This window comes from Antechinus flavipes, chromosome 2 (assembly GCF_016432865.1).
Source record: "Antechinus flavipes isolate AdamAnt ecotype Samford, QLD, Australia chromosome 2, AdamAnt_v2, whole genome shotgun sequence".
Classification (NCBI taxonomy): Eukaryota; Metazoa; Chordata; class Mammalia; order Dasyuromorphia; family Dasyuridae; genus Antechinus; species Antechinus flavipes.
In genome coordinates, this window is record NC_067399.1 from 317,664,125 (window position 1) to 317,808,303 (window position 144,179).

Below are 144,179 nucleotides of genomic sequence, written 5' to 3' on the forward strand. Positions count from 1 at the left end.
GTGGATCTTAGTACATGTATGATTCACCTCCTTCTCCAGGCATTTGTCTCATGATGTCTTTCACACCCACTTCTGTACAGATCTCTGTTGGTGATGTGCCACTGCCTACCCACACGCATCCTGCATCTTTCCATTGTTTTTTTAATTTTTCAGAGATTGAGCTACCCCATGACTCAGAGTCACAGAGCATCCCCAGAAGATCTATGTAGCAAATATGTCAAAACCAAGATCTTTAGGTGTTTTTTTTAATGGGACAAACTTTTTGGATTCTAGAACAATGAATATGGGGTACTGTGTGTGCTGTGTACACAGGTGTGAGCCTAGGAGAAAGGTAAAAGAAATGATATTTGGAGCAGAGGTATCAAATAGTCACAAACTCCTGAATGGAGCTAAAACAGATTTAAATGTAATAGGGAACTGTTTAACAACATAAATGAAAATATAATAAAACTTGATAATATTACATTTGAAAACTAAGTCAATATGTGGGCAGCAGAGATTCTTAAGTACAAAATAATGGTCTGTGTTTCTATTTTAGTTTGTGGTGATTAGCTCAGAAGTAACTGTATTTGGACAAAGTTGCAATTGTATCTTTTAAGCCCTATTTGCCACCAGAGGGCAGAAGATGCATTGAAAAGATAAGGTTGAGCCCAGTTTGAGGGATATGTTAGGATTATATTTTTCCAGCTATGAATGAGAAACCAGATTGTGCTAGCCTTCAAAGTGAAAAGAGAAGTGGGATCTGTGTATGGTCCTATACGGCTTATTTTTGCCAGTTACTTGGATGAAAGTATAAAGGGTGTTCTTGCCAGGCTTTCAAAAGGCATAAAGCTGGGAGGTTTGGCTGGCACACTGGATGGCAAGAATCAGCCTCAAGGTAGGCTTTGACAGTCTAGAATATAGAATCTATTTAATGAAACCAAATCTTATGGAGGGAAATGTAAAGATTTTCTCCTGAGTTTGAAGGATCAACTTTTGAAATAGAGGATAGAAGAAGGTGGCCAAATAGCAGTTTAACTGAAAAAAAAAAAGGGGGGGGGGAATTTTGATAGACTGCCAATTTAATATGGGTTAGTTGTGTGAGCCAAGAAAATTAAGGCAATCTTGGCTTGTATTAAGAAGGAAAGGGAAGGGAAAGGAAGAGAAGAAAAGGGAAAGAAAAGGAATAAGCATTTATTAATCACCTACTATGTGCTTAACAGGCATTTAAAATAACATCTCATTTGATCCTTATAACAACTTAAGTGACTAGCCCAAAGTTACACCATAATAAGTGTCTGAGAGGTCAGATATGAATTCGGGTTTTCCTGATTTCAGATCCAGCAATTCTACCCATTGCAATGCTTACCTGTCTCTAGAGAGGAATAGTGTCTGCAAGTAGAAAAAGATGTACTTGTATTCTGCTTTGATCTGAGTATCTCTGGAGTATTGTGTTCAAGCATAGGAACTAAATTTTAGGAAGAACATGAAAGCATCCGTATTAAGGTCATTTGGAGGGTAAAATAAAAGTCTTGAGACTATATCATAAAAGAATTGTTCTTGGGAGGACATGATGGATATCTTTGAGGACTCAAAGATGGTCATATTGAAGATGGTTTAGATTTACTCTTCAAGGGCCCATGGGACAGAGCTAGACACAACAAGTGGAAGTTTGCAAGGACAATGATTAGGGGAAAAACTTTCTAACAATTAGAGCCAGTCAGAGACAGGATGGGGCTGCCTCTAGAGGTAACATATTTTCCCTCACTGGAGACCTTCAGGACACTGCTGGAGGACCAATTATCCTCTATGCTATAGAGAAAAATCTTATTCAGGAACAGTTTAGACTGGTAGGCCTCTAGGGTCCCTCTTTATACTGAAATTCTGTGATGGGGGGAAGGGGAATTATGGATGGCTTCATGAAGGAAATTATATTTTAGCCGAGCCTTCAAGGATGATAGATAGAAATTGAACAGATGGACTTGGAGAGGGGAAGTAATGAGAGGAGGATGGAGAAGATTGTTCTAGACTGGGAGAATTTCAGAAGTAATAAAAATAGCTGACACACTTTTTATTTCAAGGTTTGCAAAACATTCTACATAATTCTCATTCCCTCTTTATAACAACCCTATAGGATGTATATTATTTTTTCATTTTACAGATAAGGAAACTGAGACTTAGAGAAATAATTTTTATGTCAATGCTAGTAAGAAAAATTCAAATCTAGGTCTTCCTGATTCCTGATTCCAAGACTAGCCCTTTGTACCCTATACTATTCTAACTTAGCAATGATACAGAAGGTGTGTTCAGGGAACAAGATGGAGCCCAGTTTGCCTGAAGTATGGGACATATGAAAGTGAGTAGTAAAAGGTAAGGTAGGCCATCATCTCTTTTAATCTGTCACCAAATCCTCGGAGTATCTGTGTCTTCATCTGTAAAATGCTGATCTGGATGGTCTTTTAGATTATTCTAAGGAAAGGACTTTGGATGCCCCACTAATTGATGAGATAAAAAGAATCCAGGGGAACACAACGAAGATGACCTTGAGTTATGTTATAAGAAGAAACTGGCAGTATTTCATTTGGAGAGGAGAAGACTTAGGGAAGACATGATACCTGTGTTCAAGTATTTGAAGGGCTATCAAACTGAAAGGATAGAATGCAGGACTTGGAGTTAGGAACACTTCTTTTCCTGAATTCTGGCCCCAAATACATCCTAGCTGTGTGGCCCTAGGAAAAGCACTTCCCTGTTGCCTCAGTTTCCTCATCTGTAAAATGACACACAAAAAAGAAATGACACAAATTTCAGTATCTTTACCAAGAAAACTCCACATGGGATCAAGAAGAGTGGATACAACTGAAAAATGATTAAACACCACCACCACATTGGAAAAAAAATTATGTTTGTTCTCATGGATTCCAATAGGCAGAATTGGGAGCAAGGGGTAGAAATTACAAAAGAGATCTATATATGCTTCATTTTGAAAACCTTCCTAACAATTACAGCCTTACAGAGACAGAATGGGCAGCCTTTGGGAAGAAGTAACTTAGTTTTCCCTGGACATCTTCAAGCATATAATTGTCAAGGATATTGTAGGGAGGATTCCCTTTTGGATATGAATTGGATTAGAAGCCACTGAGGAACTTAGAAAAATTTCAATCTGTGTTTTTAAAACTCTATCCTGCAAGGAATGGAGGACAAAAGAAGACATTTGAGCAAAGAAGCAAAATGAACCAATTCTCAAATTAGGAAAATTAATCATACCTACATACATATGTCAGAATAGAGAGGAAAGAAAGACTGAAGCAAGAAAGGCCATTAGGAGTATCCTGCAATAGTCTGGGGGAGAGAGAATTAGGACCTAATGAAAATAGTGACCATAGAAATGGAAAGCAAAGGATGGACAAGAGCAATAGTCTCAAAATTAAACTAAAATTATCATGAGACCATGCAAGGGTATGGGATTCTGCTAAGAGGGAGTACCAAGGCTTTTGATACATCTCTCTCAGTAGAATCCCATATCCTTGCAAGACCATGGAATTATAGGATCATAACTTCAAAGATGTCACAGGGTAGCACAGGATAGATTGCTGGACCTGAATTCAAATCTTGCCTCAGATACAATCTATATAATAATTCTGGGCAAGTCACTTAAATTCCTTGGTTCTCTGTTTCCTTATTTGTAAAATGAAGATAATAATAGAACTTACCTCCTCAGATCATCATAGAGCTCAAATGAGGTAATTCATAAAGGACTTTATAAGCTTTAAAATATTATATAAATGCTGATTATTAATCTTATTATTATTACCTAGTCATTTTTCACTTGTATCCAACTCTTTTTTTCCTTGAGGCAATTGGGGTTAAGTGACTTGCTCAGGGTCACACAGCTAGGAAGTGTCTGAGATCAAATTTGAACTCAGTTCCTCTTGACTTCAGAGCTGGTGCTCTATCCACTGTCCCACCTAGTTGCCCCTTCTACAACTCTTTCTTATGCCTTTTGAGGTTTTCTTGACAGAATTATCAAAGTGGTTTGCCATTGCCTTCTCCAGCTCTCTTTTAGATGAGGAAACTGAAGCAAACAGGGTCACACACCTAGCAAGTATCTGAGACTAAATTTGATCTTAAGGAAACTGAATCTTCCTGATTTGGAAGCCGAGTGCTGTATGTACTGCATCCTTTACCTACCTGGAAGAATAGCATCTTTGATATTGAAAGATAATTAATTCAATCAGATACTTTAAGCTTCATTCATACTAGATTTGTGAATGAGGGCTAAGGGAACCACCACTTCCAGGAGTAACAGTATAGAAGACAATTCTCTAACCCCAAATGCATTGTAGGTATCAGTGGCAAATAGGTACAGATATTTGGAGACTACACTACACAGTCTGGCCATTCTGTTGAAAATTAAAACATCCAAACATTCTTTTCAAGCTTGACAATTTTGAATATTTCTATTTGAGATAATTTCAACCTTTATTTCCTTCTCGTGAAACAAATCATTGAAAAAGTTGAAAAACAGGCATTTTCTTACTGCTCTTCCTTTTTAAACACTTTGTATATTTTTTGTTATTAATCATCACTCACTTCCCATCTATCCATTGATCCATGAATATTCCTTCTGCAATTCAATATTTATTATGTATTTGGTGCTGGTGAGATAAAAAAATTTGGATAAGAATTGATCCACGACTTTATGAAGTTTACAATCCAGTAGGATGAGAAAACATAAAATGATAATTATACAATCTTAGAAGATAAATACATCAGAGAATTACAAAACCAACATGCTTTGTAAAGTTTGAGAGAATCGGAGAGTTTTCATGTAAGAGATGACATTTGAATGAAAGAATTCATGAAGTGAAGACAGAATATTCCAAATACAGAGAACAGAGTGAATAAAACCTGGAATCCAGAGAATATGGAGCATGCTAGGAGGGGTGAGAGAAGGATAGATATAGATCAGTTTAGTTGGATTGTAGGTAAGCAATATGAGATGACAATAGAAGGATAGAGTGGTATTAGCTTGTGGAAAGCCCTGTGGAGGGTTTGAATTTTTATCATTCAATAAACATTTATTAAGCACCTATTGTGTGCTAGGTACTGTGCTAAATGTTGTACTTTAGATAATAGGAATATATTAAAGATATTTAGAGCAGAATAATGACCAGGTCTATATATAAAAGAGATTCTTCTGTCTATGAAAAATGGATTTGAAGTGGGAAGGGAGTAAAAGTAAAAGGACTTTTGAAGTTATTGCAATAATTTTGATGGGTGGTAATATTAATATCTAACATTTACATAGCACTTTTTATAGGCTAGATGCTGTGCTAAATGATGTATGATTATTATCTCATTTGATGCTCCCAACAAGGTAGTTACTATTATTATTATTTTCCCCATTTTACCTATGGGAAAACGGAGGTAAAAAGATTTTTAAAAAAGTGATTCGTTCAGGGTCACACAGTAATGATGGTTTCTATAAAGGTGGTAGTGGTAGGAATAGAGAGAAATGTTCTTTTGTAGCCTAATCCATTCCCTATACACACATCCTCTCCCCTTATCCCTTTCCCCATCTATACTCAAAAGACTTTTCCGGTGTGTATTGTTCCCTTCCAACTAGATCTCAATGTTCTAGGTCACATATTTAGCCCAAATGATGTTTAGTAAGTTCATTCTGTCATGGCTGAGATCTAGCCAAGTAGGTGGGGGGAGAAGGGAGCGGAGAAATGACTAACCAGAAACGAAGCCAACTGGGCACTGACCAAAGCAGCAACAGGGATAGTGTTCCAAGGTGAATGATGTCACCCGGGCTTCTCCCAGAGTCCCCTCCTCTCACTGCAGACCAAAGGGAGTCAACACAACTGATCTGGGATGACTGACTGATAAAGATTCACAAATCCCTAACCCGCAAAGGTAAGCTCACGAACTGCAGGAGTCTGAGGTCTAAAGAATTCTCTCACAGGAGTTCTTGGGCTTCCAGGAACAGGATGAGATGAATGGGGAGCTGGAGTTTCTTCAGTGATTGATGGATCGGGGCACAGAGACCCGATGAAACCTGGAAGGAGGTTTGCAGGCAGAGATCTCCTGTCTCACCCGTCCTAGCATGCAAAATTGTGTGAGATGAGGGCAGTGTTCTTGGCTCTGCCTGGAGACGATGGCAATTTGAGCTGATGGTTTCTTGAGTCACTGGCTTTCTCTCTCTCTCTTTTTTAAGGGACTTAATAAGATTTATTGATTTACATTCTTACATGAGAAGATAATGCTTGTAACACATATGAAGGGATAATATCTTTTTTTATTATAGCTTTTTATTGACAAAACATATGCATGGGTCATTTTTCAACATTGACCCTTGCAAAACCTTCTGTTCCAACCCCCCCCCCCCTTCCCCTATCCCCTCCTCTAGATGGCAGGTAGTCCCATACATGTTAAATATGTTAAATACAATATATGCATACATATTCATTTAGTTGTCTTGCTACACAGAAAAATCGGATTTAGAAAGGAGGTAAAAATAACCTGTGATGAAAAATAAAAATGCAAGCAAACAATAACAGAAAGAGTGTAAATGCTATATTGTGGTCCACAGTGTTCTTTTCCCAGTGTTCTTTCGCTGGGTGTAGCTGGTTCAATTAATTACTGCTCTATTGAAATTGATTTGGATCTTCTCATTGTTGAAGAGGGCCACATCCATCAGAACTAATCCTCATATAGTATTGTTGTTGAAGTATATAATGGTCTCCTGGTCCTGCTCATTTCACTCAGCATCAGTTCATCTAAGTCTCTCCAAGCCTCTCTGAAATTATCCTGCTGGTCATTTCTTACAGAACAATAATATTCCATAACATTCATATACTATAACGTATTCAGCCATTCTCCAATTGATGGGCATCCACTCATTTTCCAGTTTCTAGTCACTACAAACAGGGCTGCCACAAGCATTCTTACACATACAGGTCCCTTTTCCTTCTTTAGTATCTCTTTGGGATATAAGCCCAGTAGAAACACTGCTGGATCAAAGGGTATGCACAGTTTGATAATTTTGAGTATAGTTCCAAATTGCTCCAGAATGGTTGGATCCATTCACAATTCTACCAATAATGTACCAGTGTCCCAGTTTTCCCACATCCCCTCCAAAATTTGTCATTATCTTTTCCTGTCATCTTCACTGGCTATTTTTCTTAGCAATGTTGCAAAGCCAAATCTGACCTCAGACCCTTACTAGCTGTGTGATCCTATGCAAAACACTTCACCTCTGTCTGCTTTGTCTCCTTAACTCTAATATGGAGATAACTGTGGAATTTACTTTTAAGGTTGATGTGAGGATCAATTAAAGTGATACTTATAATGCACTTAGTTCCTGATATGCAGTGGGTATTTAATAAATGTTTATTTCAACCCTAACTGCCTCAGTTTCTTTTTATGTGAAGCTGAGGTAATAATATCTATTTAACAACACTCACCTCATAGGATTATTATGATGATCATATGAAGTGACGTGTAAAATTATATTTAAATTGCTATTGTTGTTGTTGAGTCAATTCAGTTGTATTCAACTCTTCATGATACCATTTGGAGTTTTCTTGGCAAAGATACTGGAGTGGTTTGCCATTTCTTTCTCCATACATTTAAATACCAGCAATTACTACTTTGAGATGAAACATAGGCCTGATTTTTAAAAAAAATCTTCAAACTTACAAACAGAACACTTTATAAAAAAGATTATTTTTTAAAAATAATAACTAAAGTAAATGCCTCAGTGGCACAGTGGATACAGTGCTGGGAAAGTTGGGGTTTAAATCCTGCCCGAAACACTTATTAGCTTACAAGCTTATGCAAATGGTTTAATCTTTCAGCCTCAGTTTTCTCATATGTAACATGAGGGGAATTGAATTTGAAGGCCTCCAAAGTCTCTTGAAACTCTAAATCTATGATGCCATAAACTCATTCCACAGGTTCCTTTAAGTCACTAGCTCCAAATTTGACTTACAAAATTTCTACAACTCAAATGAAATGTTGTATAATATTATGGAAAAGAACATTTTATCTTTTAAAAATTTATTTATTTTTAACACACATTGCTTTATGAATCATGTTGGGAGAGAAAAATCAGAGGAAAAGGGAAAAATCATGGGAGAGAAAAAAGCAACAGAAAAAAAGAAGTGATATGTTGATTTACATTTAATCTCCATAGTTCTTTTTCTGGATGCTGATGGCATTTTCTATCCAAAGTCTATTGGGATTGCTTTAGGTCACTGAACCACTGAGAGGAACCAAGTCTTTCACAGTTGATCACTGCATATTCTTGCTGTTATTGTGCACAATTTATTCCTGGTTCTGCTTGTTTCACTATGCATCAGTTCGTATAAATCTTTCCAGGCCTTTCTAAAATCAGCTTATTCATCATTTTTATAGAAAAGTAATATTTCATTATGTTCATATACCATCACTTATTCAGTCATTCCCCAACTGATGTCACTTATTCAGTCATTCCCCAACTGATGGGCATCTTCTCATTTTCATATTCTTCGTAGAGCATTTTATCTGTATCCAGAAGACCAGCATTCCAGTTCAGGCTCTTAACTTCAGATTTGAAGATTGAACAACTGATTTGACCTTTCTGAGCCAAACTGGAGTTTCCTCATCTGTACATTAAATGGATGTTGCCTCAGACAAACTGAGACCTTTGAAAGATCATAATTTAGAAAGGCTAAGGTTACCCATAGCATACCAGGCCATTGCTGGTCATCTTGACCTTTGTCTTGCCACTGGGCTGTGATGACTTTGGAAGAAAGAATGGGGCTGATTACTTTGTGCAACTCTGCCTCACTTAAATATAATTTAGGCACAACCCATGATTTATTGGTCCTCTTCAAAAATGAAGGAAGAACAACAAAAGAAAAATGACAGCAACAATAGGGAGTAAGGATAGTTACACTAGCTATCTATAAGAATTGTTCAATTAATCTACCAACTACCCCTATAAAGAAAATGCCACATAAACTGTAAAGTATTATAAAATATGACTATTTTTATGAGTTTATATTTCCTGGGTTTACACTGATATAATATTTTTAATAGTATTTTATTTTTTCAAATATATGCAAAGATAGCTTTCAACATTCACTCTTTCAAAACCCCGTGTTCCAAATTTTTCTCCTTCCTTATCTCCTCCTCCCTTCCCAAAACAGCAAGTAATCTTTCATAGTTTAAATATATGCAATTCTTCTAAACATATTTTCATATTCATCATGCTGCTCAAGAAAAATCAGATCAAAAGTGAAAAACCACAAGAAAAAAAGCAAGTAAATAATAACAAAAAGGTTAAAATACTATGTTTTGATTCACATTCAGTCTCCATTAACTGATGTAATTGTAAGGTAGGACAGAAACTATAAATTCCAGAAGGACATGTGATATCTCATTTAAATTAATTAATTTAAATTTTCTAATATGTCATATTTAATGACTTTAAGGAGTGTCAAAATAATGTTATTAATTGCATAAAATAACATAAATGGGATTAGGAAGGAAACTATAGTGAAATTCAATTATCAAAATGTTTATTTAAGTGTTCTACATAATGTAGGTGCTTAATATATGTTGGCTAAATGAATAAGTGACTGACTTAATAAATTCCAGAAGTATCCTAAATAATGGTGAAAAGCCAGTTTATGATTCAAATTTTGTCTCTGAATAACCTCGTTTCTACATAGTTTATTTCAATGGCTTTCATAACTGTCATGTTAAAAGTCAGTCAACAAACATTTATTATTAAGTGCTCTATATGCCAGGTCTTATGAAATAGGTGAGAGCAGAGAATTAATCTCTCTATCTCTCTCATAGCATCTAGCACAAAATGTTTTACATAGTGAGTACTCAGTAAATAATTGTTTAATTGAAGAGAGGAGAGAAAAAAGAAGGAGGAGAGGAAGGAAAGAAAGAAGGAAGGGGGAAAAGAAAAAAGGAGGAAAGAAAGAAGGAAGGAAGGAATATAGCAGGGGTAATCCTGGGGTCCCCCACACAAAGCTGAAAACCTTGCTGGAATGATGGAGTGAACTCCAGTAGTGTTGAAATGATGAAGCAAAGAAATAGGAAGGAGAAAAAAAAAAAGGGGGGGGGGAACCCTTGTTAGAATAATTCAATTCAACAAGATTTATTAGGCGTCTATTGCGTACAAGGTACTGGCTTTGAGAATACAAAGAAGAAAAGTTCTCTAGCTTCAAGGAACTTAAAATGAAACTAGGAAATGAAAACCTAAGCATGATACAAATCAAATTCATCTTCTACTTGACAGACTTTCAAAATTTCCAAGCCATTTAAGATTTCTACTATATCCATTACCCCCATCTCTTTTTCAGGTTACAAAATGCTTCACTAACCTGGATACCTCCCTCTGATGCTCTCCAATTATTCCGAGTCCTTCCTAAACTGGTATATCCAGAATTAAAAACAGTAGACCCGAGGTGGTGAGACCAGGACAGAATAATCAGGGTCTCACTTCCCTCATTATGACTATCCAACATCGAGAGGAGTTAGATGAGGATAGTAAGGATTTGAATTCCACACAATACAAAGATTATATGAAAAACCTGGACTTGTTTAACCTGGAGAAAAGAAGATTGAGAGAAGTTCTTAAGTATTTAAAATTCTGTCACATAGAAAATGGATTAGATTTGTTAACTAAACACAGAATAGTTGGAAGTTGCAAAGAGACATTAAAATTCTGTATAAGGAAAAACATTAATAATGAGACTTTGGAAATGGGATGGGCCACTTTCAGAAATGCTGCCCCTTATCCCTAACTTGAGACTTCAATAGAAAATTTGACCAATTTTTTTAAGAGAGCTGACTTCTGTCTGAATCCAAGATTCTATGATTTGTTCCCATTAAATTCAAGAGCAGGGACTATCTTTTTGCTTTTCCTTGTATCACTAGAGCTTATCATGTACCTGATCATTATTGACTTAATGATTGACCTGCTCTCTCTCCTTTCTCTTTGCCCTCATGGATATCACTGAGAGGCTACATAGGTTAATGTTGAAAGAGTGATAGCTTAAGAGGCTGGAGACACTTAGATTCATATCTCACTTTGGATACTTATTAGCTGTGTGACTATAAGCAAATCACTTAACCTCTTTGAGCCTCTATTTCTTCATCTATAAAGTGGGGATAATAATAGCAACTACCTTTCAAGAGTTCTTTGAATTTGCCAACTTTAAAGTGCTATGCAATGTCAGCTGAATTCTTACCATCTCTAAAGGATATAAGATTTTAGAGACCCTTGTGTGTTACGTGGATTCCTTTGTGAACCTATGGATCCCTTCTCACAATAATATATTTAAATGTATGAATTAATATATAGAGTATTACAAGGGAAATAAATTAAACTGCAATATAGTAATAAAATGTTAAAAAAAATTCACAGACTCTCAGAAATCCTTGAGATTTGGGAATCTCAATTTGAATCCCTATTTTAGAGAAACCTTGGAAATCACTTAGTTCAATTACCTGAGACCCGGGAATGTCAAATGAAGCATTTTGTGAAGCATTATATAAACATCACTTATTATTATCATTGTTTAAGGTCACAGGGAGCACAAATTACAAAGTCAAACCTCAAACTCAGGTTCTCTCATGTCAAATCATCCATTTTTGCCTTAGAACCAAGATAACTTCCTCCCCATAGTCCTCTCTGATCTCTTCCTGTATTTCCTAAATCTTACAAACTATTTTTTTTTCTACCTCTCTACCGAACTTATCATGCTATATTTGTATTTGTACATGTCGTTTTGGGGGGAACTTTTAGAGCCTGGTTCTCATTATCTAGCCCAGTTTGGAAACACAGTGGGCACTTAGGACCAGCTCTGATGCTCAGAGAAGCTTTGACCAGCTCTGTTTCTGACCTGAGCCAGTTTGCCTCTCCTTAGGTACTCTGGTATAGTGCCAGACCTAGTGAAGACACCTAAAATGGCCTTTATCTCTCCTGTGGCTCATTATTTCCCAACCCTAGCTTCTACTGGCAAGGATCATAAGTCTAAACCGCCACTTGCTGCTTTATCTTGCAGTTCTGTATATTCTAGCTATTTGTGTTTGTGAGTCTCACTTCTTGACTGTAAATCTCATGAAGACCAGCACTGAGTTATCTAAACTTTTATCTCCATTTCCCCAGGCCTAGCACAGTGCTCTGTACTATGGATATTTCACAAAATTTGAGTCTGATCATGTTGTTGAACCATCTGCTGAGCCTCAACGAAAAACAGAATGTTCTCAAAATTCTGGTAAAAAGTCATAGAATTCCAAAATCTGAAGTCCTGCTGAGGTCTCTGCAGCATTATTATGCAAATTTAGTTTAATGGAACTGTGAATTAGGTCTTTTTTTTAAAAATAAAAACAACTAGAAAACCAGGAAGGAGGATAAAAATATCCTTCCACCCAGTGAGCCATAAATATCTCTGTAAATTGGGAGTCATTTGGGGCCTGAGGTGAGCCTGAATAGGTATCTGCAAAGTCAGTGTGGAAAGGGGCAAGATTAGAAACTTTTGCAATGGAGGCTTGGATAAAGGCAATGTTATAAATGCCAAGACTGGCTTGGAGTCCTCTCCATAGCCCCAGCAGAAGCTATAATCAAAGTACTTTCAACTGGTAGCCAATTAGCAAAACTCAACCCAGGTGGCTGCAGTGAGGAAAAGAAAAAAATTTATGCAGTCTGCAATTTAATCTGCAGGGCTCTTTGTGATGGGTGGGAGAGTAGCAGAGAAGAGTTTTTCATAGTCAAAAAATTAAAGACTTTCAGGAGTTCAGCCTTTGCCAGCAAGACTTATAGAATAACCCAACGGACAAGGATCTCTAATAATCAATTGTTGTGTGATACATAGCTGTATGAGGGGAAAATTTCACCCTGACTTCCTCACTTTTCAACAGTTTATGACATATACTGGCTATGTGACCCTAGGACAACTTATTCAGTATCTTTGTTCTCTAAATCAGGGCTTCTTAAACTTTTTCCACTCACAACTCCTTTTCACCTGAGAAATTTTTATGTGACACCAGATATACAGGTATATAAAAGAATCAAACATTCACTGATAATAAATCACAATTTTTATGTGACCTCAGGTATGTAGATATATAAAAAAGGTACAAAATTTGCAGATAATAAATCATAATTTTGCAATTCCCACATTTAATTACCCCCATATGGTGTTGCAAACCATAGTTTGAGAAGTTGGGCTCTAGAACAGCTCTCTGTAGGAAAGGAAGGCTTTAAGTTTTAGGGATGGTACAGGACTATATTAATAGACAGTTTCCTTATCTACGAGTTACTTATGTTAGTGAAATCCCAAATCTAAGCCTTAGCTGTCATTCATCCCCTCCACAGAATTGTCATTGGTCAAAGGGACCATAGACAAGGCTCATTGATCCCAGGGTACTTGACTGTGCTCTCAATACAATATTTTAAGAAAATGAGCAACTGGAGTTTTTGTTATATTGGGAACAGTAACTGACAAGTGAGGAGGGGTACATTCTATTCTTGCAACGTTTGCTACAGCACTTCAGGATCTGTAATTTTGTCTGAGTCCATTCCCCACAACCAATACTCTAATCTTGACTCTACTTGACACTTTTTCAGCTTGGTAGAGCCTAACAGAGTTTGTGTTCTGTTGATAGTGCCTTAGAGAACCTAAGATATCCACCTCACTTTGCTCACAAAATAAACATAAATCTGAAGCAGTTATTCATGGGTAAGTTGTCATTATACAGACAGGCCACTAGATAGCATTGTGGATAGTACATTGGACATGCAGTCAGGAAAACCTGTGTTCAAACCTCACCTCTAATACTTAGTAGTTATGTACTGCATAATATTGCAATAGAACTCAGCAGGACTTTTTGCAGGAATGTTGAAAACGTTTTATTTTCCTTTGAAGACTCAATAGATAGTTACTTATTAAGCTGCATAACTACAGACACACTTTAAGTCCCTAAGTTTTAGTTTCCTCTTTTGTAAAACAATGAATGATGATGATGAATACCTACTTGTGAAACTCAGATGAGAAAAGGTAGGTAAAGTGCTCTGGAAACTTCAGCAAGTTTTATATAAAATGTCAGATCCTCCTTTTCCTCTCCTTCCCCTTATTTTATAGCATTATTTCTTACCATCACAAACCTAACTTAACTTGTACATCTGAATAAGACTTTTCCTTCAAAGTAGCCCTTTAGAAAAATTTAATGGACTTAGAAATGGAAGGGACTTCAGAGATTATTCAGGATAACCAATAAACATTTATTAAGTGACTACTAGATGGGCAACTAGGTGCTCTAGATAGAGTGCCAAGCCTGGAGTTAGGAAGAGTCGTCTTCCTGAATTCAAATCTGGTTTCATGCACTTATTAGCTGTATGCCTTTGGGGAAATCACTTACCTCTGCCTCAGTTTCCTAATCTGTAATATGTAATAATTTTTTTCTGGAGAAAAAAATGGCAAACCAGTCCAGTAACTGTGCCAAAAAAAAATCCAACAACAACCCAAAGGGTCATGCAAATCAGGCATGACTAAAATGACTGAACAAAAAAAAGGTGAATATTATATGGCAAGCACTCTGCTAAGCACTGGAAATTTACAAAACAAATAAACAAAACGCCCAAGCAAAAAAAAACCAATATTTTATTTTCAAAGAACTTACATTCTTTTTGGGTAAATAACACATAAAAATGAAAGATGGCTGACCCCCTTATTTTATAGATGAAGACAAATACAAAAAGGAAAACTGTCTTATCCAAATTCACACACTTAGTAGCAGAATCACGCAAACAAAGCCTGACTCAATCTAATTCCTTTTCAATATGAAGCACTATCTCAATCTGCTTCCATTATTCAAAATGTTCAGAAGTTTTATTATGCAGTAGGTTATATTTTTATTTATTTGCAAAACCAATATTGTCCAGACTGATCACTCCCTGTATTTTAATAAATGAGGTTCTGAATAACTTTTGGCATGTTTCCAAAAATCAAAGGCCAAAGGTTTGCCACCAATAAGGATATTCAAAAGAATGTCACAGATTTTAAAAGCAATACTTAAATTACCATCACACAAATAGGAGGAATGTGGCAACTTATCAGCCAAGCAAAGTCTAATCATTTCATTTTTATGACCAAAGCTGGTAAGACTCAGAAATTGGAAAGTGATTTGTCTATAATCAAAAGATTAAGTCTCAGAGTCGGGATTCAAAAAGATCTGACTCCAAATTCAGTTAGACATTTACCCCTGCCAAAATGCCAAATCAGCCATTAGACAGGGATGTGGATGGATGAGAAAAGTTGCTAAAGGACCTCTAAGATATTAGAAAATCCTACTGATAGGGTAAGGGAACAATCTGCTAGAGAGCTAAGGTAGCTGTGGGCATAATAACTGAGCTGAAATCTCAGCATAGTTCAGGACCTTTCCCATCCCTTTGCTCAGAAAATGAAATCACTAATGTGCTGGGCAACTAGGTAGTGCAATGAATAGAGTTCCAGGCCTAGAGGTAGGAAGACATCTTCTTGAGATAAAATCTGGCACCAGGAACATACAAGCTATGTAATGTCAGGAAAGTCACTTAACCCTGTTGTCTATAAAACAAGCTGGAGAAGGAAATGGCATACTGTTCCAATATCTTTGGCAAGAAAATTCCAAGTGGGGTCATAAAGAGTTAGATATGACTGAAAGGATTGAAGGACAAAGAGTGCTACAATGGAAATTGAACTGGGAGGAAGAGAATCTCAGTTCAAATCTCAGCCCTGCCATTTACGTGTTATTGTATTTATGGGGATTTGGGCAAGACAATTAACTTCTCTGGGGCTTCCTTGGCTATAAAATGAAACAGACTTTCTGTAGTCAGATGAGCAATAAGATCTCTCCCAGCTCTAAATCTTATTACAATTTGGAAAATACTTTCAAAACTACTCTGAAGGAAACTATTTCCCTAATTTGCAAAATGAGATTACCTGACTAACTTCTAAAACTCCCTCCAGATTTAAATGCATGAGCCTATGATCTCAGACCTTTGGAGAGATGCCTAAAAGCCCAGCTTCCATATTCCTTCCTACTTTTTATTCTTGGTTCTTAACGGCCATACCAGTGGAGCACCATGCTCTGATAGGTTCTGCCAATTGGGAAAGACTTTAGTGTGGTCCTGACAGGAAACAGTGTCTGCTCTCTGCGGACCATCCCAGCTGAGCATGGAGAGGTTTGCGATCGCTAGGTGATGAATTCCTTGGTCAAAATGACTGATGACCATTAGTAATATCATCCTTTTCTGCTCCTCTAGTGATAATGAAAGAACAGCCAGGCAGAAAGTACCAAGTCAATTTTTGTCCACCTATAAAGTATTAATGTAACTGCTGTTATTATCCTGTGAGATTCTGGTCCAATGAGTTGATGAAATAATTGGGAGAATTGAATCAAATCCACACTGACCTTTTCACTCATTTCAAATTAAACCACACTAGAAAATCATCGTCAAATAGAAGGATAATGCATAGGCTTTCCTCAGAGAAAGGAATTTATACTGAGGGAATTTAGAAGATTTAGTTTCATTATGTGCCCAAAAGTTACCCAAAAATTATTTCATAAGACAGGCAACTGTCTTGCAGTTAGTTCCCCAGATAAATATAAATAAAAAACCAACCATGAAGATAATCAAAACTTATGAACCAATACTGTTAGGACAGAAGTGTTGAGAAAAATTATGAAGAACCAAAATAATTAGATGAAACTCAAGAGTATGAAGATAAAACCTTACATGTATAATCAAAAAATCAACTTCCCAATAACAAAATGGAAAGAAAAGTTTAGAAATCGATATCATGAAAAAACAATCTGAGGATCTCAGAGGAATAAGGGCTCAATGAGATTGTAAGCTCCTTGAGGACAGACTTTCCTTTGCTTCTTTTTATATCCCCAATACTTAGCCCAGTGTCTGACACATAGTAAATGCTTAATAAATGGTCAATGATTGTGTGATGTGAGATCATAGTCAATAAATAACAATAGCAAACATGTATATAGTATTTATTATGTGCCAGGTACTTTACAATTCTTTTCTCATTTGATCTTTACAATCACCCTGGAAAGTAGATGCTATTATTATTCCCATTTTACAGATGAAGAAATGGAGTCAGATGCAAGTTAAGTGACTTCCTGGGGTTACACAGCCAGTAAATGACTGAGATTAGATTTAAATTTAGAGCCTGGACTCAAGCCCAAGTACTCTCTCTTTTGCACCATCTAACAGCCTTTAATATAATTTGGACTGTACTAAGAGAAACAGCTTTTAAGTATAAGGAAGGTTTAATCCAGCTGTAATCTGTTCTGGGCAGACTATATCTGGAGCATTATACTCAGTTCCAGGGACAATAATTTAGAAAGGATAATTTGGAGAGAGTGCAGGAGAGCATGACCAAGACAGCAAAGGGAGTTCTTGTTGTTTAGTCATTTCAGTTATGTCCAACCCTTTATGATGCCATTTGAAGTTTTCTTGGAGTGGTTTCCCATTTCCTTCTCTAGATCATATTAAAGATGAGGGAAATAAGGCAAATGGGGTTGAGTGACTTGCCTGGAGTCACACTGTTAATATGTGTTTGAACTCACATTTGAACTCAGATACCCCTGACTCCAGGCTTAATACTTCCTACATTGCACTACTGAACTTCCCATATGAGGATAGGATGAAGGAACTAGAGTTATTTAGACTCAGGAAAAACATGATAGATTCCTTGAAGTATTTCAAAGTCAATATTATTTTGTTTGACCCTAGAAGGTAGTAATGAATGGAAACTAAGAGTGATGAGTAGAAACTACAAATAAGAAAATTTAGGTTTTGTGCCAGGAAAATTTCCCAAACATTTAGAATAATGAGGGGCAGCTAGATGGTGCAGTGAATAGAGTGCCAGCTCTAGAGTCAGAAGGACCTGATTTAAAATCTGGCACACTTAACCTTTACTAGCTATGTGACTCTGAGAAAGTCACTTAACCCCAAATGCCTCAGCAAAAGAAAAAAAATAGAGCTATGGAAAAAAAAAAAAAAACCTGCAATGATTTGCCTCAAGGAGCCAGGGTTATCCCTTGCCAGAGGTTTTCATGTCTAAATTAAAATGTTGGATCTGGAGTTAGATCTAGGTTCGGATCCTGGCATCAATAGGTAATAACTCTGTGAGCAAACCACTTATAGCTGAGCCTCAGTTCTTCATCTCTAAGATAAGAATGATAATATTTGTACTATTTACTCACATGTGGTAGAGTCACAGAAAAGAACTTGTAATAAAATTCTTGATGAATCTTTTCCATTTTTCATCTGCTTGTTCTGTTTCATTGTTAAATTCTCTTGAGAAAATGTGACTTAATTGATTTTCTTGCCAAGCTTTCTGCAATAATTTTCCTCCCATCTATCACTTTTCAGTGTTTTATGTTCAGAACTGATAACCTTTCATTATCATCTTCTATTTATTTTTTCTTTTTAAAATCATCCTTTTTACTTTTTTTTTTATCATTCTCCATTTTGAAAAAAAAAAACCTATCAATTTATGCATGACATAGTGGAGATGAAACTGGCATCAAACCCAGGAAGACCTGGGTTTTAGCTCACTTCAGAAACATATTATCTGTGTAACTCTGGATAAGTCCCCTAACTTCTTAGAACTTTAGGCAATTCTCTAAATTGTAATTAATAGACAAGTTGCTAACCTGTATTGGTAAAGAAAATATATTTACCTGAATTTCTTATACTAATGAAACCACAGGTCTAGTCTTCATTCCCGGTGATCTTATATATAAATTTATATCTCAGATCAATATTGATCCTAGCTGCCATATCACTTCATTTGGCAACAATCTCATATTTGCTATCTAAGAAAGTTTGTAAGTTTCTCTGCCCTCTCATTATGGCAATTGCTTTACATTAATTAAACTTCCTTAAGGAATGATGGTAGTTTGGAGTAATATCTCTTCTTTTATCTGTTCCCTTTATATGGAGAGAGGAGAGAGAATAGCTTATTTAGGTTAGTCATTTTCAATCTATTTACATTTCTATTTTTTTTCAACTCGTTATTGATTTTGATTTTTGCTCTAAAAAATCAATGATTTGATCATACATCAACAATTGTTTTGGAGATGACTGATCTATAAAGTAATCATTCATTTCCTATCTTTTAAGATAGCTTTCCAATTTTGTGACGTTATTCAATACTCACCACATACAATTTCATCTGACTCTCTTCTTAAAATATTAATTATACAGTCATTGTCTCTGTATTATCCAGCCAACTTTGCTCTCTTTAGTTTCTTAATCTTGAGCCACATTTCCCAACATATTTTGCACCATCTTCCTCTATATATTTATAATGAATCACTGAGTAGTACCATACATATGGAGTTAATTTAGAGGGCCTTGTCAAATTCTTGTCAGATTTCTCTCCCTACCTGCAATTGGTACATAAGGAATTGGTAAATAAACTACAATTATCTTGCCCATTTGGTCCATTTGCTTTTGTTCCTCATACACACTGTAATAGAACATTTACCAAATGTCTCACAAGATCATTTGTTTTCTTGTCTTTCTTTGTATGATGAAAACCAATTCTGCCAGCTCTTACTTCTCCAAGGAGAACATGTGAGACATCCTTATATTTAGCTGTTATTTCCTCTTGTCTTCTAGTTTTATTTCTAGCAACTATGCCAAGAATGATACAACTTTGTTCTAGTATATTGACTGGGTCATTGGACAAGAATTTCACAATGCCTGGAGATGACTTTAAAATTGTAAATTCTTAGCTCAATGCTTTATTTTCTAACATTCTATTACTGCACAAGAGGAATGTGGCCACAAAACAATTTTGTCTTTTTTAAATTGCTTTATGACTAATCATGGTCAATGAGTTTACTTTTATAACCAATTTTCTAGGTATAATTTTAGAGTTTTAAAAGTTTATATTTATCTAATTGTTAGGAACTCTGAGCATTTTCACGTGATTTTTGATAGTTTGTGAGTTTTCTTTTTAAATTCAAAAACTCCCTGTTTATATTTTTAAACCACTTAGCAACTGGAGAATTGCTCTCATTCTCATAAACTTGTGTCACTTCCAATAATTTTGTTTGCCAGATTTTTGTTGGAGGTTTTTAATGCTAAGATTTTTTTTTTTCCCAATCTCTTTTCTTTCAACTCTGAATGCATCGATTTTTAATGTACAAAAGCCATAGCCCAATAAAAAGGTTCTGGAGATGGGAAGTTGAATCCAAATATCCCCTCTTGCTTTTTATCTATATGACATAATCTCTATGAGTCTTAGTTTCCTCGTGTGTTAAAAGTGGGGAATAGAATCGATGACCTTTCCAGAGGTTCCTCCTAATCTCTTGATCCTGGGATCAGCTACTATACAGCCTACTGGAGATGAGCCTCTTCTCAATTGGATCCAGGGTTGTAGAGCCTTGAATAACTGGATCTCTATGGGCACAGACCTCAAGGATGTAGGGTTACCTCCATGATACCATGAGACCACACCGTAGTAAATGTGAATTATTAAAAGTCTTTCATATGTAGCTAAGACACCATGCTACTCTTTCTTTTTATTTTCTGAGTTACAGAAAGAGCTGTATTGAGCACATCTCAACTCACCCACTTGGATCCTCTTATGATAAGGGCGTAGTCAGTGATCATGAAGTGTTGTGTTCAGTCGCTCACGTGCGGATCAGACAGGTAACCCCATAAGTGCCATACCTCATGCCCCCTGAGCTAACCAGTGAGGTACGTCTCCTGCTTTATCAGATAGAGAGAAAAACCGAGCGTGTCCAGCAGCCCTGCCCCACCAAAACTCCCCCACCCAAACACATATTGGAGGCAGAAAAAGCCAGCAGAAAAAGACCACAAGAGACCATGGCTAAGTAAGAGTAACATTTACTGAGCGATACAGGACTGAGTACTATGAAGGGCTTACACGGATGGAAATGGGCTTTACCCCCTTCGGGATCACTGCATCAGGCATTAGGCATCCCCTCCACGGGCACCAGCCCCAGGGCGCCCAGGGACTACAGCACTTAATTAACACTGACTTACACACAATGGCAATAACTGTTGAGTATTTGTTCGTAACAAACAAACCATAACATATTTATACCATATCACGTCGAGTGATTATATAAATCCATATATATATTGCTGTATAAAACCTTTTTTCTTTTTGTAAAAAATATTAAAAAAAAAAAAAGAGAGAAGTGTAAAAATGTGCAGTTAAAGCACTGCCGGGACAGCCAGGCTGTAAACATTAGAGTGAGTATGTGCTTTGGAAGGGCGCCCGCGCCTCAGTGCCCACAGCAAACTCCAGCAGGGAGCGAGGTCTATTTAGGAGGGGTCTTCCCAGGGACATGGGAAGAGTATCGGCAAGATCCAGGGGGATGACAATGGAACAGGGACATGCAGATGGAGGCCACTGAGAGGGCTTGTTGGTCCTGTATCACATCCCTCTCCTGCTTTGATGTATCACTTGGGGAGTAAGGGGCTAAGGGGTAGTTATTGAAATTTTATTCTGAACTCCACTTGGATTTCTTTTTTATATTCAACTAACACTTTTCCAATGCCAGTAGCTGTTCCAAAGATGGGTACATTGATGGGAAATGATGGGAGAAAAAAAAAAAAACTGTAGTTATGGAGGCCGGGAGGTCCCCTCCTTCATTCACCCCTTTCTCCCTCATCACTATAACTCTAGGCACTGGATCATCCCCCTCCCCTGTTTCTACTTTGGTCTCAATTCATCACTGATCTCAAGTTTCCCTCAACCCTCCCTTCCCCATGTGTTGCTGGTCTGTATTCCACAAAGAAGCCCGCTGTATTCTGGCGGTGCTGAGCCTTGTTGCAAAGTTTTTTTCACACATAAACAAAGGCCCCATGTGGGACCCTATGTCCTCCTCCCTCCTCATCCTCCTTCTTCTCCCAATCCACTTTCACTTTTTCTCAAGTTGTTCGAGTAGTGGGTTGGCTTCAGACTCCGGGGTCTTGACACTGTCTGTCCTCACAATACAAGTGGGACGATGCCGGTTCAACATCAAGATCAGTTGCTGCCTTTCCTGTTTTAGCTCCTCAATTTGCGCCTTCAGTTCTGCATTCATGAGTTCCAAACGTTCAGATTCCTAGAGAACCCCAAACACAAAAAGAAGCAACTTTAATTGTGCATGAAGGGATTGTCATCTGAATAAAACCAAGGGAGAGGGGGATAAAGGAGACTTGTTGAAGCAAAATTCCTTTCACATATATTTATCTGCTTTTGTTTATAGATCCATAATTAGAGCAAGGCAACTAGGGCTTCATCCCAGGGGGCTTAAATGTAAAAGTCTCTAATAGCATTTGTCTTTCTTCCTTTCTTTTCTTTCCTTCCTCCCTCTCTCCCTCCTTCTCTCTTTCTTCCTTCTTTCTCTCTTCCTTTTTTTCTTCTTTCTTTTCTTTTCTTTTTTTTTCTTCCTTCCTTCCTTCTTTAGGCAACTGGGATTAAATGACTTGTCATGGATCACATAGCTAGTAAGCATCTGAGGCCAGATTTGAATTCAAGTCCTTCTGACTCTGGGGCTGATGCTACCCCTAAATCCATTATACCATTTAGGTATCTCTACACTCAGCAATAACAATTAATTAAAATAAGAAACTACCAGTTGTTTCCCCCTTCTAATAGCCTCACCCCAAGAGAAGATCCTCTTTGGTGTGACCTAATTTTGTTTCTTTCCCAACTGACAAATAGCAAACTGGGATTTCTTATCCGTAAAATGATAGGCTTAGGCAAGGATGGGCTTGACTTCCAAGGTCTCTTCTACCTCTAAGATATGATTCTATGATTACACCTTGAGGTCACTGCTCCATACCAAATAACTAAATAACTATAAATAACTAAATTACTAAATAACTAAAATTTGTCTTTATAGACTGGTTTTGGGATACATCTTATCTTCAGTCATCAGGATTGTTAATTACAGCTGCTTTGCTGTCGGTCTCCTTCTGGCTGAAGAATTCAAAAACAGAATCTGAATTAGACAATAAACTACCATTCTCTAGACATATAGTGCCCCAGTATATCACCAGGTAGTCATGGGATCAACAGTGATGAAATCTATATTATAATTATAATTATAAATCGCAACAACTAGACTGAGAAATACAAATGGAATGGGTTCACATTAACTAAAGTCAATTCAAAGAGCATTTATTAAGCACTTACTATATGCTATACTAAGTACTGGAGATATAAAGAGAAACAAAACCAGTCCCTGCTCTCAAGGATCTCATGGTCTAATGGAGGAGACAACATGCAAACAATTATGTACAAAGAAGTTATACACAGGAAAAATGGCGGTGATCTCAGAGGGAAGGTGTTAACTTAAAAAGCAACTGAGAAAGGATTCAAGCAGAAGGGATTTTAGCTGAGGCTTGAAAAAAGCCAGGGAAGTCAGGAGGCAGAGGTGAAGGGGAAGGGAATTCCAGACAAAGGAGACAGTTAATAGAAGTGCAGAGTTGAGATGGAGTATGAGCAACAGCAAGGTGGCCAGAATCACTGGATTATAGAATGCACAAGAGGGAGTAAGATATAAGAAGATTGGAAAGTAGAAAGGGATCATGTTCAGAAGGACTTTAAAAAGTCAAATTGGCTCCTGAGAGTGATAAGGAGCCACTGATCAGATCTGCACTTTAGGAAGATCATTTTCAAAACTTCCAGTGAATTTAGAATTGGGGCAGCTAGGTGGTACAGAATATAGAGCACTTGATTTGGAGTAAAAAAAGACCTGATTTCAAGTCTGACCTCAGAAACTTACTAGTTATGTGACTCTAGGCAAGTCCCCCTATTTACCTCAGTTTCTCATCTGTAAAATCTGGGGACACACTGGAGAAGGCAATGCAAACCACTCCTGAATCTTGCTAAGAAAACCTCATGAATAAAAGTCTATGAGGTCACATAGAATCAGATATGACTGAACAACAAAAAGAAATTTGGAATCTCAATTATACAGTTCTTCATGAACCCAAGATATCCATCCACTAGGAACACTCATGGTACCTTTTGCCCCACAGTCAATATTACCTGGCTAAGTAGTGCAGTGCTGAGCTTGGAGTCAGGAAGATTCACCTGGGATCAAATCTGGCCTCAGACACTTCTAGTTGTATGATTCTAATTGCCTCAGTTTTCTTATTTGTAAAATGAGCTAAAGAAGGTAGTGGTAAGTCTCTCTGGTATCTTTGCCAAAAAAAACCCAAAATGGGTTATATAGAGTCAGACATAGCTGGAAAATGACTTATAGACACAAGAAAGAGTTTCTTTTCAGTGAAATCAGCTCTTGAGTACAATTCCCTATGTAAGGCTGGTAAAGAAATGGCCATAACATCTATGTGGCACAAGTGTATTTTCATATCTAGGCAGAGGAATGTAGGTATTGATTAAGCATCTATTGAGTACCAGGGGCTGTGGTAGTCTTTGGGATGCAAAAATAAAAATGAACCAGTCTCTGACCATAAAAACCTGCATTGTATTATGGGATAGCATGTATGCCCCAAAATATATGTAGCTAAAAGGATACACACTCTCTCTAGAAACACATACATACACACATATATATTTATATATTTACATATATATAGTGAATGTGTGTGTGTGTGTGTGTACAGATACACACACACACATATATGTATTTGTATAATAAGGGAAAAAGATATAGTTATATAGCTCTGTTTATATATTTACACACATACACATAAATAAAAGGTAAGTCTCAGGAAGAGGAAGCCATAGAATAGTGGATTGTGGACTAGCCCCAGAATCAGGAAATCCTAGGTTAATTTATTCTTTGACACATATCAATTATGAAACTCTGAGCAAATCAATTAATTTCTTAACACCCAAGATCCCTCTCTATGACTGTAAATTGCAGACTACGATCAATCTGCATTGGTAGAAAGAATTCCTCCCAGTCCAAAAATAAATAATCAGGGGTGGGGGAGAAAAAAAGTACTAGAAGTATGTGTGTATGTGGCAGGTGGTGAGGGAAGTGGGGGTGGATTATGAAAAAAGAATAGATTTCAGAAGCACAAGCTCCTTCTGATGGGAAGGGTAAAACCCCCAAAGAAGTCCCTCTCCTCCTGACTTCCTGTGAACCAGTTTCCTATCAAACTAGCTAAAATTGGTGTTCAAAGGTTAAAAAAAAAGACTGGCCATCAATGTCGTAGCACATTGCTAAAATGAGAGTTAAGGTACCTATATATAGATCCTACTAGACAATATGACCAACCATGGGTCAATCAGTTCACCTCTTTGGGCTTCAGTTTCCTCAGCTATCAAAAGAAGGGATTGGACTAGAATTTTGAGCAAAGACCAGATGACCAGTTTTTTGAGGTATGTTTTAAAGTAGATTGTTGAAGAGGTCAGAATGATGGTCTCTGATATCCCTCCCAATCTGGAGAGCCTACAACTCTATCATCAGCAATGATGATCTAAATTTTGTGATCTATTCCTGTTTTTTGTGTTCTGTAATTGTAATTTTTAACAGCATTTTTTTTTGCGGGGGGGGGGAGAAGGATGAGCAAAGCACTAGTTAAAATAGTAGTCATAAACAACAGTCTTCTTAGAGCACCATTGCTTATTATTGCTGCCCTTTACCCTTCAAAATAACTTCTAATATCTCTTCATTTTTTACAGGATAGAATCCAAAATTCTTAGAATGGCATTCAAAGTTCTTCACAGTCTGACTGTAAACGACTTTTCAAATGATAACTTCTTTACTATTACTACTGATTGAAAATAATGACAATAACAATAGCATTTATTTAATGCTTTAATGTAGCACAGTACTTTACAAATATTGTCTTATTTGATCCTCATAATAACCCTGGGAATTAGATGCTATTACATTCCTCCTTTTATAGATAAGGAAACAGACAAATAGAAGAAGCTGTGTCACATAGCTAATACAGGCAAACAGAAGAAGCTGTGTCACATAGCTAGTAAGTGTCAAAGTCAATATTTGAACTAAGGTCTCCTGATTTCATGTCCAGCACTCTACTCACTGTGCTTTTTAAATACTTCTAGCTGTCTTCTTTAGCCACATTGATCCCAACCCAGATACTAACCTTAGAATATATCAACTTCTGTTTCTTTATTAATATATTTTCAAGAGGATGGCAAAATAGAAAGAGTACAGACAAAAATGTTTAGCACAGGGTCTGACACATAATAGGTGCTTAATTAATGCCAATTGGCTAATTGATGGACTGGATTTGGAATCAAGCAACAAGTATCTTATCTCAATCACTTGACTAGCTTGAACAAATCACTTTATTTCTCTGGATTCCAGTTTCCTTAAAAATGATGAGGGGGGTTGGACTAGAAAAATTTGAAGAGTCCCTTTAAAACTCTGATCCTGTGTCCTTTACATTTCCACTCTCCCTTCCTTCTACTGAAATCATATAAATTCTTCAAATTTCTCTTTTATGAAATCTCCCCAGTGATCCCAACCTATAGCTTTCTTTCCTTCCTCTGCACTCATAGCCTATTACTCATCTGACACTTACAGAATGACTTATATTAAACTTTTCCATTTAGATGTACATACACTGCCTGTAAATTCAATTAGAATACAAGCTCCATAATAGCAGAAACTGGATCTAATATTTTATCCACCTGTGTTGCTTAGCACCCTTCACCTGCTCAATAAATATTTGTTAATTAATCATTTGATTAGTTGTATTTAAATGTGTGTGTGTGTGTGTGTGTTTAAGATTGGTTATTCCCATTTCACTTAGGCTAGAAGTTCAGAGGCTATTCTTAAGTCCAATCTCACTATTTTTAAATTTTTTCCCCCAATCTCACTATTGATTAATTAACTATTGATCAACTTGCTTTGTTCCCAACCTGGATTGGTTGGTTTGTCCCACGCTGGGCAGTCTGGTGGTCTCCCACTCCCACTCCCAAACCTCTTGCTCCTGCAAGCTCATCATACTGATGCCAAACTTAGTGAAGACATATGAATGACACAGTACACTGCAGCTCAGAACTTGAAGAAATCCACCAGGCTCAACCTCCCTGGCAGCTGAGATTACCAGTATACCATAGGACAGTGGTTCTCAAAGTATGGTCTAGAGAATCCTGGGGATCTCTGAAACCCTTTTAGAGGGTCTACAAATTCAAAAGTAGTTTTTATTTCCAATATGGTAAATGTCTATAAATATAATCCAGATAAACAAAAACGCTTTGAAGAGATCCTCAATAATTTTTAATAGGATAAAGATACTGAAAACAAAAGATTGAGAACCACTGCCATAGGACATCCCCCCATTTCATGGGACAGAGGCACAGAGGGAGTGACATTATCATAATTATTGGTCATCACCTACCAAGTTGGAATTCACAACCAAGAGGCCAAATATAATTAAATGATTGGCTTAGAGGAAGGAAGCTCAAGGTTTTGTGGTATCATCCCTTTAATCCAGAGAAGAGGAAATAGAAAAAGTGATTAGCTGATTCATAAGCCAAGATACAAGTAACTAGTGAACATAAATGACATTTCCTAGAGATTTTTCTTTTTCTCATATAAGAAAAAAAGGACAGAACCATAGGACAGGAAAAAGTATTATGTAGATGATGTTTTTCAGAGTTCTTTTGGCACCAAGCAGGAGGGAACATAATATATAATAAATGAGTCACCCAGGAGAAATCATAATGGCACTGTGGGGAGGGTAGAGAAGTTCATGGGGACAGCAAGATTTAGATGTTTGAGAAGAAATGTTCTCACTTTTGACAGACATTAATAAAACAATCTCCTTGGGTCCAATTGGATACATTTAAACTAGGACATCAGGGGTTTCACTTTAAATGACAGCCACATGACAAATGGGTAAGTTATTGTTCAAATGAAGAAGTGCTCTGAAAAGAAGTTATTTTGTCAGGATCTCCAAAGAAATGCAATGAAGACTAAGAAAGACCAGAGAGGTGGTGGATATGATCTCTGCTACTGGATGATACTGAGACTAGTGAGTTAGGAATTATGAGCTACAATGGGCTAAAGCCACTTGGGTACCCTCCCTAAGTCTGGCACTAATATGTCCTGGAAAAGGGTAGGGGGGAAGGCACCAGGCTGCCTACAAAGTGGCAATCTGGTACAGATCAGAAATGAAAGCCAAAGCTTCTGCATTAATCAGCAGTGAGCTTGGATCTGAGAGTGGCTTTTGTGATTTCTGCTTGGATAAGATAGAAAAAGGACACGGAAGAAGAGGAGAAAGAAAGGATGGGAGGGAGAAAGAGAAAGGGGAAAGGGAGGGAGAAGAGGTGAAAAGAGAGAGAGGAGAAAAGAGGAAGAGGAAGAGGAAGAAGAAAAAGAAAAAGAAGAGGAAAAGAAGAAAGATAAGACTTTCAATAAGTACTAGACCACTTACTAACTCAAAGGGTTAATAAATACCCAGGAGCAATGACAGGAATACCAAAAAAAAAAAAAAAAAAAGTAAACAAAGTAGATTCCTATTGTCCGGGAATGACTACAAATGATGTAATGGAATTTCATTGAATCATGAACTACTTTGACTATAATAACTTTTAGTTAAGATGGTGAAAGGTCATGGAGAAATCCAGCTCTCTCCTATACAAGCCTAATATCAAATAAAGAATCCCAGCTAGAAGAACTGAAAAGAAACAGAAAATCCCCCATCTAGTGTAAAATTGTACAAAAAGAAAGCTCGAAGCCAGGGAGTATCTGTCAAGTTTGTATGCATAAAAGGGAGAAAAGAGAAGCTATGAGTATGAAGAATTCAGAGAAGTATGGGAAGAAATACAAACTGGTAAGAGTGAAACACACAGAGCCACAAAAGTAACATAATGATTACAACAATGTAAGCAGGCAGCTAGGTGGCGCCATAGTGCACAGAGTGCTGGACCTGGAATCACAAAATTCTCATCTTCCTGAATTCAAATCTGACCCAGACACTCACTGTGTGACTCTGGGCAAGTCACTTAACACTATTTACCTCAGTTTGTTTATCTGCAAAATGAGATGGAGAAGGAAATGGCAAATCGCTTCAGTTTATTTGCCAAAAACACCCCAAATGGGGTCACGAAGAGTAGAAAACAACTGAAAAACAACACAACAATAATGTAATGAAAAGTAGCTGGAAACTATGAGTATGAAATATTGCCTATAGTATCAGACTCAGCTGATATATTAGCTAGTTTTGCTGAACTGTTTTTTTCTTTTATTCTTCTATTTCTTATCTTTATTTTCATGCTTATCTTTATTTTATTTTTTAATCTCATATTCCTTTTATTTTATTCTTATATTTTAATTATACTATATATTATATTAATTACATATTATATATATTTACTCATATTTACTTTAGCCTTATATTTCTTTTATTTATTGAGGTGGTTCTCAGTGAAGCAAAGGAGAAAAAATATATTCAGAAATAAAAAAGATATCAAAAATTAAAATAAAAAAAAAGACGAAACCATAGATCATTCAGTTTGTCCAGGGGATTGATCAGAGGATGGGATAAATCTGATATAATCAAAGAGCATTCACCAGTCAGTGCTTATTGTTAAAGACAATAAACCAATAGGATTGTGGTAAAGTCATTTGATTTGTGATAATAGAAATTAAAGTCCAAAGAGTTACTCTTAACTGGATCAATAAAGGGCACATACATTCAAAACCAAGAGAAAGGAGAATGGTAAGAATAGCAATACAATTGTAGAAACATTAGAAACAGGGATTCTTCACCTTTTTCCTGTTGAGGACCTTTTGATAAAGCCTACAGATCCTTCTCACAATAATGTTTTGGAACACATAAAATGAAACATATCAAATCACAAAGTAAAGCATCTGAAATACAGTTATCAAAATATTGTTTAAAAAAATAAATCCATTGATTCCAGATTAAGAACTCCTGCTTTAAAGGATATAAATATTTAATATTATCATTTTTCTTCTCAGGCTGGGAAGAAAACAACATGGAGCAAGTGATGGAATTGAGTCAAATCACTTCTTTTTGTTATGGTAATACCAAACGACCACTTTGATTAAATTTTTCTTAGATATGTAGATACAGTTTTTTTTTTTTAATTTTATTTTATTTAATAAAATAATAAAATTTTTGAAGTCTTAAGAATTGTTGAGTATTCATTTAAAACAGTTTTAAATGAATACTCAACAATTCTTAAGACTTCAAAAATGAAGGGTTCCCACAAAAGAAGAACTATCTGGGGCTCCTATACAACCAGATCATTCTGTTGTCTGAGTGATAGAAAGACTAGGTGTCACCCTGGGCACAGAGAAAAACAGTAGTGTGAAAAGAAAGGTGTGATTTCCCTTTTCTCCATAAGACAGACAGAGACTGCAAATGTCCAACATATGTTGATGGGCAGAGTTGCTATGTAGGTAACTATTTTTTTTTTTGTTGAAAGGGAAAGTTCTAATAGGGGAGAGGAAAATTTATCTGGAAATGTTTATATATATTCTTAAAAGACATGTATAATGATGAATATGAAATATGTTTAGAAGAATTGCACATTTATCAGATTGCCTGCTGTCTTGGAAGGAGAGAGGCAAGGGAGAGGGGGAAATTGTGGAACACAGGTTTTTGCAAAAGTGAATGTTGTATTTAACATATATAGGACTGCTTGCCATCTAGGGGAAGGGGTGGAGGGAGGGAGGGGAAAAATCAGAACAGAAGCGAGTGCAAGGGATAATATTGTAAAAAATTACCCTGGCATGGGTTCTGTCAATAAAAAGTTATTATAAAATTAAAAAAAAAAAAAGTGAATGTTGAACATTGAGCCAGCTAGATGGCACACCAGCCTGAGGAGGACCTGAGTTCAAATGTGATCTCAGATACTTAGTACTTCCTAGCTGTGTGACCCTGGACAAGTCACTTAACCCTTAGCAAAAAAGAGAGAGAGAGAGAGAGAGAGAGAGAGAGAGAGAGAGAGAGAGAGAGAGAGAGAGAGAGAGAGAGAAAAGAAAAAAAAAGAAAGAAAGAAAAAGGAAAAAAGGTGAATGTTGAAAACTACCTTTTCATGTATTTGGAAAAATAAAATACCTATTTAAAAAAAATACTTGCATAGAACTTTTGTTTTTAATAAGGGTGCAAAAGAAAAGGTTTGATCTATTAGCCTTAATGATCTGAACATGACTTCAGCTTTTGTGAAAAATTTTTTTTGAAGTTTAGTCATCCCAAGCAGGGAAAAACTGTAGGTCAGCTGAAACGGACCACCACCAAACCTCTGGCAAGTCCCCAGATCCAAAGGTTTCTTTTATGCTCTTCGGATCTCTGGATCTGGAATTGTTTAATCAATATTCAGAGGCAATGTGAGACTTACAAAGAATTATGTGTAAATAAAAAGCTATAATAAAAAAAGAAAAAAAGAATTATGAATATAGATCCTAACCTTAGGAAGTTTACCATCTAAGTAAACTAAAAAGAACATACCCAAACAAAGGAAAAAGTTATAACATAGTGTTCTATAAGTGTTCATTGTTTTCATGTGTTATAGCCACTTTGTGGCATAAATGTGTGTACATATATGTGCAAATCTTGAATCCACAACATGAATATAATGCTAGGTAATAAGGAAAATACAAATAACTAGATAATACTACATCATATAGTGGATAGAGGGCAAGATCTGAAGTCAGGGGGACCTAAGTTCACATCTGATCTCAATTACTTAGTCACTTAATCTATTTGCCTCAGTTTTCTCATCTGTAAAATAGAGATAATCATGCTCTCTTCCTCCTAGGGTTGTTGTGAGGCTCAAATGAGACCATACTTATAAAGTCTTTAGCAGAATACCTGGCACATGGTAAGTTTTTATTAGTTATTATTATAATTCTATATGGAGACAAGATATTACTATCTAAATCAAACTAACATACAAAGAAGTAGCTGTTAAGTGCTAAATGAAGGGGACAGACCAATAATTTACAGTAGTTTAGTAGTAGGAATACAAGTTAATATTTAACCTGTATCAAATTATTTATTGTCTTGGGGAGGATTGAGGTAATGGATGGAGGGAGGAAACTTTGGAAAATAAAGTTTTACAAAAATGTTGAAAACTATCTTTACATGTATTTGGAAAATAATTAACTAGTTAAAATGAAAAAAAAAAAGGAATACATGTTAACATGGAAATTTTCATAGAGAAAGTGGGTTTTGAGGTAAAACTTGAGGAGTAGGATCTGGAAAGATACTGAGAGATAGAAAAGGCAGATGCAAGTGGAGATACCAGCAGTAGACAGAGCACTGGACTTGGAGGTAGAAGGATTTGAGTTCAAATCTGACCCCAGATACTTATTAGGTATAAGACCCTAAAATTACTTATCTTCTGCCTCAGTTTCCACCTCTGTAAAATGGGGATAATCATAGTACCTCCCTCCCTGGGTAGTTGTGAGGATCAACTTACATAATACTTGTAAAGTGCTTTGCATGGTGCCTGATATATAAATGTTTATTCACTTCCCCTTTCCTAGGGAGAAAAAACAATATAGACAGAATGCAGGAATGGGAAAGCACCAGGGGATTATTTTTCATTTTATAACATGAACAATGGGAGACAGCATAGCATATACAATAATCAGGATTCCCCCAAACATAGCATCATTTTGAGTGTCACTTTTTAAAAACTCCATGTTCACCCAGCTTGATATAAATAGACAATGTTAGAGCTGAACCTTAGAGATCATCTAGCCCAGGGGTCCTTAACCAGGGGTTAATGAACTTTTTTGGGGGAGGCTTTTTAATAGTATTTTATTTTACTAAATGCATGCAAAGAGAATTCTCAACATTCACCTTTGCAAAACCTTGTGTTCCAAATGTTTCTCCCTCCCCTCTCTTGCCCCTCTCCAAAAAAGCAAATAATCTGATACAGGTTAAACATGTGCAATTCTTCTAAACAAATTTCCACATATATCGTGCTAAACAAACAAACAAACAAATCAAATCAAAAGGGGAAAAATAAAGAGAAAGGAAAAAAACCAAGTAAACAAACAAAACAAAACAAAGGTGAAAATACTATGCTTTGATCCTCATTCAATCTCCACAATTCTTTCTCTGGATAGAGATGGCACTTTCCATTCCAAGTCTATTGGAATTGCTTTGAATCACCTCACTGTTGAAAAGAGCAAAGTCCATCACTGTTGATTATCACATAATCTTCTTGTTATAGTCAGTGAACTTAAAAAAAAATTGATAACTATATTTCAATGTAATTGATTTATTTTGTAATCTATGTACTTTATTTTATGTATTTTTTTAAAAAATTGATTCTGAGAAGGAATCCATAGCATCTATCTGAATGCCAAAGATATTTATGCTTCATTTCCCCACCAAGAGATTAAGAACCTGTGATAGAACCCAACTACTTTTTTTAAAAAAATAAGTTTTTATTGACAGAACCCATGCCAGGGTAATTTTTTACAACATTATCCCTTGCACTCTCTTCTGTTCCTATTTTTCCCTTCTCTCCCTCCACCCCCTCCCCCAGATGGCAAGCAGTCCTATACATGTTGAATAGGTTACAGTATATCCTAGATACAATATATGTGTGCAGAACCGAACAGTTCTCTTGTTGCACAGGGAGAATTGGATTCAGAAGGTAAAAATAACCCGGGAAGAAAAACAAAAATGCAAATAGTTTACATTCATTTCCCAGTGTTCTTTCTTTGGGTGTAGCTGCTTCTGTCCATCTTTGATCAATTGAAACTAAGTTAGATCTTCTCTTTGTCAAAGAAATCCACTTCCATCAGAATACATCCTCACACAGTATCGTTGTTGAGATATATAATGATCTCCTGGTTCTGCTCATTTCACTTAACATCAGTTCCTGTAAGTCTCGCCAGTCCTCTCTGTATTCATCCTGCTGGTCATTCCTTACAGAACAATAATATTCCATAACATTCATATGCCACAACTTACCCAACCATTCTCCAATTGATGGGCATCCACTCAGTTTCCAGTTTCTAGCCACTACAAACAGGGAGAACCCAACTACTTTATTTTATAAATGAGGAAATGTGACTCAGACACTTCCTAGCTGTGTGATCGTGGACAAGTCACTTAACTCAGTTTGCCTTAGTTTCTTCATCTATAAAAGGAGCTGGAGAAGGAAATGACAAATCACTTCTGTGTCTTTGCCAAGAAAACCCCAAATAGGGTCACAAAGAGTCATTTGAGATGGAATTGATTCAATGAAGGCAAAGTGTGTGAAGTCTCTACTGCTAACCTGCTAGGTGATTTTGGGAAAATCATTTTAGCATCTCTGTGGCCCCATTTCTTTTAAAATGAAGGAGTTCCTAAATGATCTTTAGAGCAACTTTTACCATGAATATTCCCTGATTCTATGATTCATTCAGAAATTTTTGACTAAGCACTTTCTCTATTGAACCCCACAGTGCTAGGTGTTTAATATGACATAGTCCCTGTCCCTAAGGAATACACACACACACACACCCCTATAAATATTTGTAGGCCTATATCTATCTATCTACCTTTTTTTTTTTTTTTTAACCAGGGTTAGGAAAAGGTTACAACACATTTCAGAGATAGGTAAAGCACAAGAAAGAGTATGATTGGAGCAAAGTAGAGAAACAGACAAAATGCCAGAGAGATTTTCAAAAAGTGAACACTTTCCATTGAGAAGAGTGACCCTGGACAAACCACTTAATCCTGTTTGCCTCAGTTTCCTAATCTGTACAATGAGCTGAGGAAGGAAAGGGCAAATCACTATAAGCATCTTCATCTAGCATGGTCTCAAGTGGAGTTATGAAGAACTGGATGTAACTGAAAGACAATTGAAAAAAATCTAATCCAAGTTGACTGAAATGTAAAGTATATGAAAGTAAATAATGGGAATCAAGGGTAAGATAGTAAGAAATTTGGGACTGAGTATGGGAGATAGAAAAGAGGTAAGATCAAAACTGATTCTCAGGTTTCAACTCGAGGTAATAGGAAGGTAATAAGTGATACCATCAACTAAACAGGAATGTCTGAATCAGAGTGGAAGCTTTTGGAGGAAGATGATTAGCCTACTTTTGGACATGTTGAGTTTGAGACATTGGCCAAACATTCCAGCAGAGATGATACTGAAAGAACAACTATTTAATAAGTGCCTATGTGCCAGGGACTGTCATAGACATTGAATGTGCCCATGTTCAAAACATAAAAATGAGTAACAATTTCTTCCCAGTTGGAGTTTACATTCTACTGAGAGACATCTTTCCAGAAGACATGGATATAGGGCTTAGACTAGCTGACTGAAGAGATAGTACAGTATCTAGAATACTAGCCCTGGTGAGGGGAGGAACAGAACTTAAATCTAGCCTCAGATACTTGACTTAACTTTGTGACCCAGGGAAAATTGTACAGTATTTTATATATGCTAGACTTAATAAATGTATGTTTTCTTCTTGTTAACCCATAGAAAAAGAAAAAGCATCCTGACTCCTCCTCCACCCCCAAGGAAAAATACCTAATTTTGACTGTTATTTGGTCCACATTGGGAGGGGGGGAATATAGACTATGGATTCAAATTCAGATCTTACTTCTGACCCTACAAGTCATATTCCCCAGGAGATACATGATGAAATGTTATCTCTCTTCTGATAAGAGAAGGGAAGAAAGATATACATTTCTGGATGCATTGTTGTATTGATTTATTTTGCTCAACTATGTTTACTTTTTAAAAGGGTTTTTGTTATTTATTTTGTTTTTCTATGGGAGGGGGCAAGGGAAAAAAAAAAAAAGGAAAGGCTAAATAATAGTGATGCCAAAAATAAGATGGCTATTGAAACATGTTTTTAAATGCAAAGAAGGAACCAGAAAAAAAAATGTGGAAGTATAAACAGAACAGTTTTCAAAGTAATATATAGAATTTATCACATACTTTCAAAAATGGCATGAAATGGAGATTCATATTCTCATAGAGACTCCTCTTTTTGTGTTCTGCTGCATGCTTAGAAATGTTTTTATTGTTTCAGGTCAGAATAAAAAATATTTTAAATATATAAAACAAACAAGTATTTACCAAGAGTCTATTATAAGGACAACTAGGAGGCACAGTGGATAGAGCCCTGAAGTCAGGAGGACCTGAGTTCAAATCTGGCCTCAGACACTCAAAACTTCCTAGCTGTGTGACCCTGGACAAGTCACTTAGCCCCAATTACCTCAGCAAAAAAGAAAAAAATAAGAATGTATTATATACAAGGCACTGGGAAAATTCAAAGACAGATAACAAAAATAGTCTCTGTTCCATAATTTCTACAAACAAGAATTTCAATCAATCATTAAATGTTTCTTAAGATGCTACTATGAGCCAGGTACTATGCAAAATGCTGAGGAGACAAAAAGAGGCAAAAGCTGCTCCCCGCCTCAAGAAGCTCATGCTCTACTGAAGGAGTCACCAAGCAAGCCCCTTAACCTCAGTGCCTCAGACTAAGACAGATTACAGAAGGTAGAATCTGTGCTGATGAGAGAACTCCCCAAGCCAGAGTTCTGAATGCAGAAGAAATCATAGTCCTTCCATATAGCTGTATGTTCGTTCTGACCAAGACATTAAAAATGTAAATCAAGAAAAATTATTTCCAAAGGAAATATCAAATCTATCTTGAGAACAAAAGAATATGCAATAGTCTTGCTGCGAGGTTCTCAAGAAGGGTAGAACTTGGAAATTATTAGCAGTGATCCAGCATTAGAAAAGGTGACTAAGGAGCAGCTAGGTGGCGCCATAGTGCAGAGAGCACTGGGCTTGGAATCAGGAAGACTCATCTTCATCAGTTCAAGTCTGACCTCAGATTGTTAGGTCTGTGACCTTGGGCACATCACTTAAGAGAGAAGAGGGAGAGAGAGAGAGAGAGAGAGAGAGAGAGAAGGAGGGAGGGAGAGAGGGAAGAGAGACAGAAACAGAGACAGAGAGAGAGAGACACAGAGAGAGACAGAGAGAGACAGAGACAAAGAGAGAGAGACAGAGAGAGACAAAGAAGGAAGAAAAGAAGAAAGAAAATGACTTACATGGGGTTAGGAGAATCAAGATCTGAAATAGTATAGGCTGGTTTATTAGTTTATTAGTTAAATGACAGGTACAAGAGCTAGCCCAGGGAAGTCAAGCCTTTAAGATCAAGTTGGAATCTCTCAATCTATCTCCTACACGTTAATCTGAACACTGGGGCCAATTCACACATCTATCCCGCATAATCTGCCACTGAAGAAACTTAAACTCAACATACTCAAGTCTGAGCATTACATTTCTCGCTAAGCTATCAAGCTGACACATTGTATTGAAGTATCCAAGTATCCAAGTACTGAACTTAGAATCAGGAAGATCTGAGTTCAAATCTTACCCCATTGACTGTGTGACTCTAAGGCAAGTCACTTAATCTCTCTTAGCCTGTACATTTCCTCCTCTGTAAAATGAGGATAATCATAGCACTTACCTCCAGGATGGGAAATGAGGATTGAATAAGATAGCACATGACTCAAGCACTTTGCAAACCTTAAAACATATACTGTTTTATAAAACATATACTTAAAACATATACTTATATACTAAGTCTGCCAACCTTTACCCATCTTTCATGTTGTATCTTTGACAGCCCTTCTCTGTTTCACACTCTCCTACCTCCACACATATTCTCATGTTGTTCCTTTTTGTCCTGAATGTCTTCCAGCTCTCTTTTCTCTTATTCAATTACTGCTACCTTTTAAGAACCAATTCAAATGAAACCTCCTTCAGATGGTTTTCCCAGATCCACTACTCCCCTATGGACCCCACTCTGCACTTTCTTTGTAATTCTAACCATACATGTGACATTATATGTTGAGAAGCAGCTATCTATAGTGACAGGACTAACCTTGAATTCAAAAGATGCAGATTCAAGTCTTGACCCAGCTATACAGTTGCCATATAAACATGGGCAACTCAGGCAACTCTCTAAGACTAACTTGGTAGAGTAGTTTCTGTAGTAGCAGTTCTCTACATTTATGAAATCACAAGCTTGAGCCAAAAAATTTGCATTTGTTGGGATAGGATTAGGTGGCATAGTAGGTAGAGTGCCAGAATCAGTCACTAGCTCTGTGACCCTGGGCAAGTCACTTCATCCTGTTTGCCTCAGTTTCCTCATCTGTAAAACGAGGGAGAAAGAAGGAAATGGCAAATCACTCCAATATCTTTGCCAAGAAACAAACACCAAATGAGATCCTGAAGAGTTGGACCCAACTGAAATGACTTAACAATAAATAAGGCTGTTAGCACCTTTTAAAATTTCCTTCTTGTGCAAAGCTCTACTGACCCTACCTTAGATATCCCTCTGGAACCTCTGATTTGGCCTCATTACCTGGAGTTCAGCAACCACAAACATGGACAGTATTCGCTCCTAAGCCAATGCCTCAAAGTAGCATTTGCCAATAAACTCAGGCACTAAAGAAAAACAGTCATCCATTCATTCATTCAACACGTATTTATTAAGCACTTACTGCATAAGATAGTCTGGACTAGTTTCTGGGAGAGATACAAAGATGACAGACTTGGTCCATGACTTTTACAACAAACAAAATTACTCCTACTTTCCTTTCCTTTCCTTTCCAATGGCCTTCCATGGGGACCTTCATGATTATGGTGATTATTTCACTCTCTTGCAATAAGAAAATACCAGATCCTTTAGTGATAATGGGAAGTAAGGGCATGGATGAGGAGGTCACAAGGTAACTTTGGTAGATATAAGTAGGTATCGCCCTGGTTTTGCTCACATTTGGAAATTTCTGTCCGTCTGGAGACCTGTCTCTCTGCTCTCAGGGAGAAGAGTGTCCCCTTCTGACTAACCTACTACACTCACCCTTTGCAGAAACTCTGTCCTCTCTTTCTTTTTGTTCCGGCATCGAGCTGCTGCTACTTTGTTCTTCTCCCGGCGCCTTTTCCTCCGCTCCTCTTCCTCATCTAGCTGTTAAGAGCAAACATAAGAGTTGAGAAAATGCACCTCTATCCCTTTCTTGAGGGACTATGGATGTGGAACAAGACATATACTGTCAGACAAAGCTGATGTACTCATATGCATGAGAGCACAGGTACATTTGCACAGACAAACAAACAATGTACTTAAAATTAGAAGGGCTACAGTTGGGAAAAAATCTTTGCAGCAATTTTCTCTCTTAAAAGTCTCATATCTAAGATACACAAGGAACCAGTTCAAACTTATCAGAACAAGAATTATTCCTCAATAGATAAATGTTCAAAGATTATGGACAAAGAGTATTCAAAAGAAGAAACCCTAGAACCGAGAAAATCAAGGTGCATAAGGAAAAAACCCGACCAATAATTAGAGAAATGCAAATAAAAACAACTGGAGGTTTCAGTTCACATCCATTGTACTGGCAAAGATGATAATAAAGTAAAGGAGATCTTTAGGAAAATAGGTACATAATGAATCATTAGTGGGTGGAGCTATGAATTAGTCCAGCCATTCTGGGAAACAATTTGGAACAAAGACAATAAAATGTATATATACCTTTTCACTCAGAAAAAGGACAAGTTCTATGAACCAAGATATCAAAGAAAGAGGAAAAGGATTCATATATACACAAATATTTATGGCAGCTTTTTTCTCCCAGCAAAGATCTGGAAACAAACAAGATGACCATTCATTGGAAAAGGGCTGAATTAATTATAACATATAGATGTGTTAGAATATGATAATGATAGCTAGAATTTACATAATGCTCTAAGATTTACAAGAGCTTTATACATGTTATCTCATTTGATCCTCAGGACAACTCTGTAAGAGAGCTGCCTTTATTATCCCTATCTTGTGTCTTGCTAACTCCAAGTCTAGCACTCCATCCACTATGATATATTGTTCTGTAAAAAATAACGAAGGGAATGGTTTCAAAGAAACCTGTGAAGACTTGTATGAATGGATGAAGAATGATGCAAGTGGAACCAAGACAATTTGAACAATAACACTGTAAAGGAAAACAACAAAACAAAAGAATTTAGAACTCCTATCAGAGCAATGACCAACAATGATTCCAGAGGATTGATGACAAAGATGGGACCCATCTGCTAGAGAGGTGATGGAATTACATCTACATTCTAGACACAGACAATGTGGGAATTTATCTTGTTTGACTGCATATTTGTAACAAGGCTTTGGTTACTCTACTTAACTTTGAAGAGAGAGCTAGAGATAGGAAATAAAAAGAAACAAAAAAGGTACATTGAAGCATTTTCTTAGTTTCCTTATAGGTTTTCTTGTTCTCTGCTAGTACTTTTTACTTTTTTCTCCCCCCCCTTTTCCTCCCATCTCCCCCAAGAAGGCTATATACATACATATATACATGTATATATTGCACCTAGATCTTTTTTTCCTCTTTCTTTTTAAATCTTTGTCATAAGGTATGACTTGCAAGGTAAGGGAGAGGGAACGGGAAGTTTGTGGAAAGGAAGATGATATAAAAGCAAAAAAAATCAACAAAAATTAAATGTTTTTGAGAAGCACAGACAGCCACAAGTCAGACTACAGAACCAGGCAGTTTAACTGGGTCCCAACAAGACAACTGCCTCCCAAGATTGCCTGCTGAGACTGAGGCTTCCTTATTTCCAGCAAACATCACCTATTACAAACCAGTACAGAAGACGTATCCTAGGCTGCCAGACCAAATGACTTGGTCTGAGAAGAAGGGAAGCCCTCCATATTAAGTCTAAGTCATCAGCAAAGCCAGTGAGGGACTTTCCCAAGTATAGAAGATTCTTCTCACAACACTGAAGGAACAATAGTTGCAGCTTGGGTACTACCATCTGTCTATACAAAGGGCAGCAACCCAATAGGAGATGAAGCCAACTTTTCTACTGTTATCCTAAGCCACTCCAAGCCCTCAGGGCAGATTTTCCAGGTCACTGACTTTCAGATACTTCTTAAAGAAAGTCTCCTTTTGGCATGAGCTCAAATTTCACAACTCTTTACATTTTTTTCTCCCATCATGCTTTCTGTAAATGCTGCCTTAACTTGACCATGTTTCCAGAATTTCATTTTTCATCCTTGGTGGTGTACACAAACAACACTCAGATCCTGCTCCTTTTCCTTCTGAGTAGTCTCTTGAGTCCTCTTCCTTCCCCTATCCCTTCCCCACCATTTTTTCATTCTTTTCTCTAACTTTTCCCTCTATAACTGGTTCCCACTTCCCCTGAAGTTCTTTGTTAGTGGATCCCTTCAGGCTTCCTAAACCACAATTTAGGAAATAAATTTGTTCAAAAACCTTCAGTGGCTTCCTATTGTCTGTAGGGTAAAATACCAATTCCTCTGTTTGACATTTAAAGCCTTTTACAATCTGGCTCCAATCTACTTTTCCAGGCTCAGTGTAAATTATTCTTTCACATTTTAGATTTCCACTAAACTGCTTCCACTTGCTCTCCATACACCACATTCCATCACCTTGCCCTCAACAATGGACATTTCCCAAGCCAGGAATGTATGCCATCCTTACCTTCAAAATTCAGCTCAAGCACAACTTCTTACATTCCATCTTTCTTAATCTCTCCCAGGTTCCCAGAGCCTTCCTCAGCTCTCTAATTAAATTGTGTACATTGTATATTTACTTATAAAAGGTAAACTCCCTGAGGGGAGGGATTATTTCATTTTTGTTTTCACATTCATGGCACTTAGCCCAGTACTTGACACAGGGTATATATTTAATATATATTTAATTGAAATAGAGCTCCAGTGTTAGGAAGGTCAGTCTTGTTCCCTATCACTGAAGGAATTTTTTATTTTTATTTTTTAATCTTTTCATGAAGATGTCATTCTGCAGTTAGGAATTCAGGAATCCACAGTGCATGGAGGTGATAAAGTGGGTGGAGGGCCAGGTCTGAAGTGAGAAATTGACTTTTCTTCCTGAATTCAAATCTGGCCTCAGACAATTATTGGCCTTGTGATCCCGGGCAAGCCACTTAACCCTGCTTGCCTCAGTTTCCTCATCTGTAAAATGAGCTAGAGAAGAAAATGGCAAACTATTACAATATCTTATCCCGAAAACCTCAAATGGGATCACAACGAGTCAGACATGACTGAGAATGACTGAACAATAAGCACAAAAGGGAAAAGACTGTCACTATCAAAATTGTCTTTAAATTACCCCAACCTACTGCTCTTAATTTGAACTCTGTATCATACCTAAAAATGACCAATTAACTGCCAACAAAAATTATAGTTAGAAAATACAGCCTGCCTTTCTGGTCTTGGGACACTTTAGGGTCAAAGGTTGTTTGAGAAGTAGCCAAATCCCTATAGGCTTGCCAACTCTCTCACCTCTGGAGCCAGGAATGTGACTCCAGCAGCCTCAGGCCTGGACTAAGCAAGAGCCTGGTTGAACAGGATTCCAGCCAGGAAAATGAATGGCTCCAGTCACCCAGAAACACAAGCATCCTCTGAGAAGCCTAGGGCAGACAACTCAGGCTCATAATACAGAGTTCCCAGCAGGTCTCAAGTCCAGGGAATTCTTCCTCTTTTACTGTATACCTCCTAGGCAGAGCCTGAAGGATCCTGTCCTGTTCTCACTCCACTTCAGGAGGCTGATTAGAGAAAAAAAATTATCATCACCCCTGAGCACAGGTGGCTGTCAGTCAGAGAGAAATTAGCTCTCCGGTTGCAATGTCCCAGATGTCCTCTAAACCAGGAGAGGGGCAGTGGATGGGACGTATGTAGGAGCCATGATGAAATCTTCACTATTTAACCTCAGCCAGAGTAACGCTGAGGTAACATTGATAGGGAGAGGAAAGGGAAGGAACTAGAGGAAGTAGCTACCAGCAGTGCAATCCCACTCATGGTCAAGGAGGTTTGCCCACAAACTGCCAAGATGGTATGCAACCGGAGTAGACTTGCTGCTGGACAAATAAAACCCTGAACCTCTCTTCTATCTTCCACTCCCATTCTTTCAGGGACTATAGTGATCAAGTTTTATTCTCCCATCTGTTATTTACAAAAGCCAATTCTTTCCACAAGGATACAGAACCTGTAAGGGCCAAATCCTGGCCATCATAGTCATGATGAAATAGTAGTTGTATCACTTTTCATTGAACCTCATACTCTCTAAGCAAATCTCTAATATGTAAGTTGCAAAACTATTGCAGATCTGTTGGTAGAAGAAATTTCTTCATTCTGGAACTTTTAATACCAATGAAATCACAAGTCCAGATGTTTATATTATTTTTATCATCATCATCAGTATGTATTATACAATTCTTTCTCTTCCTCCTCACCACTCCCTATTTTAATCAGGTAGTCTCACCTATTTCTTATCTATATCAGGTCAACTAAGTTTGGGAATGGGTTCCTACCTTGACAAAAATCATGGAAAAGCTCCTGAGCAGCAGTAAGGCATTAGCAAATGCCTTTTTTTGAGAGTAGTGATGCTTGCAACTTTTTGCTTATATTTCCACTTGGTCTTTTATTTTCTGGTCTCCTTGCCTAAATCCCTAATCCTTAAGGCTTGTTTTTCCACTAAAACTCTGATCCTACCATTTCCTGGCTTTGACCTTGGGTGCTAGTATATGACTCTACTCTGTACTGCCACTGAGACAGCTTCCAGGGTCATTCTGAAAGTCAGGGTGATGTACATATTAAGAAGAGCATTGTGGACTGAGTCAGGACATGGGCTCAAAGCTTCGCTCTACTCCTTATAACCTTCTGAATATCTCAATTTTCCCCACTGCAATATCAAGTGGTCAAAAAAATTTAATTCAATCGTCAAACATTTACTAACCATATAATAAGTACTAGTCTAATAAACACAAAATGAAATAGTCTCTACTTTCAACTAGGTTTACATTCTACTGGGGAAGAAGGGAGAATCGATGATTTCTAGCTTTCATTTCAGTGTTGAATTCTGTGAGGTTAATCTCAGACTCAATTAACTCCTACATCTACCCCTTATTTGTCTGTCCTTTCCTCAATTTGATTCTATTGGTCCCATTTCCTCATTTAATGCTCAATTTAATGTTTTCAATATAATATTAATACCACCAAAAAATATACAAAGTTTCTAAATCTCAATCATTTTCCATCCTACATATCCCATGTAGTATGTCCCAATGTCTCACAATAGTTATGATTAGATCTAGCCTAAATACCACTTAAAGGTATTTCAGTTGTCTTTCTTCGTAAGAAATTGAAAGTAGGAGCCAGTGTACCTTCACCAATTGTATCCTTGAAGACTAAACTAGTCTTTTTCTCTTCTCTATACCAACTAGCCCTAGTTCCTTTAAAAACAGATATTTATTTATTTTTAAATTTTATATTTTACTGACCTCCCTCCCTCCTCAAAAGTTCCTTTTAACTTTTCATTGTATGGTCTATTCCCAAGTCTTTAACCACTTAGATTTCTCTCCTCTGGACTCCCTAATATATTCATTTATCACTAAATTTGGATTTCTTTCACTTCTTTCACTATTCTTTAACATCTTTTAACTCTGTGGAGGTGAAAAGTGATCCATTAGGATGTGATTTCCTGGATAGTAGAGACGGATTTTATCTTTCTTTTTTGTATGTCCAGTGCTTGGTACAAAGATTGGCACATAGCCAGAGTTTGATTTAAAATGCTTGGTGACTTGACCATTTGCTTCTAAATCACATTTTAATCAACTGGCCAGCTCTACACACATATTCCAGCAAAAATCTAAAAATCACACCAAGTCCAATAATGATCAAGAAATACAACAAAAAAACCAAATAAAATAGCTTCTTCCACCCCAGAACTGAATAAAAAAGTCAACAAGATGCCCAAAAACAAAAGGAAAAGGGGCCACAGGAAAACTAGCAGAGGCAAACTAGAACATAAGCCTTTCATTAAGACCCGAGATAGGCTATTTACATGTGCCACCTTGTATTCAAAAGAATCCCCTGAGAAAGCCCCAGGGTAATTGGAAAGCCATAACAGCAATTTTTGAACTTCTAAGGAAAATTCAGGATAAGATCCTTAGGACTCTGTCTTTAGATGCTATAAAGATTGCCAAAAACCTAATTCTCTGAACTTCCAAGATAAAGGGAGATAAAGGGTAAGTTGGTAAAGGAACCTACATGGCCCAGGCTAAGACCAACCTGCACCAACCACCCCACTAAAAAGATGGCAGAAGGAGGAGCCTGGCCCTACCACAAAGCTCTGATCCAGGAGAGAAGAGTACACACAAGAAGATATAGAGTCCCAGGGGTCCTCAAACTATGGCCCGAAGGCCAGTTGCAGCAGCTCAGGATGTTTATCCCCTCGCCCAGGGCTATGAAGTTTCTTTATTTAAAGGCCCACAAAACAAAGTTTTTGTTTTTACAATAGTACCCTCCAACAGTTTGAGGGACAGTGAAGTGGCCCCCCATTTTAAAAGATCATATATACCCAAAAACCTAACCTAGAAGAAAAGTACAGAAGAAGAAAAATAAATTCGAACAGAAAGTGATAAACATTTCTAAAGCAACAGTCCTTGAAAATTAGAATAGAAAAAGCATAAATCCATACTTTTATGAGAAGCAAAAAGGATTAGAACAAAAATCAATAGACTGAAAATGCACAAGAAGATGTAAGTTATAAGTTATCAGAAACAATTGATCTGTAAAACAGGTCAAGGAGAAATAATTTAAAAATCAATGGAATCGGGACAGCTAGGTGGCACAGTGAATAGAGCAGCAGCCCTGAAGTCAGGATGACTTGAGTTCAAATGTGACCTCAGACACTTAATGCTTCCTGGGTGTGTGATCCTGGGCAAGTCACTTAACCCCAATTGCCTCAGCAAAAAACAAACAAACAAAAAAAACAGTGGATCAATGGGATCCCTGAAAACTATGATTTAAAAAAAATCTTGGAAACTGTTTCAAGAAATCACAAATAAAAATTGCCCAGTTCTGTTAGAACCTGAGGGCATAGTGAAAATAGAAAGGATTTGCCCAAGCACCTCCTGAAAGAAATCCCAGGAATGACTGAGGAATGTCATAGCCAAAATCCAGAGCTTCCTCATCAAGAAAAAATACTACTGATTGTAAAAGGATTTAAATTCTAAGGAACTGTAGTTGGAATCTCACAAAACCGATCTTGAACTGTGATGTTCCAAAAGGAAAATAGATAAAAGCATGCAACCAAGAATAACTTACCCTGCAATACTAAGTATAATCATAAAGGTGGAAAAAGTGGATCTTTAAAGTTCTGGAGGACTTGCAAGAATGTGTGATGAATTCCAAAATATATAAAGAGTTGACTCTATAAGAAATCAAACCACTCTCCAATTGATCAATGGTCAAAAATATGAACAGACAATTCTCAGATGAAGAAATTGAAACTATTTATAGACATATGAAAATATGCTCCAAATCATTACTAATCAGAGAAATGCAAATTAAGACAACTCTGAGATACCACTACACACCTGTCAGATTGGCTAGAATGAGAGGGAAAGATAATACGGGATGTTGGAGGAGATGTGGGAAAACAGGGGCACTGATACATTGTTGGTGGAATTGTGAACACATCCAGCCATTCTGGAGAGCAATTTGGAACTATGCTCAAAAAGTTACCAAACTGTGCTACTCTTTGATCCAGCAGTGTTTCTACTGGGCTTATACCACAAAGAGATACTAAAGAAAGGAAAGGGACCTGTATGTGCCAAAATGTTTGTGGCAGCCCCGTTTGTAGTGGCTAGAAACTGGAAAATGAAAGGATGTCCATCAATTGGAGAATGGTTGAGTAAATTGTGGTATATGAACGTTATGGAATATTATTGTTCTGTAAGGAATGACCAGCAGGATGAATACAGAGAGGACTGGCGAGACTTACATGAACTGATGCTAAGTGAAATGTGCAGAACCAGGAGATCATTATATACCTCAGCAGTGATACTGTATGAGGATGTATTCTGATGGAAATGGATCTCTCCGATAAAGAGAGCTAATTCAGTTTCAATTGATCAAAGATGGGCAGAAGCAGCTACACCCAAAGAAAGAACATTGGGAAATGAATATAAACTGCTTGCATTTTTGTTTTTCTTCCCGGATTATTTATACCTTCTGAATTCAATTCTCCCTGTGCAACAAGAAAACTGTTCGGTTCTGCACACATATATTGTATCCAGGATATACTGTAACCTATTCAACATGTAAAGGATTGCTTGCCATCTGGGGGAGGGGGTGGAGGGAGGGAGGGGAAAAATCGGAACAGAAGTGAGTGCAAGGGATAATGCTGTAAAAAATTATCCTGGCATGGGTTCTGTCAATAAAAAGTTATTTAAAAAAAAAAAAAAAGAATGTGTGATGAAAAGACTGGAGCTGAATAGGAACTGTGAAATGCAAACACAAGACTTGAAAAATGGACTCATATTCTAAAAGGGGAGAAGAAAAGAGTGTCTCTGAAGAAACCTAATGTCTTTAGAAAGTATTTGAGGATTTGGGGTTATATAGATTTCACCCTCTCGCTTTTCAATTCCCTTTTATATGTTGCCTTTCCCCTTTAGAACGTAAGCTAATTGAGGACAGGAACTGTCTTTTTGTTTTTGTTTGTAATTCTCAGTGCTTAGCCCAATACCTGGTACATAGTAAGCACTTAATAAATAGTCACTGACTAATAAATACTCAAAAACAATAATTATGATAGCAACATTTATGTGGTACTTGCTATGTACCAGGTTCTGTGCCAAGTGCCTTATAATTTATTATCTCATCTGATTCTCACAACAATCATGGGAGGCAAGTTCTGTTATTATCCCTGTTTTATAGGTAAGGAAACTGAGGCATACAAAAATTAAGTGAATTACTCAAAATAAAATAGCTAGTAAGTGGCTTGAATGGAGATTTGTTAACTTGATTTGACTTAAGAAAAACAGAGGATCTGCATGGTGGTGGATTACTTCTGCTCTAAGGATTCTGTGTTTATAAACACTTACTGGTATGCTTCCCCCTCCACCCTCATGATTATTAGCCAATAATAATTATTAATCCAGACTTAACTAACCTCTATTTTAAAAATAATTTTTTTATTTAATAGTGTTTTATTTTTCCCATATAAAGACAATTTTCAATATTTATTATTTTTTTTTAAAGATTTTGAGCTCCAATTTGTTCTCCTTCCCCTCTCCCTAAGCCAGCAAGCAATCTTTTTAATCAGCTTCTAATAAGGAATATCTAATAAGGAGTGTAATAATAGTAGTTGGTATGAAACAGCCACCTTCCAAATTCTGTGATACAGTTTCCCACCAATATTTATAGAATGTGGACTCCGGCTTAGAAGTAAATGACCAGGGAATAACTCACAGCTTCTGGGTACTGAATATACTAGTCGTGTTCCCCTTAGACATGGGATAGTTTTTGTTAGACTTCTTAAAAAATTCAGAATCCTCTTTTCCTCAATGCACTTATTTTGTCCTCACCTTTCCATAGAGACACAGAAGGGCTCTAAAATCCTCCACCCTCTGAAGTTCACAAATCAAGAAGGAAAGAGGAAGAGACTGAGCCCAAGGCCAAGATCAAGGTTCTTCTTCTCTCACCTCTCCCTAAATACATTCTTACTTTGGGACCCTCCTGGGAACTTTGACTATTAAGCTATTAGACATTTAAATTCTGGAATTCCAAACTAGTTTGTTATTTTACTGAGTCCTCCCAGGACATGATCATTTTTTTCTCAACTAATACTAATATACTTTGGTGCAAGACATTGCCTCTTATCTAATGGCTTTCAAAGTTTTCTAGATTGATTAATCTGTACACCTAGCCTAAAGCCTATAACTAATAAATTCAGGAAAGATGTCTAGACGTCATTCACAACTAGCTCATAGATTTGACTGATTAATTTTATCACCTGACCTTTATCAAGACAGTAGCATCTTGTCACTTTAAGTAGGATGGAGTAAAAGATTGACACAAGCAAAGTTCTACACACACCCCCATTCTTACATATATAATAATAACAACATTGAAAAATTTTTTTGAAATACTTAGCAACTGTGATGAAAGCAACAGTAAACTACCATCATCAGAGGACCTGTGATAAAACATCTCACTCTCTTCTTGACAGAGAGATGATGGACTCAAGTTGTAGAGAGATAAACATTTTTTGATATACTTATTGTGTGAATTTTTCTTGTTTGACTATGCTTATTGGTTGCAAGACGGTTTTTCCTAATTTTGGGGTGGGAAGAGCATTGATTGATAGAAAAAAAGGAAAAAGAAGAGGAAAAAAAGGAGGGTCATTGAAATAAAATGAATTCACAGTCAAGCAGGAGAGTTTTGAAAATAATGGGCTGAGTCTTAATACTTGTCAAATACTTGTACATATCTATACATATCTATATCAAACAATATGGAACAAAGAGTGGTGGTTTCATGTAAAATTCTCATTTTGACTTTTACTTTGTACATGGAAATATTCTTTTTTTTTTTTTAACATTTAAGTATACGAGAAAAAATTTTTAACTAAAAAAAAAAAATCACACACTTTCCATCACACACTTGACAGTTGTTTTTTTTAAAACCTCAGCCTAAAAATGGGCTGTTGTACTTATGCTTACAATTCTTCATACATTCACAGCACAGAAAATCAGAGCATTTAAAGGAGGAAGACAAAATAGAGGACAAGTGAGAGGAAAAAGAGAAGACTACTTGAAACTCAATACCTTTGAAAAGTGCCACAGATTGACTCTATTTTTAGATAAGATTGGTATCCAAGTACCAACCAATTTCCTGTTCAGTCAGTCAATAAACATTTATTAAGCACCCACCTTGTGGCAGGGACTGTGCTAAATGCTGGGAATAAAAAAGGAAAGGAAACAGAAAGGAAAAGGAAAAAGAAGAGAAGAGAAGAAGAGAGGAGATGAAAAGAATGGAAAAATAATCCAGACCTTCAAGGAGTTTACAATCTAAAGGAGGAAGATGGAGCATAAAAGAAAGCTGGAAGAAGGTCCTTGGATGATTGTGTTTAGGGTAGTGAAGTAGGTAGGAAATAAAAGATGGCTGTCCTGGTGCCTCCCTTAAATGGAGATTCTGAGAGGGGTTCTCCAACTCTATCTTCTCCAATCAGAAGGAGGAGCCTCAGGAGAAAGGATACTGATGAGACATGAGTTCCAAGGTTGAAGCAATCTTGCAGGATGATGAATGATGAGGTTTCTTGGGGTGTAATGAATGATGTCAAAAGAAAAGAAGCTCAGTGAAAGATAGCTTTCCTAACCTTTATTCTCCAGAACCCACACCTCTAAATTCCAAAGGAAACTCCTGATTTTCAAGATTTTTCCTTATCAGATCATATTTTCCCCTAAGTTATGTTTTCTGTCTTTCACTAAAGCATTGGTGTCCAATACAAGGTTAATACCAGTATCAGAGAAATACACAATCATAGAATCTCAGGCCTTAGGGCCATTTGTCAAGTTCATACTTGAATGAGAATCTCTCTAAAACATCCCTGACAAATAGCCATCCAGCCACTTCCAGGAATAGGAACTTTGCTACTACCAGAGTGCCAAAGTCTTCATTACACAAAGAAGAAATGCTTTGAAGATACACTTAGAAAGCTCCTAGTTTGATAAAGTAGAGTCCAGATGCTGGAAATTACACAAGAGAGTCACAGAGGGACTGTGACAGGCAAAAATAGACAGAGATGGGGGAACTCAGTTTAAAATACATCACTGTCTAGTCTATAGGGGACTGGGACGGAGGTACAAAGAGCAAAACTCTTTCAGGCAAGAAGGTTGACCATCTCCAGAGAATGAACTAACTCAACCACTGGCCTCTGTGTATTTAGCAGCTACACATACTGCTCTTCAGCCATACCCAGGGATCTGAAAAAGAACAGCAGCAGCACAAAGCTGCAGTAGTGTCTTCATGCATGAAGGACAATGGGAGGAGGGAAGGAAGAGAGGGAAGAAAGGAAAGGGAGAGAGGGGGAGGAAGAGAGAAATGAGAGACAAATAGAGGCAGAGAGACACACATACAGAAGGAGAGAGGGAGGAAAAGGGACAGAGAAGGAGAGAAAGAGGAATGGGAAGGAGGTGAAGAGAGAGGGAGGGAGAAAGGGAGAGCGATAAAGAGAGAGAGAATACAAAAATTCAGAGAACACCCAAATAAGAAAAATAATAAAATACAAAATAAAGCAATAACAGAAGTAATAAATATAGAAAAAGACATCATAAATGAGACTTCTGAAGTAGTGATTTCCAGGGTGGGGCCAGAAGAAACAGAGATATTACAGGTGACAGCCCAAATATATCCCACTTTATATCTCTACAGATTGAAAATCTCTGTTCACCTTCAAAAAAGGGATTTTAGCAGTAGAGACATTTTTGAGAAGGAATGATGAGGGACCTGTTAGGGCTACCGAACTTCTACATGAAAGCTCCAGTTTGCAGGTTTAGAATCTACCAGATTTTGACTCTGGGGCTTAAAAAACTTGCCAAGCAGTGAATTCACCATAAAATTTCACCCCAGACCCTTTGTACATGAAAGGAGCCATGTTTCAACAGCAGAGACTCAGAGCATCCTGGAAAGTAAATACCTAAATACCAAACATACCAGACATTCCCCCAAATAAATGCACAGAGGAGCTAGGGGTGGGGTGATAGTGGTGGGGTGGCTCTCCCCTGCATATAAGACGAATAAAAACAGATCAGGCCAAAGGAGAGAGGCCAATATCTCAGCTGAGGGGGCCTCACACCATTACAGCATCACAATTCCCCTAAGCACTCCAGGGAAGAATGAAAAACTCCCCTTGGAATGCACATTCCACATTCAAGCTGACCCCATCCTTCCCTAAGGGCCCTTCTTGCCTCAAACATCTTCTCTCTGGTATTCAGCTACAGATGAAAACAAAGCATCCTCCCCCACCAGCCCCCACTCAGCTCCACAATGATGGGCCAGATCTGGCCTTTTCAACACAAGATGAACTTCTTCCTGTGAATAAACACATGTATCAATAAGAGTTTAAGGATTTTTTTTTTAAACCTTCCAAACATTTAGGATTTATAGCTCTGGGTTAAGTCATCCGGCAGTGTATGTTGTTTATTTTAAAAGGAGAAGGAATGGGGAAGAGAGAATGAGGGAAGTATGAACCTAACTTTCTGATTAGTTTTGCCTCTCCATCAGGAGGAAATACAGTGTGGTGGAAATAAGCACTACTTATGTGCCTGGCACTGTGCTAGCCATTGGACAGACATACAAAGAGTCCACAGTTTAAATAAATAAATAGGTACAAACAAGATACATTCAGATTACTTGGAGATAATCTCAAAGGGAAGGCACTAAAATTAAGGACTGGGAAGAGCATTCAATTAGGAAACAGCTGATTTAAAGGGAAGTGCCCTCGAAGGCCCCTTCTAGGGCTATTACTCTGTAGAGGAGGGATCCAAAAAGGACAATTCTTCCCTTTTTAAGAACTAGCTGTACTGTGGTAATTGCATCATTTGGGCCTTCATGTGCCATCTTACACACACACACACTCCTGACTCCACCCACATTTGCCCAGTAAAGCAACAGAACAATCTGTCAGAGGGAAAGGCTTCTGTGTTATGAACAAGGACACCTGACAAGGTAATCACTTTACCTGCCAACATGATTTACTTGACTTTCAGAAACCATGGTTTTGGACTAGATGAACACAGATAAGACTTTTCCCATGAAAACCTAGTCTTCATGGTGCACTATGGCACAAGTTTCAGCTAAATCAGAATCATGGAACGTTGGGCCTTAGGCCTTTGGAGAGTATCTATGGCAAGGGATTCTTAGGCTTCTTCCCTTTGAGATTATCTCCAATTAATTTGAATATATCTTGTTTGTACATATTTGTTTGTATATTCTCCCCATTGGACTATGGGCTCTTTGGAAAAAGGGACTGCCTTGCTTTGGATGCCCAATGGAGATTCCACAGAAAAAAATTCAGGGGCTTTGTGAATTTTAAAAAATATTTTGATTATAAAGATTTAGGCTTTGGGGATAAGGTCATGGATTCATGACCTAGATATAAAGGGACATATCATAAGAAAATTAGAAGAAGATGGATTCTATTGCCTATTAGACTTATGGACAGAAGAACAATTTATAAATAAATAAGAGCATTGTAAGATGTAAAATAGGTAGTTTTGATTATATTACATTTAAAAGGCTTTGTACAAATAAAACCAATATAGCCGAGATTAGAAGACAAACAGAAAACTGAGAGAAATTTTATGTAGACAGTTTCTCAGATAAAGGCCTCATATCTCAAACATATAGAAAACTTTGTTAAATTTATAAAAATTGATAAATGATCAAAGGATATGAATAGGTACTTTTTTGATGAAGAAATCAAAACTATATGGTTATACAAAAATGTTCTGAATCTCTATTGATTAAAGAAATGCAAATTACAATAACTTTGAGATATTATCTTATACCTATCAGATTGGCTAAAACAATAGAGGGGGAAAACAACAAATGTCAGAGGGGATATTGAAAAATTAGAATGCTGATTTAAAATTGGTAGAACTATGAACTGATCCAACCATTTTGGAGAACAAATTGGAATTATGTCCAAATATATCTTTTGACTCAGTAATACCACTATTAGGTCTGTTTCCTAAAAGGATAAGGAAAAAAAGATAAAGAACTTGTATGTTCTAAAATATTTATAGCAGCTCTCTTTGTGGTGACAATGAACTGGAAATTGCAGGGGTGTCCATCAATTGGGAAATGCTTAAACAAGATGTGGTATGTGATTGTGATGGAATACTGTTATGTAAGAAGGAAGGATGAACAGGTTGATTTTAGATAAACATGGAAAGACTTGCATAAAATAATGAAGAGTAAAATGAGCAGAATCAAGAGACCATTTATACTACAATAACAATATTATTCTAAGAGAAACTTTGAACAATGATGTCATTTTCAGGATTATAAATATTCAAATCAACTACAATGGATCTATGAAAGAAGATGCTATCCATAACAAGAGAATGAACTGATAAGTAGAAATATATATAGTACACATATTTAAGTCTATCCTTCTCTAAATTAGGATTGGGAATGAGGGAGAAAAAAATTATGCTGCAGAGAATAAAAGAAAACTTAGAAGGAAACAGAAAAGCAAGATAGCTTTGGAAAAGGATATATAGTGTGAAATGGAAATTCATGATTTTATACTGAATCCTCTTTTATGCATATGGATATGTTTTTTTTGTCTTTTAATATTTAAGTTCAAAATGAATAAAAATTTAAAAATAATACTTTGATCACTATATTTAGATATATCTGGTTTTCTTTGTAATTCTGTATATTTTATGCTGTGCATTTTCAAACATCATTCTGAGAAAAAATCTATTGATTTCACCTGGCTACCAAGGACTGCACAACACAAGCAAGTTTAAGGATCTCATTTTGCAGATGAAGAAAATAAGGTCTAGAAGGGTGAAGTGATTCATAAGTAAGACGGGAATAAGACTGGATGATGAGGACTGGAAGTCTAAGGTTCCTTCCAGTTCTCATGTCCATGATCCCACTTGACAAAGGTTATAGAATCTCCAAATCCCAGAGGTAGAAAAAACCTCAGAGATTGCCTTTCCCCATCCATCCTAGAAGCATGAATATCCTCTACAAATTTCAAATATGTTGTCATCTATATTCTGCACAAACATATCGAGTAATGAGTAAGTCTATTAATGAGTGAATGGCAGTAGTGATCCCAGGAGTTAGTCAGGGGCCAGGACTAAATGATCACGCTGCAATAACCATCTTTCTGAGAACAAACCTTGACAATCTATATGATTGCTGCATTTCCTAGGTGGAAGGTAAAGGGAAGCCAAAATCCTGGGTTAACAGACCCAGCTCTACTGATTTTAATCAAGTCCAAGTGGGCAAGTCCAAGTGTTACTCTGATCCTGTCCCCTCAAACTGCTGGTCAATGCCAAAAATCCCAGCCCTAGGTTAAGAGAGCTCAAAAAAGCACTAAATCTCTGATGTAGTGGGTAACTGGTCCAGGGACAGTAGGTTACAGCTATTCTCTCAGAACACTGTGAGGAACAGCCTGCATCTGGTGCTAAGAAAAGACCATTGTGTTGAGAAGAAAAGCCTAAGGCAAAGCAGTACATTTGGGTGACACCCAATGGAAACCATCCCACTAATGAAAACAACTGATGTTACAATAAAATGAGATGGAGACACTGTGGGTATAGGGCAATCTGTCTGACATAAGCAGAAAACATAACTTATAGGGGAAAACCAAAATGTTAGGATAGATACATATATAAACACACACAGAGACACATATATATTTACTGCAACAGTGTATAATGGCACAAGATAACTTTTCTTAACACTACCACGTGGCATGACAGGTTTGGACTTTGTTTCCCTTAAATGTAATCAAGCTTCTTTCATATCCTCAAAAGACCATTAGCAGAATCAAGGTAGCAAACCATCAGTGAAGGCAGGCAGATGAATACATCCAGAAGCAAAGCGATGAAGGAAAGTATCAACATTCTTTCACACTCAATTCCTGAGAAAAGTGTGCTTGCAATTCACCCATCAATATGCCTGAAACTCATCACTTCATGAATGCAAAGGGTGCTGCTATTGTCAGAAGTGTAACTAGTATGGAGTCACCAGCACTTTACCCTAGGACATGAAATTTAGAGGGGAAAAAAATCACATGTACCTTTCTTCAGCAGAGAGGAAACTGTGAGCTCAGACACTAAATGAGTAAGTTTTGATTTTGATTTCTGACGGACAGCAGAGAACAGTTTGTTCACTCCCTCCCTTTTTCCTTCCATCTCATTTATTAAAATCCTCAACCCACCCAATCCCATTAACTCCCCAGGGCCTTTCCCTCCCTCCCTGCTTTCCCCAAGGACCTCCTTTAGCAAGCAGCAACAGCTCCCTCAGTAAAGCTAAGTAATAATCCCATTGCTACCTTTCCTCCTGCAATTTGGGTGGGAGGGAATATTAAGGCTCAGATGCAGTAAAAAGAACATGGGACTGCAAGTCCTGCATATTGGATTAACTGAGAGATCTTTTCCAAATCTCTGATTAGAAGCCACTATAAATAACTAGTTCTCTCTCAACTGAATTTGCCTTAAAAAAAAATTCCAATCTCTAATTACAAATTGAGGGAAAATAATTTGTGCTTATCCCAGTTGGTTTGGTTTGTTGAAGAAATCAATTACCCCAAGCATTAATATTACTTACTATATCTTTGGACATTACTAAACTTAAAATTTCTCCTGACAAGAATTTGTCCTCCGTGGGGGGAAAAATACAGAGAAAAGCAAACCGTATGCAAGGATGTTCCAATTATAATAGGACAGTTAGGTGGTTCAGTAAATAGAGCACCAGATCTGGAATCAGGAGGACTCATACTAGCCATCTGATCCCTCAGTTCCTAATCTATAATATGAGCTGGAGAAGGAAATGGCAAATCATTCCATTATTTTTGCCAAGAAAATCCCAAATGAAGTCACGGAGAGTAGGACATGAGTAAACAAAAACATTCCAGAGGGAAATACTCCTTCAATATATGAGAATAGGACTAGAGTGCTATTCCTCCTGCCCTCAGTTATTCAAATGAAATAATGTTTTGTGTACTGTTCTATTTAACCATCTGAATTTAAATGACTTAAAAACAGAAATTGAAATTTCATCTGGAAGGCAGAAAATAAAATCTTTGGCTTACTTACTCTTCCAAAGCAAGCTCAGTTTTTAGACTATGCTCAGCAAAGATCCATGCCAATTATTTTTTGGCACAAGGCATCTATACATATGACTACAGGACCAGAAAAGATACAGCCTCCAGGTCCAGAGTTCTGAATTCCAGATGCTATAAATTCTTAGAAGTGACAACACTAAATTCGTTCATAGCCAGGAGCATGGAGATCAAGGAAAAAAGAAAGGCAATTTCAAGATGAGTGATTGGTATAATGAAATTGATGTAATTAAATTTCAGAAAGCGTGATTGATGTTAAAGGAATAGTTTAGCGATGTTGGGGCATGTGGCTCATAGTGAATTAAAGCACAAAAATCTTGTGCTGTGAAGAGGCTCTCCAGTCCTTAGGGAAGTGAGATCACCTTATTCAAATAACACTTCTGATGATATAATAATTATGGTAAATAAACGATAGGGCAGAGGCAGAAATGCTTACTAGTTCTCGAACCTTTCCCCTAGCATTCAATGACTGCTACAATATAAACAATATAAAAACCATATAACTTTTTGAACTTCGATTTATCCCATTATCCTCTAGGCTCTTCACACTAAAGCCAGATTGAACTATTCTTTTCCTTGGGAACATGTAATATGCTCTCTTGCCTCTGTGCCTGTTTCTATGCCTAGTGTGCCTGACTTTCCCATTTTGCTCAAGTCTTACCCATTCTTTATAAAAAGTATTGATATATTTTGTTTGAACATAATAGACACTTTCCAAACACTAAATGTCTTCATCCACACAAAACAATTCAATAAAATCATCTAATTCAGTGATTACAACTGATAGCACGTTCAGTTTCTGTTTCTGCTAACACTTAATAGAAAGACTATTTTATCTCTGATTATGCCCTACCCACGTTGTGTATTGTATTGGACCCTTGTCTTTGACACATTGTAGTTGGCACTGGACATACTGTTCTTTTGCTTTCTTTTTCTCTGCATTATTTGAACCAAGTCTTCCCATATTTCTCTACATTTCACAGATTTGTTATTTCTTGCGTGCAACAATATCCCAATGTATACCATAGCTGATTCAGCTATTATTCCCCAATCACTTGGCACATATTTTATTTCTGGATTTTTATATCATGATGAATATGTTGTTATAAGTATTTTTTCCACTTTCTTGTGGGTAACAACCTCTTTGGCCCAAAGTCAATGCAATTGTTGTTCAGTCATATCAGCCTCTCCATGACCCCATTTGGGGTTTTCTTGGCAGAGATTCTGCAGTGGCTTGCCATTTCTTTCTCTAGCTCATTTTACAGATGAGGGACTGAGGCAAATAGAGCTACATGATTTGCCTAGGGTCACACAGCTAGTAAGTGTCGGCAATGGAATTGTAACTCATGAAGAAAAGCCTTTCTAATTCCAGTAGAATGCCACTGTACCACCTTGCTAACCTGAGTCAAAGCTCCCCATTTTTTAGAGTCCAACTCAAATATCACCTCCTTCAAGAAGCCTATCCCAATCTTCCATTTTCTACCCCATCCCAATCAGTAATGACCTTTTACTAGTGCTATCTGTGTTTGAGTTATATTTTCCTAACCCCTACCAAATATACTGTAAGCTCCACAAAGGCAGACAATTTGTCTTATCTAAACTTTATTATCTCCCCCTTCTCCCCCCGTACAGTGCTCTACAAACAACAAAGGCTTATAAAATATCTGTTGAATGCATTAATGAATGAATTCTAACAACTATAACTATCCATATATTCCAATGTTCATTCATCAGATATCTATTGAGAACCTTACACATATGAGATTCACAATCAATACTTTATAGGGAGAAGGAAGGGGAGATAAGGAGGAATGATTCACCTAGGAAAGATTTTTGCTTTTCCCAAAATCACTGCCTCTCCATTTTGCAAATTTCTGTGTTTATGTATGTTGTCTCCCCAGGTTACATTGTAAGTTCTCTGAGGACAGAGTGTTTTTTTCATTTCTGTCTTTGTATCCCAGTGCTTCATACAAGAGTAGATAATAAATAGTTGCTTATAAATCAAAAGATGAGTAAGACTGATCACAACTTCTTCAAGGAGCTTACAGTCTCTTTCAAAAGATGCTTCCATAATCCCAGAATCTATGATTTTATTAGGGTGAACAATTCCTACATTGCCACAGATTGAAAGTCCTTTAAAACTCAGAAGAAGACATTGTTGAGTTTCACACAGAACAACCAACTTGCTGATTAAGTTTTGTTTCCAAACTCAGCTAGTTTGTGGATCACTATTACTCAAATGTTTACCAGCTTGACAGTCAGTGAATAAACATTCATTTTGTACCTGCTATGGTTCTCTCTGAGAACAAAGGACAAACAACGGTGCATCAGACACCAAACCAAGTACTGGGGGTACAAATTTTAAAAGGCAAAAGACAGTTTCTGACATCAAGGAATGCACAATCTAATTGGGGGGTGGCAATTGCAAACAATTATGCACAAACAAGATAAATACAGAATAAATTGGCAATGAAACAAAAAGGGAACGCATTAACATTAAGGGAGACTGGGAAAGACTTCTTGTAGAAAATAGGATTTGAGCTGGGACTTAGAGGAAACCAGGAAGCTAGGAGGCATCATGTAGCAAAACTTTCTACCACAGCTTGTCCTTTGTCATCCTATACATGTTAGCTGCTGATGATCAGAAAAGTTTCAAATGGAATAATTACTTCCTTTCCCGAAAACAACTTTTAAATTAATCCTTAGCAGGAAAACGCCCTATATCCAACCACTCAGGACTATTGTCAGGGCTTATGGGCTTTAGTCTTCAAAAACCCAAGAGAGATGAGAAATACATAATTTTTTTTTTTAAACTGATATAAGATGGGATGTCAAAGCCCCTGTAAGAAAGAGACAAACAAAAAGTAATTAAGAGTTCAGAGGAAAGAGAAATACCTTCTAGTTGAGGTGGAGTCAGGGTGGGCTTGGGAATCAAGTAAAGTTTTGGAAGAAGCTACCTTTGAATTGGATCTTAAAGGAATTGAACCAGTTGAGTCCAAGAAATATCCAGGATGAGGAAGGAACATAAGCAACACTCTAGAGAAAACAACAGGCCATGTCATTTGGGAAGAAAAGATTAATTTGAATGGTTCACAGGATACATTCAGTGCTATCCAATTTCATTCATTTCATTCATGCAAATAAGTAATCACTAGGAGCCATCACCAGTGGTCCTGATCTATGTCTTGCCACTGGACCCAACTCAGAACAGCTCTGCCTCACTTAAATCCACTTCACTTGCAAGTCAAGATATCACCCTCTATGCTATAGGTCCTTTTCAAGAACAAAGGATGAACAACAATAACAATAGCAGTCAGTAATTGCATTTTATGGGTCTACTATATGTAAGGTGCTTGTCTGGATGGTAGTGATTAAAAAAAAAAAACCTTCAAAAAATTACATTCTACTGGAAAAATGCAATATGTGCACTGAGTAAATGCATGAGTAAAAAAGAAAATTGAGCAGGAAGTACCAAGACCTGAATGGATCCTTCATGGAGAAGGTAATGCCTAAGTTGTCTTAAAGGGGAGAGGTGGGAGGGGAATTATTCTAAGAGCCAAAGGTGAGAAGAGAGTATATTATAGGCATGGGAAATGATTTTGTGTCAATATAGAAGTGTATAGAAACAAAAGATAGAACTATCAAATTCAGAAAAGCGCTAAATAGTAATTTAGCTGGAACATTGAGGTCGAGAAGGGAGGAGTTAAAGCAAACAAAACTGAAAAAGTGGGAAAGGTTCACACTAGGTAAGATCTTAAAGTCCAGGCAGATGATTTCATAGATCATTCCCTTAGCAAAGAATGTCACTAGAAGACATTGAGCATAGGAGTCACATAGTCACACATGAGTTTTATGAAGACTATTTTGGCAGTTGTAGGGAGGATACATGAAAAGATGTACAGGATATCTTGTTGTTGGAAAAACATTTCTTGGGTCACAACAGACCCAGGGCCCAATCCTGACTATCATTTACTCGCTATATGTTCCTTAGCAAGTAACTTAATATTTGAATCTCAGTGTCTTTATCTGTAACTATGGAAATCATGGTATTTTATTGAAGGAATAGCATGAAGATCAAATGAAATAATTTCTAAGGGCTCAATTTGTCTCAAGTCAAATGAAAGGAGGAATTGGGACTTTATTACATAGATAAATATTGGAATACACGGGAGCCAATTGACAGTGGCTGCTGGAGATCCAACCCAGAATGAATCTTCTCTTGTGAGAGGATGATACAAGGAGACTGAGAGGCAGTTGTTGTTCTCTGACCTCTCTCCTCTTCCCTCTGCCTCCAATTTATCTCACTTCCAGGCCGCAACACTTGGCTGCCCTGCAACTCCTTCAAATGCTATGATCCCCAGCTGTGGAGGCTCTCATTGAATTGAGTTGTCTCTTAACAGATAAATACAAGAGCCAATGAAGATTTGACTGTAAATCCACCACATCACAGAACTTCTAGCACCTAAAACATTGCTATATTCTCCAGGGAATTTCAAAAACTTTCTATAACATAATTGTTTTTTTTAATTATAGCTTTTTATTTACAAGATATATGCATGGGTAATTTTTCAACATTGACCCTTGTAAAACTGTCTGTTCCAACTTTTCCCCTTCTTCTCCCCACTCCTTCCCCTAGATGGCAGGTAGTCCCATACATGTTAAATATGTTAAAGTATAACTATAACATAATTGTAAAAAACTTGGCATCAATGCAGAAAAATGCATTGTTAGAGTATTTCCAAATTTTTTGCATCTAAGAGGATGCTAGCAATGCAAAGGGAAGAAAATTCTCTTCCTCTTCAGATAATGGTTTTGAGCAGCCAATGGCCTACTGAGAAAGTGACATTGCTTCTAAAAGAACTGAACAAGGCAAGATTCTTTGTGGATCAGAGAAGGGTGAACAGAAAGGGGAAACTGAGGGAGTGACAATATGCTATTCTTCATATGCAAAGATGATGATACTAATTTGCCTCTAATAATACTTACTGACCTGGATGTCAATCATTCTCTCAAGGCTTCAGTAATTCTCTAAGATTGTAGCAAAGAAGGTGGCAATCTGCCCCAGTAGAGGGAATGTCTCCATCTGGGAGTTACCTATTCCAATGAAATTCTCAGCAGCTGTAGCTTCTCAAGGGCCAGGAAAAATTCTTGCCACCATAGCAGAGTCAAATGGTTCAACATCAGAAATACTTATGGGTTTTTTAGTGGAAATGACACTAAAGAAGATTCAATGCCATCTGCTTTACTACTGTACCCTAAAAACAATGGGTTCTTTCCATCTTGCAACTTCAAACTGTAATATATGTTAGCTTGCCCCTTAATAAAATGATAACTTCTTGAGAACAGAGTCTATTTCTACTTTTCTATTTGTATCCACAGGGCTTCCCATATGCTTCAGCACATGTTAAGTGTTTAACAAAATAAAAAAAAAAAAAAAAAACAAAAAAAAAAAACAACTCACTATTATCTATTCATCATAGAATGGTAGGCTTGGAGTCAGGAACTGAGTCCTCTTTGCTATGTTCAAATCTGGCCTCAGATGCTTATTAGCTATCTTGGGCAAGTCACTGTTAGCCTCAGTTTCCTCATTTGTAAAATGAACTGGAGAAGAAAATTTAAACTACTTCAGTATCTCTGCAAAAAAAAAAAAAAAAAAAACCCTCAAAAACCTCAAATGGGATTATGAAGAGTTGGAAATGACTGAAAAAGAATGAACTACAACAAATTTACCATAATTTATCACAACTAAAAAAAACCTGAATAACTACAACAAATATATAATTATTTACCGGGTCCAGTCCCTATCCTATAAGCCAAGCATGTAAACTATCTTTTTTTTTCCCAAAAATATAGATGGATTTGAATTGATTGACTCAAGCTCCCTTTCCCATCCTCCCACCCATCTATTACAATTATTTAAACTTACAATACAAATAGGAAAAGATAGTCTCTTTAAGTAAAGACTTTCACTTTCATCTTTCTATTCCCCCATGTCTGTCACACAGTAGGCACTTAAATCTTCATGAAATTAAATTTAAAATAAATTTATACAACTATAACATCTATTAGTTACTCCTTCTATATTGCCTGCTCTTATCTGCCCATTCAGCTATATATTGTGTTCATTTTCCCCATATATTAAAAAATCGGGTGGTGATTTAGAATCTAGCCTTGCCCTTTCTTTTACACTCTCTCTAACTGAAGAAAATGAGAATTAATTATTTAATGATGTGAAATCAGGGAGAGTGAGAACAGTATTTGAATAGCCATCTGATTCATTATTTGTGATAATAACTGAAACTATTGCTATGTCTGTAGAGCCAAAATTGGATTTCAGTACTATGAGCTTGACGGCTGGTAAGCCCAATTGACTCAAACTATCACTGCTTCACTTGAAATATTACTTCTTCATTTTGTCTAATTGTTTCACCACAAGTGGACAAAATCTTTGAGAAAAGTTCACCTCCAGGCTAGCAAAACGGTAAGTTTAAAACCATATCCCTGGCCCAGATTCTCAGTCCTCTTAGGTAAAGTAATTATATTCTTTTCTGAGTACCAAGCATCCATAAGCAAATGATTATGTAGACCCAGGACATAGTTTCTGAAACAATGAGCAACAATAATAAGAGCCGAAAGTTTTCACAAAGCTTCAAGGTTTGCAAAGCACTATATAGACAATGCAACAGCTAGGTAGAACAGTTGATACCAGGCCTGGAGTCAGAAAGAGTCATTTTCCTGAGTTCAAATCTAGCTTCAGATATTTACTAGCTGTTTAACTCTAAGCAAGCCACTTCACTCTCTTTGTCTCAAATTCCTCATTTGTAAAATGAACTGGAGAAGGAAATGGCAAACCACTTCAGTATCTTTGCTAAGAATATCCCAAATATGGTCATGAAGAGTTGGATGTGACTGAAAAACAACTCAACAACAAGTACAGATATTAGCTTATTTGAATATAACAATAACACTTTGAGAGGGGTACTATTGCAATCCCCTTTCTATAGATTCACTAAAACTGAGATTCACAAAGTTTTTTAAGTAATTTTTAAAATTAAATAAATACAGAGCTGGGAAAGTACCTCAGAGGCCATTTAGTCCAAATGCTCCTTCTCATTTAGATAAGAAAACTACTGCAGAAGTTGAGAGATCTATTAGAGGTCTCACAGATCACCTAAGGAGAGAATTGAACCTAGAACCTCTGTTCAGTTATTATTAGTAGGGAATCTCTAAATACAGGGAACAGCTAAACAGATGAGCTAAGTCACAATGACCAAAGAACCAATGGAATCTTTCTCAAGTATATTCAATTCTAGGATAGGTACACAAATCAAAAAACTTCTAGAACGCTGATGACCAGGAAGTCCCCCCAGGCAGTGACAAAGATAGAAATGAAGAAAATATGAGTGACCAACTTTAGGAATTAGCCAAAAAACCATAATGAATGAATACCTGTTAAGGTTCATGATGCCCTTAGCCTGTTCAACAACTGACAAAAATATATGCACAGCTGGTTCTGGGCACCACTCATGTAGAATAAAAACATTATTTTCATTTCCTTTTAAAAGAGAAATTAAAAAAAAATTTTAAAGCAATACTAAAAAACTTGAGACTAATAAATAAGTGTTAGAATCAAAGTGGGAAAATGCAACATTTCAAGGATGGGTAGAGAGAATCTGCTCCCAAAAGGAACAGATTGAAAGAGTCTTTGCCAACAAGGTTTGAGACAGAAAAAGAGTCTGAGTCAGAAAGAAAAAGGCCAATGCTATTCTGAAGAATTGCAAATTAAAAACTAAATGTGCAATATTTGTTATAATTGTTGGCCATGCTTCAGTGACTTTAAAAAAAAACAACACTCTAACACAGTTGTGCTTAAGCCAATATTTACCTAGCTTATCAACTAGTTTGGGGTAATTTCATGTGCTCAGATTGCACACAGAAAATCATTATCTATCTCAGGCATAGACTTGCTTGAGAACACTTAGAATGGAGATAGTTAATCACCCCCCTCCCTACCCTCAAGGCTGCCTGGTGTCATTCTAGGTTGGCAAGCCAGCTCCTGCTCAGCTGCTACCCAGAAGCCAGCACTATTTTCTTTTTTAACAGAATCAGAAAATTTCAGTAAGAAGGACCTCAGTAGCTATTCCAGTCCAATCCATATCTTAAAAGAATTCCCTCTACAGTTTATCCAACAAGTAGTTATTCGCCTTGGTTTGAAGATGTCCAATAAAGGGGAGCCCACTATCAAATAATCTCTTTGCAAGGTTTTATAAAGCATTACTATATGCCAGGTATTATGCTAAGTTCTATGGATGCAAAGAAAAAGTAAAGACATTCCCTGATCTCAGAGAGCTTACATTCTATAAGAAGGTATGTATGTGGAGAAACATGTCTTGCAAATCATGGGGGTTAGGGACTCAATGTTTCTTAATCTGGAAAATCCCCATTAAGCTTTTTGGCCCTACATACCAGAAAAGACATCTGAATTATTATGGGATTAAAAGATAAAATATGTTGATATTATACATATATATAATTTTTTTTTTTGCATTTTCGAGTTCCTAACTTTTTCTGTGTAATCTGTTTTCCTTTGTCATGTCATCTGTGACTTTCTCAAACCTCTCCACAAATTCTCACTTAATTTCTTATGCTGATCTGCAACATACAGAAACTGTGATGGGGAAAGTCATTAACTGCACATAAAAACTTACATACAAGATAAATATCATGGCGATACAAGATAACCTTAGCAAGAGAGAGATTGCTGCTGGGAGACCATGAAAGACTTCTTAAAGAGGACAGCTTTTGAAAGAAACCAGAGATTCCAAGAGACAGAGATAACAAGGGAGAGAATTCCAGGTACAGAGAATAGTGAATGGTCCATTGTCATTGCACCATAAAATAGGTAGAAGGAAAGTGTAATAAATCTGGCAAGGTAAGAAGGGGACAGGCTCTGAAGAGCAATAAAAGGAAAATAGGAAAATTTATATGGTCAATATAGAGTCATTGATGTTTATTGAATGGGGAGTAGGGAACATAATCAAACTTTTGCCTTAGGAAAATAGTTTCAATGCTGTGTAGAGGATATTGGAAAGGGAAGATGAAGTTGGGAGACCAATTAGAAGACTCTTGCAGTAGTATGAGCAAGAAATGGTGAAGGGCTAAATCAGGCTGATGGCTATGTGAAGAGATGCATACAAGAGAAGTTGTGGAGTTAAATGCAACAATATTTGGCAATTGATTGTTCATGCAATGTTTGTGAGAGTGAGGAGAAGAGTATGTTACCAAGATTGCAAATCCTGATGATCTGAAGATGGTGGTACCTTTGGCAGTAATGGGTTCAGAAGGGGCTAGGGGTGAGGAGGGAGTATGAATGGAGGAAGAAAATGGGTTTCATTTTAGAAGTTTGAGATGTCTATGGGATATCAAGTTGGAATGTCCAACAGGCGACTGGTGGCAATGGGACTGTAGCCTAGAAGAAAGACTAGAGTTAAATGTATAGCTCTAAGATAGACTATCTGTATGGAGATAATAACTGAACCCAGAACATTCCACTTTGGGATAACTTGAATGGTTAGTCATTTTTTCTTACCTCGATGTTAAGTTTATCTCTTCTACCCACTGCTACTAGAACTGCCATTTGGGGCCAAAAACCTAACAATATTAATGTTTCTTCCATATGAAAACCTTCAAATATTTGAACACAGGTATCAGATCACCACATATCACCATCTCACCCCAATCCCTTCAGATCTCTTCTCTAGGAGAAATATGCCCTGTTCCTACAGTAATCCATATATGGCATAAACTTGAGGCTATTCACTAATCCTGGTTGCCTTACTCTGGACATTCTCCGAGTGATCAATATCCTTCTGAAAATAGGGTGCCCAGAACTGAACAGAATATCTAGATGGGGTTTAACGAAGACTGAGAATAATCAAGGTTATCAACTCCTCATTCTTAGACACTACATCTCTCTAAAGACTCCTTGCAATCATGTAAGCTTTCTCGGCAATCATACCACACTGATGACTCATACTGAGTTTATAGGTAACCCAGGTCTTTTCCAAGAAAACTACTTTCTCTATCTTGTACTTAGGAATAAGAATTTTTTTTTTGAACCTATGTATCCTTCTGGCCCAGTGTTCAAGCTTGTCAAGATCATTTTGGATCCTGATTGAGTCAAACATTTATTAAACCCCTAACATTTGTCAGGCACTCTGCTAAGTATTGTAGTCATCCCTCCCAACTGGAAGATCTGAATTCAAATTCTGCCTCAGATATTTATTAGCAGTATGATCAGAGGTATGTTGCTTAGTCCCTCTCAGCCTCCATTTCTTTATCTATGAGTAGGAATAATAATATTATCTACCTTCCACGGTAGTTGTGAAGATCAAATGAGATAACATAAGTAAAGTGCTTTTCAAACCTTAAAGAGCAATAAAATGCTAACTATCCTCTCCTTTAAGCCATAACACAATCCTGAGAGGAAAGCAAAGCAGATGTTACTACCAGTGGTACAATGAAAGAGAGCTAGATCTGAAGTGAAAGAATATCTGCTTGAATCCATGGTATCCATGGGATCCTGAGAAAATCACTTCCATACCTCTTGATCTCAGTTTCCTCTCTTATAAAAGAAACAATTGAACTAGACTTTCTCTAAGATCTTTTCCTGACTCAGATCTATGAACTTATTTTCATATAGGACACGGAAGCTCAGAGGCTAAGTAACTTTCCTAAGATCACACATTTGATTAGTTTTCCAATCAATAAATATATTGTTTTTCATGTGATAGCAGAAAGACCTAAGTTCAAATCTGACCTCAGACACTAGCTATGTGACCCTGGGCAAGTAATTTAACCTATTTGCTTCAGTTTCTTCAACTGAAAAAAAAATACCATACATAACAACATTATTATTATCAGGAAATAGTAATAATACCTACTTCACAGTTAGTGTTGTAAGGATCAAATGAGATCATATTTGTTAAAGGGATTTGCACATTTCCTGGCACATAGTAAGCACTCTAAATATTTATTCTTTTTCTTCCTTTCCTCATTTCCTTACTATTACAACAGGTTTGAGGTGGGGACTTGTTGTTGTTGCTTGTCTTTCGTTCTGGAAGACAACAGGGAAGTGATGCTGAGAGATCATGCAAGTGAATTGGATTTTAAGTAAAGGAGTGCTATGCAAGGTTACCTGCCTCACTTTCCTCTCTAAATCCAGTGGATCCAGAGGGTTTATTTATTTAAGTGGGACTTAGGAAGCAAAAAAAAATTTAAATACATTCCCTGTCTTCAAGGGACTTAGAACTTAGATGAAATTTGAACTCAGGAATCCTTATTTCTAGTTCAGAGCTGTCCACGATGCCAGAAAAAAAAAAAAAAAAAAAATCTGCTATGATTGAAGCCAGTGTTAGAGGAATGTTTTTGCTTATTAAAATAAATTGTGATTTTTAAATATACCCTAGAATTGATGAATTCATGAAGGCATGCTAGCAAGAAGTCAAACTGAAGAGAGGTTCTTTTACAATTTAGCATTTCAGAGTCATGTAGGAATGTGAACTGTGCTCATGAAATAGAAGCAAAGAAATAGTGTTCTGTATGTGCAAGTAACGGCTTGTCATCAAGGTGGGACACCTTCCATAACACTTTAGGCATATTCCTAAGATTCTAGATCACTAGGCAGAGTTTTGAGGACAACAGGTCAAGACAACTTCCTTTCCTAAAAGTGAAGGTTATCCCACAAACCTCCAGGGACTTGTCTGTGGTGGTCTCCTTAGAGAGTCTGACCCAGGTTACAACTGAAGAACTATTGAAATGCAAAATGTAAATTCCAAACCTGTTTACTCTTAAGTGCAAACATCCTAGCAGAATAATATTGACAGCCAGACCTCAACTTCCCTATGAAATTAAACATAAATATAGTGGGAGGTTTTTTCTTCTCAAATAAGGTTGCTAATATTAAAAGAGACTTTAATTGGATGATTGGGCTAGCCTCACAAATACCCTGAAGTATATATTCCTTTTGGCTGTCATTTACAGAAGTCTTGTGTGTGTTTGTGTGTGTGTGTACACAGAAAGGTGTGTTTTACAACATCTAGGGAAGTTTTATGCATGCATGTGTGTGTGTGTTTTACAACAAAAGTGCATTCAAAATTTGTAATGTGGATAGATATAGTATTTAAGCCCTCACTATTTACCAGACAGGGAGCTGGGTGATATAGTGTGTAAACACTGAGCAACTCATCTCCCTGAGTTCAAATCTGGCTTCAGATACTTGCTAGCAATGTGTCCCTGGGCAATTTAACCCTGTTGGTCTAAGTTACTCATCTGTAAATTGGACTAGAGAAAGAAATGGCAAACCAGTCCAGTATCTTTGTCAAGAAAGCCCCAAATGGGTTCATTAAAAAGGGGCCATGACCTAAATAATTCAACAATGACATGTCAGGCACTGTTCAAAGGGCAGGAATAGAAATACAAAAAAGCAAGACAGCACTTACCCTCAGGAAGCTTACATTTCTCAAGGGGGGGAGAAGGGAAAAAACTACACCTGATAGAAAGCTGTAAAGGATAGATAGTGCAGAAAAAGGCAAGGTGGAAAATTCCAGAGTCAAGAACTTATCCAGTATTTCTACATGGAGTAAGCAGAAGAATAGCTCAGGCAGATATTCAACAAGCATTTTTTAAGTTACTATATGCCAGGCGTGGTACAAAATTTTGGAAAACAAAGCCAAAAATGAAACAGCCCCAGCTTTCAAGGAGCATACTTTCTACTAAGTGGAAATAACATTACATAGAGATATACAAAATACAAGCAAAGTAAATATAAAATAATTTTTGTGGGGTAGAGAGAGTGCTAAAGACTAAGGGGCTTTCCGAAAGACCATTTGTAGGACGTAGCATCTAAGTTCACCCTGGAAGGATATTAGAGATTCTAAGAGGTGGAGATGAAGCGCATTGGGGGTCAACCTTTTGCTAAGAAGCAAATTTTGATATTCTTCAAAGTTGTGATATCTTAAAGGCAAGGGGTGCTTATAATTGGGATGTATGTTACTGCTTAGGGAGTGAGGGAAAGGACAGAGGATATTTTTATTCATTCAACAAGCACCAACTATATACTAAGCATCGTGTTTGGGAGATGGGATAAAAATGAAACAGATCTTGACCTCAATGAACTTATATGCTACTCTACATTCTATATTCTATTCTTTATTCTAAAGGAAGGAAAGGAGACAGAAAAAGAGGGAGGGAAAGAAGGAAGGAAGGAAGAAAAAGTTTGTGTCTTTCCTCAGTCTCCATCAGGAAAATTGGTGGCTAACAATTACTGACTTCTGTCTTTAGGCAGCTTACATTCTAATAGCCATACCTGAATATTTCCCTCGAAGAATTATATTGTTGATCTCAGAACACAGGGGGCCATATGCTACAGAATGAAGGATGATTCTTTAGCAAGGGAAAAGGAAACAGTGACCTTCTACCTCCCAGACCATCTTCCAAGAAGATCCCAGCAATTAGCATAGTGTCTGACACATGGTTGGTGTTTGACTGATTGATTTAAAAAAGTGAATTTGAGTGTCAGGAGGACAGAAAGATTAGTCCAGAAAAATATCTGACCAAATTGAAAATTGAATGAGAGATAGAATGAATTTGTACACACACACACACACACACACACACACAACTTCAGGTAGAAAGTAAGGGAGCAATATGTTTTCAAAACAAGCAGCTAAACTCACACAATCAACCAGACAGTAATTGATAATCAAGCTGAAGTTACTATTAGACCTAAAAGGGATATAAGGAACAATAAGGACCGTTATGGTATAGTGGAAAGATGTCTAGTTTGGGAAGTGGGAAACCTAGACAGGAAACAGCTCTATTATTTACTAGGTAAGTTACTTTGCTTTTATAATCTGCTGGTTGGTCTCTGCAATGAATCTCTCTCCCCACTCCAATCCAACCTCCACTCAGCTGTCAAAGTGATTGTTCTAAAGCACAGAACTGACCATGTAACATGCACACAGTTATGCATATGGACATATTCTGTCTCTCTCTCTCTCTCTCTCACACACACACACACACACACACACACACTCACTCACTGATTTCATAAATGCCAGTAACTCCCAACACCTTTAAGAGAAAATATAAATTCCTCTCTTGACTCAATGACACTGAACCTCTTGCTGTTCCTCAAATAAGACACTCTGTCTCCTAATCCTAGGCATTTTCAGCAGCAATCCCTCATACCTAGAATATTCTTTTTCCTCATCTTCAGTTCCTCGCTTTCCTTCAAGATAAAACTAGAATCCCACCTTCTACAAGAATTTCCTGATCCACCTAATTCTAATGCCTTCTCCCTGTCATTTTTTCCAATTTATTCTATACATGGCATATATGTACATACTTAGTTGCATGTTGAATTAGGCTGTGAATTCTTTGAGAGTGGGAATATTTTTTATATTTCTCTGTCTCCCCAGTGCTTAGCACAGTCCCTAACACATAGTAGGTATTTGATAAATGTTTATGATTGACTAACTCTCTAGACATTAGTTTTCTCATCTGTAAACTCCTTTGGGTTGAGATTATTTTATTCTTTATATTAGTATCCTCAGCAACAGTTCCTAGTACATGCTATTCAATAGTTTTGATTGTGTTTGACCCTGCATGACTATGTTTGGGATTTTTCAAAGATACTGGGCTGTTTTGTTATCTTCTTCTCTAGCTCATTTTACAGATGGGGAAACTAAGACAGACAGGGTTAAGTGACTTACCCAGGGTCATACAGCTAGTGAGTGTCTGAGGTCAGATTTGAACAAGAAAGATGAATCTTTCTGATTCCATATATGGCACTATCCACAGTGCCACTTGACACTTACTAAGTATTTAATAAATGCTTGTTAATTGATTGATCTGTAAATGGATGAAGTTTGATTAGATGATTTTTGAAGTTGCCATGTTCTGTCACTTCTATCTTTGTTAACATCTCTTGGAGTTGCCTCCTCTCTTCTCCAAAATGGCCACCACCCTAGGGCAGGTCTTCATTACCACATACCTGGACTATCGCAATAGCTTGTTAGTACATCACTCTGTCTCAAGACTCACTAACCCATCCTACTGTAGCAAGCTATCAAATTGATTTTTCTAAAACACAGGTTTGTGTCTTATCCCTTTAATCAATAAACTCCAATGACTCCCTAATACCCTAGAATTAAATATAAAACAAAATATAAATATCTCTTGCCCATAATTAAATGTATGTACATATATTTAATTTTAGAAAAATAAAAAAAAAATTATTTAGAAAAAAAAAAGAAAGACAAGCTGCTATCTTGATAGTGGCCTGGCCAGAGACCGGCACAATATTCTTCATCTTCTTGGCTCCCCAGAAAACTGAAGCCAGACAGTGAGGGGGAAGATATGCAAATATGCCCTAAAAATGTCTTCTTTTTTTTTTCACGGACTCATTTCGATGGCAGATTTTTATGGGTCCTTGTGAGGACAGGACGTCATTATCAGGTACAGGACATATGCCACCAATTTTTTTGGGTGGCTGTAAAGTACAAAAATATCCAAACTAAAAAAAGGCTTTTCTTTTAAAAAGAAAGGTTCTTTAGCGCCTTTTTCCAGAGTGGAAAAGGGTAGGTGGTATTAAATTGGGTGTCCTGAACAAATTCCAGTTTGAGCAACACAGTGCCCTAAAAATCTGACTCGATACTAATCTTCTAAGATAATTTCCCCTCCTAAAATAATAATAAAATAACATCTGGTAAATTTATAGTGCATGACAATTTCCAAAGCACTTTATAGTTATCATTTGAACCTCATGCCAATCCTATGAAGTAGATGCTATTATTATCCTCCCCTTATAAATGAGGAGACTTATTTATAGGACTGAGAGAGGTAATTGACTTGCCCAGGTTCATACAGCTATTAAGTTTCCAAAGCAGGATTTGAACTCGGATGTTCCTAACTCCAAGTTCAATATTCTATTTATGGCACCCTCAGGTGCCTAAATTCTGGTCTTTCAATAGCAAGTATGTTGTACAATGTATGGTAGATAATAGATAACAATTCAGTTTGGGGAACAGGAAAAAGGAATAATAACTGAACTTTACATAAAATTTTAAGTTTTGCAAATCATTCTGAATACATTATTTCATCTGTGATTCACAACACCCCTAAGAGATGCATGGTGCTGGTTTTATTATCCCCATTTTGCAGATGAGGATACTAATACTCAGAGACTTGGGTATGGTCACATTGCTGCTTAAGTATCAGTGACCAGATTTGAACCCAGTTTTCCTGATTTCTGGGTAGATAGGAATGCTGTATCTAGAATACTAAAACTCATCTTCATGAGTAAATCTGGCCTCAGAAACATAGTACTACTATCTGCGTGACCCTGGCCAAGTCATTTAACCCTGTTTACTTCAGTTTTTTCTAGAAAATTTTCTAGAAAATGTGCTGGAAAAGGAAATGATAAACTACTCCAGTATCTTTATCAAGAAACCTCCAAATTGGGGAAGCTAGATGGCACAATGGAGATAGCAAAGGCACAGGAGGAGCTGAGTACAAATCTAACCTCAGACACAACATTTACTAGTTGTGTGATTTTGGGCGAGTCACCTAACCCTAATTGCCTCACCAAAAAACAGACCAACAAAAAACAATCAAAAGACCCACGTGGAGTCATGGAGAGTCAGACAAGACTTAAAAAACAACTGGACTAATCCTTCTGTTTTCCCCCTGGAGGCAATTGGGGTTAAGTGACTTGTCCAGGGTCACACAGCTAGGAAGTATTAAGTGCCTGAGACCAGATTTGAACTTAAGTCCTCCTGACTTCAGGGTTGGTGTTTTAGCTATTTCACCACTTAGCTGTCCCCAGTCTTTCTAATTCTAATAAAACACTTTATCCAGAAGCATCCTGGCACTTGAAAGCTAATTGTTCAATTTTCTACAACATTTACATTTCAGAAATCAGTGAAGGCTACAAATTAGGACTTGATTTGTAGTTTTGTTGATTGCCTAGACTTAAGAAAGTGATAAAGAAGATATCAATAGCATAAAACTTAGAAATGTGTTGTAAACACTTTTTTTTTTTTTCAGAGAGCTAGTTGTTAAACATTTAAAGCACACTCCTGACTCTATCTACTATATCATGCTAATTTTCAAGAATAAAGAATCACTGAAGCAATGCCAATAGACTTGGGCTGGAAAGAGCCATTCCCATCCAGAGAGAGAACTATAGAGACTGAATGTGGATCAAAATATAGCATTTTCATCTTTTTCAAAAAGAAGAAAAATTCTTTCCTTCCTTCCTTCTTTCCTTCCTTCCTTCTTTCCTTCTCTTTCTTCCTTCTTCCTCTCTCTTTTTTCTTTTTCTTTTTTCTTCCCTCCTTCCTTCCCTTCCTCCTTTCTTCTATCCCTCCCTTCTTCTTTCCTTTCTTCCTTCCTTTCATTTCTTGTGTTTTTTTCCCTTTTGGTCTTTTTTTTTTTTTTGGCACAACATACAAATATGGAAATATGTGTAAAAGAATTGCACATATTTAACCTATATCAAATTGCTTGGTATCAAGCAACTGAGGAGGGAATAGGTAAAGGAGGGGTTAGAAAAATTTGGAACAAATTACAAAAATGAATGTAGTGTTTAATCTATATTAAATTACTTGTTGTCTAGGAGATGGGGTGGAAGAAAGGAAGGGAGAAAATTTTGGAACACAAGGTTTTGCAAGGGTGAATGCTGAAACCAATCTTTACATGTATTTTGAAAATAAAAAGCTATTATTAAAAATGTAGAAAATTATCTTTACATGTATTTGAATTTTTTTAAAAAAAAGAATAGAGAATCATAAAATGTTAGAGTAGAAGGGACTTGCAAGATTGTCTAGACCAACCTCTTAATGTTATAGATAAGATAACTATAGGCCAGAAGAGTAAAGTGATTTGCTCTAATTCACAAAGCCGTTGGGGCCAAGATGAGAAACTAAATATCATGATTACTAGTTTAATGCACCATATAATAGACCATAGCACTTTCTGTGAAGAGCAAAGTGACCTCCATGATTACACAAATTGTTCTTGTTGTTCAAGACATGATTGTTTCAATCGTGTCTGACTCTTCATGACTTTTCTTTAGGATTTTCTTGGCAGATACTGGAGTAATTCACCATTTCCTTTTCTGGCTCATTTTTACAAATGGAAAAACTGAGGCAAACAGAATCTAAGGGTCACATAGCTAGTAAGTGTCTGAATCAGATTTGAAGTTAGGTCTTCCTGATTTTAGACCCAGTACCTATTTACTGCACCACCTCGTTGTCCTTGCTTACACTATTACAAATAAATAATCTAAAAATATTATAATTATATTTCTTTTCTTAGGAAGGAAAATCAGGCTTGTGATTTCATTGGTAAGAAAATTTCCAAATTGCAAATTCTCAACACCAATGAAGAAATGATAATGTATCTATAACTTAGAGTCTTCAAAGTTATCTGGGGAATTAGGAGGTTTAATGCCTTATACAACTAGTATGGATCAAGAGTAGTATTTGAATCAAGATCTTCTTGACTCAGACCATTCTACTTTGCACTTGTTACAACTCACTATCACTTTATATGAATTAATTGTCAATGTATTATTATGAATAGATAATAATTTATCAATTAATATATTGACATGGTTATAAATGCCATATCATAAATCAAATGCAATTTAGAAGGGAGTAGGATAAGCATTTGTATGGCACTTACTTTGTGTCAAGCACTGTGCTAAGTGCTTTACTTTATGAATATTATCTCATTTGATCCTCACAATAATCCTATGATATAATAGATAATAAATCCATTGTTATCCCTATTTTAGGAAACTGAGACAGAGGCTAAGAGGCCAGAAGACAAAGTTAATAAGTGTCATAGGCCAGAGCTTAACTCAGATCTTCATGACTTCTGGTCTAGCACTCTGTCCACTGGGCCACCTTGCCCAGACAGAATATAAACTCTTAGGAGTCAATTAATAAATATGCTGGATTATGAGTTAGGAAGAATTGCATTTGAATCCCAGAAATATTTTCAGATACTCTCAAGCTATGTCACCTAGCTGAGTCTTTTAATCACTCACTTTCAGTTCCCCATCTACGAAAAGAGCGAATTAAAGTAGATGATCTATGAGGTCCTTTCATCTTTGAATTCCTTATCCTCTGCTGACATGTGAAATACTTGTCTAGTCATATTAGATCTCAGGTATTTTCTTCCAGTTTTTATAGGATGGTGATCAATGATAGAGAAGGGTGTTAATTATATAGTACCTGATTCCACTACCCATACCTGAAACCAGAATCTTTCCAAGAAGTGATAAAATCTTTCAGATCCTTATTTTCCTATAGTAAAAGAATTGATCTTTAAAGAATCCTCCAGCAACTTGGAGAAAAAGCAGAGGAGCAGATATCTATTGAAACTAAGTGTCACTTCATGCTTTTTGTTACTGTTTATCGTTACATGTTTTTTGTTACTACATACTTATTTTTCTTAAGTAAAGACTAACTAAATTTTAGTGATGAACATAGTGCCCAGCACAGAATAGAAACTTAATAAATGATTGTTGACTTGATTTTTGTTAATCTTTCAATAATTTTTGAGTGTCTATCAAACCTAACTTAACAGGGTATTAGTATCAGATCTGCCCTGAATACATTTATGGGGAATGTATTAATTTATTCATTCATGGGGAAATATACACTGAATCAGATCATCCATGCATCTAAGCCAAATAGCATAAAAAAAAAAAAAAAAAAACTTTTTAAAAACTCCACAAAATCCTATTGTTGGAAGGGTATATCACCATACCCAAACCAAATCAGAGATCTTTTCTATACAATACTTACAAAGTGGTGTTGCAACTGTTCCTGAGCCAGCCCATTCCATTAGCTGACAGCTGTACTAGGAAATTGATCCTTATGACTATTTGAAATCCCCCTATAATAGGCCCATATATTGCTCCTAGTTCTTCCCTCTAGGCCTAAGCAAAACAATCCAATCTTTCTTCAAAATGGTAGCCCTTTAAGTCTTTTTCTTCTCCAGGATAAATTTCCTCTGTTCCTCCTATGGCCCAACATAATAGGATATTAAATGATGACTCTGGGGGTGGGTACAGGGAAGCAGAGAGATTATAGTAAGTAGGTGTTAAAAAAATCAATGGTACCAGGAGGCAGCTCATTAGGCCTCTAGTTCCGATCAATCTCTGGAACAATACTGTTTTCTTGAAATAAAAGGACTTGAAATCCTTTGTCATAGATGGAATTTACTCCAGCCACATGTGGGTACTTGGCAAACACCATCTGAGGATGACAAAGTTACAGTGACTCAAATGATGCCTGATGGCTGGGGTGGAGTGGTACAGGCCATTGACACACAATACTGTGTCCACAGGGTCTCTACCTGCTTGGCGTTAAGTGGTGATATTGATGGTGCTGATAATAAGCCTCGATAGTCCATGATTTTCATTGCACTTTCACAACCATTTTCTCATTTGAGCCTCTGGGAAGTTGGTGGATCAAATATTAACATCCCCATTTGATAGATGAGAAGCCTGGGACAGAGATCGATCCATTACATGACTTGTTAGTCTGATAGTGATAAGAATTCAAATGAGAATCTAGGGCTCATGACACTTAATTCCTGAGATGGCCCCCAATTCCAGAGGCAAGACAGGCATAAGGGGAGACAAACTCACCTCACTCTTCACTGGCTGAGGCCTCTTCCCCAGTTTCACCTCCAGGAAATGTAAGGGTGAGATCACAGCACCAATGTTACGGATGTCAGCGTACTTCAGTTCTTCTGCTGTCAGAGCGGTGCCGGGGAGTCCCGTCAAGGGGCCAAGCCCTGGCAGGGCGCCTGCTGTCAAGGAAGGGTCTGGGATCTGCCCTGGCATCATAGCAGAAGGAATGACGCCGCCGCCTGAGGAGAGAAAAGTGAAACACTGATCATCACTCATCCAAGTGATACCGACCCTACGGGAAGCCATGAAGCAGGGGATCTTAGTCTTCAGCAACTCCCCCTCTCCTTCTGGAATAGCTTTTTAATCTCTCCTCTGTAGATGCTCAAGACAGATATCTCTCTCACCATCACCCTGAGGCCCTACTGCCAAGAAGAAAACTAATTGCTGACAATTTAAAATGTTAAAGATTTAACCTTCTAGAATTGTTCCAAAGGATTGAATCACTAATGGTAAAACTTCAGGCATAATGGTAACTGAATAGCAGAGATGTGGGAGTAGTGCAGGATAGGTTTCCTAGAGCCACTCAAGGCATATATGCCTATTCTTCTTACTTTTAAACCCAGATAATTCCTCTAAAATAAAACAAAATCATGTAAAAGAGATCTGTATAAGAGAAAAAGAATGTGAAAGAGTTCAAGTGAGGGCCAAAAGTGAAGAATGAAATTTGTGACTATGAGACTAAGTTTCCTAAGGGCAAGAATCAAATATTCATCTTTGCAGTTTCTCCAGCATCTAACACAATGCATTTTAAACTTTAGTTGCTTGATAAATGTTGAACTGAATTTAAATGAACCATCCTTTACATCTACCCATCTCCGACTCAATGGATTTAAAGTTAACAAATACAACATCGCACCTTCCAGGGCAATAAAGATAAATAGGAGGGAACCACAAATCACTGGAAGAATATAAAAGGTCAAGATATATCACTACATTCCATATGGATCGGTCTCTTTTTTCCCTTCTCAATTATGCTTACAAGTAGAAAATAAGAATTATAGACACAAGTGACAGTAATAAAGACCCTTGGCTGCCACTGACCCAAAATGGTCCACTTCCTTGAGTCTCATTTCCATCATCACTATTAAATTCTAATTAGCTATGTCTGCCATTTTCTTTCTTTTTTTTCTTCCTGAGGCAATTGGGGTTGTGACTTGCTCAGGGTCACACATCTGGTCTGAGGCCAGATTTGAACTCAGGTCTTCCTGACTTCAGGGCTGGTGCTCTATCCATTGTATCTAGCTGCCCCTGACTGCCATTTTCTTTGTATAATCCCCTTTTTAAAATGTTGATGACAGTTCTATAAGGTTAGAACTGTTCCAATGATCATCACTAACTTGGTATGGAAAAAAGGGTATTGTTTCAGGAGTGAGAGAACCTGGGATCACACTTACAGCTTGGACAAAGAAAGTCATCCCAGTTTCCTTCTCTGTAAAACAGTGATAATAAGAGTTGTTCTGCCCCAGAATTATTGGAGGAAAAAATGTTGTAAACCCTAATAGGGAGAGGGCCTATTTCTATGTAATTTCAATGGCATAAAAAATCCTCAGATGAATCAGTCAACAGTCAATAAGCATTTATTAAGTGAAAGCAGTGCACTGGGCTTGGAATCAGGAAGACTCATCTCCCTGAATTCAAATACAGCCTCAGACACTTATTAGTTGGATGATTTTGGGCAAGTCACTTAACTGTTTGCCTCATCTGTAAAATAAGCAAGAGAAGGAAATGGCAAACTTAGATCTTCCTGCTTTCCAAGCTGGCAGCAGGAAGACACTCTGCATTTTAAACTTTGATACACTTCCCATATAAATGTGAGTGGCTATTATTATTGACAGAACCAACTCTAGACAGAAATATGAAGTTCATGAGGTTGGAGTTTAGTAGCTCTACTCTCTCTGACTCTATGTCCTTCCATTTCTCTCTCTTCTTTTCTCCCTCTTCCCCCCCCAATCTCTTCTTCCACATGCCCTCCCCAGGCTTTCACCCATTCTTCCCATAAATGAGTTTTCTCCATAAAGTATTTGGCAAAGTATTGCATAAATGTTAGTTACACTTAATCTTATTTTTCCATATGCACACTATCCTTTTTATGTCCTGTGTGTTCACTGTGAGCTTAGTAGAATACTTGGCACATAGAAGTTTTATAAATGATTATTGAATGAATATCAAAACTTGCTTAATGATTCACACTAAGATATAAATCATTGAAAGTTATAGCTAGATCTTTTTGCTATAAAGAACTGGAAATTGAATGGATGTCTATCATTTGGGGAATAGTATATGAAGGTAACAAAATATTACTGTTCCATAAGAAATGATGAGCAGGCTGATTTCAGAAAAGCTTGGAAAAACTTATAGGAATTAATGATGAGGGAAGTAAGCAGAACCAGGAGAACAATGTACATAGTAACCACAAGATTATGTGATGATCAACTGTGATGGACTTGGCTCTTCTCAACAATACGGTGATTCAAAGCAAATCCAATAGATTTGGGGTGGAAAATGCCAATCATATTCAGAAAGAAAACTATAGAGACTGAATGTAAATTGAAATAGTATTTTTATTTGTTTGTTCTTTTTTTATTTGTCATTTTTTTCCTTTTGGTATGATTTTTCTTGTACAAAAAGACAGTTATGGAGATGTTTAAAAGGATTGCACATATTTAACCTATATCAGATTGCTTGCTGTCTTGTGGAGAGCAGAAATAAGGGACAGGTGGAGAAAATTTTTAAATCCAAAGTTTTACAAAAATATATATATTGATAACCATCTTTACAAGTATTTGGAAAAATAAAATATGATTAAAATTTTTTTTAAAAGATAGTTGTAGCTGGAAAAGAAAAGCTAAAAAAGATAAATAATTAATCCAATTTACTTTACTTTCCAAATATGAAAACTGAAGTATAGTACTCTCCCAAGATCACACACTTCATCAGCCTAAAGCACTTTTTTCTTTTTAACAATAGCTTTTATTTTCAAAATAGATGCAAAGATAATTCCCAACATTCACCTTTGCAAAACCTTGTTTTCCAAATTTTCCTCCCTCCCTTCCTCCTCTCCTTCTCCCTAGATAGCAAGTAATCCAATATAGGATAAACATGCTCAATTCTTCTAAACATATTTCCACTTAATGCACTTTTATAACTATATATTAGCTTCTATTCTATGTAAGGCAAAAGGCAGCTTGGCTCAGTGCAGAGAGAGTTAGCTTTGAAGTAGAGAAGACCTGATTTCAAATCTAACCTCTGCCATATCCTAGCCATGTGACTCTGGACAATTCACTTAAACTCTGTCTCTATGCTCTAGGCAACTCTCTAAGAATATAAGTTTTAAAGAAGGTGCTGACTTGCATCAGATAAGTAAGTCTTCTCATCTAGTAGTTCCTGATATCATTGAAATCAATTTGAAATTGTTCCTTGTCTCTACCCCAATGTGCAAGGTTCTGATTAGACTTGGGATACAAATTCACAAAGGACATAGTCTTTATCAGCCAAGAGGAATTTACTCAGGAAGATACAAATCTATGATAGAGGAGATCTTAAGAAAGAAAGATGGTCGGAACAGGCTTCCTGGGAGACATGTTACTTAATCAAGGTTTTGAAGAATTGGTAGAATACTAGAGAGGCACTAGGAGAGCTACCTACTGAGAAAAGGATGGCTTGCCAGAAAGTAAGGGGACCAGAATTCAAAAAGGGTATGTGGAAGATAGTGCCTGAACTACCCATGTTGAGTAGTGAGAGAGACAAAGCTGGAAAAGATAAATTGGGATTTGGTCATTATAACTGACTTTGATAAAGTAAGGTTTGAAAAATGCTTCCTATGCATAATTTCATTTGATGGTGAAAGGTCTTGAATGCTAGGCCAAGGAGGAAGCCTTCTTTGTGTAGGAAACTTTTTGAGATTATCAAGAAGGAGACCTGAAATATCAAAAAAAAATCTAATAAAATTAATCTGGTATTGGAGTTTTTCATAGACTGGAAAACAAATATAAACACATACAAAATGGAAAGGAGAGGGGTAAGGCCAGAGTTTGTATTCCAAGTGATTGGAATCTAGCTCTCTTGACCTCCTCAACCTTCTCTGTTAACAGATTCAAGTGCTGTTTCTTCCAGAACATCTCTACAGTAAGCAATATAAATAATAGCTAACTTTAGATAGTGCTGTAATGTGTTTTATAAATATTGTCATGTTAGATCTTCACAACATTCCTGAGAGAAAGGTTCTAATTATCATCCCTGTTTTATAGAAAAGAAAATGGAGGCAGATAATGGTTAAGTAGCTTAGCCATAGTCACACAGCTAGTAAGTATTTGAGGCAAGATTTGAACTCAGGTCGAACACCCTACCCATTGCAACCCAAAGATGCCTTTACATTAAGGTCTAATGGTATAATTTCAGAAACTAGTTGCTAGGTATGAGAGGCTAAAGGCCTTTCTAATGCTCTTGAAGTAACACCAAATGGGTAGTCACCTATTTCATTAGCTCAAACCCAGTTGGGATGTAAGGACTCAGCTATAGTAATGACTTCATTAAAAGGAAACTATTAGGATTCCCTGGAAGTCCCCCTGATGCATTGTGCTATAATCTGAAGGGGTAAATTGAATTAGAAATGGTCTCTAACACCCTCCTATGTGTGATTATTTAACTGTGCTAATGACCATTCTAAAGCCTTAACTGGACAGGAGTCTTAATTTCTCTGAGGGGGATTTAATTCACCTTACTGTCAGGCTTCTGGGACATTCCTCTGAAAATAAGATCTGTAAAAGTGACTGATGGAACCCACAGGAATAATAAAGAAATCCATACCAAGAAGTGCTACTAGGTCAAGTCTTCCTTAGTAAAAAAGAGTGAAGAAAGGAAATATGGCAACATGCAGAATGTGGAAAATCCCTTCTCCATGGAGGAAAGTAGCATATCCTAATAGAGAGAATGCTGGCCTTAGACTCCAACTACCATTTTTGAATCTCATCTCTGACAGTTACAGGGGCTGGGGAAATTATTTAACCTCTGAGACTCAGTTTCTTCATCTGTAAAATCAGAATTTATTTCCTACTTCACTGCATTGTTTTAAGCAAAGTGTTTTGTAAACCTCAAGATGATATATAAAACTTAGAACAGGAAGGAAACTTAAAGCCACATGGTTGTTTGGGAACTTGAAGGAAAAAATGAGTGGCTAAAAAAGAGCTACATTGACTGTGCTGATCCAAAAAGATCATAAATAAGGGTAGAATATTCTCTTCTGCCCAAGGCCCTAACTTTTTTCAAAGCATTTATTATAATCAGTTTTTATACTCAGGACAGATATAAGGAGAGAAATACCCTCTAGTTGCAAAGACTAGCTCCGTGCAGTGCCTACCCCAAAGTAGGTGCCTAATAAATGCACGCTGATTGCATTAGGATTCACAGTGAAATCTCTCTCTGATACTCTCTAACAACAAGGAAGAACCTGGTGGAAAATGGTAGAAAAGAATAATGGCCTCAAAAAATTAGAATTCAAAATCCTTTTGACAAGTTGAAATAGCAGCTCACTATATAAAAGATTTCATCTGGGAAAAGAAGCCCAAAAGTTTAAAGAAGTCATGGAAGACCCCAAATTGAAACTATCCACAGGACAGTTATTCAATAATGTTTGAATAACTCTGTCACCCCAAATGCAAAAATAGGATCTTGGTAACATCACAGAGGCAGAAAGCAGAGATCATCTAATCTGATGTTCTTAAGTGGGGTCAATTGGATGGAGGAAAATTACAGCATTATTTTCACTATCTTTTTACTAAAATGTTATAATTCCTTCAATTTTGAATGTAGGCAACAGAACATTTTTTTTTTAAACTTGATCTGTAATTTCCTTTGTAGAAGGAACTCTGGGGTAAGGAAAGTCCTTCTCTCAATGGAGATCAGCATGTGCTCTGCAACTGAAGGAATTAATTGCCCAGTGAAAAGTTAAGTGATTTGCCACAGCCAGCATGCATCAGAAGTAGGACCCAAATTCAAGCTTGCTGATTCTGAGGGCAGTTCTTTATTCACTATCGCACCCTGCCTCTCAGTAAAGAGAAGGAGCTGCTCAAAGGAGCTCCATTACAAGGCAATCCTGAGAACAGTGTTATAAGGAGTCTCCAAGCAGAGTTCCAAAGACCATCTTTAGGAGATTGAAGCCAGGCCCTGTTTCTGTTATGGGAAGGATTCTGCCAGCAGCTTCTGTTTATTTTCACGCAGATGGTGGGAATAAGACATTAAAAAGTGAATCAGAAACTTAATGAATTCTCAGCTACTGTATAAACCCCTTGGTAGGCAGTTACTCCCTCAGGGAAATATTTAAAGTGCCTTCTTTCCCCCTCTAGATCTCTTCCTGTTTTCCAAGCATCCTCTCTCAATGGAGTCCCTCACTCTGGACCCCTACACGCAGAATTTCTTTCCCTTCGGGAACCATCAGTCCCTCTGGTTTCCTTCTCCCCAAGGGAGCCCCTTATTGCTTAGATACAAACCACAAAATGCTTAACACATTCCATTCCTGAAAGAAAACCATGACAGCTGACATTCGACATGGCAGGAATCATCCTACATTTCTCTAGAGTTGAGGAGCAGAAGGTGAAGGAGTTAGACTAGAAACCCTTCTTAATTTGATGGGAAGTTAATTTGTTTAAGGAATAATTGGTTAGAGATATAAAACTGGAGGACATGTCTGAGTTGTTTTTTCTTAATTCAAAGGAATTTAGGGCTCTAGTGAAAAGAAAAAAAAAAACAAGCCAAGAAAATTGTGAGTTTCCACACCCATTCTGATCAATGCAAGGAACTAAAGAAACAGGATGACAAGACACAATATTGGACTAGATTTCAGGAGATCTCTTCCAGCCCTAAAATTCTATGTCCTAGAAATGGTAGTCTGGGTGTGGCACACTGCATATACTTTCAGTGATTTGACTTGAGTTATTACATAGTCTCAATTTTCTGAGCATTTGGAAAGCTTTTAAATGAAACAATTTAGAAGCACTTATTTGTTTTTGTTATTATGCAACCAGGTTTGTTTTGTTTTGTTTTGTTTTTTCCTGAGGCAATTGGAGTTAAGTGACTTGCCCAGGGTCACAGGTAGGCAGTCTTAAGTGTCTGAGGTCAAAATTGAACTCAAGTCCTCCTGACTTCAGGACTGGTGCTCTATCCACTGCGCCATCTAGCTGCTCCCCACTCCATATACTTTCAAATATTGCATAGTTGATGGATTAGTTGGTTTTGCTGAACTGTTTTTTTTCCCCCTTACTGTTTTATTTAGTTACAATTAGCGGCTTACTGGAAGGAAAGGATATGTTTGAAAATAAAAGTAACATAAAAACAAAGAAATCAAGGAATTAAAAAAAAAAGAAAAATATATTTGCTAAATAAATATAAAATTAAATCCAGTGTACCAAATAACCAAGAACCAAAAAGTACAGAGGTATGTTCTTCCACTGGAAGAAGAGTATGAGAATATAAATCATCTTATCTCCGTCAATGACTTGGATGTGGAAATGAATTGGAAACTACTAGTAGCATAGGATTTAATATTTAGTCAGCATTCATTAAGTATTTGTAGAACTGAATTGAAATAGGAAATTCATTTCTTAAACCAATCATTGATGCAAAATTGAAAATAGTGGCTTGCGCCTCAAAAGAAAAAAGAGTAGGATTCAAAATCCTTTTGACAAGTTGAGATATTGGCTCATGATATATTGGATGCTATCCAGGAGAAGAAAATGCATTTCATCTAAGAAGGAAAAATAACCAGCCAAGATCAAATAAGGCAGAAAGGGAAATGGAAGTTATGATAGACTCCAAACCAATACTAACCACAGGTTCAAGATTTTGACAATATCACAGTTAGAAAGTAATTCAGAACTCATCTAGCCAGGTATTCTTAATCTGGGATCCATCGAATAGAGGGAAATTGCACCATTATTTTCACTAACTTTTCACTGAAGAAAAAAATCTCTTCAATTTTGAATGTGGAGGAAAAATTTGATTCTAAGAAGGGGTCCCTTAGGTTTCACTAGACTATCAAAAGGGGCCCATCTCACACACACACACACACACACACACACACACACATACACACACGTTAAGAATTTCTATACACCAATCCATATTTAACCCAGAATTTCCTCTACAAAACCCATTCAAATGGTTATCCAGGCTCTCTTTGAAGGTTTGCAATAACAGGAAGCCACTATCTTCCAAGGCAATCCATTTTAGATCGTAGGATGTCTCTACAAGACTCTAAGATGTCCCATTTGATTCTGCTTTTATCAGGTTCTTGTCATAAGCAGGTTGGGATCTTGTCTTTAAAAAAGCATTTGTAGAAACAGAGTGATGAACAGAAAATTCACAATGACAAAAAACAACAATAACAACACGGAAAAGGTACGAAAAATGGATTTTTTTAAAGGAAGGATTAAAATATGACTCTACTAAAATGATTTAGAATTAGAAGAGCTTAGAAAGATTTAACTCTCTTCAAGAAAGGTTGTGAAGTATTCACAAGGTTAGGTGAGGCAGTAGATAGAGTGAGAGTCCTAAAGTTAGGAGAACCTGAGTTCAAATATAGCCTTAGATATGTGACACTTATTAGCTATGTAACTCTGGATAAGTCACTTAATTCCAACTGCCTCACCAAAGAGAAAAAAAAAAGTTGTGACCAGATTCTCTTTATCTTTAATGACAGAAGACAAGAATGAAAATAAACTTACAATACAACAGAAACTAAGAATCTATATAAAAAAGAATTTTCTGATTTAGATGGTTATAAATTTAATATGAAGCTCCCTAGGAAAGCTGCTGAGTTATTTTTCCTGGGGACTTCTGACAGATTCAACAGTTTAAAAAAAAAAATTATAGTGGAAAGCATTGCAAATAATTGTGTCACTTTAAACAAGTCACTCAATTTCTCTGGGCCTGAGTATCCTCATGTATAAAATGAAGGGTTTGGTTGAGGTAGTCTACAATTTTAATGTTCCATGACTCTGTGACGCTAAATTGGCTCTACAGTTATGCTACAAAGGGAAAAAAATTCTTAACAATTAGCTGTGAGGGAAAATTTTAAAAATAGAATGGATTGTACTAGAAGATCTATAATTCTTATCTCGAGGTCTTGAAGAAGAGACTGGATGACCATTTGTCAAGAATTACTGAAAAGGGTGGGGGGAGTTTCTGCATAAGGTTGATTTGTTACTAGATTACTTCAAGGTTTCTTTCTAAATTTTAAATTCTATGAATCAAGAATAGTTTGGTTTACAAACATGACCTTGTGGATTAGGGCCACTTTGGAATTAAGATCATCCCAGGTATTGTAGAATTATCTTAGGTTGATGTCCAAAGGAATAAGGAATCTGGGTAAAATCTGGAGTTGATAGAGAAAATTCCAAGGTCAGAATGGTTAGCCACTAGTATTTGATATCCTGACCAAAGATCTGTATCATTTTCATTCTCAATGGCCTTCTTCATCACTGTTCTGTGAACACCATTCAGTCCTAAGTATCCTTTAAATGTTCCTTTTGTCATGAAATTTGGTTCCCAAATCTGCTCTACTGACAAATGGCTCCCCTGGAGAATTCTTTCTCACTTTAAAAATATAAGGATTGGCAGAGGGGAACTCTTTAACAGTCATATACCAACACTACTAAGTGTCCAACTGAAAGTGTGAATAAAGAAGATCAAATGACCCAAAGTAAATTTTTATGATAGCTGGCCTAATATTTTTAATAATATTTAATCATTTAAACTTTTTTCATTGTTTGGTTGTTGTTTTTGTGGTTGTCAATCTTCTGTGAATCACTTTCAGTTTCTACAAATGCTTTTTAAGGACAAAATTTCAGTCTGGTTATGACAAAAACCTAATGAAAGCAAAATCAATAATAAATATTTATTTAAATTAATAAAATTAATTTATATTTTGATGTGGGTCCCCTAAATCATTCTCTATCACCAAACTGGGCCATGGTTTCACATTCCATTTTAAATGCAGTATTATCTGCACAGAACTGCCATCTCCCATTCTGATTAGTTTTTAATCCTTCCAACTACAAACATAAAGAACTTCAGTCATCCCATCAATGTAATGATTCAAAGCATTTGGCCCCTGGCAAGGGGGAAAAGGAATAGTGGGGTCAGCATGCCATTTGGGCCATGCAACCTTGTCCAGGGTGCTGTTTTCCTAGAATTACCCCACCCATAATATAACAATTGTGATTGTTGGGTTCTGGAGGAATTCCTATATGTCTTATTCTACAAAAAAAGAAATAATTTCATTATAGGGCTATTCATGGAAGCAAATTGCAATTGGGCAAACATAAACATTGCTGTTCATTTAAGGATTTGTTGTTATTGTTGTTTGCCCTTAGGGCCATGACAAGAGGGAGGTGATAGTGTGACAGTAAATTGAATTTGAATGAGGGAAGGCTGAGCAAGATCACCTAACTCACTTTCTCCAGAGACATCTGGGTCCAGTGGCCAGATATAGATCAAGATAATTGGAGACGGCCCTAGATGAATTGGGAGACATTGGCCTTTTTTAATTAAGGTGTTCAACAGGTCTCAGTTTAACTGAAGCTGCCCCCATTCAGGGATTAAGGTTAGATATCAACTGAGGAAAAGAAACTGAGGATTTATTTAGTGGGATGGGATAAAGGAGGGTGGAGAGACAGGGGATGGCAGATAGGATAGAACCTATGATTTCATTAATATGTGAACTCCCAGCAAGGGAAGTCCCTCTACAAAAGTGGCTAAGTAATTACTCTGCAAAAGACTAATAATAATAATAGTAATTTCTATAACTCTTTAAGGTTTTCAAAGTACCATACTTTTAGGATCTCTTTGATCAGTCCCAGGAGGGAATGACATCCCAGTTTTACAGATAAGAAAACTGAATCTGAGAGAAATTAAGTGACTTGCCAAGGATCACATAGCCAATAAGTGTCTAAGGCAGGATTTGAATTTAGTTCTTCCTAATTTCAAGTCCGGACCTATGCCTCCTAGCTGTCTCTTAACTCATAGACATAAAGTTGTCTGAAGCATTGAAAGGTTAAGTTATTTGTTCAGGTCATATAGCCAATATATTCTAGAGACAGATCTACAAGCCATGACTTCTTCTATAGCTCTGATGCCTCATGGTGTCATGGAAGTGAAGATTATAGTTTTTGAAGACTATGCACTAGGATCCAAACGTAGGCTCAGAAACAACTTAGTTCCTGTTATCCAAAAACCAATTTAGCTACTTATAGAACAGCTTAACACTAGAAAGTTGGCCACCAGTTGATGACTATTTTGGTCATAATAACTTCATAAAGACCACTTCTTTAAGGTATAGAGAGATCATTCCTAGCATCAGACATTTAGAGCCAGAAAGAACCATCTTATCTATTTCCACTACCTCAGTTTATAAGAGAGGAATCTGAGGCTTCAGGAAATGAATTTACTTATAAATGGCAGGGCAAGATTTGAAACCAGGTATTTTGACTCTGCATCTATTGCTCTTTCCACTGCCTGAGTGCTACCTTGATCTGAATTGGTAAAATAGTCACAGTAATTAAATCACAGATCTTCAAAGTCTACTGAGCAGGAAGGAAAGACAAGGAAGCAATTGACATTGATTTAATCCTGTTATCTTTTCTAACCACCCCAATCCCACCACTGTTAGCCAGAACAACACTTTTCATATTAAAGAGGCTCAAAAAATCTTGTTGAACTTAGCACTCATACACAGTAGTAAAACATATACACAACAGATAATGGAACATGCAGTCAGCCAATGATTTGCAATTTTTTAGATGCCATAGAATGTGAAAATTCCATCAAACAAAGTCTAAAACTGGAATCCCATAGGCAACAATATAAGAACACAGGAGAAAATCCCCAAGTACAGGGGCTCTAGCAAAGGCCTCCCACGGCCAGAAATGTTCATGTGAGCATGGAGAAACACAAGCTGAAAATTCCTCGCCTGGGTTGTTGAGGCGTTTGTCTCTACTGAGCTCTAAGAGGCCAAACCACACGCGCTTGAACACACATGCACACACACACACACACACACACACACACACACAGAGCTTGGCAGTGGTTGCGTTCCAGGACTGGTAATACAATCCATGAAACTGACTGCCAAGACAAGCAACAGAACGAGCCAGGCCCAGTTTCATTGGACACCATATACTGCATATGGCCCTGGAACCAGTGAAAACAGTGTTCTCACCCTCCTCAAAGGCATAGGAGACCCTCTGTTTTCAAACACACCTCCACGGGGCCTTAATTAAAGGAAAATGGAAAAATAATGTGCCTGTTGCCCTCTCTCTACATATATATGTGTACACACATGCATGCACACATATGCGCGCGCCCACACACACAGTCCTTCTCTCTCTAGCTCTTCCTCTCTCCTTTCTCTTCCTCCCTTCCCCCCCTTCCTTTTCAAACATATTTCACTACCATGGAAAAAAGCAAACTATAGCAAACGAAAAGAAAAAGCTGAAAAAGAATGAAAGAATGTAACTTGCCCTCAGTTCTAGCTGTGATTGCTCAAAAGAACTTGGGCTGAATGAACAGAGAACAGACAGACTGCTCAAGGCTCTTCCATTCCAGAGATCTAAACATAAGGAGCAGACCCAATGCAATGCTGGCTGCCCCACAATACTACAAGAGCCTTGCAATCTCGGGTACAGCTTTGCAGACTGAAAAAATAGGCATCTAAAGCCTAAAAACAGTTGCGGAGGAGAGAAGAAAACAGACACATTTCATCAAAAGTAAGGAAAATGTGGTGAGGGATGGAGAGGAGGGAAGATAACAGGAATCGGTCATGATTGTAAAGGTTAAGGCATACACACAGGACTAAACTCATCCCCAGTGGGCTCTGCCACTCCTACTGCCCACAGTAGGCATTATCAACACATTACCTTAAAGGTTACTTCATTAAGAATGGAAAGGAAAGCAGGAAGCAATCTCCCAACACTTACGACTTCAAGAAGTATCTTATCCCTTCAGATCAGACAAGGCTCCAACTGTCTAGGAAGATTTGGGAGATGCCTGGAGTTCTGGAGTAGTGTCAAGGCAGAAAGAAAACAAGGAATGGGAGCTATCCAACTCCCAACCCTCACCCTCAGTGACTGGACAGGTCCCTCTCTCACCTCTCTCAAGGTAATGAGAGTTTAGCTTGTTTTTAAGTGTCTCCATTTATAAGGATCCCAAGCTATCCAACAACAGGGATTCTTAGACATGTCTAAAATCAATACCACTTGCACTTGGTTCCAGGTTTAACACTATTCTAAAAATGTGCAGAAGAAGATGTCTATCTTGCAGGCAGATTTGTTAGAAAGATGAAAGCAATACAACTTGTTTCCTAAACTTTCAGGGAAAAAGAGAAGTCATGTAGAGAGTTATTATCTAGGTCTCCACAATGGCAAGGTACTGAGTCCCCTCCCCATTATATTTCCCAGCCTTTTCTGTTGATAATGACTTAAAAACACAAAATTCTCATAAAATTCCTCTAAGATTTATTTTAACTTTGGTACATAGTGGCTAGAACAGTTTCATAATACCATTCAGGATGAGATACCCCATCCAAACAAGAGGATCATACTTGTTACCAAGGAACATTCTGAAAAATCATTTGGCACTACCCAACATCACCAATATATCCTGGACATGAGAAGCACACAGAGAGGACATGTGTCTCTATGTTAAACCTAAAAGAAACTAAATAGGAAGAGTAACTCCTTGCCATCCAAACATCATCTTCCTCTCCTTCTCTACCCAAGGCAATATACATTCCACCCATCTAAAGTTTCCATACTCTAAGTAAAGCCAAGGTCTTCTAAATGGTATTGTCCTTTCCTTCGCCCCCTCAGTCATGTGAACAGGTCTCTTAACATCTTGGGGTCCAGGTGTATTATGGACTGAATTGCAGCCCCACTCCTCCCACCTCCAAACTCTGATGGTTAATGAGTCCTCTGCACTGGGCCAGGCCGGGCAGTCAGGGGAGGAAAGGCTAGTTTCTGCTCAGGTCCTTATGTAACCCAAAGTGGGGGAGGGTGGAGCTGGAATGGCCACAGCCCACAGCCCCTCTTCCAGGCCAAAATAAGGGCACACACTATAGAGACAGCCTAGAATCTCCTGCTGCCCTTTTTCCTGTGGGTCTTAACCCAAAATGCCTTTCCCACTGAACTCTTTCCACCTCCATCCCTTATCTGGACTCCTATTCCTTAGAATTCCCTGGGGCTTCCTCTCCAAGAAAGTGGGCAGGGGGCGGGTCTCAGATCTTTTTCGTTAACCTTTCCTTTAATATTGCAATTTCTTAGACCCTGGCCCTCCAAGTCCCCAACCCCACCGTCACTATCCTATTTGTTTCGGACGAGTTTTTTTTTTTAATCCACCCCGCCTTCCCCCGCTTCCCCGAGCAGAGAAACTCCCCACAAGTGGACTAAGGAGAAGAGCTGGGCGGGGAAGCAGAGAGCAAGAGAAGAGTGGGACCCGGCAACCCAATCGAAAGGAGCAGTCCCGGGGAGGGAACATTTGGGAAGCCAGAGGCCACTGTGCCTAGAGCTGTGCTGAGGGGCGCAGGGTCTCTGGACCATTACTCCCGCGAGAGAGTTCAGAGGCTTTAAGCACCTTGCCTTGGGAACCCGTCCCAGGTCCTCAAGGAGCTCCACTCAGGGTGCGCAGAGAGCTCCGCCCAGGGAGGGGGCTTAGGGTGAGCAGGGCGTTTCGCCCGAGGGGTGGAGGGTATCCCAGGTGCCCAGGTCTGCAGGAGCTTGCCCCAGGAGTGGGGAGGAGGGGGGAGCCAACGAAGCGCGCTCCCCTGGTACCCACCGTGCAGAGGGAGGAAGCGGAGGCGGCGCCCCCCGCGCAGGGCTGCAGGAGCAGGCGGAGGACGGCCGCACGCCGAGCCCCGCTACCGCCCGGCTCCAGAGCTCCGTTCCGGTGCCCAGGCCCGTCCTGTCCCGGGAGCCGCCGCGGCGCCTGGCCAGCAGCCTCTGCCTCCCCCGCTGCCTCTGCAGCCGCTGCCGCCGCTGCCTCTGCAGCCTCCACCGCCTCGACTGCTGCCACAACCCCCCCCGTCGCTGCGCTGCCCCGGTGCGTCCCTCCCGCAGGCTGTGGCGGGCGGCGGGATGGGTTGCATCAGCCCCGGTTATATAGCGGCCCCTGGGCGGCGGGGAGGGGTCAGGAATGCGGAACCGGCCAAGCTGCCAGCTCCAGACGTCAGAGGGGAACAGAGAGGAAGGGAAGGAGGGGACAGGGGAGGGAAGGGGGGTGTGGATCCGGCGCCACACACCCACTGACCTTCACCTCCTTCTGTCTTCTCACCCTCCTCCCAATCCTCACCTCCGAAAGAAGGTATCAGCCCATAGCTACAGCCTGACCTGCATCCCTTCAGCTCCCTCTTTCCTACCCCACGTTTCAAAAGAACCGAAGAAGGGAGGAGGACGGAAGGGTTATGTAAGACACTCGCGCCCCCCCACACCCCAACACGGCCACACTCGCACACCACACAATCATCGCCGCCCCCTCCCCTTCTTCTGTGCTCTAGCTACCTCCCCCACCCTCATATGGACCCTCTGGAGAGAGAAAAGATGAAGATTTTAGAAAGCTAAAGCCCATTTATACATAGCCTGTATTTGATTATCTTCTTCATGCCTTCCCGGCTCCTCGCGAATCCCGAGTGTGTGAAAGACAGATCAGCTGCAGGTAGGTGGTCGCTGAAAAAGGCAATTGGTATATAACAAGTTCTGGGACCACGGGCTGTGAACCCATCACATGCTCCCCGCCCACCCTTTCTATTAACTTTTCTAACATCATGGGATCGTAGATTTAGAACTGGAAGAGACCTTAGATGTCATCTTGTCCAACCCACCTCATTTTACAGGTGATGGAAAGGTCCAGAGAGTTTAAGTCACTTGCCCAACGTCACACTGTCGAAAGCCAGTGTTTGAACGTAGGTCCCCTGGGTCCCAAATTCACCACTCTTTTCCCTGTGTCTGGATGCCTCTTCTTAACTTGCTGAGTTGGAGTTGGCCCCAATCAACATCCTTGATAACAATTGAAAGGGCTCCATTGTCATTTACAATTCAGATTACTGAAGAGGAAGTGCCAGTCTATGGATCCTCAGTGGCAGCACACAATTATATCTTTGGGCTTATCCTCCATCCACCAAACTTCTAACTAACCTTCATCCATTCAAAATGGCTGAAATGATCAAATAGCACTAAACGGCCCAGACTGCCTTTATCCCACTCCTATTCTTCATATATCACAATTTTTATTCCCTCTATTAAAAAGAGATGAGGAATCCTGGGACTACTTAAGGCTCTCCCCAAAACTGGCTGATAACTAATTATAATATCCTCTGGTATGCAGAGGAGAGACAAAAAGAAAACCACAACAGGAAGAAATGAGAAACAAAAACCAATAGTTGGCGTCCCCCGCCTCCAAACCCTTTTGACTCCTAACCAATCCCCTAGCTTTCTGGGTAAGAGAGAGAAGGGCAGATGTTTATAAAGTGGGACCTTCATCCTCCATCTCAACGTGATGTCGGGTCAACAATAGAAAGGAAATGAAAAGGAAAAGTCCATTGCTTCTTTGTTTGCAAAAACAATAACAACAACAAAATGTCACATTGAACAAGACTTGGGACAGATGGAAGTATGAGAAAAGTTTTTTCCAGAAGAGTAGAGAAAAGAAGGTAACATTTCTGTCTTCATACCTATATTTTCTCCTTACATACAAATCTTCAGGAAAAACTGTCAGATGAGAACCTTAATATCTTTTCTGCCTATTGTGTTGAAGTTTTTCTTTTCACACTTATGATCACGGGTCATATATTTAAGAGTTGGAAGGAACTTTGGAGGTCATCTTGTCCAACTAATTGAGACTCAGACAACTTAAGTGACTCTGAGTCTCATAATGTCATAAATAGCAAAATCATCGTTTGAATTCTGCCCTTCAGATTCCAAACCTAGTGTTATTTCCGCTGAACCAAACTAATTAAACAAGCAAAAGAAAACATGATCAGAAAGTCCTGAAAGACCCTGGAGAATGAGAAATAATTTGATAGTCTAATATAGGTGCAAGAACTCAGCACCAGAAAGGCTGACTATACCTTTATTACAGTGGAAAGATCAAAGATAGACAGCGAAAGTGCTTTATGATGGTTTCCCTAGAGGCCCAAGGTCTGAACATTTATGTGGAAGAAACATTCAGCAGGGGCAATGATATTTTATGGGCTCTCAACTGGGACTTTGAAAACACCAATACAGTCTATATAGGGACTTATAACTATTCTGTTTGGGTAAACGCAAGATCCTCTCCAGAGACTACCTCAAAACCTTCTATAAGCCCTTTGAGAACTGTTTACTAATTTCTTGTTTTTCTTTTTCCTACAAAATAAATATAATGCAGAGATAACTGGAGGGAAAGACAATAGCAAAAGGTTGACAACCAACTCATTTTTTTTTTCTTACCTGGATTATTAGGCTTATTTAGTTTTAAAGTCTACTGAACATGGATTGATCTGTCTGTACCTACAATGGAAAAGTGGACTGAAAAGTTGATGGATTTCCTCCCCCATATCAATTCTCTGATTTGAAAGAAAGAAGACATGGATTAACCTGAGATACCAATCAATCCACCAGCACTTTTGTAGCATCTGGTTCTTTGGAACTACAATAGAAGACTTGGTCCTTTCCTTCAAGAAACTTACAGTTTAGAAAGGGAGATTAGGGTAGGGGATATGAATAAATAAAACATGATATAATTTATGATAAACTAAGTGCTAAACAATATGGTACAGAACGTAAGTGACATAGGAGTTTGATTGGATGCATTCACAGCATAAATTTATTAGATAATGACTCAGTTCCCTTCTTTACTTTATCTGCATGGAAAGTATAGACACAATCTCTATAATGGAAATTAACAACTTTATTTAGGGAAGTAGAAGCCAGTGGCAAAAACTGAAGTAAGGACCAAACAGGGCTTTACCACCCCATCAAAGAATGCAAGATAGGAGCAAAATCCCAAACCATGAGGGTATATAAAGGACTGCAGATAGTGAGGGAACCCTTCAGCCCAGAGGAAACCTGCTAAAAAACATCTGAGAAGTCAGGGAGGGCATAACCACCTGGGTCCTACTTAAAGCAAGGATACTTACAATAGGGTGCTTACTCAATGTGATTGATGAAATAATGATTCTCTAGTTCACACATACTTCGTGTGATATGATGTAATCACTCTAGTTGGCATATATTTAGTGTGATGTAATGATGTAATCATACTGAGGTATTTAAGGGCTGAGAGGACTGGAGAAGAGATTTTATATCTCAGATTTCAGACTCGGATTCAGACACATACAGAGGAGACACAGAAGACAGAGACAGAAACAAAGATCCTCCTGGTGGCTCTCCTGCCTTCATCACTCCTCCACCTAAGACCAAGGTTCGTCCAGAGATCCTCCAGAGAACTAGTCTGGACATAACAAGGGTATCTCCAATTATCCTGCAAAATTGCTTTGTACAAAATAGAGACATCACTTTTGGCTAAGATGGTGATGTGAGAAATTCTAAGAGTTCTGTTCTCCCATCAATACTTCAACAAAGGTCTAAAGAGAGCAAATGTTGAATAATGATCAAGAAAATCAGAGCAACAAGAATAAGACCCTTTATCCAATCAGAATTGAAACAAAAAGGCAACCAGAAGCCTGCAAACCTTGGAGAAAGATCCTACCCAGTAAACAAGCACAAATGAATAGACTGGAATCTTGTTAGCACTTTAACCAGGTTGTTGCTAGGGGATAGAAGCCCTGGCTGCTTTGAGGGGAAAACTCCAAGGACATTTAGAAGATTATAAAGCTCAAACTGTGGACCCTCCAAAAAATTTCTGAAGGCCATAATGCTATAACCAATGAAATTCCAGGTGTCTATGAGGAGTACAGCACTCTGATAATCCAGAAGGGAATTAACCCTCCCAGAACTAAGAGAATAGATATATCAGGAAAAGTAGAAAGGCAAGAGTCCAAACGATTGAGGTCAGAACCAAGCAAGGCCTTATTACCCAAGAGTGCAGGATAATGTAGAGCTTGACTAAGGCACATATCCCAAACAAAGAACTGAGGCTGGAGATGACACAAAAGAAAAGAAAAAACACAAATGAAGGAAGAATATAGATCAAAAGATGCCCCAAAACTAAATTCAAAAGATGAGAGCAACTCTACAATACATACAAACAGAATTTTAGATGGAGGGCAGGAAAATGGCATGGTTATAAAAACTCTAAGAGTAGCTGGGAAAAATGAAAGTAGAGATTTTAAAAAATGTCGTAAAAAGTGATGTAAGAGTTCTGGAAGAAAGAATAGGAAGTTTATTTAATAGAATAATAAGAATAATAATTTAATAATAATAAGTAGTTTAAAAAAGAAAGTGTTGGCCAAGTGCTAGACTCTTTGAAAATAAAGATAGAGTAAAAATAACTCATAGATTCCAGGAGACTAGAAATATTAGGATGGAATCAAAATATTGAAAAAAATATATAGAGTAAATCATTTAGGAATCATTAAAGTCCTTAGAAAACTGTAATGGTGGAAAAATCCCTAGATATTTTATGCTGAGAAATCATAAATGAAAACTGAACAAATCAGTTAGAAATAGTGGGAAAAGTAAAAATAGAAAGAATCTACTTATTACCTCTTAAAAGAAATCTCAAATTCCAAACTTCTAGTAATATCATGCCAAAATCCAGAGCTTCTAGGTCAAAGGAAATATACTAGAAGCATCCAAAAAGAAAGTGTTAAATTATCAAGAAATTATAGTCAGGATTATATAAAATTTGATAGCAACTATTATAAATGTAAGTATAAACTGAAATATGATATTGTAAGAGGTTAAAAAAGGCTTATAGCCAATAATATTTGGCCATCCACAACTGAGTATAATTCTACAGGGATAAGAGAAATTGACCTTTAATGACATAGGGGATTGTCGAGCATTTCTGATTTTAAAAAAGATGACAGCTTTTTTTCTTGCTGAGACAGTTGGGGTTAAGTGACTTGCCCAGGGTCACACAACTAGGAAGCCTTAAGTGTCTGAGGCCAGTAGTAGAAATTTTTAAAAGCAAACTTGAAAGGCAAAAGAAACTTAGAAACATTAGCATATTTGAGCAACTTTGGAAGGGTGCTAAATGATAATGAAGTGTTTACATTTTAATAGGGGAATAAGAGACCAATATCCTTTTAGAATCTAAATGTCATCAAGATTCATAGAAAAAATTAATAAGAAAAAAAAAGCAAGGAAGAAGAGAAGCTGCATATAGCTTTGTTTTGTTCTGCTGGTTTTAAGAGAGGAAGAAAAGGGAGATAAAAAGAAATATGCTAAGTATGAAATGAGGAAGAAGAGGAAAGGACTTTGTATTTTTTGAATAATTGGAGTACAGGAGAGGAAGTGTACAAGAACATTCAGTGAAGGGTGTGAGAGTGGAAAATGAGCATCACATGAATCTCATTCTTATATGAGCTAGGCAAAAGAGGTTTGAATATATATGCATACATAAAGGATTTGGTGTAAAAAATATATTAATATAAATACAGCCACGAATGGTGAGGGGAAATAGAAAGATTGAACAGGAAGGATACGGTTGGAAGGTTGCACACAGAGGATAGAGTTGAACCTTCAAAAGGGACAATCAAAAGAAATTTCAACCTTGGAGGATAGATTGTAAAAGGGAGACTAAAATGAAAGGGGGAAGAGAAAGAAATGTAAGAAGAATTGACCATGGTTTGGATGAGGAAAAGAGAAGGAGTATAAGCAGGCCATTTCAATTACAGATTATTACCATGGATCATTTTCCTTCCCTTTACTTTATTCTTCATTGTAAAGGAAAAGAACCTCTCACTTCTCCTTAATAGTGAGAAGAACAGAAGGGGGAAGGAATAAAATGATTTGTTGGAAATGAAATGAAACTAACATTAAATAACTGTAGTGTGAACAGCATGAATTTGCCCATAAAATGGAAGAAAATAAAGACTATATTAGAAAATCAGATCCAACAATAAATGTTGTTTACAAGAAACATATTTGGAACAAAGATTAAACAGACTTAAAATGTGGGATTGGAGTAGAATTTATTATGCTTCAAGCAAACTCAAAAAATAAGGTAGCAATCATGATCTTCAAATAAGGCAATGGTAAGAATATTTATAGTTAACAGAGTTAAACAGAGAAACTACATTATGTTTGAAGACATTCTAGACAATGAAATATCTATAGTAATGAAATGACATCACAATTAAGTACTTAGAAAGAGAAGAAATCTATAAGGGAAAAAAGATGGTAAAAACTAATATCGGGTATCTGGATGTGTCTTTTTTAGATCTAAGGAAATAAAATAAGAAAAAAAAAGGCCTAAATGTAATTTTATAAATTATAATTATAAATTTATTTATAAATATAATTTTGGAAAAGTTAGATATGACATATCTCTGGGGATGGCTGAATATATTAAAAAAAAAGAATCATGCATATTTCTCTGTATATCTTTACAAAAACTGGCCCCTCTGTTGAGCATAAAAAAAGCTCATAAGTAAATCCAGAAAATCAAATATTAAACAAATCTTTTATTGATCATAATGCAATAAACATAATCAATGAAGCACATCTGAAGATAGCATTCCTCACAGAAATAATAGATGATGTTATCTGATAAAATAATGACAATGAGACAACATAATGAAGTTTGAGGTGGAATTCAAACATTTATTCAGGGAAAATTCTTATATATAAATACTGACATCAAAGAAAGAAAGAATAGATCAATTAATTAAATATGCAACTAAAAAACCCTAGAAAAGCAACAAATAAAAAATGCCAACTAAACACAAAAAATGTAAATTCTGAAAATCAAAGATAGTTTAGTAAAACTGAAAACAAATTGAGTTGACAAATAAAATTATTAGCTGTTTTAAAAAAAATTGAAATAGATGAATGATTAGACAACATGACAAAAAAGAAGTGGAAATCAAGATTAGCCAATATAAACAAATTTAAAAGGAGAATTTACAGTAGGAAAGAGGAAATAAAAGAAATAATCAGATACTATTTTGCCTAATAATAGGCATACAATAACAAATGAAATGTACCAATATTAATATCAATTTTTTAAAATTCCAATTAGCAGACCAAAGAATAGAAAATTTAAATAATTTAATCTTAGGAAAAAAGATATTGAACAAAGATAAAGTCCTAAAGAAAAAACTCAAAGCTAGTTGTACTTATAATTTAATTCTTTTAAGTAATTTTTAAAAACTATTCAATTAATATCATCTATGCTGTTTCCAAATTAGGAAAAAGTGATCAGCTGAGGCCAGTAGTAAAAATTTTTAAAAGCAAACTTGAAAGGCAAAAGAAACTTTAAGTAATTTTTAAAAACTACAGCTAATATGTAGGTTTGTTTTTATTTGACAATACTTATTTATTACATGAAGTGTCATTGGGTGGGGGAAGAATTTAGAAGGGCATTGGCTGAGCGTTAATGACAGTAATGTAAAAAAAAAAAAAGAAACAAGCGTCTGAAACCTTTTTTAATGAAGAGAAGAAAACACAAAGAAATTCAGAGGAAGGCACAGAAGAGCAGAATATAACATGTTGAACTTATCACATACTTGAAAAAGCTTTATCTGGACATATATGTGATACTTAAGTATCAGATGTGTCAAGGGTTGTCATCCTGAAAAAAACAAAAAATTACCATATACTGAAAGTCCAAAAAGATTAAGTGCTTGGTGATCTGAAAATCGTGAATAGAGCTAGCATTAAACTAGCATTTCTCCTTTCCCTTGTTCATTCACCTAGCTACCATCAATAAGTCATCATTGCTTCTTCTAGTTTCTTGGAGGATGAAGATGATGAGGGAGGGTCAGAGAACCATTGTTATCAAACAGTATTCTGTCTCCTGTAACAGCTTAAATCTATTTAACAAACATTTACATAGTGCCCACTGTAGTTTGCAAGATATGAGGGCCAAAAAGAAGCCACAAAATCCCTGACCTCAAGAAACTTATCATCTGATAGTGAGAGGTCGAGGGAAGAACTTTCCTTCTTCCCAACTTTTCACCTTAGGACTCAACCTGTACAAGACTAACATGAGTTGGCAGGGGTATGGCATCTGGAGAATCGGGCAAGACCGTCCAATACATTTTTTAAAACCCAAATGGTTTACAGTCCCAAGTGTGTTTTTTTCTTCTAGATCTTATATGCTGAGAACTTTACCTATCTATTCAAATCCATAAATGTTATGTAGTATGTATTGAAGTGTTATTTTATCCCCACATAAACCATGCAAATAGTAAAGTCCCATAGGACCATGACCTGGAAAGAAATTAGATCAGGCTTATTCTACATCAAGCTGAAAGCAAGAAAAAAATAATGGAAGCTGAAAATAAGGTCCATTACACTGGTATTTCTTTAGTGGACTGGCTAAAAAATAAATTATAGGCTGATGGGTTCTCTGAACCTATCTGCAAGACTGAAATATATTAGAAAAAGAGTGAGTGGGTGGGGAATTAGAATGTCCTCTCCTTCAAACAAAAGCCAGTATGGTTTTGTAGAGCATCCATTCCTGGGAGCTTAATAATCAAAACAATCACTTACTATGATGTATTTACCATGTACAAAGGCTCTATACTAGGTGCTGTGTGTATAGCACTCACTCAGACTCATAGAAATGCATCCAATTCCTGGGAAAGCCCTGGCAGCTTGTCTCTATTCTTCCTAGTACATAACAAGTCTTTGGAGGGGGAAACAGAAAATAAGATTACTAGTAAAAAGAACAGAAAGAGAAATTCACATTGTCTGACTGGAATATAAGGCTATGATCTTTAGGATACCGGTTTTAAATTTCATAATCCCAACCCTTATCCCCTGCTCCTGTTCTATTTCTTACCATTGAGATCTTTGCCAGTCAAAGGAGCTTTGGGACTATACAAGAGCTCTCAAAGGCTCTGCCTCTGCCTTCAAGAAGTACCATGAAGGATCAACAAGATGTTCATTGTTGATAGAAATGTGAATATAAAGAAGTGAGGGAAAGTGTGACAAGGTCACTTTTTTATATTCAGTTTTTAAGATATCCAAGTTGAGATGTCAAGAAAACAAAAGGATTTTGAAAAGTGGAAAAAAAGAATAGAAAACTAAAAATCTTGGCAGTGTAGATTTATAAATTGTCTACATTTAGGTGATATCTGAAGTGGCAACTAGAAATGTGGATGAGCTCTTTGTACTTAGGCACTTTATTTTAATGATCTTTGTATTCTCCATAGTTCTTAAATTACATGTTTTTTGTCCAGAATAGGCATCTAATATACTTGTGAGAATGTAAATTCCTCAAGTAAACCAATGGATCTTTTTTTATGTCTTTGTATCTCTGGGACCTAACACAGTATCTAGCACATGGTAAGTGTTTGCTGATTCACTGATTGTTAAGTGCAGTAAGTTTTTAGAGTGAATGAATTTGTCACAAGCACAGAGCTGAACACTGGAGAATGCTAATAATTGTTAATGAATAAGAAGAGACAGAAAAATAGAGAGAGAAAGAGGGCTCAAAAGATATAATAATCAGAAAAGCAAATGTCACTGATGTCACATGAAAAACTAATAAAATGCTAAACAGTAGCTTCAAATTAATTAAAAGCCTCAAGAAGTTTGTGAATTGAGAAAAGTCTACTGGATTTGGCCAGAAAATGTGACCTCAAGAAGGTATATGTAAGTAACAGGAGAAATCTATGTATTTAATATCAATTTCAGGAGGAAAGATTTATTTAAAAATTTATGACTAAATAACAAGGATGTTACCAATAAGTCTCAATGTAGAGTGCACAAAGTATCAAATATATAAGATCATAACTACCATTTATTTAGTGTCTCAAAGTCTGCATAGCATTTCATAGGTGATATCTGAAGTGGCAACTACAAATGTGATCCTCATTTGATCCTTGCAAAAATCCTGGGATTTTAGTGCTATTATTATCCCTATTTTTTAGTTGAAGAAATTGTGCAGACAAAGGTAAATTTAATTACCCAGGATCCTAAAGCTAATAAACAAAGGAGATTTGAACTCAAAACTTCCTTACTCCAATTCCAGCTATATATCCACTTTGCTGCTTTGCTTCCTGTTTTCACATCATCCTCATCATTCAGCATCTTCCTCATCATTGTGACCTCAAACATCTTCGACAAATAGCATGTTAATGATCCTCATAAAAATCTGCCTGAATTCCCATTACAAATAATAAAAAGTAAAAGTCACTTTAAAGGCAACAAAGCCAAAAGTACAATAAGATTAAAATAACTTGATTAAGGGCAGCTAGGTGGAGCAGTAGACCGAGCACCAGCCCTGAAGTCAGGACCTGAGTTCAAATTTTATCTCAGACACTTAGCTGTGTGATCCTGGGCAAGTTATTTAACCCCAATTGCCTCAGGAAAAAAAAACCCAGTAACAACAACAACAACAACAACAACAACAAAAACTTGATTAATAATAATTTGGAATATTATTACATTGATTAATAAATTGAATAATAATTTTATTAGTAGAAATCTTGATTTATAAAATAGTCGTAATAATAATATTGTTATTTTATAATGGGACATACTTTAACTATTTTTAAAGCTTTTTATTTTCAAAACATAGTTTTCAACATTCACCCTTGAAAAACCTTGTGTTTCAATTTTTTTCTCTCTCTCTTCCCCCACATTCTCCCCTAGACGGGAAAGTAATTCAATATGTTTAACTCTATTTTAAATACTTAAATATTAAAATGATATTTTGTACAATATCTTCCTGAATTCTCACATGAAAACGACTTTCCACAGGATTTGGATGAAATATATAATGTAGCCAAAAGTGCTGGGTAGTCCTAGTTCCTTTAGCCTTTCCTCATAAATCTTATTTTTCAGCTTCTTAGCTATCCTGGAGGCTGGCTCTTGGGCCAAACATCTCCTTGGGGTCCCTTCCATTTCTAGAATTTTATTGATTTAATGCTACAGGAAGATACTTGTAATGCAACCAATTGGACTTCAAGCAAAAAGAAAAATGTATTCTCCTCTTCTGTATTCACTCTCCAATTTAAGCTAGATAGAAGGAAGTGTGCCTCTGCTGTTAAGAATTTTAAGTAAATATGTATGCAGCTTCTCTATGCAAATTTTCCATACAAGTATATTGAGTCCTTAATTGTAGCTTAAATTTGCTGTATACATTTTCACATTATTGTGTAAGAGAGGTATATGTGCACGTGGGCATATGCGCACACACATACACACATACACACACACAAACACACCCAGCCCATCCTCAATTCATGTAACTCACCAAGATGTTCAGTGTCCTAATACCTGTATTAGGTAAGAATGTCTCTTTGTTTAACTTACAGAATTGATCAATCAGATGTGTAAACTGGGTATAAACAATTTCTAGACACCTCTATTGAATGAATCTTGCAAAGACATAAACTGAAGAAGTATAATCTTATTAATCTAGTTGGGAAAGAATCAAATAATCCTAACAATTGGATGGAATCAGATGATGCAATGTGTCTGGATTGACTGAAAGTTCTAGACATACCTTTAACATTATAACTATCAGAGAAGAAGACTTTAGCAGAGGCATTTTAGCAAATGTCTTGAGAATCAAGATTTGACAGTGCTTAGAAGAGAAAGCTTCTTACAGTTATAATCAGAAGGCACTAAAGGGGGTCAGGAATAGGGAGAAGGGAAGTGAGCCTATAGGGGAGAGTCATATTCACTCTCCTTCTCCCATGATCCTGTTGTCCAGGACCAAACTACATCCAGCTGCATCCAGTGAGAGAAACAAGTTAGCCACTAGTTTGAAAGGCAACTGCAAGGAGGGCAACCTCTCTGAGAAGAAAATTGCAGCTTCAGGACATAATGAGAGTCTCAATAGGCAGCTAAGTGGCACACTGGGTAGAATGCTGGGCCTAGAGTGAGGAAGATTTGACTTCAGATTCTTACCAACTATATGACTCTGGGCAAGTTACTTAACCCTGTTTGCCTCAGTTTCCTCATCTATAAAAATGAGATGAAGAAGGAAATGACAAACCATTCCAAGAAAACCCTAAGGGGATCACAAAAAGTTGGATATGATTGAACAATATGGATCTCTGTGCTTTGATACCTATCAAAAGGGAGATTCATAAAGCCTCCTGAAAGAGAGAGAAAATTTGACATTCAATTAGGAACTTTCTATCTTGAATTCATTTTTTCCTGGAGAGAATATATTTCATGCACTAGGAGGAATTTTTTTTTTTAAGCAATAGATGTTACTTTACTATCTTAGAAAACAGTTGTTTCTAAAAACCAATTATGTCTGATTGACTAAAACTCAATGAGGAGCACATCAGATGGGGGCTTTTGAGCAATAATATTAGAAAACCACCCACAATCCTTCAAGTTAGCCCCATAGAACTCTGAGGGAAGGAGTATTCAGCTGATATCTAAGTGATCCAGCTTATCAGCATGAGTGAAAGTTGAAAAGAATGAACTTGAGGAATGGGAGATGGGAGTGGGGTACTATACTTGTACTCTTTCATGCTAAATTCCTTCCTTCCTTTCACCTTGTACAATGATCTCCGCTATACAAGTTCTACCCATTCTTCAATCAAGTCTTTTCTCTATGAAGCCTTCTTCCTTAGCTCACATTCATATTTCATGTATTCTGACCTACAACATTTCTTATCTTTTTTAGGAATTAATTCATATTACCTTGAATTGTCCTCTGATTGTTATAGGCGCTGAATATGATTAAAATAATTTTAATGACGAGACCTTACCTTATACTTCTTTTGGATTTCCTATACTACCTAACACAGTATTATGAAACTAATAGATCTTCAATAAAAATTTGGATAAGGGCCATATAGAATAAAAGGGAGCCAGGTCACCTTTGGGAAATCATTCTGCTTCCTGGCTCAGAATCTAGTCAGAATCCCAGGCAAATTTCTGTTTTGGAAAATTTAGAAGAATAAAACCAACTCTGTCTTTAATTGGGCAAGGGGAGTTATGTGGTCTGATTCCAGTTGAAAAACTATCTCCAGATAAAATTCCTCCTAGTCATATAGGTTAATTGAAGTTTCTCCTTCCCAATAAACTGTTCCCATTTTCTATTTCCTTCACCATTCTCTTCCCCTCTCTCCTTTTTTCCCTTTACATCTCAGCCTTCTTGTTATGCCTGACTCCGTAGGGCTAGGGTCACCTTTTCTCTTGACCATTATCTCTTATTATATATCGCTTATATATACTTATATATCACTGAAAACTCTGGAGCAGCATTTTGATATACTCATTCATAGGACCCTAAATGCAAACTGAACAGATTATATGGTGAGGCTAGAATGATATCTTTTAGAACAATAGGAATGAAATAAAAGCTTGTTGAACAATTGAATAAATGAATTCAAATCAACAACAAACATTTATTAAGTGACTAGTAGGGAAAGGTAAAGAAAGGGAAAGAAGAGGAAAGGAGAGGAGAGGAGAGGAGAGAGGAAAGAGGTGAGGAGAAAGGTGAGGAGAAAGGAGAGGAAAAGAAAAATTCCAATCTGTAATCAATAAGCTTATCCTTACTTTGGACTTCATCATCTCATATTGTTTTCATCTTCTACATCCATGGTGTAAAACTCAAATAGAAATAGAGGCCATTTATCCATATAGAAGAATCCCTGTGGACCATATATTAACTTAGTTTTTTCATTAAAGTTTTTTATTTACAAAATATATGCATGGGTAATTTTTCAACATTGATGCTTGAAAAACTTTTTGTTCCAAATTTTTCCCTTCTTCCTTCCACCCCCTCCCCTAGATGGCAGGTAATCCAATACATATTAAATATGTTACTATATATATAGATATATAAACTTAGTTTTAAAGTATAATGTTATCTGTATTTTGTTGTATTTTTATTTAAAAAAATATTTCCTAGTAACATTTTAATCTTGTTCAGGCCACACATGGGAATGTTGTGGGCTGTGTTTGACACTTCTTTTCTGGACTTTACTGAAATTTGACTTTTCCTCGATGACACTGTGTACCAGGCTTTTCTATTAAGTATTGCTTGTACATTCTCTCATATTTCCTGACTCACTAGTCTCAGTGGAGGAATTGGAATACTCCCTGTCCCCAAATGCTATTTTTAGACTCCCTCTACAACCATCACTCAGCAGTTTTTCCTCCTATTGGATTCATTCAGTCCAAATTTATAAGACAACCCAGATCATGGTGGCTATTATCTACCAATCCACCATACAGTCTCTTTATATTTTCATTGTGTGGTTCCTATCTCTCAGTACTCCAACTTCTGTTCTTATAATACATAATGTTTCTAGAAATGCTTCCTACTTCTTTAATATGCTCAACTTATATGACTTTTTTTTCTCCATGACACCTCAGAAACACATAGACTATGATCACACCTGACCCACAAGTGTTCCACTTTCAGGATCAAGGATTCTGAAATGTATTTATTTAATAAGTCTCCTATTATTCCATCTCTCCCTCTGCTTCAGTTCTTATAGTTCTATGCTTTGTCCTCACTATGACTCTCTGTCCCTCAGCGTTATTCCAGGTCATCACACCCACTCTGATTATACTCTCCTCCTTTCTTATTCTTGACCTCTTAGGGAACCAATTCAATTCTACATCCTTCTACTTCTGAATTCATTTCTCCTTCTCTTATCACCACTTATCTATTGCCAAACTTCAACCTCAGATAGCTCCCATTACCTCCTCTATGTTCATCTGCTGCTGAATGGAGTTGGAGGAATTAACAAACTCATTCCAATAAGGTCCACTATAAATCCACATTTCAGGCTCAACAGAAGCCTGAAGCAAGCTAATCCTCTTCCTCCTATCTAATTGATTTTCTATCTTTTTCTTGAAAACTGCTGTTCCAAACTTTATTATCTTTCTTCAAACATCTACTTCATTTTTTAATTGGAAAAAACCCTAAAATTTATGTCAAGAATTCCTTTTTCTCTCTTCCTTACCTCCTAATTCTTTAATACCATCCTCTAATATTTCCTTCTTTATTCATCCCTGATGAAAAGATAGTCATTCTCACCAAAATTAAACTTTCTACATGCACCCTTGATCCCATATTCTCTACTGTTCTCCTGAAGACTATCCCACTATCACTTTTTTTTAATCTTTCCCTATCTTCCTTTTCCTTGCCCAATGCCTACAAAAGTCAGTCTTACCTATTCTGTAAAAACAAAAACAAAACAAAAGCTCGATCTTATCAGATCCTTACATTCTTGAGAATCATTGTCCCATAATTCTCTTGCCTTTTTCATCTATACTTGGCACCTCATTTCCCTTTCTTTTGCTTTCTTCTGTGTTATTAGTAATCTGCCTTCCAGCTCATTGTTCAATTGAAGCTACTCTCTCCTAATTGTCAAATGTAATGATCTCTTCTCAACCTTGACCTCATCATAGCATTTTGCAGAGTTGACCAACCTCTTTTCTTGGATACACTCTTCTCTTTGGGTTTTCATGATTTCATGATTCCTCCTACCTATATGACTGCTTCTTCTCCATCTCCTTTGCTGATTCATCATCTACTTCATAACCTTTAACTGTGGGTGTCCCCCACGATTCTACCTGTTCTTTTTCCTTTCTTTCTACATTCTTTCTCTTGGTGACTTCTTCAGCTCTCATAGGTTTAATGATCATCTCTAGATAGACGATTTTCAGATTTATGTCCCTAGCTCTAGTGTCTCTCCTGATCTCTAGTCATGCATTATGAGCTGCCTTTTTGATATGGATCATCTCCACTCCACAATGAAGCTTTAAAATAAGATTTTAATATAAGAAGTGAGCACAAGATGTTTTGAAGATGGGGAGATATAATGTAATAAGAATCAGAGAAAAGAAACCACCCAAGTGATATTCTTTTGCCCTTAAATACAAAAAGAATAAGGGAAAGCTATTGAGTAGATTTTGAACATTTGCAGTGATACTTGAACAGAAGTCACAAAAGAGAAGGGAAATGGGAGATTGAAGAAGTATGTGTAAAGGGAATATCCATACCAGTAAAGTCATAGATCAAAGTATTATTTAATAATAGATACATATATACCTTTTTTATTCTTAAAACACAATACTGAAAAATTACTTAAACTGTCTTACCAGTAATAAATTTATTTTCAAATTAATTAAACAATTATCTCCAATTCAGTGGCAACTAAGTAACACTTTGAACCTGAAACCAGGAAGGTATGGGTTCAAATCCAGATACAGTCACTTATTGTAAATAAAGTATTTTATAAATATCATCTCATTTGATACTTAGAGTAACTCTGTGAAGTACCTACTATTATTGTTCCTTTTTTTTTTTTTTGAAGTACAAGATGGAGGAGATATGATTGGATGGTAGTTTGAATGAAAAAAACTGAAGTTTTTAATGGACTTCAAATTGAATCTGAATCAGAAGTATGATGTGGTAAACACAAAAGCTAATGCTATATTAGACTGTGTTAAGAAAAGCATAGTTTCCAGACACAAGGAGATGATAATCCTACTTTGTTTCAACCAATTTAGAGAACTCCAATTTAAGGACATTAATAAGCTAAGGAGCATCCAGAGGAATTTTTTTGACAGTGTTGATCATCTTCTGGATATTCTCTATTTAGGTTTTCATTATATTGCTCTCCTGGTTCTCCTCTTACCAGTATGACCATTTCTTCTGTCTTTGCCGATTCATCATCCTCATCATGACCCCTAACTGTCAAGATTGCCCAAGGTCTTATGCTTTTCTCTTCCTATTCTCTCAATAAGCTTTTGTGTGTGTGTGTGACCTCAGAAGTTCCTATAGGTTTCACTATCATTTCTAAATAGATACCTGCCAGATATTTGTCTAAGTCCTAGATACTCTAATGAGCTGAGGTCTCACATCACTAATCACCTATTTGACATTTCAAACTAGAGATCCTGCAGATGTCTCAAAATCAACAGATTCAACTCATCTTTCCTCTTCATTTCTCCCCAAATCCACTCCCCTCTTCTAAATTTCATTATTTCTGTTAAAGAAATGACCATCCTTCTTGACTCCCAGGTTCATAATCCCAGCATTCTCCTTGATTTCTCATTCTTCCTTATGTTACATATCTCATGTCCATTGTCAAATCTTGCCATTTCTATCTCCATCACATCTCTTGTACCCATGGACCCTTTCTCTACTTATAGATTTTAGTTCGAACTCTTATTACATTTTTTCTAGATCAGAGCTTCTTAAACTGCAGGTTATGACCCTATAAGGGGTCTCATGACTGAATGTGGGGGCCACGAAATTATGAGTTGTTTTCAATAAGTATTTTATTTACAAATAAAGCCTATTTTGTATATCTTTATGCCTAGGGTTGCTTAAAAATTTCTTAGGCATAAAGGAGTTATGAATGGAAGAAGTTTAAGAAGTCCTGACTTAGATTATAGGAAAAGTCTCTCAGCCAGCCTACTTAACTGAAACTTCTTTCTACTCCAATCTAACTTCAAGACTACTGCCCAAGTGATTTTTCCTTAGGCAATGATCTGACTAGTTCTCTCTCCAAATAACTTCAGGGACTCACTATTACTTCTAGGTTAAAATGTCAATTCTTTTATTTGGCTTTTTAAAAAAAAGAAAGTATTTTCACAGAATGACTTCAAACTGTCTTTCCAACCTCATTTCATATCACTCCCTCTCCCATATTTTATGATCCAGATAAACTGACTTTTACACATTATACTTCAACTCCTATTAAAGTTGTTTGTCCTTTGTTCTTGAAAAAAAATTAATGATACCAGAAGGATGGTGTCTTGACTTACAAGTGAATTGGATTTAAGTGAGGCAGGGCTATGAAAAGTCATCAGCCTCGTTCTTTTCTCCAGAGTCATGAGTTCAATACAAAACATAGGTCAGAACAATTGGTGATGACTCTTATTTCCCTATTAATTTTTATAGACTTTTTATTTTCAAAACACATGCAAAGATAATTTTCAACATCTACCCTTATTCCAAATTTTTCTCCTTCCTTTTTCCCTCCCTCTCTTCCCTAGATAGCAAGTAATCAAATACATGTTAAACAAGTGCAATTTTTCTATATATTTCCTCAATTATCATTCTGCACAAGAAAAAAATCAGATCAAAAAGGAATAAAATGAGAAAAGAAACAAAAATAAGCAAACAACAACAAAAAGATGAGGTTATTAGTTGTGATCCATATTCAGTCCCCACAGTTCTCTCTCTGGGTGCAGATGGCTCTCTCTATCACAAGTCTGTTGGAATTGCCTTGAATCACCTTATTGTTGAAAAGAACCACATCCATCAGAGTGGATCATCACATAATCTTGTTGTTGCTATGTACAATGTTCTCTTGGTTCTACTTGCTTCACTTAGCATCAGTTCATGTAAATCTCTCCAGACCTCTCTGAAATCATCCTGCTGATCATTTCTTATAGAATAGTAATATTCCATAACATTCATATACCATAATTTATTCAGCGATTCCCCAACTAATGGGCATCCACTCAATTTCCAGTTCCTTGCCATTACACAAAAAGCTGCTACAAACATTTTTGCACATTTGGGTCCTTTTCCCTTTTTTATCTTATACTATTTTTAAAAAAGTTATTCCAGTGGTTTTGAGATGTCCTGGTTTATCTCCATTTATTATAAGTGTCATGAAACTCAGAACCTTCTCAAGACAATTTCTATTTAAATAATCTTAATGTTAAATAAATTATAACAAATCAGACAGAGTAAAAAAGTAACACCAACTATAGAGGAAAGAACTTTGACTTTAGAGTCAAAGGATCTTGGTTGAAATGCTGTCAACCTTCTACAACTTACAACTTACACCAAAGACTGTCTATCTTTGGCCATTTCATTTTTCTGATTCTTATAATTTCCTCATGTAACATAAGGGACCAGATGATCTCTAGGGATTCTTCCATCTCTAGATCCCATGGATTTATATGTAGGTTCAAGTCCCTTCTTTGAAGTTAGATCTCTTTAGATGATGCATTTTTGTTTGATGAGCATCAGTTTTCTTATTTGTAAAATGAGAGTAATAATAATGATGCAACCTCCTTTATAGAGCCTTGAGAAAAATCTTTTGTAAACTGTAAGATGCTATATGATGAATGTAATTTTTTTTTTAAATCACAGAGCACTTTTAGAAGGGGAAATATTGCAAAAAATCAAATAATAGCAGTATAGTACACTCTAAAAAATTTAGGAATTACTATAAGTACAATGAAGAAGGCTCCTGAGAATTCTCTCAGTCTTTGTACACTTCCCGGGTTGCAAAGGCTCATAATCATCAATCAGGATCTTTGCTAGGTGACATTTCCATGCAATGGATTCATGCACAGATGCTGCCCACAGAGAATATTGCGCAATGATAGAGGTTTACCTGGTCCAAATTATTGTGGACAACATAGTCCATAGTGTGTTTCCTACATCAAAAATAAGGCAGTAGATGGCACAATGGAGAGAACGCTGGGCCTGGTGCCAGGAAGTTCAAATTTGAACTTAGGCACAAGCTATGTGACCCTAACTAAATCACTTAACTTTTGCTTCAGAGGGGAAGGAAGGGAATAAATATCTATATAGTGCCTACTGCATGCCAGGCATTATACTAAATGCTTTATAAATACCATCTTATTTTGTCCTCACAACATTCCTAGGAGGTAGGTGCTAACCTACATTTTACAGTTGAGGAAATGGAGGCAGAAGAGTTAAGTGACTTGCCCATAGTCATACAGCTAATAAATATTCAGGGCTGGATTTGAACAGGATTTCCTCAACTGTATAATAGGATAATAATAACAGTATTTACCTGGCAGGATTGTTGTGAGGATAGAATGAAATAATATTTATAAAGCACTTAGAACACTACTTGGCACTGGATAGGTTCTATATACATACTTATTCTCTTTCCTTCCCTCCCACTAGTCCCTTGCAAAATAAACCCAGTGTTGACAGGGTTCTAATTTCTCATTTTATATTTATATTCTTTTGTCATTTTTCCTTGAATATTTTAGAAAAATCTGTGTTAATAAAAAGTAGATATTGGGCTACACTATAGATTTCTTTGCTGCCTCTATTTTCTTATTGGATGTGCATTATGATTTCTCATATGCAACCAATTTCCCTTCTTCTCTGGTTAATTTTTCTCTTCCTTGACATTTTTCTGGGCAGTCATTGAATGATAGATATTCAGAATTGGAAGAGACCCTGGTAAGTTACCAAGATCTGCCAAAGCATAATATCTCTCACCATTTCCCTCTACAAAACCTCTGATTATTGAGGAACTAGCAAAAGAATTAGGGTGACCTGAAGTGACAGTCCCTTTGGGTAGGGATTAGTTGTCCAGGCATTCAACCCCAAACCTAGGATTCACTTTGGTATCCCTCTCTTAAAGTGAAGGAATGAGTTTAAAGGAACATTGACAGCAAAGAAAGAAACTTCTGCTTTAAGTCAGAAATAAAAACATTGATTCCAGGTGTGAGGTGTGAATCCTGAAGGACTAAGGTGTCAAAGCCAGTAATTCAATAGTCCCACTAATCCTCTGTTCCTCTCAGAGCACTCTTAAATCAACATCTCTGCCTGGAAGTTATCAACTTGCTTTAAGAAACACCCAGATTTACATCTAATTGTCTCAATGTGAAGTTGCCATGACAACAGAGTGGAAAGTTTAGCTAATAAAATTTGGATCCCAGTACACTTGAGTAACCATTGGACAAGTTCTATAAGCTAACGAAAATTAGACACTAAACATACACAATAAAGGCATTGCCATTGTAGGGTATAAAAGCCGGGGGCCACATAGTTAGACAAGGATAAAATATGAGAGAATTGGCAAGCACAGACAAGAGAGAAAAACAGGAGCAAGTCAACCACCCCATAAAGCACATTAAGCTGCTCTCCCCCTTCTTCTCCTTTGAAATCTTATTAGAATATATTACAATATACTAAAGTGGGAATGAAAGAGCTTTTGGTATAATTCATATCCAGAAATAGCTTCCTGATATGGTGGTTCCCTTTTATCTATTATTCTGTGCAAGTTTGATGATCCCATTGGAGTCAGATTGGAAACTCTGGACTCTCTAAATAACAATAACAATAATGGATATTTATAGAACGCTTTAAAAACACTTTACGTACATTATCTCATTTGATCTTCACAGAAAAGCTGTGAGGTAACTGTTATAGCTCTTCCTTTTACATTTTATAATGAGAAAGCTGGGTCTGAGAAAAGTTCAATACCTTGCCTAGGGTCATACTAGTGACTGAGATGATATTTGAACCCAAATTTTAACGGCTCCAAGTCCATGCTGTCATCACTAAAGACTTGGAAAATAGAAGGATTAGCTTTAGGTCAAATGGTGAAGAAGTCAGTTTGTCTTTGACATATTTTCTTTCTCTCTCCTAACTATTTGCATTTCAATTCATAGACTGTATGACACAACTGAAAGAGCACTATGGGCCCTTTCCTTCTCTCGTCATCCTTGAGAGGATGAATTATTGTGAATGTGCAGGTGGAAAAGAGATGGCGAATCTTCCAGAGGTTTCTCTTTGTGCTGATTATCTCATGTACCAAAGCATCCTGGAAGACATCCATAATTACTGAAAAAGTTGGTTCTGACCATCACACAGAAAAGACCAAGTGGATAATGAATGTCCACTGCCCAAAACATTAATGCATTTAAATGGATGATCGATAGAGCTTTTAGCTGGAATAAATAATTTTGTTTCCTCTTTGCCTATGTTTAATCCCTCAATTTCTTTTTCTTATCATATTGCCATTTCTAGAACACTATTTAATAATAGTGGTGACAAAAGACATTCTTATTTTATTTTTGAATTTATTGAAAAGGCTTCCAGAGTTTCTATATTATAGAAAATGCTAATTCTTGCTTTCAGATGGATACGTATTCTTTATCATATTAAAGGAAGGACCATTTATTCCTGTGCTTTTTAATATTTTTAATATAAGTGGATGTTACAATTTGTCAAAAGCTTTTTTGTGTGTGTCTGTTTCAAATAAGTAAATTCAAGAAGCAAGTGGAGATCAGGAAAAGGGTAGTAAGTGGTGTTTGTCCTTACAAAGAGAACTAATGGCATCTTGGGTGATATCTTGATTTATGCATGAATAAGTGAGGCAGAATTGCACAAAGTCATCAGCCTTATTCTCTCTTCCAGAGTTGCTGAAGTCCCATGGCAGGACAAAAGTCAGGACAGCATTGATGGCCTGGGATGTAATCTCAGATGCCTAAACAAGCTTTAATTATTTCCCAGCATCTGCTTCAGCCCCTTCATGGCCACTGGAACAAATTGTTCTCATCCATCCATTCAATGGTTCAGGAAAAGGCGGGGCAGGGGAGGTATAGAAAGTGTGTAGAGAGAGAGTCTTCACATGTTTGGGGTGAACATCCCCTTACATTTCTAAGGAATGCATTCTAGGTTTAGGTATCAGCTTGTTCAAAAGCATAGAGAAAGGAAATAATTACTAGTTTGGGGATCAATAGACCAATTTGTTTGGACTATGTAGTACATGGAATATGTGAGGAAAGTTTTGAAAGGTAGATTGGGGCTAAGGTGTGATGGGTTTTAAATGTGAATCCAAGGAGTTTGTTATATTTTATCCTAATGTCAATAAAAAGCCATTGAAGCTTCCTAAGGTTAGGAAATGGTCATACCTGTGCTTTAGGAAGAAATGTTGTGATAAGTTTGAATTTTCTTAAATGCAATTCAACTTTTTGTACTTCCGTTTAATTCAGAAACCAATTGTTTGTCCATTTTTACTGTTTATTCCAGATACTGATGCACAAGCTCTATAGGTCATTCATCATATTCTGGACAATGGACATTCATTATCCACTTAGTCTTTTCTGTGTAGATGGTCAGATTCAACTCTTTTGAACAGAAATCCCTTCTAAAAAAGATCCCTCCCTCCAAAGTAAGAAGGGTAGTATTTATTAAGCACTTATTAGTGCCATATGCTTTATAAATAGCTCATTTGATCCTCACAACAATCCTAAAATGTAGGTGCTATTACTATCTCTATTTTTTGGTATTTAGCCATTTTCAGTTGTGTCTAGTTCTTCATGACCCCTTTGGGGATTTTCTTAGCAGAGATACTGGAGTGATTTGTCATTTCCTTTCCCAATTCATTTTACAGATGAGAAACCTGAGGCAAACAGGGTTAAGTGACTTATCCAGAGTCCCACAGCTAGTGTCTGAGGTCAGATTTGAACTCAGGTGAGTTTTCCTGACTCCAGAATCAGCACTCTGTCGCCTGTGCCACCTACTGTCCAAAAATGTTGCTGTTCTATGTTTGACCCTTAATAATAAGCCCATTTGGGTTTTCTTCTCCAGCTCATTTTACAAATCAGGAACCTGAGGCAGACAGGATAAATGACTTTCCCAGAGTCACATAACTAGTGAGCATCTGAAATGGATTTGAACTCAGGTCTTCCTGACTTCAATCTGGTACTCTACTGTGGCACCTGGCTGATTTTTCTGAATGGAATAGTGGCCCCCATTTCTATTTCAGTGACATCACTCCATAAATGATAAAATCATAAATCAAAAGCTGGAAAAGACTTCAGAGATCATCTGGTCCAAAGCCTTCATTTTACAGATGAATGAACTGATGAATTTGCCCTGTATCAAATAGTAGCTGGAACTAAAATTTGTTTTTAATTTTTTGTGCACATTTATATAGGGTTTAGTATATGCCATGTATGCCATGCTATAAATTTAGAAATATTGTCTCATTTAATCCTTAACACCATCCTGAGAAGTAGGTAATATTATCATACCCATTATACAGATGAGGAAACTTAGGCAAACAGAGCTTAAGGGATTTGCCAAGGATTACATATTTACTAAATGTCCAAGGTGGGATTTGACTCCAGGACAACATTCTACTCTACTATATACTTCTTATAAATCATTATTATAATTATATGTCATTTCTGAAAATATGCTACAATTTACGTGTACCCACTAATTAGTGGATAGAACACTAAGACTGGAGTCAGGAAGACTCAAGTTCAAATTTAGCTTCAGGAACTTCCTAGCTGTGATTCTGAAAGTAACTTAATCTCAGTCACCATATCTTCAATCAAAAAAAAAAATGGGGAAAATAATATCACCTACTTCAAAAAGTTATTGTGAGATCAAATGAGATAGAATTTGTGAAACTTTCAGCATAGAGCCTAGAATACAGTAGGTGCTTATTAAATGCTCATACCATTCCACTATATGATGCTTCATTGCCCTTTAGATGATCTAAATTTTGATTCTTCACAACCGTGCAGCATCATCAAGGAAATATTTGTGTTTTTAAAAAGATGAATGTTTCTTTCAAGAAGCAGAGTAGGATGTTAATTATCTCTATTGAGATAACTCACAAAACTACATATTTATTCAGCCCTTATCTCTCAGTTGAGTTCTAGTCCTACTTCATCTATGGCTTGCTTTAAGGCCATATTTCCCCATGGATATCCCATAGACATCTCAAGTATTTCAGAAAAAAAAATTAATTATTTTTTCTCCTAAACTCATTCATCTTTCTTTTTTTAAATTATTATTATAGCTTTTAATTGAAAAAAAAACATATGCATGGGTAATTTTTCAACATTAACCCTTGCAAAACCTTTTATTTCAAATTTTCCCTTCTTCCCCCCACCCTCTCCCCTAGATGGCCAGTAGTGCAATACATGTTAAATATCATCTATCTTTCTAACTTCCCCATATCCATTGAGGACACCTCTATGCTTTTAATCATCCTCACTCTTCCTTTTCTTTCTTTTCCTCCATGCTCAATCAGTTGCCAAGTCTCATCAATTCTACCTCTTAAATATCCCATGAATCTGTTCCCTTCTCTAGACTCATATAGCCACCACTCCGCTTTAGGCTTTCATCATATTTTACCTTAATCACTGAAATAGCCTCCTAATTGGCATCCGGACTCCAGTCTCTCTCCCCTCTAATTCATTTTCTACTTGGTTGCTAAATGAATATTTCTAAATCACAAGTCTTATCAATAAAGTCTCAGCTCAGTCATCTCCCACCAGCTAGCTCCTTAGATTCAACTCCACTATCATCATACCCCCAGGAAAAGTTTAGGAAACTCATAATGCTGGAGATTATTTCAGCTTTGATACTCCCATTTTATCAGTACTCTAGTAGCCTCTTCCCTTCAGACTAGAGGTCTGAAATCTCCTCCTAAGCCTCTATTTAAAAAGGCTTCTTATCCCAGCCCTTTCCCACCAAATATGCTCCTTAGATCCAACTCCACCATCATTGTGACCCAGAGCTGAGTGCTTTTTTTGACATTCACTCTTTTTTTCACCTTCCTTTTATGTTAGACTCTTTTAGGGTAGAGACTATTGTGGTTTTTTGTTTTTTTATTTGTATCTACAGTGCTTAACACAAAATAGGAGTTTAATAAATATTTACTGAACTTAAATGAATTGAAATTGAATGTCACTTTAATATTCAAAAAGTGTCAGTGGTTATCTACTTCCTCTAAGATAAAGTAAAGATTCCTTCACTTGGCATTTAAAATCTTTCAAATTTGCCTCATCTCTATTTCCAGATATTTAACATCACTCCCCTTCATACTACTTTCCAGTTACACTATCCAACTCATTATTCACCATCCATGACTTCCCATTTACAATTTCCAAAACTTTGCATACAGGTTTCCCCTTGCCTGCCATGATCTTCCTTCTCACCTCCTCTTCTTGGAATTACTACCTATTTTTAAGAATCAGGCCAATGCTCTCCTCCTATAGGAAGCTGTTCTGAATCTCTTCAGTTATCAGCACTCTTCTATCTTCCAAAAAAAAAAAAAATTGCTCTTCCTATATTTTTTTATTTACTTATGTTGTTTTCTCCCACTAGAAAGGAAACTTCTTAAGGACAGGGAACTATTTTCATTTTTGTCTTTGAATCACTTTCCCTCACTGTTCTGCCTAGTACAATGCTTGACACATAGTGGACATTTAATAAATGCTTTTTGATTAATATAATGTTAGACAAACTTAATGGACAGGCCATTCATAGTTTGTACATCAGATATTTTACATCCATTTAATTTTTTCTATATTGTTAGTTCAATCTTTTTTTTTTTTTGAGTAATTGTTGTTGAGATGACCCAAAATATTACTATCTTTCACAAAGAGGAACATCTCACAATATATTACCTATAGGGACTCTCTCTACTCCTTGAAATCTGAGCAGGATATTTATTGTGATAATGGCAAACATATCTGGTTGATAAGTATCAGAGCTAAGAATTTCACCCAGTCTCCCTACTATAGCACCAGAACACATCCTGCTAGATCATGCTACCTCTGTCTCCCATTTTTGTGTAATTTGTGAATATGAGAAGACAGTCATATATTTAATACATTTAAGATGCTGATAAAAATGTTCAACACACCAGGTTTTGCAAAGGTGAATGTTGAAAACTATCTTTACATGTATAGGGAAAAATAAAATACTAAAAAAAAAACTTAAAAGAATCCAAAAAAAAGAAAAATGTAAAGTGATAAGAACAAATGACTAAAGACTGCTTTCTAGTTGATATTCTAGTTATTCAACCAGTTCCACCTCTTTGTTCAGTTTAAAATAATTATCTTTCATCCTAGGCTCTAATTCTAATCTGGTACTCCATAGCTTCCATCTGAGACCCTGGGCTACTGATTGATGATCATTCACGTCTAGTCTTAGCCCAGACCTACTACACTACTCCTAAAGTCATCTTCATGACATGCCCACTCTTATTCTTTCCCCCTAACTTTCCCCCTCTGGCTCTGAGAATAGCAATCATTCAGTACTGCTCTCTTTTGCAATTGCCTCTCTGAAAAGTAATTCCTGTTTCTAACTTATGAAGTTTTTCTCCCAATTTCAGTATTTAACCCGAATGGAAGAATCTATGGATAATCTGGATTCATTTTGATCTCTGCTTTTGGCAAATTTAATATATACTTTCAATAGAATATTGTTGGCTAGTTTAAGTGCCAAGTTAGTATCCCTAGAAATTTAGCAAGATTTCCCTTATTTGCATGTGGATAGTTAACCATAGCTTCCTACTTAGCTACTTTTACTTTTTTCCCTAAGGACACATATATACACATTGAATGATGTCATACATAAAGAAGTTCCTTTGGAGAACACAAGACAATAGGGAATGGGAGATATTGATTCGGTGGGAATGGCCAGAATAAGATAAGAGAGAAGGAAATATTTCACCTCTGGGATTCTCAGGGAACTGGATCATCTAATTCTCTCATTCTGCATGGAATCCTAATGGGATTTTTTCAACTACAGTCTCTTCTCTTGTTATGTTATCCCAAAACCAGCATAGGAGAAAGACTGAATTCATATCTCTGTGTATATATCTTTGATTGTGTTTCTGTCTTTCTCATTCTTTTAAAATATTTATTAATATGTTTTTAATTTTGAATTTCAAATTCTTTTCCTTCTTCCAAATTTCCCCTCATCTCCTGAGAAGGCAAGCAATGTGATATCCATCACACATATGAAATCTTACAAACAAATTTTCCATATTAGCCATGTCACAAAAAAAGGCAAGCAAAAATTTAAAAAGCAAGAGAATTATACTTCAATTTGCATTCAGAGTTCACCAATTCTCTCTCTGGAAATGTATAGCAATTTTGATCATAAGTATTTCCTAATTGTATTGGATCATTATAATGATTAGAGCAGCTAAGTCTTTCACAATCATCAATATTGCTATATTATGTACAATGATATCCTGGGTTCTGTTCATTTCGCTTTGCATCAGTTCATATGGATCTTCCTAAGTTATCTCATAGCACAATAGTGTTCCATCACAGTCATATATACCACCATTTTGTTCAGCCATTACCCAAATCTTTTCAATTTTCAATTTTTTGCCACCACAAAAATCTACAATAAAGATTTTTGCACACATGGATCTTTTTTCCTTTTTCTTTGATCTCTTCGTTATTAATAGTGGTATCACTGGGTCAAAGAGTATGTATATTTTTATAGCCCTTTGGGCATAGTTCTAAATTGTTTTCCAGTATGGTTGACTAATTTACAACTCCACCAACAGTTCATTAGTGTCCCTATTTTCCCGTATTCTCTTCAGCATTTGTCATTTTTGATAAGTGTAAAGTGGTACTTCAGAATTGCTTTAATTTGCATTTCTTAATCAAAAGTGATTTAGAGAATTGTCTCATATAACTATAGATAACTTTGATTTCTTCCTCTGAAAACTGCTTATTTATATCCCCTAACCATTTATTAATGGGGTAATGGCTCTTATTTTTTTATAAATTTGGCTCACTTGACTACATTATTTGAAAACCAAGAACTTTGTCAGAGAAACTTGCTGTAATTTTTTTTTTTTTGATGTTACTTCAGTGTCTATGGTGCCTTTTAGCAAATGTAGTTTCCAAGTATCTCTTTTACCTAGATCTATTTTTGCTTTTTCTTTGAGATCATGATTGCTATCCCTCTCTTTTTTAGTACAACTAAAGCATAATAGATTCTGCTCCAGCCCTTCATTTTAACTCTCTATGTGTCTTTCCGTTCTAAATGTGTTTCATATAAACACTATTTTGCAGAATTCTGGTTTCTAATCCATTCTGCTATCAGCTAATGTTTTATGGGTTAACTCATCCCATTTATATTCACAATTATTATTATTAATTGTGTGTTTCCCTCTATCCTATTTTCTTCTATTTATCTTTCTCCCTTTTTAGCCTATCCTTCCTCAGAAGTCTGTTTTGCTTCTGACCACTGTGTCCTTTAAAATGCATTCTATTTCATCTATTTTATTATCCCCTCGCTCTATCTCTTATCCTCTTCCCTTTCTATTTCCCTGTTTGGTAAGATAAATTTGAATGTGTGTGTGTATGTGTGTATGTGTATTCTTCCCTCTTTGAACCAATTGGATGAGGTTCAAGTATTGCCTTCCACCCATCCCCCATTTTCTCCTCCAATGTAAAAAGCTTTTTCTTATGTACTTCTTTTATGTGAAATAATTTTCTCTATTCTTCCTTTCCCTTCCCTTTCCTCCTAATGCATTTCTCTTTTTCAGTCCTTTAGGGTTCTTTTTTGTTGTTGTTGTTTGGTTTATTTTTGTTTGTTTGTTTGCTTGCTAAAACAATTGGGATTAAGTGACTTGCTCAGGGTCACACAAGTGTTAAGTGTCTGAGATTAGATTTGAACTCAGGTCCTCCTGACTTCAGGGCTGGTTCTCTCTCTCTCTGTCTGTCTGTCTGTCTCTCTCTGTCTCTCTGTCTCTCTGTCTCTCTGTCTCTCTCTCTCAGATCATCCCAACATAAGCAATTCACATCTATGCCCCTTTCTATGTTGGTTGTTGTTCATAATCTAAGAGAAACAAATTGACATCACTGTTTTGAATTCTACATACAGTATGCCCATCTGGGGATGATCAGATCAATATGAGCTTGAAAGGCTTTATTATAGGTCAGACACAGATAGTTTGTATGAACATTTGGAATAAATATGTTTCTAAATCTGCACATCTCACTTCTTTTGAGTTATTTCCCTTTTGCTTTGCTCATAGATCACAGAACCTTCTTTGCCATACTTGATGGTCCTGTGCCAGTGGCTCCCATGTCTCACAATCAATTCCAAAGTTCTTCAGAGAAACCTTATATCGTTTCTTCTGACCTTTAGGTGAGCACTTTCCTTGTACAAATTGTCTGTAAAATAGTCTTTTGGCAAATATAAATTTGGCATTCAAACAGCATGGCCAGCCTATCTGAATTGCATTCTCTCTCTCTCTCTCTCTCTCTCTCTCTCTCTCTCTCTCTCTCTATATATATATATATATATATATATATCATATTATATATATATATATATATATATATATATATATATATATATATATACATATATATCCCGTTCTAATTGCCCTAATAATGGTAAAGTTCTAAGGAATTACATGTATCATTTATTTGTAAAAGAATTTAAAGAGTTTAATATTATTGTATTCCTTATGATTTATCTTTCATATTTGCCTTTTTATGCTTCTCTTGAGTCTTGTGTTTGAATGTCAAATTTTCTATTTAACTCTGGTCTTTTCCTTAGGAATGCTTGAAAGTCCTCTATTTCATTAAATATTCATTTTTCCCCTGAGAGATTTTTTTGGGCTTTTTTCAGAACTAGTTCTAGAGATCTGCAAAATTTCAGTGCTTTCAAGATGGTATGATCTGGACAAAAGCCTGGTCATTATTCTCCTGGTTTGTGCTATGTTCTTTACCTAGGAAAGATCCCTATTCTACTATGGACACAAGCTGTAGCACTTCTTGCTGCTTTCTTGTGACCAGCTGCAAGGACTCTTCTTTACCCTGAAACTGCCACTCAGAACTGCATATGAGTAATAGAGGTGCCAATGAACACCAGCTGCAACCAGGGCCAGCAAAGAGTCCTCTGTTATCTCTAACTGACCAGTTGTCTGACTCTATTACTGTCTTTGGGCTGAGAGCTCCCAAAGCTACTACTGCCCATTATTGCTCCAGGCTGGCCCCTACCCTGGTGTTATAGACAAATCTTGATGCCCTCCTAAGTTGTCTTAAACAGAAAAGCATTTTACCCTGACTTTTGTTGGCTATGCTGCTCCAGCATTTGAAAGGAAGTGTAATTTAAAAGTTATTTGGAAGGGATGTTAGGAGAATTTGCCTATGTTGCTGCCTTTAATCCATTAGCATGGCACTTACATGGACCATACACATACATTCTCTCTCTCTCTGTCTCTCTCTCTGTCTCTCTCTCTCTCTCTCTTTCTGCCTCTCTCTCTGTGTCTCTCTCTGTATGTCTCTGTCTCTGTCTGTCTCTCTTTCTCTCTTTTCTCCTTCCCCCCCTTCTGTCTCTCTGTCTCTCTCTTCACCTTCCCTCACACTCTGTCTCTCTGTCTCTGTCTCTGTCAGTCTGCTTGTCTCTCTCTCTTCCTCTTTCTCCCTTTCTCTCACTCCTTGTTTATCTCTTCCTGCCCTCCCACTGACAAGTCTGGGTTTTCTTTTCCAGATTGAAGGGCCAAAGTCAGCCAAAGCCACTCAGTCTCTATTTCATCTCTTTGAGGGATAGTCCTGAAATAGAAGAAAGAGGGGGGATATATCCTTACTGCTCATTCCATAGCACTTAAACGTAGTATGGTTTCTGTTTATATAAAATCAGTTGACGTGACAGTCTTAAACATAAAAAATTTACTAAAATAAGACAAGAATAAGCAAAATACTTATTCAATAGAAGACAAAATCAGGGATAGTCATTGCATTTGTTAAATAGAAAGCAAAAGTAGGAATTATTTTTAAAAACATAACTTTCTTGTGCTTAGACACTTAATACTTCACATTTCCTAGCTGTGTGACCCTGGGCAAGTCACTTAACCCCAATGCCTCAGCACAAAACCCCATAGTTTTCTGACTATGGATCACATTTTCCAAGATGGTGTCCACAGAGGGAAATGTGGGCACATAGAGAAATCTATCAGAGAGATAAATAAATAGGAAAACTCATATGCCCAGAGCATCTCAAAACCATGAACATCAAATCTTGATGTCCTTTTAGAATAATCTATATCATGTGCTATCTGCTCCCATCCAGGATCTGTAGTGGTTAAAGCCACTTCTTTGCTACACTCAAGCGGCTCAAACAATGACAAGCTCTTTTAGAACATAATTATTTTTGGCAGGTTGCAGAGAACATGCTGGTTTTATTATCAGCAAGTAATTCCTTTAAACCAAAGATCTCCCAAACTCCTCAAATCTTTTTTGGATATCTGAGGAGTTTCTCTTTATCAGGCTATAGATAGCAATACAGTCATATAACCTTTTCCCAAGCAACATTCAAATAGCAAGGAGTTGTTTCATCGTTTCAGCTCTCACAAAAACCAGGCTCTTCTCACAGCAAAGCAACTGTAAAACCTGTCTTTTCCCCTACTACTTTCTGTGAAACCAGGAAAGAAAATAGAGAACAACACAGATACCCCTGAAAAGTTTCCTTTCTCTTTACCTGTTGATGACAATTAAGAGCAATAAACCAAGCCAGCTCTCCACACAGCAAGATTGAGGCTGTCTTCCAATTAGCTTCCAGAAGCCACATGATTTATCTCAGCCTTCTGTCTTCTGGAAGCAGTTTCTTTCAACTTCTGTACCTGATGCCTTCTATGCTTATCTTTTTCTCCTACTTCTATCTTCATCTTCTTTTTTAAATTCAATTTCTCTTTTTCTTTTCTTTCTCATTCTTCTTTTCCTTTTCCTTCTCTCCTTTTCTTCTTTCTCTTACTTTTTCATGCCTTAAATCAGTGCCTATTCATAAGAGTGACCCATCTCTAACCTAAGATGTGAAATTGAACAATTTCACTTTTCTCTCAAATATGAATCACCCCTCCAATAGTCTTTATATTCCCATGCTCCCTAAACAATTATTTGATTTATAATTTCTCAATTATAACCTTCAAAACCCTGAATATAGTCATATGTAAATGAGCTAAGGGAACACAGTGTCCTACAGCCATGTTACTTTAATCACTGATCTTCCTCTAAACAGCTCCTCTCAATGCATTCATATGAGGGTCAGCTCTCCTTCAGGTCCTCACACATTTCATTTTAACTGAGAAACTGTGTTTAATTTCAAAGTGATTTTTATCAGTTTTCCTTATCAAAAATGCTTCTTTTCTGCAACCAAAATATCCATGAGAGAAAAAGATAAAACTTTACACTAGTTACCTACCCTTCCTTGCATCATTTCATATGTTTATTTTTATGTTTTTAATATTATTTTTATTTATTTTTGTCACATTTTGATTCTAAGCTGTTTCCTTCTCTCTCTCCAAATCCCACACTAGAGAAGGCAAATAATTGACACAGAACTTTATATGAAACTATACAATATATATTTCCATATGTCATTTCTTTGTATGTAGATTGATAACATTTTCTTTCATAAGGTATAATTGATTTGACTATTCATACTATTCAAAATAGCTTGATCATTTACAATTATCATTTAAACTATGTTGCTAAAACTGTACACAATGTTCTCTTGATCCTGCTCATTTAACGACATTATTTTGCCAAATTTTCCATGTTTTTCTAAAAATCAATTTGATCACTTTTTTCATGACAGTAGTATTTTATCATATATGCTTTTTGAAATATAATTTGATGACTTCTCTGCATTTCAAGGCATTATTTATAATCATCTTTTTAAATTTTCACTTTTGTGGATATTGCATCCCATATCTCTTGGGCCAAATCCCCCAACAGCATTTAAGACCATGGATTCTAACATCTCTTTTCTCTAAATTCATTGAAATCCATTTTCCTAAATCCTGTACAGACAGGGAATATTCACACTATACCTAGCTTTCTCCTTCCCTGTGCTGACTCTAGCATAGAATGTTCACTTCCCCTGAATGTCCATATCACTTTTATTCTGGGTACCAGATCTTCGTTCTTGGAGAACAGCAGGTCCAGAATAGCAATTCTCATTTTTTCCTCCACTTTTAGAAGAATAAAATGATCTTTAAGGCAAGTTAAGGATTGATTTTATTCTCTGGTTTTAATGGAGAGAGAGCTCCAGCAGATTGTCCAGAAAATTAATGTTTTCATCTCCCAAGAGTGTAATGAAACCAATTTCTGCTGTTTCTTGAGAACCAATTGTTAACTTTTCATGAACATTTATACCTCAGAAATTGGTAAATACTACAAATGAGGACTGGATTTACTATTTTGTTGATTGTTGACTTTAAAAAGTGATGAGGAAAATATTAATTCAGATTAAATTTAAAGTTTGTTGTATCTACTTTTTATATAGCTTATAATATGTTAGTCATATTATAAAACCCAGATAAAAAAAAAAACCAAATACCAATATAAATAAAAGAAGTAAAGAAAAAGCATATTTCAATCTGCATTCAGACTCCCTCAGTTCTTTCTCTGGAAATGGATAGCAATTTTTATCATAAGTCCTTTAGAATTGTCTTGGCTCACTAAATTGTTGAGAATAATTAAGTCATATAGAATTGATTATCATACAATATTGCTGTTACTTAATACAATATATACGTTCTCATATATATTGGTTCTGCTCATTTCACTTTGTATCATTTCATTTAAGTCTTTCCAGGTGTTTCTGAGAACATTCTGCTCATTATTGCTTATAATACAACAGTATTCCATTACAATTATATACAACAATTTGTTTAGTTATTCCCCAATTGTTGGGCATCTTCTCAATTTCCAATTGTACATGAAACTTCAAGAGAGTATCTTCTTAACCCACTAGTCTCTTCCTGAATATACTTTTCCCTTTAGAAGTCCCTACCATCAATCATCAGGAATGGTGAAAATGCCACGTGTGATCCCAAGATCTTTATTTTCTTACCCAGGACTTCATAATATATAATTGTATTACTTAGAATAATACCACCTACTAGAGTATAGAAGTCAAAATGAAAACCTCATTCATAGGAGTTTATTATGGCAATACCATGAGGAAGTTATAATTATGATTACTGATTAGATAGATTAGGTAGATAGATTAGATAGATAAGCTAGATGGAAAAGAAAGAATCAAAGCAAGAAAAGAAAGGAAGGGGGGAAAGAAGGAGGAAGGAAAGAAAGGAGGAAGGGAGGGAGGAAGGAAGGAAAAAAGGAAAGAAAGAAAAAACTTGTTATATGTCCACATTGTGTTAGAAATAACAATAACAATTCAGTTAAGTCCAATTTTTGTGACCTCATTTGGGAATTTCTTGAGAAAGAAACTGGAGGAAAGGAAGAAAGAAAGAAAGAAAGAGAGAGAGAGAGAGAGAGAGAGAGAGAGAGAGAGAGAGAGAGAGAGAGAGAGAAAGAAAGAAAGAAAGAAAGAAAGAAAGAAAGAAAGAAAGAAAGAAAGAAAGAGAGAGAGAAAAAGGAAGAAGGAAGGAGGGAGGGAGGGAGGAAGGAAGAGAGAGAGGAAGGAAGGGAGAAAGAGAGAGAAAGGAGGAGGAGGAGAAGGAGGAGGGGGAGGAGGAAGGGAGGAAGGAAGGAAAAAAGGGGAAAAAATATTTCTTAAACTTTTGTTATATGTCAAACACGACTAAAAGATAGGGATGCAAATAATCCTGGCTCTTAATGAGATTATATTACAATGAGGACAGATAAAACATAAAGGGTTATTCTAAGATAGGGGAAAGAGATATCCAAAAGAAGAAAGCAAAAAGTGTCATAGAGGCCTAAGGTCTGGCAAGGTAAACCAAAAGCTCCCTTATCAGAGCCTGGGATATCTAGGGAAAGGTGGTCAGAAAATAGGAGACACCAAAAGGAAATTTAAGAGGAAAGTGGCTTGGAGACCTGACCACCAACAAAATAAGGTAAAAGTTCACCTTGAGAGCAGGGATAGTTTCAGTGTGTCATACATAGTCAGAAAAATCTGAGTTCAAATGTGACCTCAGACACTAGCTATGTGACTCTGGGCAAGTCACTTCACCCCATTTGTCTCAGTTTCCTTATCTGTAAAATGAGCTGAAGAAGGAAATAGCAAACTACTCCAGCATCTTTGCCAAGAAATTTCCAAATGAGGTCACAAAGAGTTGGACATGACTGAACAACTGTTATTGTTATTGTTTCTGTTATTTCTAACACGATATGGACATATAAACAAACACTTAAATGTTTATTGATTGATATTTACTTTAGTTGTAACCTAGTCCTTCAACAGGTCTCAAGGACTGTATTTCAGTGAACAACCAGTGTATCACCCCCATGTGATACCCCTCATCAATATCTTCCCTCCAATTCCCCTTTAGATGTTGTCTAATCCATTAAAGTGGAAACTTCTTTAAAAACAGAGACTTGCTATCACAAACAGCTTTCTATAAGCTTGTGGCAAATGGGGCACATAAAACATGCCCTTGGGCAACATGGATTAATGCACTAATTTGGAGGCTAAGGAGAGAAGGCTGATATTGTCCCATATGGGGAGAGATCACATCTTTCAGGAGGATGCTGGTCCCCAGGACACCGCAGCCTGTGAGCTGTGATGCTGACTGATAATTCTCCACATATACACTCCTACTCGTCCCTCCAGGGAGTGTGTGAATTCCTTATCAAACGGCTCAAAGCCAAGTACTCTCTGTACCTTTGCCTGCAGCACCAACACAAAAAAAGTCACATCTTCACAGGTACACCCACAACTGACTTGCTGACATTTGCTGTTGCTTGGGGTTTTTCCTCTTGGATTTATCTGAATTTTTTGAAGCTCTCCTCTCATTCATTCTCTGTGTAGTTAGGGAGATCTTCTCTTCTTGAGGTTGCTGCCTGCTGCCTGAGCTCCATGAGCTCCCCTCACCGGGAAGGGACTTGTTTTTTTGTTTTGAATTTGGTAATAGAAACAATAATCATGTAAGTCCATCCTGGGCTTGAAGAAGGCACATGTGCTTCAAATGTTACTCATCTTTATAAACCTCTTTTCATCTTCCTTTTGTGAGAAATACTGAAAAGTTGAGTTTCTACAAATTGTGGTAAGGTTCAAGGTAGTGTAGGGTAGTGGGTACCACCTATCAATAGGTTTTCAGAATGTGAGAGTTAAGGAAAGTTAAGATTCCACAAAACAATTACATGATCAATAGAAGCCTTGAGCAAACAAGAAATTGGGGAGCTAGAAAGGTACAAATGCCAATCACAAAAGAGTCTTGTGATTTTGAGAAAACCACAAACTTAAGATAATAGCAGATCCAGCCCAAACTAGTTGTGGTCAATGACCTGACTTGACCAAATCACTATTGCTCATGCTTGATAGGGTAATTGAATATTAAACAATATACCCCATAAGAGGAGTTTTTTTGCCATTTCAAACACGGGATGTATGATGATGGCAGAGGAACATGTTCATAAATATTTGGGGAAAACATAGTGGGCATAGCAGGAAGATTATAACCCAGAAGGGTACAGACCAATCCGTTCTCTGAAGGGAGGGTCTGCACTGAGCTAACAAATATAAAGCTGCTCCTGCTTCTGTGCTCAGGGTTCCCTCTTCCTGAAGAGAAGTGGAGCCTGCTTCTGGCCAGAAATATTAAGATGATTCCTTAAGATTCTTCTTTACTAAATTTTCCTCCATATCTGATTTTCAGTGTTAAGAATATGTTTCTAACACTATTCACCTTTTATGTTGTTTCCTCTTCCATGGCAGGTGGGATTGGGAAAAAATGTAGTCTCATATGAGCAAAAGGGAGTTTCATCACCTTCTTAAAGTAAAAAGTTGGGATGAGCTTTTCAGAAGTCTGATTTTCATTCCAAGTCTTTTGCAAAGGGTTGTTGGTTCCACAAAAAAATCCTAGCCCAACCAGGTCCTTCGGTGGCCACAACATAAACCAGGAGGCTATGAGATGAGCGATCAAGAATCCCAGCAGTCTTCAGGAGAGGTCCTATATGCGGTCATGAGGCTTATAGTACTCAGGCTTGCAGTCCAAACAAGGATAAAAGGAAATTGGGAAATATTCAATAAAATAAGTAAAAACATGGATAGCATTATATTTTAAAACTAGGTTAACATGAGGATGGTAAGAATACTTAATGCAGAAATTTATGTTGTTGTTGTTCAGTCATTTCAATCATGTTCAGCTCATTATGAACCCATTTGGCAGAATTTTCTTGGCAGAAATACTGAAGTAGTTTGCCATTTCCTTCTCCAGGCTAATATGTTTAAAAGTGCCTTACCCAGGGTCCTACAGCTACTGTCTGGGATTGGATTTGAACTCAGGAAAATGACTTTTCCTGAGGGGAGGCCAGCATTCTGTGCACTATGGTGCCACCTAGCTGCCCCTCTATAGAGATCAGTGACCCCCATTTCTAAGTTTGATACTACCAGTCATCGTAATTCAAGACTTCTACAACTCAGAACAACATAGAAGCAGAGAATTTCAGTTGAGAGGGACCTCAAACATCATCTAATCCAACTCGGGGGAAAAAATCCCTATTATACTCTACCTGATTTGTGTTCATTTAGGAGTACACAACCACCTGAGGAAGTTCATTTCTCCATTCCATTCTAGGGATAATTATGTAGCACAATGGATAGAAGGCCAATCTTGGAAAGAAAGAAGGAAGGAAGGAAAGAAAGAAGGAAGGAAGGAAGGAAGGAAGGAAGGAAAGAAGGAAGGAAGGAAGGAAGGAAGGAAAGAAAGAAAAAAAGAAAGAAAGAAAGAGAGAGAGAGAAAGAAAGAAAGAAGAAAGAAAGAAAGAGAAAAAGAAAGAAAGAAAGAGAGAAAGAAAGAAAGAAAGAAAAAAAGAAAGAGAGGGAAGAAGAAAGAAAGAGAGGGAGGAAGAAAGAAAGAAAGAAAGAAAGAGAGGGAGGAAGAAAGAAAGAAAGAAAGAAAGAGGGGGAGGAAGAAAGAAAGAGAGGGAGGAAAAAAGAAAGAGAAAGGAAGGGAAGGAAGAGAAAGGAAGGAAGGAGGGAAGAGAAAGAAAAGAGAAAAGCTAAAAAAAAAAAAAAGCAGTCTGGAAAAACTTAATCAACACATTAACAGAGTCTGACAATATATGTGAAGTTCCTTATCAGATACATATTAGTTTTTTCAACCTGTCTTCAAATGCTATGGTTTCAATTCAATTCTTTTCATTCTAATTACCTCCTCTGGAGGTAGTCGAGCTTGTCAATGCCCCTTCTAAAAGGTAGTATCCAGAACTGAACATAATTTCTTAATTTCAACACAATTCCTTTAGACTTCCTCCATCAATTTTCTTATTGGTGACTTATCAGTATCTCACTCTCCACTTAGTCTTCTCCTCTGCTTATGCCTTCCCTATTCTAAAAACCAAGGGCAACTGAGTGAACCAGTGAACCCAGGTCTAGTGACAGGAAAATTCAACTTCCTGAGTTTAAATCTTATCTCACACACTAGCTGTGTGACCCTGGGAAAGTCACTTAACTCTGTCACAGTTTTCTTATCTGTAAAATGAGCTAGAGAAGTAAATGGCAAACCACTCGAGTATTTCTGCCAGGAAGACCCCAGATAAGGTAACAGAGTCAAACATGAAACAATTCAAAAACAAATCCTAAAAACAAAACAAAAAACCTTTCTTTTCATCCTACTTTTCCCTCAAGCTTCTCCCTCTGTCTGTCTGTCTATCTGTCTCTCACACTCACTTTATGTCTATCTGTCTGTATCTCTCATCTCTTCAAATCCTGGAGTGAAGTACATTTTCTCATCTTTTCTATGAACACAAATTTGGTTATTGTAATTATACAGTATTTACTTTGGGTTTTTGGTAGACATTTATATTGTAGTCATTGTATAAATTGTTTTATTGCTTCTGGGTTTTTTTTTCACTCTGCATCAGTTCATACAAGTCTTCTTATACTTCTCCAATTTCTTCATATTCACTATTTCTTTTGATATATTAATATCCCATTAGAATCATGTGCTATACTTTTGCTATTGCTCATCCTTTGCATAGGATATAGATCCCCAATTAATAAACATTTATTTGTAATTCTACTTTGCTACCACAGAAAATGCTGCCATGAATATTTTGGTGTATATGAAGATAATATTTATTTTGTTTTTTTAAAGCATTTAATGCTGATGAATAGTAATGACACATATAAATGTTTGTCTATTTCCCTCCTTCTCTTCTCTCCTTTTTCCTTCTTTTCTCCCATCACCTGTCCTTCCTTTCCATTCCCTTTCTTATTGACTTTAATCTCTTTGAAATATTTGCCCAGCAGAGTATACCACTTTCTTTTCAATCAAACCAGTTCTAAAATAACATAATCTTTTTAGAGGTAGATGATACCCTTAAAGACCGTGGATTCCAATCTCTGAACCCCTTCTTTTAAAGTGAGAAAGCTGGTTATAGACAATTGAAAAATAATAGACTATACTTGCTAACTGTCCCCACAGATTCACTTCACTATTACAGCAGCGTTTACTTAATTGTTCTTTGGATTCTGTTATTAGAAGGAGGGGTTTAAGGAAAAGAAAGAAAAATCCATTTACAGCCTTGAAGTACACAGTTAAACTGAAGCTGAATGAGCACTTTTTAAAAAAGGCCTACACAAGATTCATGATTTGGGTAGATTAGAGAGAGGATTGATGGTCTCTGAGGTCCTGTCCAACTCAAAATTTGTACAATTCTATGATTCTAAGGACAGATTTTGGTGCTACATAAATATAATGAGTAGTTCATTATGTCTAAATATGTGTAACTAGGAGCTCTTCTAACAGCTATTCTATTTGTCTGCAGCTTCTAATTACAAGGAAGTTTTTCTTAATGCTGACCTGAAATCTGTCTCCCTGAAATGCTCATCCCGATCAAATTTAATACCTTTTCCACATGACAACCTTTTAATAGTTTTAATATTCCTGAATATTCCCCTAGGTCTCCCATCAAGTCTATTCTTCTCTAGGTGAAATACCTTAGTTTCTTCAGCCAATCCTCAAATGATATGGCATACCTTTTCATCCTAACCATTCTGCTCCAGATGCAGTCCAGCTTGTTAAAATATGATGCCCCAAACCAAATAAAAATGTGGTTTATGGTTATGATGGAAAACTTCTATGTTCTAAGAAATGATTAGCTCAATGATCTTAGAAAAACATAGAAAGACTTGCACAAAATAGAAAAAGACAAATAGAGAGCCCCTGAATCCCAGAATAATATAAGACTTGACCACACCCTCTCAGCACGTGTAGGAAGCCAGCAGCCCCAGTCCCAGGGCAACATGAAGCCACTGTCACCTGTAGAGGAAGCTTGGGACAATCTTCCCTTTGTCCTAAGAACAGACCTAGATCTTTAAAAATGAGCAAACAAGCAAAAAAAGATCTCTGACCATAGATAGCTTTTATGAAGACAAAGAAGAACAGACCTCAGATCCTGAAGACACTAAGGACAAAATATCTTCAGATGATGCCTCAAAGAATAATATACATTGGTCTCCATCTCACAAGATTCTCTTGGAAGAATTCAAAAAGGATCTTAAAAGAGAGTAGAAGAAAAATGTGGAAAGGAAATGAGAGCTTTGGAAAAGGAAACAGAAATTATCTGAAGAAAACCACTGCTTAAAGAATAATTTTGGCAAGGTGGAAAATGAAATCAAGTTCTTGAAAAACAACTTTTGAAATGAAAAAAAAAATCCAATGATCAAAACAACTCATTTAAAAATTCAATTGGCCAAATGCAAAAGGAGATAAAAAATTTAATTGAAGAAAATAATTCACTAAATGTTAGAATTGAACAAATGGAAGCAAATGACCCAATGAGACATCAAGAATCAATCAAATAAGACCAAAAAATAAATGAAAAAAATAGAAGAAAATTTAAAATAGCTCATCAGAAAAACAACTGACTTAGAAAATAGATCCAGGAGAGACAATCTAAGGATTGATTGGATTCCCTGAAAAATCATGATTTTAAAAAAGAGCCTAGACAACATATTTTAAGAAAATATGAAGGAAAACTGCCCCGATGTCCTAGAATCAGATGGTAAAACAGCCATTGAAAGAATCCACCAATCACCTCCTGAAAGAGATCTGAAAATGAAAACTCCAAGGAATATTGTAGCTCCAGAATTATCAGATCAAGGAGAAAATACTTCAAGCAACCAGAAAGAAACAATTCAGATATCAAGGATCCACAATCAGGATTACCCAGAACCTAGCTTCTACTTAAAGGATCCAAGGGCCTGGAATATGATATTCTGGAAGGCAAAGGAACTTGGACTACAGCCAAGAATCAAGTATCCAGAAAAATTAAGCATTATCTTTTTTTCCCCCTAAGGCAATTGAGGTTAAATGATTTGTCAAGGTTTAGATACTAGGAAGTCTTAAGTGTCTGATGCCAGATTTGAACTCAGGCCCTTCTTATTTCAGGGCTGGTGCTGTATCCAATGTGCCACCTAGCTGCCCCAGCATTGTCTTTCAAGGGAAAAGGTGAATATTCAATTAAATAGGAGATCTTCATTTATTTTTGATTAAAAGAACAGAGCTGATCAGAAAATTTGATCTTCAAACACAGAAGTCAAGAGAAACATAAAAGAGGGAACAAGAGAGAAACAAATAATCAGTAACTGAAAAAAAAAGATTTTAAGAAAAAAAGAGCAAAATGAGTAGAATCAAGAAAATATATACAGTAACAGCAATATTATATAGTAACAGCAATATTATTTTAAGAACAACCTTAAGCAAGTGATTTTGTCTATTATAAATATTCAGATTAACTACAACAGACATATGAAGAAAGATGTTATCTGCATCCAGAAAAAGAACTGATAAACAGATGTATAGAATGATTTTACATATTATATATATGCACATATATACATATTTGTGTCTAATATTAGTTATCTTTAGGATAGAGAAAGAGAGGGAAGAAAAAAGAGAAAGAAATTTACATGATAATTTTATTACATATTTAAATGAAATAGCAAATTATACATAATAAATTTGCAGTTTCATGTGCAATCATTTTTTAATTTATACTGTGTTATAGAAATGCTTGTTTTATCCCCTAAACTAAAATTAAATTGAAAAAGCTTTGCTTTATCCCCTAAATTAAAAATAAAATAAAATGAAAACTTCAACACTTCCTCCAGGCTTCCTCCATCAATTACTTCCTTTTCTTATTTGTGTTGTCAACATCAATATCTCACTCTCCACTAGTTCTTTCTTCTCTGCTTAAGGCTTCTGTATACTAAAATTAAAAAAAAAAAACAATTTTCCCTTTGTCCTATTGTCCCCTCAAGCTCTCTTTCTCTTTTTCTGTGTCTCTGTCTTTCAATCTGTCTGTCTGTCTCTCTCTCGCTCTTCTCTTTGTTTAGTTCTCTTCTCTTCCCCCTCACATATGCTACAAATTATATCTAGAAAAGGCTTTATAATCAATCTGATCCAATCCCCTTCAGATGAAGATAATAAGACGCTGAAAGGTGACTTGCTAAACATGTAGCTGAATTGGAATTTGAATCCAGGCCTTTTGTTTCTAAAATCTCCACTCTTTCCACTGCATCAGGGATAGACTATATCTATGAGTAGCCTGTGTGTTCAACTTGAAAAATATGTTCAAATATTCTGTTTATATTCTTAGATTATTCCCTATAATATCTTGATTCTGAAATCCCAGAATTGTAGTTAAAAGCAATTTTTCAAAAAAAAAAAAATCTCAGACAAAAACAGAGCTTTTTTGGATTTCTGTCAGCTTTCAGAACTAGAGATTATACCACCACAGTTAAAAGTTCTGAAGTTTTTTTGAAAAAGCAACATGCTTTTGTTGTTGCTTTAAATCCTTTTGTCCTTTTTTTCCCCTCCTCTCATTTTATAGATGAGAACAGTAAGGTTCAAAGAGGAGTGACTTGCCTAAAACCCATCAGGTAGCAAATATCAAACACAAGATTTGAATCCAGGACTTCTGAGTCCAAAATCAAAGAGCTTTCCTTTGAATCACACATTATTATTATTATTATTATTATTATTATTATTATTATTATTCATAATTACATTTTTACATATAATCTAACATTATATTTTACATCTTTTAAATATAATTCCCAAATTTGCCAACACAGATCTTACTCATTAAGCATTTTAGCAAAGATAGACTAGTAATTTTTTACAGAGAGGGAAACTGAGGCACAGAGCAGAGAGAAATTTAGGAGGCACAGATGGAATCAGGAACAGAATCCAAAGCTGTTAAATCTCAACTCTCTCTCCACTAGATCACAATGTCACTTATTTGCAGCTGTGTTGCCCCACATAATGTGAATTGGGAATAACTAGAAGCTAAATCTAGAGCTTTCTATATTCAGCTTGGGGGCTAGCAATTGGCTATATGTTGTCAGAGAAGTGGAAGTTCATTTCCTTGGCTGCCAACTGAGTTTTAGAAGAATTATCTTTGAAAGGTGAAACAGAAAAAAACACTTCTACAGTTGTATTTTGAAAAAAAAAATTAATCCATTTTCTTTACCACCCTCAGTCTGTTTTTCTGCTCATTTTCTCCTCTTTCACAGCCTCTCCAGTTGGGGTTTTCTCCTTCCTTCTGGCTCTTCCCTCCTCCTCTCCCTCCTGCCTGCCCTCAATCCCTGGCTCAGTGTCTTTAATCTCTGCCCATAGCGACGGGGGAGAAAACAACAACATAACATTCAGGCAGATGAGAAATAAGCTTTGGGAAAAGCATCGGCCAGAGTGGGGCCAGAAGGCTTCTGCCAGGAGCCCAGAAGGGAAACCCATTGGTGATTTGTATCTTAAGAAAAAAGAAGGAAGGAGAAGGGCAAAGGAGGAAGAACAGAATGGAAGAAAGCAGGGAACACAAGAGCGCTTTGATGAGATAACCAATCCATCAATTGATGAATCAAGAAACATTTATTAAACACCTACTATGTGCTGGGTATTGTGAAACATGATGAAGCCAAGGACAAAAGTGAAACTGATTCTTCCTCGATAAGCTTACAGTCTATTGTACAATATACATATATACATAGTTTATATGTATTGTGTAATACAGTATACATATGTACTTATATATATAATATACTGTGTAACCATACATAGGGATTATACACATGCCTTACACAATACACATATTTATATGTGTCCACTGCCTATGTACATATATTGTGTGGTACCCATATATGTTTACATTTTGCACATATGGATGCGCTATACTTATATATAGTGCATCCATACATGCAAAATAAATACTAGATGATAGGGGAGGGAAACACCAGCTGAGGTAATAGGAAAGATTTAATGAAACATGTGGATCTGAAGCTAAGCTTTGAGGAAAACAAGATTGTAAAAGGTGAAAGTTAAGAAGGAGGGCATTCCAGGTATGGGGGAATGACCTGAACAAAGGCATGGAGATGGGACAGGAGATATTCAACTGAGGAATAGCTAGAAGGACACTTTGGTTAGCTAATACTAATAAAGGATAGGAAAATATATTCAACTATCCCCTTTCTTTCCCTCCAGCTTTTCAGCCTGTTCTCATCCTTAACAATAAGACATAGTTAAATACTGAGGGGAAAAAAAAAATTCCCTTTGCTGAAGGAGGTTGAGGAATTAATGTGTCAGTAAAATGGCACCTTAATATTGGCAGAAAAGTGAGGAGTTAATCCTTCTGGGCAACAAACTTGGGATATCCTTGAAAGAAGGTGTGGTCCCTGAAAATCACCTTATTTTAGAAAAGAAAGTAAACAAAGTTCCTTCCAGCCACAAGACCAGACAGGTGAGAAAGGAGAAGGGAGGAGAGCCAAGGGTTCTGAGGCAAGGAAAGGTGACTGGCTATTACTAATCTCCTGGAAGAGCCTGCACACTTCCCTAGTAAATTTGGAAATGGCCTGGATCGCTAGAATTATTTAACTGCAAGCTACCACTGGGTCTGGAAGGCTTGCTCCTGGGCGTCAGGCACTCGAAACTGCCAACACCTGCTTCCTTATAGGAAGTTGTGAGTTATGACTGCAGCTGTGGAGGCTGCTGGTGAAGCAAGAGATTAATAAATGATCACCCGGGGCCTGGGAAAAACAAAGCCTGAAACCATTAGTGTGAAGACTGTGATTGGAGCTTACCAAGTTGAGCTCTAAGCCGTATACTACCCACACTTCCCACTTTCTGGTGTTTCAGGTCTGGGTGTCTACAGTCCTCTGTCTCTCAATGCCTTCCAAATATAGTTGTCAGAATTGCCTTGAGGGGCCCCCAGAATGAAGAGGTTTTCATTCAGGTCCTCCCTCTTCAGGAAAGCTTCCCTCAAGAACTCCAGCCTAGACTAAAAAGAGTTCCTTCCCTCCTTGTTACCTTACTTTTCCAAACTTAATATATTTAGTTACTTATTTTGCTATTTCATATCATAGTTTTTCAAGTGGAAAGGACTTCAGAGGTCAGCTAGTCCAATTGTGTCAATTTGTAGAAAGATGTCCAAAGTCACAAGAGAAGTAAGCACAGAGCTTAGATTCAAAACCAGATGCTCTGGTGTCAAATACAACACTTTTCCCCATGACATTCTTCTTTGATACAAATCTATTTAATTGCTAACTTTCTAGTTGCCTAGATCATCGGTCTTCTTCTATGTCCTGCTCTCTGGTACTACATCCTACTCTTTCTATGGCCCCATTTCCTGATAATCCTCCTGTGCTTCTTCAGTCACAGGTTCTCATCTTGGATTTACAACTTGCCTATTGATAGTGTTTGGACATTAACTGCTCTAGCTTCACTTGCCAACCCCAGGACCTAACTTAAGAGACTTGCATGTGGATATCTCAGTACTTCAAGATCGATTGTAACTTCATATATCTGGATACACTCTCAAATGATGGGAACCACCAGCTTTCCATTTCCTCTAATTCTGAATAATTCTTTACATGTCTTTCCATAAGTCCTCCACAAGAGATCCACCCAGCATGCTAGAGATCTTTCCCAAAACTCTTGACATTGCAGAGATAGCAAGTGAATATGTGGGTCATCTTTTGGTCATTTCTTCATGTTACCTCTTTCTTTTCCAGTCATTCATCTCTATATGAAATGCTTTATACTACATATGTACATTTCTTCATTTGTGATGCATTCATGTCCATATTGCTCCTTTCCATTATCGTTTCTATGACCTGTATCTTCAGTCTGGGGCATAATCTGTGATTCACATTCAGAGAAGAATTGTGGTCCAGATCTAGCTGTGTTAGGCAGCTAAGTATCACCATGAATGGAGTGCTGGACTTAGAATGAGTTAAGACCATTCACTCATGTGCATGTTTCTTCTGTATTTAAATCTGTGTAAGTTTTCAAGATCCTATTTATTGGATAAGTGGTTTACTCTCTTAAAAAAAAAAAAAAAGAATGTACAAGACCTGAATTTAAATTCTGTCTGAGATACAAGCTATTGTGACCCTAAATAAGTCACTTAATTTCTCCCAGGATTGTTTCCTTCATCAGTATAATAATAGTTCCTCACTCACAGGAATGTCTTGTGTATCAAATGAAATAGCATAGTTATCCCTTCCACATTACAACTTTTTACATTGCAACTTTTAGTATCAAAGTTTCAGTATAGAGAACTGGCACAAGAAATTAAATGAGAATTTGGGAGGAATTTTGCAGAAGTCACAGGTGACATAAAGCCTATGACCAAATACTCAAATTTTATAATAAGGTACTGTAAGAATTCCATAAAAGAAAAAGGAAAAAAATTAGATTTCTTCTCTGGTACAAGGGGAAGACCAAAAAATGTTAAATAGGTTTTCCAGATCACAGGCTACCCTACCTGTGAAGGAGGAAGGGATAATTGTATATACAATGCTTTGTTAGTATTACAAACATGCTAGCTATCATTATTTCATTAGTGAGGGAAACTTCATCAGAGCAATACAGATGGGTGATTGTTCTACGATTTACATTTTAAAATAATTTCCTCAGGCACCAACTGATTAAGCTACTCATACAGGGTCACCCAGAATATCTAGGTTTAAAGCAGGATTTGAATTCCCTCAGCTTTCAAGGCATATCTTTCAACTGAGTATATTTTCACTGGCTGTCTCCCATAATTGGAGTGCTTTCTCTCCTCACATCTGTTTCTTGACTTCCTTCAAATCTCAGCAAAAACCTTCTGTTTGTCCTGTATATTCATCTTATTTGTACATAATTATTTGTATATTGTCATCCATATTAGATTGTAAACTTCTGGAGGGCAGGAACTGTTTTTGCATTTCCTTGAATTTCTACTGTGCACTTAGCATATATGTTGTGTGTATTGAGTCTTCAGTCATGTCTGAATCTTCATGACTGCATTTGGGGTTTTCTTGGCAAAGATACTGAGTGGTTTGCCATTTTCCTTCTCCAGCTCATTTTGAGGCAACAATGATCAACTGAAACAAATAGGATTAAATGACTTGCCCAAGATCACACAGTGAGTAACTGTCTTTAGTCTGATTTGAACTCAAGAAGATGAATCTTCCTAATTCTAAGACTGCCACTGTATTCACTAAGTTTAGCATAGTGCCAGACAAATAGTAAGTATTTTTTATTGCTCATCTTTCATTCTAGAAGAGGTCCAATGACATCATGAGGATGATATCTTGAGTTTTGCACGAATTGGACATAAGTGAGATAGAGTTGTTTGAAGTCATTAGCCTCTCTTTTCCTGTGTCATCAAGGTCCAATGGAAAGACAAAAGCCAAGTTGACTGGTAATGGCCCAGGAAGTAATGAATAAGTTTAGCCTTTCTAAATTAAGGTCTTCGTAATAAATTGTCTTAATATAAGGTCTTAAATTGACCTAAAATAGTATTTAGCTTCTCACAAGAAAGAAAAAAATATTCTTTTAAAAATGATCCTTTGTTTCAGAAAAAAAAAAATTGGAGACATGACATAATTTTCCAAAGGCAATTCATTCTCCTCCTACTGTTCAGTTTTGAGCCTCTACTCATGGATGTTATGTGTACTGTTATATGTACACAACAAATCTTATGAGTACTTACTAATTTTTTTTTATGATGCCAATTAGAATGGGATCCAAGTGGAAAGCAACTAGGAACTTGCTTCACTGTAGGGATGAGAGGCAGAAAGTAACAATGGCCTATCCTCCCTAGAAACTTGGGCTCCTGGTGATGTATAAATCTGTCACCTTAGCCAATTGGGCCAATAATGATAGTTTGATCACAATGGGGTATTATCAATAAGAAGGGAAGAGAAAAGAGTGATGAATTCTCTGACACAGATTAAATAGATTTGCAACTCAGGTCACCATTTAGGCAAGAATTAGATAGGAATGTTTTACTGATAACATTAATTGTAGTAACTCTTGTGCTCTGATAGTTCCTTATCCAAAATATCCCATCCTAATGAGCCAAATTCTCTTTGCAAATAAATTTCAGGAGATTCTTCTTGAATATTTTATAGGAAAAGAGTAAGGACTTTGGAAAGCTCAAATTAGGGATTAATAATGTGGTGGAAAGAAAATTGGAGCACAAATGTAAACAACTCACAAGTTTCACCTTGTATCCAGGACATTAGCAAAAAAGATAAATGATGAAAATTGTCAATATTAGAGGGAATGCAGGAAAACAGATGCTAATGCATCTTTGGTGAAGTTTTAAATTGGTTTAACCACCCTGGAAAGTACTTTAGAATTATGTGACAAAACTCACTAAACTATCCTTGCCATTTGATCCAGCAGCACTACAGTGAAGCCCATATGATGTATTTATCTATACATACATATGTGTGTATGTATATATACATGTGTGTATAGGCATGTGTTTAGAATATGTATTTATTTAGAATATATCTGTCATTTATACACATTTATACATATATACACACATATATGTCATAAATAACTCTCATTCCCCTGGGACTTGTTTATAAGTTGTCAACCCCAGTTCCTAGAGATATTTCCTTGTATTCCCACTACACAATACACATATGTACACACAATACATACATACATAAATGTGTGCATGTAAACACACACACACATATGGATTTAGTAGGAAAAGTAAGGAGGAATTCAGGTATGTCTGTAATACTTGTGTGTATAATATATACATATTATATAATATTACATAATATTATATGATAGTATAATATATACATATATATTTATATTAGCTCTATCTGTGTATAAATAAATGGAAACTGAGGAGAACTCATTGATTAGGGAATGGCTGGACACACTGTGATACATGAATGTGATGGAATATTATTGTGTATGACCAAAACAAAACAAAACAAAACAGGGAATTCAGAGAAAAATAGGGATACTCAAATGAACTGAGCAAAGTGTGAATTGAGCTGAATCAAAGAACAATAAAGATAATGATTATAAAAATGTAAATGAATATACAAAAGACAGTTGAATGCCAAAAACTTCAATCAATCTTGATTCTGGGTAACAAATGATGAAATTCATTTCTGTCCTTGTGGCAAGGAGAGTACGGAGTGTTGTATATATTGTCAGTTATGGACCCTTTGTAGGCCAGTTTTGCTTAAATTTTGTGGTTGTTGTTACAAAAGAGAATTCAATGTAGAAGAGAGAATATGAAGAAATAAATGTGATAGAAACAAAAAGCATCAATAATTTTCTCTTTAAAAAAAAACAAATATTGAACTGAGAAATGGGAGAATTGGGTTCTGGTTCACATCACATGACATTAAAATAAGTCATTTCCCTTCTCTTACAACAGTTTTCTCATTTGCAAAATGAATATATCAAATTAGCTGATCCCTTTGGTTCCTTCTAGTGCTCATATTCTATGATTCCACAAAAAACTTCTTTCAGACTGGGAAGTTAGTTTGTTGTACTCTGAACCTAGTATTTTACTAAATGGTGCACCAGTGAGTTATTGCTGAAAGAGTTAACCGAGAGTGCTGGGAAATAACTGGAGCTGGCCAGATCTACATATGAAAGACCAATTATGTGGCCAGTCTAGTAGGAGAGACAATAATCTTCACTCAAGTTTTATCTGTGAGCCTTCTATATCACCTTCCCATCATAACTCATCTATATTGCATAACAGAAGAGGCTAGGGAGTTAAAAAAAAAAATTAGAGGACCTCAAAGTTTTTTGGTAATTATTAGGCTAACAGCCTAGTATAGTGTAGTGTAACCTTTCAAGATTAAAATCAGGAAGCACCTTTATAAGCCAGAGATCCAAAACTCTGTAATGGTAAATTTAATTCAAAGAAATAGCAGACTTGAGCCTGAGGTCACTGGATATACTAGAAATATCTCCCTTTTTTTAGTCTAAAGAACTTTGGCACCTGAGAATGAGAATCTACTTTTGGAGAAGAAAGACATCAGTAGCCAAGATTCTGAAAAGGCTAATCATTTCTCTCTCTCTCTCTCTCTCTCTTCTCTCTCTCTCTCTCTCTCTCTCTCTCTCTCTCTCTCTCTCTGTCTCTCTCTCTCTCTCTCTCTCTCTCTCTCTCTCTCTCTCTCTGTGTGTGTGTGTGTGTGTGTAAGAGAGAGAGAGAGAGAGAGAGAGACACAGAGAGAGAGAGACAGAGAGAGAGAGAGAGACACACACACACAGACACAGAGACACAGAGAAAGACAGAGAGAGACAGAGAGAGAGAGAGATGAGACAGAGACAGAGAGAGAGAGAGAGCGAGAAAGAAAGACAGAGAGAGGGAGGCAGAGACAGAAACAGAGACAGAAAGAGAGAGAGAGAGAGAGAGAAATAGAGAGAGAGAGAGAAAGAGAGAGAGAGAGAGAAATAGAGAGAGAGAGAGACAGAGAGAGACAGAGACTCAGAAAGACAGAGAGACAGAGAGTGACAAACAGAAAGAAGCAGAGAGAGAGCGGGAGAGAGACACAGAGACAGAGAGAGACAGAGAGAGAGAGAGAGAGAGAGAAGGCTTCTTATCCCCCCCTCCCCCCAGGAAAGGCTTTTGTCCATAGCTGAAGCAACTGATGTTTTCAAAGAATGGTTTGTTTTTGTTTTTTAAATCTCTGGATTTTGAATTTGAGTACTGTATTACTCACTCTCCTCATAAAGAAGAAATCACACAATGGGGAGAGAAGGTACATTTATTGAATCTCTTCTATGAACAGGCACTGTGCTAAGTGCTAAAGTACTCTTTTAGTCCTCATGACAAACCTGGGAGACAATTGATAGCCAAACATTTAAGCTAAAGTCAAAAACCAGAAGCATTGAGAAACTTACAAGCCACA

The 144,179-nt window shown here is 36.8% G+C and overlaps 1 protein-coding gene across 3 annotated transcripts; it reads right to left on the reverse strand.

Annotated features, from left to right (window-relative positions):
* Positions 1-20,898: 20,898 nt before the first annotated feature.
* On the reverse strand, positions 20,899-93,299 carry JDP2 (Jun dimerization protein 2). 3 transcript variants are annotated; one of them, XM_051977575.1, is made up of 4 exons: positions 93,084-93,278; positions 77,424-77,647; positions 38,857-38,961; positions 20,899-22,143 (listed from the first exon to the last, which is right to left on the reverse strand). In XM_051977575.1, exons 1-4 carry the CDS (start codon positions 93,109-93,111, stop codon positions 21,958-21,960), a joined length of 543 nt encoding a protein of 180 aa, XP_051833535.1. In that variant the 5' UTR covers positions 93,112-93,278; the 3' UTR covers positions 20,899-21,957. The 3 variants fall into 3 exon arrangements, with proteins under 3 accessions (XP_051833535.1, XP_051833536.1, XP_051833537.1); XM_051977576.1 differs by lacking the exon at positions 93,084-93,278 and adding an exon at positions 92,289-92,993; XM_051977577.1 differs by lacking the exon at positions 38,857-38,961 and having other exon boundaries at positions 93,084-93,299.
* Between the last annotated feature and the right edge of the window lie 50,880 nt (positions 93,300-144,179).

Excerpts from the sequence above, each read along its gene's own strand:
- JDP2 (XM_051977575.1), bottom strand. The coding sequence starts at position 93,111 with ATGAAGAAGATAATCAAATACAGGCTAT. Across the intron at positions 38,962-77,423 it reads CTCAGCCAGTGAAGAGTGAG|CTAGATGAGGAAGAGGAGCG; the intron begins GTGAGTTTGTCT and ends TGCTCTTAACAG. Across the intron at positions 22,144-38,856 it reads GGACAGAGTTTCTGCAAAGG|GAATCTGAACGTTTGGAACT; the intron begins GTGAGTGTAGTA and ends GGGGTTCTCTAG.